A 131,079-nucleotide genomic window follows, 5' to 3' on the forward strand; every position below is an offset into this window, starting at 1 on the left:
GGTTAAAGCTTTCCCACATCTATTTAAATACGTCCCCCCCAAATGGGATTCCCTTTCAACCCATACCTAACACACAGACACAGGCTTGTTTGGAGGTTCTAGCAGGGGAGCGCAGCTATCGTATACCCTTGACCGAAGAACGGTAAACTCCTTCTCTCTGGGATGGTCGTCCTCTTCCACCGAGCGCGCAGCTTTGGGAGGGACGCACATGGAGCGGTGAGGGAGGAAGGGGACACCCGCCTAGCCAGCCAGATCAGCCGAATCAACCCTGGCGATCAATGGGGTGACAGATGTCGCAGCCAAATCGCCCTCACATCCACACAGACACAGGCTCAAATTCAGAGAATTATTCAGAACAGTCTTCAGCACCACTCTAATTTAAATGCCCCCTCCCAGAGATGCAACTTTTTCCCCATTTGGCAACTTAACCAGTTTTTCTCTTTCCAGTGGAGATTTCTTTCTGTGGAGATTATGCTCTTGGCCTGCCTATCAATAGCACTTGGATGAATTTTGTGCTGAAAACATCTCCGGCCTTCGGCAGCCCCATTGACAGCCCACCAAACTGGGGTGGTGTTTTCGTTGCACTCTGCAGAGACTTTGTTGGTAAAGCCTGATAAATAATCAGGGGCAGAATCATAGGAGAAGCTGCTGTGTTTCAGCTTGGATGTTTGAAAATTACCAATCGCATTTGAAAATATCGCTGAGTACAGCAAGTATTCCCTGTGGGTTACACATGGGGAAAAGAAAAACTGGATGCATTCAAAGATAAATTAAGGAGATAGGCTTGCCTCTTGTGCATTGCACAGTATTTAATGGGCAAGCCTGCTCTGTGCATTTTTTTTAAAAAAAAATGTTCTGGGATTTGTGCGGTAATTTATCAATTGCTTACTGACCACTGAATTTACCAGGTATCATCAGACGTAGAGAACATGCTGTGCAGGGAATGTATCTGCTTCATCCAAACCTGCTATTCATTCTAATGGAATGTTAATGGGAAACAGCCACTTGAGTTGATCAGTGCAAAAGGTTTTTTTAACAACCTTCTTTTTGGTTATCTATGTTAATAGCAAGGAAAACAATATGAAGAATGAACTGATTTGATGCCTAGCAGAAATAACGACTGCTGGGGGGGACAGAATAATGTCTGCATCCATGAGCAAGATATTCAAAAGGAATTAAGTACACACAAAAAACTTACATGAATTTTAAAAAAGATTACTCGGCAGCTATACTGAATAGCGTCTCTAAACATTGCTATTAAATGTAGAAAATAAATTGGATTGAGACCCTTACTTCCTTTTATTATTATTTTTTTAGGAGATGAAATGCTTTATTACAATTAAACTCATCTGAAACTTATTATTCTTTCAGTATGCTAATTAATAGAGTAAAAGCATGGATTTCTTAATTAAAATACGATACCTCAGGGAAACTGAAATTAATTTTGATGTCCTAATAGAGCTACCATTATGTGATTAAATCTTCCCCAATACTTTATGTTTGTGGGTTGTTGTTTCTTTTTCTTTTTAAAGAGAGAGTAAATGTTTTTATTTAGTTTGCATTTGTAATAGATTTGTTGAATGACACCACTGCAATCTGTGCAAATGTGATGAGTCAGGAGAATTGCAAGAAAGGAAATCTGGATAATTCAGGAACCATAATCCACTCTTGGCAGATTCTTGTCCCATTGTTGCTTCATCTCCATGCTCCATATAGTGCCAATGTTTTAAGGAGCTTTCCCACTCAAGGATACTGGTTGGATAGATATAATCAATGCTATTTTTCTAGAAAAAGGGGTGCCAGAACTCACCATGAATGGCTCACTTGTTCTCTAATAATGGCAATGGTGCCCACCTGAGAGGAGCTGGAAATGAAGAAGAAGAAGAAGAAGAAGAAGAAGAGGAGTTTGGATTTGATATCCTGCTTTATCACTACCCTAAGGAGTCTCAAAGTGGCTAACATTCTCCTTTCCCTTCCTCCCCCACAACAAACACTCTGTGAGGTGAGTGAGGCTGAGAGACTTCAAAGAAGTGTGACTAGCCCAAGGTCACCCAGCAGCTGCATGTGGAGGAGTGGAGACGCGAACCCAGTTCCCCCGATTACGAATCTACCGCTCTTAACCACTACACCATGAGTTACAGTGAGTTCCATCTTAAAAAAACAACACTCTGGATATAAATCAAGTTCTGACAGGTCTTGAGGTGGAAACAGCTCATGGAAAGCTCTTAGGCTTTTTGCCCACCATTTGTCAGACTGTTTCCCCACTAGCCCAGTAAACTCTACTTTGACTAGCAGCAGCTCTCCAGAATCTGTCAGGTGGTGCCACAATATTAAAAACTGCTTAAAAACCACAAAAAGCAAGGTGGTTCCTAATAACGTACACTCCAGGTATCCACAGCAAAGAGGTGCATCTTCAGCGTTCACCAGAAGCTGTGGAGAGGGATTTCCACAGCGTAGGGGCTGTCACAGAGAATGCCCTCTCCTGGGCCACCAACCCCAAGGCTTTGAGGGTGGAGGAACTATCAAGGGGAGGCCTCTCTCCCCATCTCAGCACCCAAGAGGGTCTGCAGAAAAGGAAACAGTATTTCAGATATTTGGGGCCTGGATTGTTTAAGGCTCTCATGTGAGCGCCTTGAATTTGGCCTGGAAATGAACTGGCAACCAGTGCAGTTTTTTAAAAAAAATAAAATAAAATAGTGGTTATATGAGAATATGAGGACTAGTCGCCGGAAACCACAAGAGGAGAGAGTGCAGTTGTGCCTAGGTCTTGCCTGTGGGCTTCCCAAAGTGTAATGGCTTGGCTCTCCCACAGAAGCGAGACACCGGCAGTAATTATCTCAGGTTTATTGCTCAAACACATAAATCACTGCGGAGCTCCTTCACTCCGTGTCTGACTCCAAGTTAGCAGTTGCCGAGTCTGAACTCCACCCCTTCCTCTTCTTTCAACAGAGGAAAAAACCCTTTCGCTTCTGCTCTTTCCCCCTCCTCTCACTGACCTTTTCGCGCCTTCGAGTTTTTGGGCTGGCTCTTCCCGGCCTCTCCCCTTCTATCTCTGAGCTATCTTCTGCTTGCTCTCTGAATTTTTCTGAAGCTATGCCACTCGGCTTCCCCTCCTCCCTCTCACATTCCAGTTCACATTCCAGTGTCCTTATCTCCCTTGGCTTGCTTAGATTCCCAGCCTCTGTCGGCTCCGGAACGAAGCTGACACAAAGGTATTTGGGTGGCCAGTGTGAGTAAAGGATGCTGGAGTAGATGGACCCTTGTTCTGACCCAACAGGTTTTTCTTATGTTCTTATGATAACTAGGTTTCTTAGGCTCCTGGAATGTCCTCATCCACCAAGGCTGGTCATTGGCTCCCCCTAGACAGCACAGAAAGCAAGTGGGTGTCCTCTTCCAACTAAAACTTGCTTGAGGCAATAAGGCCTTCCTGAGATCTGGCAGGCACCTGCATCCTTTGGTTCTGGCTGCCATCTTGCTCCTGGTTTGTCATCTGGTCCTGACTCTTGCTCGTCATCCCTGACTTGTGGCTCACTTCCTCCTCTTAGTTTCTCCTCAGTTGGCAACTTAGTGGATTCTGAATATAAAGGAGAAGTTGCTACAACACAACAGAGGGCTTTCTTGTGGTCAGTGCTAATCTGCTGTGCTGGTAGAATAGTGCTGGTGTTTAACTGGATGAAGGGGGAAAGTGAGGAGATTTCACCCCTCCCATTCCAAGAATCTGCTGATGTTCTCTGCTGATTTTCCAGAGAGGAGGGGGCGGTTTCTGCTCTCTACTTATTCCGCTCCAGCCTCACATCAAAGAGAGAGAGAGAGACTGAATGTTAGAGAGAGACTGTGTGTGATCTCTGTAGATAAGGTTGCTGCTAAGAGCAGCTGCAGACACTCAGTGCAGTTCAGCATTTTCATTTAGACCTCATTTAGCTCTGTATATAGTTTGTATTATAGCTGTAGATAGAATAAAGAAGATATTCTACAGAGCTGCTCTCCGAGTCGTTTATGCTCTGCTATACTCTGATGTGCGACGACTGTCTTCTTGTGGAAGTGAATCCGGTGCTCACAACTCTAAGCTGTGAGTCCACAGCACTTTGACCTGTTCCTGTGCAGAAGGTGGTCTCTGGAAGTGCTACCCAGCTCGCCTAGCCCAGTCGGGGCTAAAGTGGATGAGTCCAGTTGGTGGCACTGGCTCAGGGGTGATGCTGACAGAAAGGCCCTTTTCACTTCTGCAAGAATTGGACGCAAGGTGGGCACCTGGTTTGGCAGGGACCCCATCAGAGTGCCCCCCTTCTTCCCCTTACCTTACTATCCTCAGGCATGCACAGCAGCAGCAAAATAGACTCGTCTAGACAACCAGTGCTACCCGTGTCACCCACCATTTTAATACTCCCACAATGCCTATGGAGTCGCTCCGGAGTGACACTAGTTTAGGGCCCCAAAGGAAAGTAAAAGAGTGTGTATCAACCACACGACCACATGGAGGAAAAGTCTATCAATGGTTACTAGCCACGATGACTATGTCCTTCCTTCAGCATCAGAGGTGGCATCCCTCTGAATACAAGTTGCTGAGAATAACAAGTGAGGAGAGTGTTGTTGCACTCAGATCCTGTTTGCAGGCATCCCATAGGCATCTGGTTTGCCACTGTAAGAACAGGATTCTGGAGAAAATGGGTCTTTGGCCTTCTTGTGTTCACAGCTGCCCAGCCTCCAGGGAAAGTATTGCTGACAAGCTCAGGTGACCTAGGTTTGTGACCTCACTCAGGGCTTGAGTCATTGACCATTCCATTCCTGATCATTCCAACCCCTGGCGCCAGGTCTGATTTGCTGGGTATTCTGTGTGGAATAAAAGTAAATGGACAATTGATAAATTGCCCTGGAAACTCTAGAAGCTCTGACAAAGCCATTTTCAGTTTGCAACCCTCCCAGGCCATTACAGAAGATGGAAAACAAAGCTTGCAAAAAGTTTCCCTTATCGAAAACTCATTACTATAGGATATAGGATTTAAACATTTGCTCTCGCTCTCTCTTTTCCCTGCCTTGCCATTTGAAATCTATGGTTAAATTATCATCATGACCTAGTTCTTCATTTCAGTTAATTGCTAACATAAATAGTGAATTAGCTACTGAGAAAATTTGCAATAAACTGTTAATTGTTATTTTAAAGATTTTCTGCTTTATGTTTTGCAAAAACTCCTGATTTCAGTGCCGAAGAAGAGCAAGGCAGACTTTTTCTCCCTGTGATGAACTACCCAGGACTTGCTGCACAAGCAGTGTGTGTGACTTGTGTAGTTGAAATGCAGCTGAAGGAGAGTCAGCATAGCGGTGCCGCATCTTTAGCTATTACTGGGCTAACTGCAGTATCTCTGCAAACAGGCTCACATCAGTGGAGTTACTGTATGGGTACCAGCTGTAGCAAGACACATCAGACAAACCAAAATTCAAGGTGAGTCACAAAAGCAAATGTCACGTTTTTGGTACATTGATGTTTTTGACAGAAAGACGGGGATTAGATGCAGAGGGAGGGGAGGTTGTTTAAGATCTCTAGGAATAAAAGAAAGAAGCTTCCAACTTGCATGTTGATTCTTAGATTCAGTTCGTACTCTGCATTTTCAGCAGCAGAGAAGCCTTTAAAATGAGATGACTATAATGTGGCATATAGGTAGGTGATGCCTCTTGAGCTGATCTTATATCTTTATTTGCTTGACTCAAATATTAGTGGATGCATTCCTTCTTCCCCGTGTCCTGGAAAGCCAAAGAGTTGTGTTTCCAGATAGTGGTTGGTCTCACTGATGTTCATGTCTGTATGCCCAAAACATTCATGATCAGGCCTTGTGAAGCAGGCTAAGTGGGGTGTTGGTTGCTAGGCCTGCAGATCGATATGAATGGAAGCTGGGGATTGGAGCATTTCTTGCTGATATGACTTAGGAATTGATGGCACTCGAAAGCAGAGTTGTTAGGGGGAAGGAAGAACTGGGGAGGTCCTCTCCCAAGCATAAGACTATACATTTTCTAAACAGATACTCCTCTCAGTTTTCAGTTTTTCCTTTGGCATTGGCAAGGCAAATTGTGAACTGACAGCAAAGCTTTGTTAACTGGTCTGAACAAACCCCAGTTTGCCAAGTTTGGACATGACAGCAAACTATGGGTGGAATGAAATGTCAGACTAATACAGTTGTCCCACCAATGCAAGTGTTTCTGCTTGCCAGATGGAACAACCTCCCTTCTCCTCCTTATGCATGCCATTCTGGAGTTCTCCCAGCCCTCCAGAGCAGAACTGTGGGGGTGCAGGGGGCACATGAGGAGACAAAGCACCACAGCACTAGCAAGAATCCTTGCACTAACCCCATGTGTTAGCTGAATCTGGCCCTATGATTCTTACAAAACAGAAATGGTGAGCTAAAAAAAACTTCCATTAAGAGGATGGGTGGTGTGGCTTCCCCAAAATGGCCTCATGGGCCAAATTGGGAGGCCTAGCAGGGCAAGTTTAGCCTGTGGGCCAGAGGTTCCCCATCCATGGTCCAGGCCAACAGCATTTCCTCTTGCCAACATTCATGCCTGTGGCAGAGAGGTTCATCCAGAAGCCCTGCATCCCAGGCACCAAGGAACAAACTCCTCCCATCAGTTCACTAAGATCTGAGGCATTGTTCCCATCTGTGAAGTTTGTGTCATTTTTGACCTGCCCTCTCTCTAGAGGTAGCTGTTGCCCTTGAAAGCTGCATCACTATTGTCATCACACAGAGCTTCTTGGATTGTTTTTGCCTTAGGTATTTTCCCCAGCATATCATCTTCATGATTTACAAAATAACTAAGTGCACGGTTCTGTTATATTCCACAGATTTCAGAGGGACACTGTTATTTGAATGGTCCAGACCATTTAAATTAATCAAATAACAAAATAACGGATCCGTCTGTAATCAGTTTCATGAACAATGGCAAGTCATTGGCCACTAGTTCTAGCTTACTAAATATGATAATATTTAGCATGACTATAAAAGTAAATTCTGGGGAAACTGACATCATTGTCAATAAAAATAATTATCTTCCACAAAAGAAAATTCAAGTAGGTTTTGAGGGGGGCTTTTTAAATAGAAGAAATATTGTAATTTTATACCAAGTCATATTTTCTTGCAGAATATTATGATTTAAAGTATTTCCCCCTGTTTATTATTGTTAATAATTATCAAAGGATATAATAATAATAATAATAATAATAATAATAATAATAATAATAATAATAATAATAATAATAAAAAACAAACTGCAACACACACACACCAGCAATGTTTGGCTTGTCATTCATCAAAATCAATGCAATTAACTACTAGGGTAACAAAGTGTATAGAAATTAGTTATATTATTTTGTGTGTGCAAGTACAAATTGACCAAACTGCCCTTACTGTAAGAACAGAATTTGCTTTAGCAGATAAACATCCTGTGCACATTGTTCCAGTATGGAGGACTATGTGCTATGTATTAATCTCATGCTGTTTCTACTGTTTATAAGGAGCATGGGGGAAAACCAGCAGGAGATAAAAAGAGATGTGGCATTCTTTGATGACCATGAGAAAGACCTGAGGAAAAGGAAAAGGTTCTTACACAGGGCAGCCAAGGATTTCCAGTCTGGTCAATCCAAAGGCCTATCTGATTCACCAAAGTCCTATTTAGCCAAATATTTTGTCTCCAATGCTACCAATCCTGATTGCTCTGGAAAGTCCACAAGCAAGGCATGATGGCAATAGCCTTTTCTTGTTCCAAACATGTCTTTCTTTGAACACAGCCATTCCATTTAACTACCATGCCAGATAGCCCTTGTCTGATCTGTCCTCTGTGATGCCGGCTACTTTTGTGTTTAGAAAGGATATTAATCTCATAGCCATAATCACCTTTCTCCCCGAGTGAATTCCATAAATGAATTGTGTATCCTGTGCAGAACTATGTGGGAACATACCCAGAAAACTGCCTTGTAAATAGTCAGATAATTTGTTGACCCAGCCCTTGTCTGACTGACAGCAGCTCTCTGGGACTTCAGTCAGAGATCTTTCCCATCACCTGCTACCTGAATCACAGTTGGAAGGGAATGCAGGAATCTTTTGCCCAATGTGGGTCTTAAACCCACAAAGCTGAACCTACAATCTCTGGCTCTACCTGAAGATTCCAGGGGTTAAATATGGGACCTTCTGCATGCTCGCCAACTGAGCAATGGTCACTTCATTCATTCATTCATTTTATTTGTACAGTGGTACCTCGGGTTAAGAACTTAATTCATTCTGGAGGTCTGTTCTTAACCTGAAACTGTTCTTAACCTGAAGCACCACTTTAGCTAATGGGGCCTGCTGCTGCTGCTGCGCCGCCAGAGCACGATTTCTGTTCTCATCCTGAAGCAAAGTTCTTAACCTGAGGTAATATTTCTGGGTTAGTGCAGTCCATAACCTGAAGCATATGTAACCCGAGGTACCACTGTATGTCACTTTCCCACCAAAAAAAAGAAAGAAAAAGAAACATTTGCAAAGTGGGCTTATAACAAGGAAACAAAGATGCATTTCAAACAAACATTATACAATTTCATAATAACAGCAAAACCAAAATATAATAGCATAAAGCCCACATTTCAATACTGTAAGTTTAACATGCATCATCCAATGACAAAAATTACAAGGGAGCTTCACAGTTTCACCTTAATCCTAGAAACACCCCTCCAACAATGTTGCTCACAGTCTCTCGCCTGCAGTAGCTTCTTATAAGGCTTCCAAGGGCAAAGGGTGGGGTAGCTAAAACATCCCTCCCATAATGTTGTAGCTACATGCAAAGCAGACGTTCTTCCCATTGTACTTCCTGTGCTCTTGCTCACATGAAAAACAGCATGCTTTATCATTAACAGAGTCCCATTATGGGACCTGGAATCCTTTCCTATTAATACAACCATGAGCACAGAGGTAGAACCTAGTGATCAGTCACAAATGCATAGAAATCTGCCACTTGGATATTGCTTGGCTTGTGGGCGTCATGGTTTTTACATCAGAGAACTATTCCACATCTTCTGTTGCTTTTTCAGGATCAAGCCTAAAGGTAAAGGGACCCCTGACCATTAGGTCCAGTCGCAGACAACTCTGGGGTTGCGGCGCTCATCGTGCTTTCTTGGCTGAGGGAGCCGGCGTACAGCTTCCGGGTCATGTGGCCAGCATGACTAAGCCGCTTCTGGTGAACCAGTGCAGTGCATGGAAACTCCACTTACCTTCCCGCTGGAGTAGTACCTATTTATCTACTTGCACTTTGACATGCTTTCAAACTGCTAGGTTGGCAGGAGCAGGGACCGAGCAACGGGAGCTCACCCCATCCCGGAGATTCGAACTGCCGACCTTCTGATCGGCAAGCCCTAGGCTTGGTGGTTGAACCCACAGCGCCACCCCTGTCCCTTTTAAGATCAAGCCTAGTATGGTGGTAATGTGAGCATTAAGGAAGAAAATAAGCACATTTTGTAGGAAAGAATGAGCATCCAGTGCTTCAAATTTTGCTTACTGAAATAATGCAAAAATATGCAAAAGCTAAATTCTTATTACTCATTTCCATGCTGGCTTTCATTTTTACATTATTTTTTTGCTGGAAAAAAAGAAACCAAGTTTCCAAACAATCAAATGAACATTAGCCACGAATGATAACAAATCATATTGACACTTCAAGTGAAGTTCTGGGGCATTTTCCTCATTTGAGAATTTTCTTCATAAAGAACTTCCATTTTAAAAAAAGAACTCTTGCTTTATACAACTTCCTTAACTCAGCTGCATAACTACAATGATACCATCTGAGATATGCTGATATCCTTCCTAATCTGCAGTATACATTCTAGCTCTCTTACTCCAATAAATCATAGAATTGTAGAGTTGAAAGGGACCCCAAGGGTAATCTAGTCCAGCCCCTTGCAATGTAGGAATCACAACTAAATAATCACTGACAGATGGCCATCTGATAAAAGCCTCAAATGAAAGTCAGTTCACCACTTACCAAGGGAGTCTGCTCTATGATTGTACAGCTCTGTCTCAGCCAGCATAGCCAATGGTCAAGGGTGATGGAGGTTGCAATCCAACAGAAAGGCTGAAAGTTTCTAGCTAATCTTCTGTTACTAAGGCTTCAGTTAAATGATATTGAAACATCTTTGAATGGGTTGACGTGGGTCAGCAACAGAGTCCTTGAATCCCCATGACGGGGTGAGCTCCCATTGCTCTGTCCCAGCTCCTGCCAACCTAGCAGTTCGAAAGCATGCCAGTGCAAGTAAATAAATAGGTACCACTCCGGTGGGAAGGTAAATGGCATTTCTGTGCACTCTGGTTTCTGTCACAGTGTTCCGTTCCATATTTTTGCACAGTACGTCCTGAGATCAAGGAGCAAGTTTTAATCTATATTGTGACACAACTGGGTGCCATTTTGAATCATGATGGTAGCATGAACATTTCAAAACTGCACTGATTTTGTTTATTTGTTTCTTTCTTAGAATGGTGAATAATAATAAAAAAAGGAATGTGCCACCCTGTTATCCTAAGCTAGCAGGCATCTTGTGCCAATGAGTTCAGTAGGTTAAATAAATTACGCACTGGACTGGGAAAAAGATGAATTCCATACTATTTTATGAATAAACAGGAAGAGGGGAGAGCAATATGAGCTTGCCATATCATCTGCAATGGGACTTCAGTTTAGATATAATGACCTTGAGAGGGAACTAAAGGTACAAAGAGATATGAGGATAGATAACTATGAATGATAATTACTGTGGCTTTCAGTCTGCCAGGTATTACATGACAGCCTTTTCCTGTGTTGCCCTTTTTGTGGTCACTTAACAGTTGTGAATCATGCCTGTGTGATTCACACACAGATACGATACAATCTCCATGGCAACTTGGTTACTTGAGTTAGAAATACGAGCTGGCACAACTCAAGGTTACTCTCTCCCAATGCTTTTAGAGCTACCATTAGCTTTTTGATTTGGTCTCTATTGTGAAGCCAGATCTCCATACTTAAATGCCATTTCCATAGCAGTTTCTTGAATTCCAGTGTGCAGGGCATTTTACCTTGGAAAACAATTTCATTCCGTAAAGGATGACAGGAGGATGAAACCTCCCATCTTGCACATATGTGCCACATGCTTCTGTACTATTGAAAACATTGTGTTTAGCTTTGGGTAGACATCAAGTCACCAACCATGCTTCTTTTGCTGGTGCTCCTTCTGGAGCTAGACTACTGAGAGCTAAAAACAAACAACACACGGAATCAAAGGTTGGTTTGAATTCCAGGCGAATAAAAGCACAGAATCGGCCAATTTAATTTCCTTATGTGCTCTGTTTATTTTTCTTGCTCCTGTGTGTGTGTGTGTGTGTGTCTTGATTGCAAGCATCGTCTCCCCCTGTTGTCCATACCCATAAAATGCAGTGATCAGAAATACGAGAAAGGCAATGTGCTTCTTTGCCGTTCTTTTGTAACCTGACATGAAGTAGACAGACACCTTCTGAAGTTTGTGCATGCTGTGCTTTCCCCCCTCCCTTGCTGCAACAAGAAAAGCCTTTTCTTTTAACCTGGCTTCCTTTGAAGAAGTGAATCAGGCAGCTTCATGGCCTCTCAAGGTAAGTGATTATATATAACCCATAAAGGGATGTTTACTAAAAAAAAGGGGGGAGAAATAAAAAAGAAATCCACCCCTAATGGTATATAGCAATCAGCCATCTGATTAAATGGGAAAGTGACAACTCCAAGGAGTGGTAATTTCTGCTCTGACTATGCTGCAACTGAGGCGGAATAAAATCGAATGTCAGCTATAATATATAAACTTCAGCTTGCATTTCTTCACAGATGTGCAATGTTAGTTGTATCCTTACACCTGCACCTGTCTGCTTTTGCATACATGCTATTTATTAAACAATAGGAAACATAGAAAGGTCATGCTTCCATTCAAAGTTTCACATCCTTCAAGCACACTTCACCGGAGAATTATTGCGTCAGCAAGTACTGATCATTTGGAACATGGTTGACAAAATCCCCACTAACAAGCGTCTGAAGGACAATTGAGTGCAATCAGACTGAAGGGGCTAGTTTGTGCCCTGTCTTCCCTTTAGTTTGAGACAGCTAACTCCTCATTAAAGGTGAAAATTGCCAGCAACTGGAAATCCTTTCAAACCGTTTCCCTTTAAAAAGAATAAAAATGAAATGTTATACTTAAAAATGAAGTCAAATTCTTCTCTCACATCTACCAGCCCGTCTCTTCAAATAGCACAGGTGTTAAAAAATTTGGCAAGAGGGTTCTCTGGAAGTACTAACAAGATCACACGCCAAAAAATTATACATGAAATGCTATTTTAATATGGATAGTTTTAATTTCTGTGTAATTTTTATGGCACTTCTTGGCATATGCCATTAAGTAGATTGTAATCTTGGGGTGTGTGGATGTAGGTACTTTCTGATGCAGTAAAAAAGGTCAGTTGTCCCATCTGTAAAATGGGAGGGGGGAATGCACTGTTATTGTGAAGACAACAGGAAAACACTGTGCAAAATGTAATGTTCTGTTTAAATGCTAAGGAGTAGAATGGTGTTTAATGGAGTTAGCAAAATCATTTGGAGCAAAGTATCCCAAAAGAAAAGGAACATAAAGCATAAATCTACATCTAATCAGCAGCCAGTGGTTTAAAATATTGCAATTTATATGCTTTATCTACAGCATAGATAAGTGTGTGGAAAACTACTGGAATAGGGATCCCTTCATGTACCACCTTTGCAGATGCACAAAATAATGTATACCACTCCTCAAATTGCCTTAGATTTCCATGAATATTTAGTGCACCTGCTGCTTGATTTTCTCTAGCTTAAGTCTGAGTGACAGGGCAGACTTCACTTTCCCCCACCAGCCCCTTCTTTAAAAATGACACCTGTACTTGGCCAATAAAACTTCACGGCATTTCAGGAAACACAAGTTTGGCCAACGACAGGATTCTGTGAGGTAAAATGATGCAGGAGAGCATATGAAATATTTATGCCCCGGTTATGCATTTTTCAAAAGCCAGATAGAAATTCAAAGGGATTCCTCCTTCTTCCTGGGGTCTTGAGCTTTTGAAGGAAAGCTGTGGCTGCAATGATAAATTAAGATCAAAATACAATTACACGATGAAACAGGCATGCTCACAATGGAAAATAACGCAAAGGGGCCTCTTCTAAACCCACAACAGCCAAAAACTGTAACTTGGTGGTTTATGTCCAAATTGTAAAAGACACATCATTGTCACACAAGGTTTCTTCAGATGGGCTACCTTCCTTCTCTAAAAAACGAGCTGAGCATGATCAGAGAAGGCAGAGATGAAGCTTCCTCTGACATGAAAGGAGATAGAAGAGAGTTGGTCAAACCGTGAAAATAGAATGAAGCAGGACTGGCAAAGATAAAGGCCCTTTGCAGGGTATGCAGGTTGTATTCAGCACCATCTGCACTATACAATTAAAACAGTATCATACCACTTTAATGACTCCCCCCAAAGAATTCTGGGAACTGTAGCATGTTCCCAGAGTTGTTAGGAAACCCCTATTTCCTCCAAGAGCTACAATCCTCATAGTGGTTTAACAGTAAACGCCAGACCCACCCAGTGTCCCTATTTTCCATGGGCAATCCCAGATTTAGAGAAGCTGTCCTGGTTTCTGATATGACCCCGGAATGTCCCGCTTTTCCTCAGGACATCCCTATTTTCATGGGAGAAATGTTAGAAGGTATGGAGTTATCCAACCCTCGAGCCAAAGGCAGTGGCGTAGCTAGCTGCTTGGGTGTCCGGGGCAGCGCACGCGCCCTGCAGCTGGGGGTGGAACAAACCGCCCATGGGAAAAGGCCAAGCCAAGGCAGGGCATGCTGCATGGAGCCTCTCCACAGCCTCCCCCTCAGCTGTAGGGCAGCTGAGGCGGTGGGCAGTATGCAATGCCTTTTCCCAGGGAACACTGGGATTCCCAGGATTCTTTGCCTGTATGGCAGAAGGCAGAAAGGCCAAAGGCAGATGGAGCAAGAGCCAATGACAGGCAGAGTCAAATAATTTTTGGTTTTGTCTCCATCCTCTTCCTTGCTAAGTTCAATGTGGTCAACAGTGAGACTAAGGAGAAGGAGGTTGACTGCTGTACATCCTGGAGTGGATGTAAGTAAGAAGGCAGGCAGTTGGGGGTTGGCTGAGGTTTGCGGAGCAGTGCCCCTTTCGCCCTAATGGACCAGTCTGCACGATTGACCATGCTCCCTGCTTCAGACTTTTCTGCAACAAAGCTACAATGTGGTGTGAGGTGAATTGAACAGAAGGGCATTGAAGATGTCACAGAGGGTGTGTGATCTGTGAGTCTCACATGATGTACGTGGAGTGTCTCAATCAGGTTGTTGTTGTTAACCAAACTAGGACCTATTTTCATTAAAAACTGTTATAACGTTTTCATGCAGCTATTTCAGGCCAAATTCAGAAACCAATGCAAGATCCTCTTCCCGGTTCTCCAGAGCCTCCAGCTCAAACAAAGACTTCAGAAACTACCGCTGTCTGGAAACAAGCCCAGCCTCCTGCCGGTTTGCCTCCTGGTCTGGAATACCTCAGCCAGGTCCTGTTCCACTTCCAACTACTGTAACTGTAAAATTATATATTAGATGTGTTTGAAGGGCCTTCTTTTAGATTTACTTCCACCTTTCCAAAATGATCTGTTGTGCCTTTATCTTTTTGTGCTTCCGTAAAATGCAGCAACAGATTATAATAATTTTCACTTTGGGATTCCCTGAGATGATCTGTCTTCCCTTGAATTTACTCCACATTTCACTACAGATCTGCTCAAAACATTTTTTTTCTCTCCTCAGAAGCATAGCAATTCCAGATGGTGCATTTTCCCCCCTTTGGGGTAGTTATGAATTACCTTTGCAAGTGCCTCAGGGATGCCACACATCAACACAGCATGAACACTGTGTTGGCCGGTGTTGCTTCCTCCACTGGGGATGGAGTGGTGTTTTTGCTATTGGACAATTCCATCCTCTGCTTGACCTTTCCTCTACAGTAGGTAACTAAACACTCGCTCTCATTTCTTGGTATGATGAAGTGTCATAGGTAGGTCGCTCAGATGCATGCAAAATTTTTGTTTTATTTCTTTTCTGAAATACGACTTTTTCTAGAGTTGCCAAACCAGGGACAGAGGAACTGTGGCTCTCCAGATTCCCATCTGCTGAAGCCAGCACAGCCAGTGGTCAGGTATGATGGGAAATAAGAACTGATGGGAATTATCCATCAATGTCTGGAGGGGCACAGATTCCCTCTCCCTCTCCCCACCTCACAAACACCCCAAGACCTGGATTGCTCTTGAAGCTTGTCTGCAAGCCTTCTGCAATCCACCTGCAGACTTTTGAGGTATAGATTGTGCCATTTTTTCTCCCCAATTTTGCTGAACAGCTAGTCTGATGAAGAACTCTGAATAAACTGAAAGCTCTTCGTTGATCTAATAAAGATATTACTATCCTGTAGATTTGGGGATTCGCCCCTCCCCTAATGAACCAACATCACTACCTACATTTGTGTCTTTTTGCTTGATGTTGAGCAAACGTTTAGGGAACCATCTTTCTTAGGTAGTTTGCTGTTGTCTAGCTAGTCTTGCAAAGGACCCACTTATTCCATCTGATATTCTGCTGCAGGCTCAGATTTGTAGAATGAAAGAAGTCAGCTTTGAGGTTTTCTGAAAAGCAAAACTTTTGATTTCTAGCTGGACCCTAACTCTGGTGAAATCAAATCTAAATTACGGAGCCTTAGAACTCCTGTCACACCATCACTGTACTTAGATCTGAGGCTTCTTGCCTGGAAATATCATATGTGATCAAACACTTCCAAATACTCCATGAAAATTGTTAATAGAAAGCCTGTTCGACAACAAGGGCAAGAGCTGCTTCAGAGAGCAAATTTTTAGAATTGCAATTGGAGGTTGCCCCAATTTTTCTCCTGCCTTTTCTGTAGCATGAAACAGGGGGTGAACCTAGAGACAACAAAAGGCACAAACTTGCATCTTGTCAAAAGTGCTTGTGCCAAGGGCATTACTGGAAAAGGAATTGCTATTCTTTGCAACCATGTGTTTGATTCTGATGTGGTTCTGATGTGGACATACAGTGGGACCTCGGGTTAAGAACTTAATTTGTTCCGGAGGTCAGTTCTTAACCTGAAACTGCTCTTAACCTGAAGCACCACTTTAGCTAATGGGGCCTCCCGCTGCCACCGCGCGATTTCTGTTCTCATCCTGAAGCAAAGTTCTTAACCCAAGGTACTATTTGTCTGTAACCTGAAGTGACTGTAACCAGAAGCGTATGTAACCCGAGGTACCACTGTACATCAAATTCCTTATTTGTGTGGTGGTGTTTTTTTCAATGCTCATATGTCCCATATGTGGTTAGAATGGGATAGAATTCAGTTCCCTGCTTCTCAGACTGCATTGAGGAAGAACTTCAGGTCTTAAGGCAGGAGTGGGGAACATGCTTCAGCCTGAAGACCACATTCCTTTCTGGGCAACATTACTGGAGTCAAGTGCCAATGGTGGGCAGGGCGAGAGGCAAAAGTATATTTTAATTAGACAAGGAATGTAAATTTTCAAAGCACTTTTTAAAGGAACAGCTTGCTGGATCATCCCAGTAGCCCATCTAATCCAACACCCTACTCTCGCAATGACCAGCCAGATTCCTGTGGAAAGCCCGCAAGCAGGACAAAAGCATACGGTCTAACTTTTTTCAATCTGAAACCAGGACTTGCGTCTTCTGGGATGTGCTCCGGGGCGAGTCATGTAGACATGCGCCTCGCTCCTGCCCCGAAAAACTGCTTTTTGGGGGCAAGAACTTGCACAGCATCCACAAATGCCCATTTGTGTTTTGGGCACTGCACAAGATCGTGGTTCCAACAAAGCACTTTTTAAAGGGTGAGAGTGTCGCGCAAGAGAGCATGAGATCGGGGCACCCAAGACAGCGGCTAAGATCCTGGGACTTCTCATTTTTTCCCAGGGGACTAGAGAAATATGCATAAGTGGAAGAGCACTCTGCCCACCTGCTATTTCCAGAAGGTGGCATCCAGGGGTAAACTGCCTCTGGCAGAGGAGGCAGAACATAGGCGTCATGGACAATAGCCTTGTCCTTCCTGAAGTTATATAATCCTTTTAAAAAGCCATTCAGGTTGGTGGCCATCACTGCCTCTTTTGAGGAGCAAATTCCACAGCACATGAAGAAGTGCTTTGTTTTATCTGTCCGGAATCTTCCAACATTCAGCTTCATGGGATGCCCACAAGTTGTAGTGTTATGAGGGAAGGAGAAAAACTCCACCCACTATCTCCATGAGAGGCATAGGATGCCCTGCTTCCATGTGAACTTGCCTGGACTTTAGGATTGGCCTCAGGGGCACTACTCTAGGTCAGTTCGCTCCTGTTGCAGCTTCTCTGTGCTCCTTAGCTGTGGTGCATTCTCCATGCCGTGTATTATTTTATAAACTTCTATCATGTCCCCTCTTACTCTCCTTTCATCTAAACTAAGAATATCCCAATTGACCATCCTTTCCTGGTAGAGGAGTTATTCCATTTCCTTGATCATTTTGGTTGGTTTTTTTTTAAAAAAAACTTTTATGCAGTAGGCCAGTTTACACACACACACACACACACACACACACACACACACACACCTCTATTCTCCACCCCTGCTTGAGCAAACTGTAATATTACCCTACAAGCACTTTCAGCCCAAATTTAAAAGCAGAAACCCAACATGAATGAGATTGAGTTAAGCAACACTGCAGCCATATGTAGAGTTTATTATGGTTTTACACTGCTGATGTATGTACTGGTTATACTCATTTGTTTCCATTGTGACTGTTTAAGTTTTGCTTGTCTTTAAATTTTGTTGGGTTTTTTAAATTAAATACATAAAGGTATTAACAGCCCAGAGGACATACTGTGGTTTAATTGGGGGCTGTATAAATGCCAGATACAAATAAATACTATACTGTACTGCATCTAGTATTTTATGCAACACACTGTTATTTGTTAGTGTTTGATGCTGTTGAGTATGAAAATCTCCAGATATTTTCAATGCTCCACAATTCTCACGTTTTCTTATTTATTTTCATTTCTGAACAGTTGGACCAGATCATTATTCACCAGCAAGTGGAGCTTCTCCAAGGTACTGCACATTCCAGCTCAGCCATTGTTAGAGATGCCAGATCCATTTACTTCTAACCCATCTCACTTTTGCTTACGTTGACCCCTCCACCTGGTCCCTCATTTTTGCACCAAGATGCAATGTCTATTTCTACCTCTATAAAAACCGCATGTAACAATATTTCTGAAGACATTCTCTCTCAAAACAACACACCTTATAAAACGTATTTTCTGTTGTTGTTGTTTTAAAAAATAAAAATAAAAATCTAATCCGAAAGGAATTAGCCTTGGATCAAATTCAAATGTAACACTGCTGAATCAAAACGGTCATCAAAAATATCTATTTTTTAGGCTAAATGCATTTCTACCTGTTTGGCTTTATTTAGTTATACTTGGGACTGAAACCTGCAGCAAGTATGAGATTAAAAACCACCTGGGACAAAGAGTTTACTTTGCAGTGGAAGAAAATGGTTGCTTTGATCGTAACTTCTGCTCGCCGCTGAGGTCTTTTACCATAAGGATTACAGACAACACAGGTCAAGAGGTGATCACAGTCAACAGACCTTTAAGGTGTAATAGCTGCTGCTTTCCATGTTACCTGCAAAAGGTCAGTTAATCCTAGTAGCAACCCTTTTTATCAGTTTGCACGTTTCCTTTACATCTGTATGCGCATTCTGATGGCGACAGTTTAGAACTTCTCCTGAGTGTGCATTCATCTGAAAGACGGAATGTGCTTCAGAATAAGCACCCCATTTATTCCCTTTATATTGCATTTGCCCTTCTTTAAAGGAATCCTGCAGAAGGGGGATCGTGCACAGAGAATGGGTGCATGAGATTGTGCTTTTACTGGGTGTGCTTTTTTCTTCCTCCATGGTCTTTCAGACTGAGAAGGGGCAGCTTGACTTGCAGTTTCCGGGTTCCTTTGGTGTTGGTGACAGAATTCAGGTCCAAACTAGGCATAGCTTCAATTGCATAGCTAGGAAGCACACCAATATTTCCTTCCTTTAATTATGGGCATGGGGAGGGGTGATTTGCATTGGGACCAGAACAGGGGGCTGGGAGAGCTAACCCAGGGGTAGCCATCCCTGGGATAGCCAGATATTGCTGGACTAAGCTCCCACAATCCCTGAGTATTGGCCATGCTGGCAGAGGCTTATGGGAGTTGTAGTCCAACAACATCTATAGGGCACCATATTGGTTGCCCCTGCACTAACCCATCAAATGTCATTTTCTTAAAACCTTCAGCAATTACAGTGGTGCCCCGCAAGACGAATGCCTCGCAAGACAGAAAACTCGCTAGACGAAAGAGTTTTCCGTTTTGGAGGTGCTTCGCAAAACGAATCTCCTATGGGCTTGCTTCGCAAGACGACAATGTCTTGCGAGTTCCTGCAGGTTTTTTTCTCTCCCCCCCCCTTTTTCTAAGCCGCTAAGCCGCTTATCAGCTGATCCGATAAGATGACAAGCCGCTAATAGCGCTAATCTGCTAATCCGTCAATGGGCTTGCTTCGCAAGACGAAAAAACCGCTAGACGAAGAGAATCACAGAACAGATTCTTTTCGTCTTGCGAGGCACCACTGTATCTTCGAAAGCCACTGGTTAGATTGACTTCTTATTTTCACTGTCCAATAGTTAGAAGTTCAGTCTCCTCCTGGGACTACAGTTGGCTATGTGGTGCAGAAATGGGACCCTCTCCTGCCCAAGTTCACTATCAGGAATGAAAGCAATGAAGATGTGTTGAAGATAATTGGCCCTTGTGCAACATGCGGTTGTTTTGGAGATGTTGACTTTGAGGTACTTTTGATAACATTGTGATTTGTGTGTGTTTTCAGTTTGCAAAATACGGAGAGAGGTGGAATGAATGAAAATGACAGCCCTCACTAAACCAATTTATTTGTCTTGTGTGCTGCATTTTCAGAGGGAGGTGGAAAATGTCCACGTCAAAATAATGTAATTTATTTATTTAATGATTTTCTAGTCCACCTTTTAGGACTATAAAAGCAGTTCACAAAAGTCAGTAAGACTTCAGTCCTGTGCCTGGGAGGAAGCCCCACTGAACTCCGAACGTGCTGTAAGAGACATATTTCAAAAAAGCATTAAAAATAAGACCAGTAAATTAAGAACTAAAGCAGCAGCAATTAACATCATGAAAGCTATCAATCAAGTGCCAAGCAGAACAAAAACACGTTTAAAATCTGCTATAAAGCTATCTATGAGGTTTGCTTTTTTTAATGTTCACATTTTCAAAATATTTAAACTAAGCTGACTGCAGTTTGCAGCCTCTGAATGTCACTTAAATTATTGGCTTGTGCTTCACTCCCTTATATGCCTTGTTTTCTACTGCTTCCATAAGCGGCTCTTGCAGGAGGGGATGTATGGGGGGTGGTTGGGGTGACAACTGCATAAGGGTTCCATGGTATTCACACCACAAATGCATTACATGATCAGTGCCATCAGCTCTGTCAATAAAAAAGAATTTTGTGCATTGATTTGAAGAAAGCAGATAGAAGGAAGTTTTTCTTCCTGTCTCTCTCTCTCTCTCTCTCTCTCGAACTAGAATCAATGTATTTATTGTATTAAATGGCTATGTCAGTTTCAGCCCAGATTAAAATGTGGTTTGTATTACTTGATAAGGTTTCATTGGAGATAAAATACCTATATTGAATTTAAGCCAGCTGGTGATTAAACACTAGATATTTAACTGAACTCTCCTTTTCTGATGTTCAGTTATACGCAGCTTCTCATTTCTGAAATTCATTTGCTCTCTTAAATAGCTCCAATGCCATAGTTAACCACCACTTAATCCCACTCACCCACACTTCCAAATATTTGAGGAATGTTCTCCATGCATTCCTTTCAGTTCTCATATGTTCTTTTCCTTTCCTGCAGGTAAAATCTCTAAACGGAATGTCAACTATTGGCAAGATTTCCAAGTATTGGTCTGGATTTGTCAATAACATCTTTACCAATACAGCCAACTTTGGTATTCAGGTTCCTGTAGACCTTGACGTAAAAATCAAGGCTGTAATGATTGGTGCTTGTTTCCTCCTAGTAAGTATACCAGCAAAGGCAAAGTCCTCTCTTTCCTCAGTCCAATCCTTCTTTCCTTAAATGCCTACATTTTAGAAGCAGTCCTGGGAGACTGGGCTGAACGGATACTTGAATCTGGGTTTCCTGCACCTGAACCCAACACACTATGCACCATGCCACATTTGTTTATGATTCATCATATTCTCTACCCCCACAGGCAGTTCTGTGTATGGTACACAACTGCATTGAAAAACAATTATTTTAATCCTATAGCCCACCGCTCCTTCCAAAGGAGCCCAGAGCAGCAAAATGCAACACATTTATTTAGATACTAAATGCATTAAATACATCTAAAACCAGTCAAGTATCTTCCTAGCTAATCATTTCAAAGTTGCTGGAAACAGTATCTGTTAGCTATCAAAGTCTGGTTGAACAGGAATGCTCTTAAATCCCCCCTGAATGCTAGTAATGGAGACACCAAGGAGGGCATTTCATAAATGGGGAGCCAACACCAAAAAGGCCTTGTCATGAGTCAATGCTCTCTGGGTAGTTCCCATAAGTGGCACCACCACACATCTGGAACCTACTGAAAGCCTAAGGCAACACTCACCTGCTCTTAGTATGTTGTATAATTTGCCAAGGATTTTCATTATCTTAAATTCAGATTTTACATCATTCTGGATAGCGTTGGGTAGTCATAGTATCCTTTGATCTAAAAAATCGTATGAGGCAGAAGCAGCTTGCTGAGGGAGGCAGAGCATCATTTGCCCTTCACCAACACGGGTGGCGCTGTGGGTTAAACCACAGAGCCTAGGGCTTGCTGATCAGAAGGTTGGCGGTTCGAATCCCCGCGACGGGGTGAGCTCCCGTTGCTCGGTCCCTGCTCCTGCCAACCTAGCAGTTCGAAAGCACGTTCGAAAGTGTAAGTAGATAAATAGGTACCGCTCCGGCGGGAAGGTAAACGGTGTTTCTGTGCACTGCTCTGGTTCACCAGAAGTGGCTTAGTCATGCTTGCCACATGACCCGAAAGCTGTACGTCGGCTCCCTTGGCCAGTAAAGCAAGATAAGCGCCGCAACCCCAGAGTCGTCCACAACTGGACTTAATGGTCAGGGGTCCCTTTACCTTTAACCTCCCCATTGCCTTTGCTCTTCCTTCTGATAAACAACCACAGCCCACCTGCTTAGAAGCTAGCATAGTGGCTCCAGACCATATATTAGGCCACTTCTGATGAGAACTTAGTCCACTGGAGTTAGTTCTCACATGCATGTTTGTACAGGTTTGCCCTAAATGTGAACCCTTCATACATGAACTCACAAGTACCCAATCAGTGCTTGAGCTGGCAGTGGGACCATGCTAGTTAGCCATGCCTCCATGTTCCACACCATGCTACCCTGACTTCCATTTCCATGTATTGACCCAGACATCTGCAAAGGGGAGTCTTCTTGTATGTACAGGAAGGCTTCCCCTTTGTGGACATCCTCTGCTCCAATTTGGGAGGAAGGGTATAAGCACATCCAATGATAAGCAAAAGCACAGCAATATAAACCACGCATTAATCTCAAAACCAGCATAAAATGGATGTTGAATTCAACATAGGGATAAACAGATAGTTGCATCAGTGTGAAAATTTTCCCTTGCTCAACAGAAACAATCTCCCCCTCTTTTCCCCCGACACAGCCCTTAATTCTGTTTTGGGATAATTCCTCCAACCCTCTAGAACAGATTTGGGGGCATGTGTGTGGGGAGGAGAGGGAAAATTCAACTGAAATGTTGTTGAGGTTCACCCAATTTATTTATCTGACAAAATTTATAGACTGCTTAATAAATAAATCTCTGAGCAAGTTACATAAAATGTAGATATAGGCTAGCTAACTACCCTCATGTATACTCCATGCAACATTAAAAGCCTTAGATAAAACACATGCTTTTAAAACATTGCTTTAAAAAAAGGTAAAGGACCCTTGGACTTAACTGTCCAGGCAAAGGCGACTATGGGGTTGTGGTGCTCATCTCGCTTCAGGCCGACGGAGCTGGCATTTGTCCACAGACAGCTTTCCGGGTCATGTTGCTAGCATGACTAAACCGCTTCTGGTGAGAACACCGTGACAGAAGCCAGAGCGCACGGAAATGCCGTTTACCTTCCCGCCACAGTGGTACCTATTTATCTACTTGCACTGGTGTGCTTTTGAACTGCTAGGTTGGCAGGAACTGGGACAGAGCAACGGGAGCTCACCCTGTCATGGCAATTCAAACTGCTGACCTTCTGATCGGCAAGCCCAAGAGGCTCAGTGGTTTGTTCAATTGCTTTCACTGACCACTCCTGAAACAAGCCCCCTGAACTAGATCTTAAGGTACAGGGAGGACCATATGAGTGCAGATGGTACCAAGCCATTCAGTGCTTTAAAGGTATAAACTAACTAGCATGTTATAAAAATTGTAAAGGTGCCTAATGATTCAGTTGTTAGCCTAACCCTTTAGTCCGACAAGGCAAGAAATAAAATTATCTCCATACTTTAAAGCCGTCTGATTTCTTCTGATGCAAAACTGTCTTTCCTCAGAAGAACTGCTTTAAAAAGGCTTTAATGAAACCCTACAAGTCAGCCTTTTGATATTAATTGTTGCCTTTTTGTATCTTCCTCGTCATTCACAGTTTATTTATTTGTAGGACTTAATGTTCTTTGAGAACTCCTTGGATGGATTGTAACAAGGAAGATGATAGGAACAATAAAATATGCAAACTACAGTTCAGTAAGTAAGAACGAAACATAAATTGGTCGCCTTTGCTTTGAAGACTTATACATAAGACACTTTCTAATTCTTTTTCATTTTCTTCCAGCAGTCCCTTGAGCTCTGGATATTACTTTTGAACTGTACAATCCTATGTTTTGTTTTGGGGGATTTTTTGTAAGAAGAAAAAAAGTGGGGGAGGCAATGACCAATGTTTATTAAACTATACGTTACGTAAATAATTATTTTCTCATTTTTATCGTGTAGATGATTGCTAAATATACTGTTTACAGAGAGAGAAAGATTGCTTTGGAGTATTGCAGTTCTCTTTGGACTCGTTTGATGTCTTTGCGTCAGAAAGCATGAAAGATTAGAACTAAGACTTGCAGTGCCACTGATGAAAAGTCTTTACTTACAGAGCCCTTTGAAGTTTGGGAAACGCTGGCCCCAGCTATTAGCTGAAAAGGAAAAAGCAAAAGAACAAGGTATATTATTATATCCCAAGAAGCTTTCAGATTTAGAGTTCAATTAACAGTAACTAACAGAGACATCATCCACTGGGAAAGCTAAAGAGAGATGTCTGAAGGGACGCTTGTGGGTGATGGTGTTAATTGTTCAGATTTAAGAGGTACTTAAACAACATAGTTAAAATTTATGGGCTCACTGATGGCAATTGTCTGTTTCCTGCAACAGGTGATGTATCAGAACATACCAAGCCAAATCCTTTGAAATGCATATGGCCGTGATTGATTTTAAAGCTGGGAGTCTGAAATAAGCTTCCACTTGCATCCATGGGCTACCTGCACGTGATATTTATGACTGGATTAGGCCCTCTGAAATTAGGGGGGCAGCTCTTCCCTCATTATGAAAGAGGTTAGCTATGGTTAATGGCTAGCTGGGCTTTACAGATTTTCTTCCAGTGACTATGGCAAAGGCATTAAAGTTTTGCTAAAGGAGAATAAGGAGACTGCAGAAAAGCTGAGTGATAATAATATAACAATAATCATCAGTGCTTTTTTTTTAGCCGTACTCTCATTAAACGCTCTCTTCCATGTGAGACTCAGGAAACACCATCACAGGAAATGAGGTCGAAATTGGGGGTAGCAACAGAACTGACGATTCACTGTGCTAAAAAAGAAATTTTAATTTTTTTAGTTTCTTCTCACATTAGATTCACTAAATGTTTAGGGGTATGCGTACCCCTGCATCCCCCCCAGAAAAAGCACTGATGATAATAATAATTTATTATTTATACCCCACCCATCTGGCTGGGTAAATTCCTTCCATTGTGGAAAATGCAGGCTAGATTCCTGGGCATGAACCTCCTCAGAAAGGGAGTTTGAAGACCAGAGATATATAGTGATAACAAGTGACCAAATTCTAAACCATATTATGTAGACAGCAGACCTCTGAATTACCAGTCAATGGACAGTGATGGTGGGAGAGGGATTTTGCCCTCACATCCTTCTTGTGCGCTCCCCGTAGGCATGTATTTGCTTTCTGAGAATACAAGCAGAGTTTAAAATGGGGAGGGGGGAATGCCTGGCTCCAGAAAGATTGAACTGCAGGTGATCTGCTTTAGGGGAGGTCTTCTATATATGAGGCTCGAGTACTTAAAAACAAACAAACCCCTCTCCCTTGTGATTGAATTAGGGATGGGCAAATTGTTCAATTATGGTTTTTCTCAGTCTCTCATTTCTTCATCAGTTCTCCACATTTCTGCATCAGTTTGATTTTTCTTTAAAAAAAAGAAAAGAAAGTGCTCCTGAAAATCATTTCAGTGAAAATTTCTCCTCGTATGACATACATCCACAGATAAATTTATATATACAGGGAATTTCCCTAATACACACATTTTTGCACATCTCTAATGTAATGTATTTTGTATGGTATTTTCAATGGTATATGCATTTTTATGTATACTTTTGTATATATATGCATATCTGGATGCATTACTTGACTGGCGAACTACATTACAAAATTCACATCTGTATGAATTTCAAAGGCTGAATTTCACTTCCCATTTTGTTTCAGAAAGGTGAACTACACCAAATTTCTCCCTCAGCCCTAGACTAAATAGCACACTGCTGATAAAGAGACTACCCAGATAAAGGCCTCAGAAGATTTTAAATATGTATAAAAAATATTGGACATGGTTTGCATGCCAAATAATTATTGTCCCATTACCTCAAAAACTAAAATGCAGCTTGAAACAGTATGACTGACATTTTCAACAAGCCTTAAAATAGTCAAGGCATTTATTTATTTAACAATGACTTCTGAAAACATGACAGAGAATTGTCCTTGCAAATAAACACACAGAAACAACCCAAAGGTTCAAAGCTATAACCATATGTTTATCTAACAGTGTGGTGTGCATTTCTGAGCATGACCACCAGGCGGCAGCTTACCTTCATGACTGCAATATTGTCTATGCACACTTGGATCTCTGCTAGCAGTGTTAAGAAACAGCAGCAAAAACCCAGTGTCAACCTAAATTTGGTTCTTATCAATATGGGGTCCCAAATTCATACAAAGCTAGCGGGAAAATGTGAAATTGTTTTGTCGCTGCTTTATACTGAAAATTTGGCACAGGTTTTGGAGTGTCTGAAAAGCTCTTCCTGGTTCATCAGTTATCATTGTGTAGACCTGACCTTTGCACAATTCCACGGTTTGCTGAAGAAAAGGAGATCCAGCCAAGAGTTAGCCAAGTGACCTTAGCCTTTTCCTAAGGCGGTGCTTAGGCACAGAACATTTGCTACGATAGCTGATGAAAGTCCTTCTCCAGAGCCAACTAGTTGCATGCACTTCTCCAACACAGCAACAGTCACAAAGAAGAGAAGAGCAGGACAGAAAGGTAGACAAAGCGGAGAACCAACAAATGAACAAAGAGAGCTGTGATAGCTTATGACTGCTATAGATCAGGGGTGGGGGAACCTGTGACCCCCCCTAGATGTTGTTGGACTGCAATTCCCATCAGCCTCAGACAGTATGGCCAAGGGTCAGGGTGAGAGGAGCCAGAGTCCAGCCCTCTTTCAGGGCTTATGCCAGCTTAAGATGCAGAATGAGGGAGGTATGCCAGCATAGCCTGGCTGAACCAGGAACCTCCCAGTTCAGCCACTAAGTGCACTGTGTGTGTATGTGGTATGTACTGTAGCTGGCTGCTTTTCCTCTGAAGATGGCTAAACAATTCGTTGTTGTTTTTTCATCCCTCCATGAACACGATGGAAATATGGACCGGGTAACTGGAGGCCCTGCGGTTTCTATAGTTATCCCTGCAGTACAGGGACGCAGGTGGCGCTGTGGGTTAAACCACAGAGCCTAGGACTTGCCGATCAGAAGGTCGGCGATTCGAATCCCCGCGACGGGGTGAGCTCCTGTTGCTCGGTCCCTGCTCCTGCCAACCTAGCAGTTCGAAAGCACGTCAGAGTGCAAGTAGATAAAGAGGCACCGCTCCAGCAGGAAGGTAAATGGCGTTTCTGTGCGCTGCTCTGGTTCTCCAGAAGAGGCTTAGTCATGCTGGCCACATGACCCGGAAGCTGTACACTGGCTTCCTCGGCCAATAAAGCGAGATGAGCGCAGCAAACCCAGAGTCGGCCACGACTGGACCTAATGGTCAGGGGTCCCTTTACCTTTACCTTACAGAAAAAAATATTTGAGCTGACCGGCTGGGGCTGGTTGGCAAAGGGAAATGTCCAGGGGACCTGCTCACTGAGCATTCATCCTAATTTGTTTTCAGGGAGATTAGATGGTTTGGGCTGTTTCATGCACATCCACTTTGATTTGTCTGGAGGGGAGTTAGATGACATTGTCTCGAAGCAAGTGTCACCCCACAATTTTCAGTCACACCCCCCCCCCCATTACTTCCATTACCATGCAAAGCTCATTCTTTTGGAAGGAAGCGAGTCTGCTGCTCAAGGCCTCCCAATTCACTATAAATGTGGGACCTGAATTTGCTGGTATCTGACTGAACCCCACTCGAAAATGGCAAACAGTCTGGAACTGCCCAAGGCTGTGTTACAAAACATATCTAGGCTGCAATCCTAGGCATTCACTTACCTGGGAGTATGCATCATTTAACTCACTGGGTTATTTACCAACTGAGTAGACGTGTGTAGTGGCCTTGGAGTAGACTGTAAGTGGCCTTGAATGAAAGCTTTGAAGTGCCAAAGGAATGTAAAACATGAGAAATAGCTTAAAGGCACCACAAGGTGGCAGTGTGAGAGTATTAAATAGGAATACTTCCACACATTTCCAACAAACTGTGGATACCAGATCCACCCAGCAGTTGAAAACAGGGTGGGGTGGGCTGTCATTGGGCTGTAAGAGTTACATAATTTGTTGTGTATATTCTTGAAGTTTGAATAGGCTGTGGAAAAGACACAGTGTTTGAGCTCATTCTCATGCTTCACACCGAGCTTAAAATATAATGTTGCATTTAAGGAAACTCCCCCCCCCCCGTAACTTTTCATACCTTTGCCTTCTATTCAAAAGGGCCTTCACTGTGCTACTTTCGAGCCTCCTTGTTCATTTCCCCCCAAAAAAATATAGTCTGGCCCCCCACAAGGTCTGAGGGACAGTGGACCAGCCCACTGCTGAAAAAGTTTGCTGGCCCTACTGCAAACAATTCTTTCTGCATATTTGTTTACTGAGGATGCTTCTCATGAGGCCAATTCCCATTATTGCAGTGTCCTCCAGGATTGCCAGATTAAAACTTGGAAAGGAGACTTATTATGTACCCAGTAGTGGGTGGTATTATTTAAAGGAGGGAGCTCAACATAGATTTTATTGGACACCACTTCCTCTCACTCCAGGCAATGGTCATGGATTACAGGAGTTGTAATCCAGCAACCTATTGGGGACCACAGGTTCGTCTTCTGTGCTCTAAGGGGAAGTGGTTTGTGGTGCAAACAGATGACTAGTCATGGGAGCAAAGTCCCATGACGGGGGGGGGCAGAGAAAAGAAGGGGAAACCCCCATGACCAGGTTTAAAAGCCAGTAAATGGAAAAACCTCTCTCCACTGGGAATGGCAAGGGCATGGCTCCAAAAATTTCCACCAGAGAGGCAGTTGAAATGCTATATGAGTACATTTTGCAAGTTTTGTTTGCTTCCAACTGTAGCCACTCTCCATTCCTCCTTCCTATTTGTGCACTTTCCCCTCATTCCTTTCTTCATCTCTTCCCTTTCTAGTTCTCCTTTTCCTTCTCCGTCTCTCTCCCTCCTTCTCATTCCTCATACTCTCCCTGGAGTGAACCACCCAACCTGGGTTGTGTTGGAGTCTTTCCTTGCAAGTGGGGCTCCTCTGCTGCTCAAATCCCACCCCAAAAAAGGTGTTTGGGGCAGTCATGGAGCATTTTGCAAAAGACTCGAGAGAAGACATAACTTTTGCCTTCTGTTTCATTGCTCTTTGTCCGAAGTGGCACGGGGGGGGGGGGGAGGAGTGGCCAAAGTTTAGTCTAGAGCAGGCATAGGCAAACTCCGGCCCTACAGATGTTTCAGACTACAATTCCCATCTTCCCTAGCTAACAGGACCAGTGGTCGGGGATGATGGGAACTGTAGTCCCAAACATATGGAGGGCCGGAGTTTGCCTGTGCCTGGTCTAGAGGGTTTTTCTGTAATGGTTGTTTTTATTTTAATACTGATAATAATTGATGGTTGATCCTTTTGGAATCTGCTGGTATTTTTTTTTGGAACTTCCACTAGTTGCCGTGTACATGCTGTTTTTCTAACCTGATTTGCAGCATAAAGAACAGAAATAGGGCAGGTGGGGAAATTTATAGTCTGTGTACCTTTGCTGGCTTTGGATCCTGGCACTTTAATAGATGGGTCTCTGGCAAAACTGAGTTGGCTATCTCTTCCCAGTCAGGCTTCCACGTATGGTGGTGTGCTCCTGTCTCACCCTTAATCCGCCCAGCAGGGCATAAACTTCCCAGGCTAAAAAAAGGTGTGGGGTAAACAATTGAACGGCAGGAAGATGTACAACCTCTGCACAGGCAAATCCAGATAGATGCTCTTGGTTGTATCACATCCCCACAAACAGATCAGAATGAAGGCTCACTTAAGAATGGGGACCATACAGCTTTCACATAAGCTGTGGGCAAGCAAATCTGGATAAATGCCCAGATAAACATGTTTAATGGCTGTTACGGCTTGGTCTCTCCTACAAACGCGAGATGGCTCTGGCTGTTAATTATTTCAGATTTATTGCTAAAACAACAAACTAAGACGGAGCTTCTCGACTCATCGTCTCTGCCACTTTTGAAATCCTACAAGATTTGGCAGAGTGTATTTCCTGCATTCCAACGTCTTGCCCACTATCGTAGTTCTCAACATCTGTCTGTCCCCTTCGTCAGAGCTCAGATTACAGCTGCTCTCCCCCTTCTCTCTGTTTTCTGCTGTTAACTGTTCTCTCCCTGTGCCTGCTTCTTCTCCTCCTGTCAGCATCTGAGCTTCACTGACAATGGCATAGGAGATAGAATAGACCCTTGTAGGACCCAACAACTTAAAAGCCACAAGGCCCAGCAACCATCTACTACTTTGTGATGACAACCCTCCCATTAGGAGTGGAACCACTCCAGCTCCCATCCCTCTTGAGTTATTCCAGACATAATCAAGGGGGTCAAAAGCTTCTGAGAGACTGAGGATAATCTACTGGGTCACACATCCTGTCTCTCTCCCAACAACCAGGGCTGTATATGATTCCCCCCACCTCTTTCTTTTTTCCTGTAAGTCCTGTTCTCTCTTTATAATTTAAAATTCAATAAAAACTATCTGGGCGAGAACCCCTCAAATGTCTGATTTTTGCAGGGGAAGTAGGTTTCTTGCACAAGAGCGGCAAGTCAACTTTAATTGTGCAGCCTGAATTTGCTGGTAAATATTCATTAAAGGTATCCCACCCCAAAAAGTGTTGGTCTGGAAGTGATGGCTGTCAGAGACCCAGCCATCTTTTGATTTCATTTTCTGAGTTTTGGATTTGATATCCCGCTTTATCACTACCCGAAGGAGTCTCAAAGCGGCTAACAATCTCCTTTCCCTTCCTCCCCCACAACAAACACTCTGTGAGGTGAGTGGGGCTGAGAGACTTCAAAGAAGTGTGACTAGCCCAAGGTCACCCAGCAGCTGCATGTGGAGGAGCAGGGAATCAAACCCAGTTCACCAGATTACGAGTCCACTGGTTTTAACCACTACACCACACTGGCTGTCCTGGCAGGTCTTCTGTGATATTTCCCTCTGAGTTGCTGCACAAGTAATGGCCACTGTCCTTGGTCCCCATGGGACGGACAGTTTCCCTCCCACACACAGTTAAGAACTTTGAGGAAGAAAAGAATTTCATCAGTTTGGGCCTTCAAGAACTTGACTTCCCCTTGTAAGTAAATGTTCTTTTATCAGTACACGCCTACATGGAAGAGATTGTAAAGTTATATCATGGGCTGTACTGGCTCAGACCAAAGGTCCATCTCAGGCCTGGTGCCAACATGCAGTATACTAGGACAACAGCTGATTTGAGTGCCACTGCCATAGGGCCCAACACCACTGCCATAGGGCCCAACACTGTCCCTGCAGCTGGCCACCTCTGGAAGCTAGGACATGAAGTTAAAAGAACAGAGATGCTGACTAAACACCAGGAAGAACTTTCTGACAGTAAGAGCTGTTCAACAGCGGAACAGACTCCTATGAGACTCCCCTCCCTTGGAGGTTTTTAAGAAGAGGTTGGATGGCCATCTGTCATGTATGATCTAACCGAGATCCCTGCCTGGCAGGGACTTGGACTAGATCCCCCTGGGTTGGGTCACTTCCAACTTTACAGTTCTATGATTCTATGAAACATGAGTTGTGGTAGAAGAATAAATAATGCTTATCATGACTCAGAGTTGCATGAAGGTCACATTACTCTTAATAGGTTTATAGCCACTATAAAAGCTCAGCGTGATGCTGCTGACATCATATTTCCCTCTCAGTTCTTTGCGTGCTTTCGTTGCACCTTGTAAGATAAGGGAGCTGTATGTTCCAGGGACAGCTGCGGGTGTGGTTCCATGCTGGAGCCCTTGAGCACAGCTGATAAGCTGCTTTTCTGCAGCTAGGTTGAAATGGAAGAGGCCCATGTTGTCCACTCCAGATAGGGTGCATGGATATCTTCACCCGATGTGCATTACCTGCTTGGTTTCCGCAAGCCTGCGACTCCCCAAACTCCTATTCATGAAGCTGTTGTCTGCACATTCACTATCTGTACATGTGCAATGGCTTTCTTAAATGTACACACCTCAGCTTAACTGCAAAGTGAATGTGGCTTACAATTTCAAATCAGATAGAAGCTGATTTGAGGGAACATGCATCAAACAGCGGTATTTCTCAAGAACCTACAGGATCCATATGGATTGTGACTAACATCATGAGCAGTGGGAGCACACTAGAGCCACAGTAAATGGCAATGTGTACGCAACCACAGACCCCCAGAGAGCTGAAGGCCCATTGAAATAAACGTTGTTGCTTGCGGGTTGCATGTTCACCTCTCTTTGGCCTCTTGTAATAGGGACGCGGGTGGCGCTGTGGTCTAAACCACTGAGCCTAGGGCCTACCAATCAGAAGGTCAGCGGTTCGAATCCCCGCAACGGGGTGAGCTCCTGTTGCTCGGTCCCAGCTCCTGCCAACCTAGCAGTTCGAAAGCACATCAAAGTGCAAGTAGATAAATAGGTACCACTCCTGCGGGAAGGTAAACGGCATTTCCGTGCACTGCTCTGGTTTCACCAGAAGTGGCTTAGTCATGCTGGTCACATGACCTGGAAAAACTGTCTGAGGACAAACATTGGCTCCCTCAGCCAGTAAAGTGAGATGAGCACCGCAACCCCAGAGTCAGGGGGTCCTTCACCTTTAATATGGTCTTATAGTCTCATTTCTATTGCTTACAAAGCTTGAGAAACTTGCTTGAATGGGGCAATGGTGGGAGCTGAACAAATCAGGTTCTGTTTACACTGACTGCAGAAAGGGAGTGAGACCTATGAAAGCAAGGTCAGAGGCAGTAATGCTTCTGAACAGCCATGTCTGGAAACCAGGAGGGGTAAGTGGCTTTGTGCTTGGGTTTCCCAAAGGCATCAGGTTGTCCTCTGTGAGAACAGGATACTGGAGGAGATGATCAGGGATGGTGGTGGGAGTTGACGCTCCAGTACTTTGGCCACCTCATGAGAAGAGAAGACTCCCTGGAAAAGACCCTGATGTTGGGAAAGATAGAGGGCACAAGTAGTAGGGGACGACAGAGGACAAGATGGTTGGATAGTGTTCGGGATGCTACCAGCATGAGTTTGAGGAAACTGCAGGAGGCAGTGGAGGACAGAAGTGCCTGGCGTGCTCTGGTCCATGGGGTCACGAAGAGTCGGACACGACTAAACGACTAAACAACAACAATATATCAGGTGGTGTTTTCTCCTACCCAAAGCCTGCATGAAAAACACCTATATGCATAATAGCTACACTGATTCAATGTCAGCCTTTCTTTTTTTTAAAAAAAGACACAGAATACCTAGAGTGACTTTGGTAAGTTTTCAATTGCTCAATTTTAGCAATATCCTGTTTTTTATGAGGTTCTTGACTTCCAGTCACAATGATGCAAGTTAAGTTTCTTCTTTTATCTTCCTCCTTCTACAGGTGTGGGAATTTAACTAAGCACAAATGGGCACACTGCCATTACATCCTGTGAGTCAGCTTTATGGCATAACTAAGCATTTGTCCTCAGAAGTAAGCCCCACAGCATTCAATGGGACTTACCCTCTAGTAGTTGTGATTAGGGATGCAGATTTAATGGACTAACTTGGATTTACGAATGAATTCTTTACTAGATCTGGAGCTAAGGTGGCTGGGTGAAAGAGAGGACAGGTCCTGAGGACAGTGGTTGTGTAGTAGAAGTGGGAACTGTAGCAGGTTTCGTTCACGTGAAATGAACTGTTAACCAGTGCAGATCTCTTTGAACTTGTGAGACAATATCAAAATGGCATAGACTTATCAAAACTCTGGCCGCTGCTGTATCCTGTGTCTTATTTGAATGAGAATGTCCCTCTTTAGATGCTGCTGGATAGACAAGTTGCTAGAAATTGCAGGGAGGGAGAATCCTGTTGCACTAAGGTCTTTGCAGGATTCCCATGGGCACCTGGTTGTCCCTTGTGAGAACAGGATGGACTGATCCGGCAGGGCTCTGCTTATGGTCTTATGATGTTAATGTGCGTTACTTCACTTACTTCAAAATGTGGTAAGCCAAACTTTCTGCATTTTCAGGCCCTCTTACACATTCTGCTGAGTGGGGCTCTGGATCTCTGCCCTAAAATTCTGCCCTATTTCTATATGGGGGGTGGTGTCTTCAGCGATCACTCGTAGCTGAGTAAGAGTGCCTTCCATAAACACGGTTTTAACAGTCAGTCTGTAAGTGACTGTGGAGGCCAGTTCCACACATCCTTCCGCAGTGGGGACATTGGTTTCCAGGTGGGAGTTGATCACGGTGTGGATTTGCCAAGCGTGCCTTCCTCTTAGCACGTTTCTCCCTTACGTCCAGAGTTCGAGTGTCTTCAAAGCCCATGACACCTTTGGTAAAGGCTGTTCTCCAACTGGAGTGCTCGAAGGCCAGTGTTTCCCAGTTGTCAGTGTGTATACTACATTTTTTAAGATTTGCCTTGAGACAGTCTTTAAACCTCTTTTGTTGACCACCAGCATTACGCTTTCCATTTTTAAGTTCGGAATAGAGTAGTTCCTTTGGAAGACGATCATCGGGCATCCGCACAACATGACCAGTCCAACGAAGTTGATGTTAAAGAATCATTGCTTCAATACTGGTGATCTTTGCTTCTTCCAGTACACTGATATTAGTTCGCCTGTCTTCCCAAGTGATGTGTAAAATTTTTCGGAGACACCATTGATGGAATCTTTCGAGAAGCTGGAGATGGCGTTTATAAGTGGTCCATGTTTCACAAGCATATAGTAAGGTTGGCAGTACAATAGCTTTGTAAGCAAGCATTTTGTTTTCCCTGCGAATGTCCCGGTCCTCAAACACTTTGCACTTCAATTGGGAGAAAGCCGCACTCGCAGAGCTCAGGCAGTGCTGGATTTTGGCATCAATGTTGGCCCTTGTGGAAAGTTAACTGCCTAGGTAGGAGAAGTGATCAACATTTTCCAACGTTACACCATTGAGTACACCATTACCTTGTGTAGCAGTTACCACCCTGACCTGTGTATCTAATGCAAAACCCCAATCTAACCACTCTTTAAGGGAGAATACAACCTAGTCCAGAGCAGGGTGTTGTTTACTGTCACTGTTCTATTGAAACAGCTTTCAATAGCATTCTTGTTTGAATGTTAGTTTTTTCACCTTTACCCAGCCTGTTACAGCTTCCTGGCACCTGTTCAGCACTTCCACTGCCACACCTGGTTTAAACATCAAGGTGAAACACAGCTCAGTGTCAGCAGGTGCAATGCAAACAGGTGAAAACTTGATGAAAAGAAGGGGGGAGGATTCACTTTCTGAGAATATTGTTGTTGTGGTCCTTTGTTACAAGGGACACTGATGCAAACAGAAGTTGGCAATAGCCTTGTGTTTTTCAGCCCAAGAATTTGATCCAGCAACCAATATGGAAAAAAATGGGGAAGGCGAGAGAGGGAAATGGCAACTGAAAGCAGAAATACAGACAGGTGGAACGTGCAGCAAAACGTTACCATGTGAAGTTCAGGAATTCAGCCACATTGTTTCATTCTCTCTTTCCCAATTTGCAATTTTCCATGTCCAACCCCACATCCCCATCCAGCAGATATTATTCTTGCACCAAAGAGCACACACAGTCTTTATTAGGCTATTTTGGGGGGTACTTGTGGACTTTTAATGGTGGACTTCCTTCCCTCCCCCAAGGCCTGTTGATACCTCCCTCTTGTCTATGAGTGGCTCTAGTGACAACAACCAGTCGGAAGAACTGAGATAGCCATCTGAATATGAAAGTACTATTTGTTCAGGATTCCAGTGCTACATTCCATTCACCATCTCCACCAACCACATGCACCACACAACAGCATTCTGTCCCCTTCACCCATTCTTTGTCTTGTTTTGTTTTTACTTTTGAGTTTTGGGGAATGGGAAGGGGGATAAACTTGGGCTCAGCCACAGCTACATTAAATGCTTCAATTTCTCCAGTGATGTATATGGGCAGCTGTCTCTTCCATCTCTGAGTATACTGAAATATACATATTCTGTAGCTCTTCGGACATGGATACAAGTACAAGCTATTTCTACATCTACAAGTGTTGGTGCAAAAGAATGTGGCACATGTTCATCTGTACAACTATTGTGCACAGATGCACACTTGTTGAACTTTACGTGTGAATAACTGTATGAATATACAGGAATATGGATGCACAGACTGTTAAATGCTGTGTGTGAACACTCATGTTGTGAAACCAGGAAGTGACCTATGGAGGCAATGAGATGCCTATTTCTCCACCTTTATAAGCATTTAGCTGTTGCTCTACTACAACAAATATGTTCAATTCCTCTTTCCTACTGAGCTGTCAATATTCTTTCTCCTCTCCAGTACTCTTCAGGCATTCAATATTTGTGTGAACATAGCATGGGTGTGTGGAGGGGTGAGTCAGCTGTGTCCATCATATCTATTCTGTCCGCCATCCAAATTCCTGAAGTAGGGCACTTCCTGTACTTATGGGACCCCTTAGCATTTATTTTCCCCCTTCAGATTTTGTGTACCTGAGTCAGCTGATCTCCCTCTCTCATGTATAGGTGGTGTGGTTTTCGCTAGGTAAACATGGTAAAGGTAAAGGATCCCTGACTATTAAGTCCAGTCATGAACGACTCTGGGGTTGCGGCGCTCATCTCACTTACTGGCTGAGGGAGCCGATGTTTGACCGCAGACAGTTTTTCTGGGTCATGTGGCCAGCATGACTAAGCCACTTCTGATGAAACCAGAGCAGCACATAGAAATGTCATTTACCTTCCTGCCGGAGTGGTACCTATTTATCTGCTTGCAATGGTGTGCTTTCGAACTGCTAGGTTGGCAGGAGCTGGGACCGAACAATGGGAGCTCACCCCATCACAGGGATTCGAACCGCTGACTTTCCAATCGGCAAGCCCTAGGCTCAGTGGTTTAGATCACAGCGCCACCCACATCCCTTATGTAAACATGGACATAGCCTCAAATCTGTATTGGTAGGTAGATCTCTATTGCAGATCACTCTTTTTTGTTGTTTTTAATGTTCCTCTTCCTGTGCTTTTAAACAGCAAATCATAATACTTTCTTTGTAGAAAATGATGCTTCCTATTTCCATGCATGCAAAGCCTCTCCTTACTGTTTTGGTTTATTTGTTTTGCATAGCAAATTGTTAAAGCCAGAGGGCAAGGAGGGCAGGCTGGTTTTGTTGCATTTCTGGTCAGTTGACAACATCAGTGTGCAGTGCCTGCTAGCTGAAAACATTTTACTTCAAGGTTACCTCACATCAGCCAAATTTTCCAGACATTAGTTACTAGAAACAACCTGGATAGCCTCTGACCTTTTTACATACTCACTGAGGAATTCAAATGATGTACACATCTTCCCTGAGCAGATAGTAGAACAAAGACAAAATCTCATTCCAATATTCCCCTCCATGAAGAGCAAATGTGTAGAGACAGAAACAGGACTGCCCTGTCCCTGATGTTCCTGTGCCCCACTGATGCAACTCCAAAATCCAAAAGTCTGAAAATGGGCATCTGCATTCATGTATCCATTCACTGAATGCCTTGCTGAATGAAGGTTCAAAAGACTGCACATCTGTGCCTTTTCATTTTCATTTCATTCCATTCAGCATCCTTGTTACTGCTAAGCTTAGCAGTATCATTAAGGCCCTTCTTTACATGGTGTTCAGTGTTTTGTTGTGTTCTGGAACAGTGAATGAGGTGTGTATTGACCCTCTCGAGAGCAGCTGAGCCGTGAGATAGGATGACCGTATGTCCTATTTTACAGAGGAGAGTCCTCTGTTTGAAGGACTGCCTTGGTCCCAGTCCACATTAAGGATGTAGCACCCTAAGAAGGGAATTCGGGGGACCTGAAGATGCCCACCAGCAGTTTGCATCGGGGCAGCAAACTGAGGGCAGCATTCAACTAAAGTTATGCTAGTGCAACGCTTTAGCAGGAAAATGTAATTTTCCTGTTGTCTCCTCTCCCCACCTGTCCCTGAAACCTGCTCCGTCTGTTCCCCCAACCCTCCAGAGCAGATTGGGGAGAGGAGAAGGTGGGAAAGTCAAACTGCACAACTTAAATTTGCTGAGCTAGCACAACTCCTTTAGTTGACTATTGCTCTGAGCAGCCCCACAAAGTCACTTGGTTATGGTCCTTCCTTGCTGTGGGGAGAAAGAGAGAGAGAATGAGAGGGGAGAGAGGGGGTTATTGCAGTACTTGCTGATATGGAGCACTGACACCTCTTCTTTTGCCACCCATGGCAGCCACTTTGTGCTGACACCCATGCCATTATTGTCAATGTATGACTGCTGGCAATACTATCAATCCAATATGCAATATATTAGATATACACTTAAAGTAGCATGTGTAATTTTTATGCAAAATGGTGTCATCTTTGCTCTATTTTTTTGTGATGTATTTCTTCTCTTTGTCCAGGCATAGGCAAACTCGGCCCTCCAGATGTTTTGGCACTACAACTCCCATCATCCCTAGCTAACAGGACCAGTGGTCAGGGATGGTGGGAGTTGTAGTCCCAAAACATCTGGAGGGCTGGGTTTACCTATGCCTGTCTTTGTCAGTACATAACTGGACACCTTGTCTTTAGATTCCCCGCCTTCCTTTCTTCCCACAAATGAGTAGAAACCCTGCTGCAGGTCTGTATGAAGAGTCCTTCCAGGAATCTGTAACTAACTATTTAATAAATGTATCCTATAACCCACACCTGTATGGGCATGAATGAATATTCAGGTTTCAACAGATTACACAGGTATAAGGAAATAAGCTATATACTGATGGAATTTAACAGTTAGAGCTGAAGGCAACCAGCCACATATTGAGCACTCTGGATAAAAATTGAGCCCACAATAGTACAGATTTTTTACATCATTTCTGTATCTTGGCAGACCACTTATCGATTGCTACATTCTTTCCCAATCTTCCTTTTCAGATTATCGCTTGTATTGGATGTATAACACAAAAATGGGGAGGGGGAGAGAAAGAAACAGAGTTAAACATGAGAAAAATGATTTAACAAAATAACAAAACAAAATGTTCTTCCAAGGAGTATATTTGATCCTACATTGTATACATATATTAAACACAAGATGACACACATTACAAAGAATTTGGGAGTGCCACTAAAAATGGCAACCTCAGGTTAGCTTCCCTGAGCTGTACAGAAACTCACTGATTACAGTCCTTGGGATACAATACTTTGGGAACAAATGAGGAAGAGAACCATGTGTACCTTGTTGAGCTCCTTGTAGGAAAAAGCGGAATGTAAATATGACAAATGAAGCAAACAAACAACCCCTATTGTAGGCTCGTTTTTACCCTGCCAGATGCTGGTAGCCCCACACATACTGTAAGTTACCCAAGTGTAAATTATGCTGGTAGCTTCCTACAGAAAATGAACATTTTGTTCATATGAGAACAAAAAGGAACACATTGGCAAAAATAATAAAAGCTGGCAGTAAGGTACACACAACTCAATATAATAGATGCATTATACAAATACTGTTGTTATGTCATCATCATATATACAGTACAGCCTGCTTAAGCATTCAGTATCTGAACTGCACTTATTTTGGCAATTGGCACACCCAATTAAAAGCTATACTATTACATAATACAAACAATATCAGGAAAGTATACATTTTTGAAAACAGTTTATTGTAATGGATGATCCAACCCTGTTTAAATTAACATCTGTACTGAGTATATAGGGACACGGGTGGCGCTGTGGGTTAAACCACAGAGTCTAGGGCTTGCCGATCAGAAGGTTGGCGGTTCGAATCCCCGCAGCGGGGTGAACACCCGTTGCTCGGTCCCTGCTCCTGCCAACCTAGCAGTTCAAAAGCACATCAAAAGTGCAAGTAGATAAATAGGTACCATTCCGGTGGGAAGGTAAACGGCGTTTCTGTATGCTGCTCTGGTTCGCCAGAAGCAGCTTAGTCATGCTGGCCACATGACATGGAAGCTGTACGCTAGCTCCCTTGGCCAATAAAGCGAGATGGGCATCACAACCCCAGAGTCATCCGTGACTGGACCTAATGGTCAGGGGTCCCTTTACCTTTACTGAGTATATATTAAGGTTGGATGCCACAGTATTTGTTTGTGGATGTCTGAGTTTCACTATGTGTTTGTACTGGTGTTGTAACTGTACAAGTATTATTCTGGAAATGATTTTACAGCAGCTTTTCTGTTGAAAAATAATTTCTTTTAGAACAATAGGAACAACAGCCATCCATCTAGCCAACGTTTTTGTTTTTGCTTTCTCTCTCCCTATGGTCCTCTCTTGTTCTAGTTACAGATAGGTAGCCGTGTTGGTCTGCCATAGTCAAAATAAAAAAATTTCTTCCAGTAGCACCTTAAAGACCAACTGAGTTAGTTCTAGGTATGAGCTTTCGTGTGCATGCACACTTCTTCAGATACACTCTCTTGTTCTGTTCACTTCACTTTTCACTTACACACTACTGCTCTTCATCTGAAGATCACATAAAAATACCCCACCCCTCAAAAAGGTAGGAGCAAACTAGGTATACAATTCACTCTTTATTTGCAGACCTTGCGGCTGGGGGAAATCCCCATTCCGAAGGCGCGTATTTGGTATGGAAAATAAAAGGCAAGCCTCCAGACCTCATGGCCAGGGGCGCCGACTTATAAAAAATATTGGGGGGGCCCATACCGGGGTCCTGCCGCTGGTTCGCTCGGGTAGCCGGGAGAACGCAGTTCGAGGTGGCGGTGTTGGGGAGAGACCCTCGCTCAGGGCGCCACTAGACTTGGCGGCCGGCGGCCTATCTGGGGGGTTTTGGAGCGTATTTCGGCGGAGCGATTGGGGAGGAGGGGGCTTGTTGCCGGATTCTTCAGCTGAGCCGGAGATCCGCTGCTGGGGGTCCCTGGGCCGAGTTGTGAGCACGGCCTGCTGAAGGGAGATCCAGCCGATTGCGCGACAGGGACGGCCGGGGCTCTCCGGCTAGGGCGCGCGGCTGGCTGGCTGGCGAGGGAGCAGGTGGGGAGGAGGCGGGGGTCCTCACTCTCTTAGGAAACGCACCCGTGCGCCCGATTGCCACGAAGTCCGAAGGGTGCGTGTGTGGAATTAAAAAGCAAAAACGAGATACGGGCAGGGCAGGCAAAGAGTTTTCTGCAAGAGGATGGAGGGCAGGTTGAAGAGAAAATCACTCAGGATGAGACAGTCAAATCAGCCATGATAAAATGGGCTCAGGATATTGGGTATAACATCATGTTTGAGGACTGGGAAAGGTTATGGACCACCGGAATGAAATTCACGGCATGTAATGCCTTGAAGGAAAATATTATGAAAATGTTTTATAGGTGGTACATGACCCCAGTCAAGCTTGCAAAAATATATCACCTGTCTGATAATAAATGTTGGAAATGTAAGGAGGCTGAAGGGACATTCTTTCACCTCTGGTGGACTTGTCCAAAAGTGAAGGCCTTCTGGGAAATGATCTATAATGAATTAAAAAAGGTATTTAAGTATACCTTTCCCAAGAAACCAGAGGCCTTCCTCTTGGGCATTGTTGGCCAGAAAGTGTTAAAGAAGGATAGAACTTTCTTTATGTATGCAACTACAGCAGCAAGAATACTTATCGCAAAATATTGGAAGACACAAGATTTGCCCACACTGGAAGAGTGGCAGACGCAATTGATGGACTACATGGAACTGACTGAAATGACTGGCAGAATCCGAGATTTGGGAGAAGAAACAACGGAAGACTGGAAAAAATTTAAGGACTATTTACAAAAACAATATAAGTTGTATGAATGTTAAAAATTTACACGATTCGGAAACTATAGCTTCAGCAATTAGATTTGGGAAACAGGAAATTATATTTTAAGTAAGAAAAGGTCAAAATCTAAGGTAATACTATGTTTAATTTAAGATATAAGTAACTGATGAAAAGTATGTTAAATTTAGAGGTATAGTATTTGAAAAGTACAAAATAAGGTACGAAACAAGGTAATAATTTGCTGATATCTTTATTATAAAGAATGCAGGGTAAGGGAGATGCGAGGAAGTCCAGTTAGTTATATAAAAAATGTGTTGAATGGTTGGTTTTCTTTTCTTCTTTTTCTTTTTTTCTTTTTCTTGTTCTTTTACTTTTTTCTTCAGTGTATGTTTCTAACTTTGTATTTGAAAACTTAATAAAATATTTATAAAAAAAAAAGAAGAGAAAATCCTTTCGCTTTTCTGGGGCGCAGGGAAGTCTCAGAGCCGGAGGTTGGGGAAGGGACCCCCTTTGCTCTGCCCTCTTCTCCCGTCTTAGATTCGCATGGGGGTCCCCGCCCGAGCTTGCCTGGCCACCGGGCCACACAAGGGCCGCGCTCTACGCGGCGCACCTTGCTAGCCGCGCAGCTGTCCTCCGCGGCTGCGGAGCGGCCCTGCGCCGGTGCCCAGCCCCTCTGGGCGCCCGCTGCGCTGCCAATGACAAGCGGGCGACGTCGCGGGCGGGGAAGGCGTCGCTTTCTTTCCCGATCCTGCATCCTCCCAGTCTTCCAGCCCTTTTTGGGTTGGAAGCTCGTCTCGTTCGCCCCTCTCCTTTCTTCACCCTGCGCGCAATTTTCCTCCCTCGTCTCCCTCCCCATTTCTCCTTCCTTCCTGACTGACTGACTGGCTCTGGCTCTGACTCTGACTCTGGCTTTGGCTTTGGCTCTGGCTCTGACTCGGGCTCTGGCTTTGGCTCGGGCTTCGGCTCGGGCTCGGGCAGCCACAGCGTCGGCGGTGTTGGCGATCGGCGGCGCGGGGGGATGGCCCTCCCGGGGGAGCCGGCGCTGCTCAATGGGGTTGCCAAGGAGACAGGCCGGCCGCCCCCTCCCCCGGCCCGGCGCCCCCCGCCGCACCGGTGCCCGTTATTGAGCTGGTGCGCGCCGGGCGCCCTATAAAAGCCGCGGACGCGCCCACCGCCGCCCGAGATTATTGGGGGGGCTGAGCCCCCCCAAACGAATTTTTGAGGGGGCTCGGGCCCCCTCAAGCCCCATGGAGTCGGCGCCTATGCTCATGGCACGTGGCTCTCTCTCCATAGCCATTGCAAGGTACAACCTAGTTTTCAGTTCCTTTACATTTGAACCCCGCTTAGCCCCCGGAGGCGGGCGGGCAAGTGAAGGTGTTCTGAGCAGAGGTACAATTTCCCCCACTTGTGGGCGTCGGCCGGAGTTGCGGTTCCGCTTCCTCCTCGCCAGGGGCTGCTCGCTTTGCTCTCGCCGCTGCTGACGTCGCCACTCCCGGCCGACCCCCGCCCCTTCCCGGAGCCCCGCTCTCGCTTTTATCCCCACCCCCAGGTCCGCCCTGCCAGTCCAGAGCGGCTGGGAGACGATTTGTTAGGCAACAGCGAGAGGCGATCAGCTGCGAAGGGACACGTCCGGCACGCGAGGCTGCTAATCCAGGTAAGTTAGGCGCTTCCTGCATTAGAGACGCGGGGCTGAATAAAGAAAGGAGCGCAGGGGAGGCAGAGAGAATTACGGCCGCTTAAGAAAAGACCCATCCTCGGGTGCTGTTGACTCGTGAGCGGCCAGCCCCACAGGTGTGCGGCTGCGGCTAAACCTGGGGAATTGTTCTAGGGGGAAACTGCGGGGAGACGAGAGCTGCGTAGCTCCCACTGTGGTTTCGCTTTCGTTTCCGACGGGCTTGCTCTCCGTGTTCTTGGCGGAGGTCGTTTTGGAGCTCTGGTCTTAATGGTCCTCTTTCTGTCGTCCTTGTTTCTTCCTGCTTCAAATGCTCCTCTCGTTCGACAGGGATGTGTATTTCTTCCCTTCCCTCGGTAAAGATGTTTGTTCCTGTGCGGCTAGGTAGTGCTGTTTTTGACCGTGCGCGGCGCGTTCTGCCCTGATAGCACCGCTATGAGGATCTTAATTTCAGGGTCGAGGGTTCGAGCCTCATACTGGACAAGGAGTTGGACTAGATGACTCGCGGGATCCCTTCCAACACTACAATGCTGTGATTCTACGTAACACTCCCCTTCCCGCTGCCATCTTTCATTTTGGCTGCCTTTGCAAGTCTCCACCTGTGACCCTCTGAACTGCAGCTGTATTGATTCCTTCACCTTTCTTCCAAAGATCTCATGGCCCTGCCAGTGGTTCAAAATGTAAATGGTTCCCCCTCCATTTTATCCTCACAACAACCAATGCTATTTTTCTAGAAAAAGAGATGTCGGTACTCAGTATGAACGCCTCCTTTGCTCTCTTAAAATGGCAATGGCGCCCATCTGAGAGGTGCCGGAACTGAGTTCTGGCAAAAAGAAAGAAAGAAGACTACCTTGCAAGTTGGTTAGGCTGAGAAGCAGTGATTGGCCCAAGGTAACCCAGGGAGCTTCGTGGCTGTGTGGATTTGAACCTAAGTCTGGAGTCTAAGCACCACCTTTGTGTTATCCCTCACCATTGGTCATGCTGGTTGGGGCTAATGGGAGTTGCAGTCCATCAACAGCTGGAGTGCTACAGGTTCCTCATCCCTGCTCTACGCCTTCAAATGCATTGAAACCGCTTTCAGAACTTCTGTTGAAATTGCCAAGATCAGGAGGGGGTGGGCAGTGAGTACGATCCTGCTCTTCCCTTGACCTGTTCACCCCAATGGTGGGTGGTGGCAACACATGTGGTGCACACCAGTCCCACTCCTAACCTGCATGGGGGCTTTTTGGAGAAGCTTTGACACCTGTATGCAGATAGGAACAAATATCTTTCAGACATTGCGCTGAACATGAAGAAGTCGGGGTGGAAAATCTTGACAAGTCACAAGAAGTTGTGAGATGCCTTCCAAATTGGACAGTATTCATAATTTTTCTATACCACTACATCAGTGCACATTCTCTGCTTATTACCCCTGTCTTGTGCAGGAGGGTTCTCCTGTACTTTGAGCGGTTCACAAGGGCACAGGGAAGTTGGGAAAGTAGGAGACTTGTCTGCTATGGACTTGCAAAGTTAACTAACCTTAGGATCTAAGTCACCTACTTGCTGATTTCTGCCCAGACACTGAGGTCCAGCGCCGAGGGCCTTCTGGTGGTTCCCTCACTGCGAGAAGCTAAGCTACAGGGAACCAGGGAGAGGGCCTTCTCGGTAGTGGCGCCCGCCCTGTGGTACACCCTCCCAGCAAATGTCAAAGAGATAAACAACTACCTGACATTTAGAAGACCTCTGAAGGCAGCCCTGTTCAGGGAAGTTTTTAATGTGTGACATTTTAATGTATTTTTAATCTTTGTTGGAAGCCTCCAAGAGTGGCTGGGGAAACCCAGCCAGATGGGCGGGGTACAAATAATAAATTACTATTACTATTACCACAGTTGTAGGGTTTTTCTAGTTGGTGAATATTGCAGATTTTGTAGTTGCAACAGCCGTACAGCAAAATCAGCATCATGATAGCTTGTGTTCATAGAATCAGGCTGATGTGGTCAGCCTTGTTGCTGTGTTTGAAATCTCCTCCCTCCCTAAAATGCAGTCTAGATGAGAGTTGCCTTAGTAGCACTGACGTAATTGATGCCAGGAAAACGTGGGGAAGGCTGAAGAGTTCAAATAAGAACTAGAAAAATACTCCCTTTCACCTTTTGACCTTTATCTTGCATCAGTGTTCCTTGGTTCATTGTACAATGTAGGAAATGCTTTCTGTCATTTAAGTAAAAGGAAGGAAAACTAGCAGAAGGTATTTCCTACATTGTACAAAGAAAAAGGTGACGCAATTTCTAAACTTCAAGTAATCTAGATCGTGTTAGTCACACTTTTGTTCTGCTTTGGTTTTCTAGAGCAAAACAGAACAGATTAGGCAGATCCCGCCCCTCCTTCACTGATATATAATCTTAGATTGCATGATCAATAAATGCCCAGTGTTTTGTAGCCTGGAGAAAAGTTGGAAGTCAGTTTTAGGCATCCATATGCAAGTGAGAACTTCTTTTTTCAAGAAAGCTCAAAACAAACACTGCAGCCCAATCCCCCTTTGGTGCCTCTGCCCAGCCCTGCCAGGAAAAAAACCAAACTCTTTTGGATATCAGATTGCAAAGTCCCATTAACTTCAGTGGTACTTACTCAGTAAGAGCAGGCTCAGGACAGCAGACTTACTTGTGTGTTTTAAAAGATCATTATAATAAATTTACTTGGGATTGTGCTAAAAATCAGAGCGCACAAGGCAGCCAACAAATAAAAAAAAATGAGTTCATCATAGTAACAAAGAAATGAAGAATATGGTAACAAACAAGAACTGATCAAGTCCTGGGTTTACAAGACGATTCAGTACTAATTAATATTGCATCATTTAGATCTCCCGATGGACATTGGGTAACTGCAATCCTGTCAGCAGTTTCCCACAGTGTCTGGGCAGGACCCAAGTAAATGCAAGCACATTTCAAGTCCTAAGGAAACCAGTAGGAATGCCAAGCACATTCTTAACCCTTTCCCACTGGAATCCATGGAGCTTATTTTTTTTAAGGTGGATCCCATTAGGATTTGTTTCAGGATTTTGTTGAACGAGGAAGCTGTTGCGGTTTGGAGGGGTTTACAAATTTGTGGCTTTTTCTTTTCAGCCTGTTTCTGTGAGTAGGTGACACCTCATTGCGGGATACTTTGCTGAAACTTGTTAGTCCTCAGCCTTCTCAAATACCTCCTCCCCTGGCCAGGCTCTCTGCCTTGGGGACCACGTTGTCTTGGGTGCTGTTAGCACCTTCCATCAGTGACCGTCAACACAGCCCTGCAAAAGCATCAGGTTGAGTGACGGGATGGAGCACTGGTGCTTGGATGTGCGTCTTCCAGCCACAGCATACAAGCATGCCTGCCTGCCATTCTGGCTATGGGGCAGGAAAAGCTGGCAGGTGTGTTGGGCAGTGGTCCATTAGGGCAAATGGGGGCACTACCCCACCCACCTCAGTCTGCCTTCAAGCAAGCCTTCACCTGCCTAGCATCTTACTTGCGACCAGTAAGGTTTGCCTGTCACTGACCCTGCCTCCATCTATTGCTTGTCTCCTTGCCTTCTGCCCTACAATTCTAATGGTACCAGCCACCATTTTTGTGTTGTGTGGGCTTTTTCTGGGAGGGGGTGCAGTTTATCTCTGTATTGCAAAGGCTCTCTAGGTACCTCGGTCATACACCTGCCAAATGACATCTATCCTTCCTCCCAGTTCAGCAGCATGTATCTCCATTTGTAACAAAAGATTAAAAAATTGTATAAAGTAAATTCAGTTTGTAATTATTGTCTGAATAAACTATACTTGAATATACTAAAAATGATAATTTCATGGCAGACCATTTGGTGAAACTACATGTTAAGTAAGGAGCATGAAAACTGCAATTCTACTTCTTTCAGAATTGCTGCTGAACATAATCTCATACATAAAAAGTAAAGGTAGTCATGTTTCTCCATAAGAAAACACTTCAAAGTTGGTCCAAACATTTATTAAAAGGTAAAGGGACCCCTGACCATTAGGTCCAGTCGTGGCCGACTCTGGGGTTGCGGCACTCATCTCGCTTTATTGGCCGAGGGAGCTGGCGTACAGCTTCCGGGTCATGTGGCCAGCATGACTGAGCTGCTTCTGGCGAGCCAGAGCAGCGCATGGAAATGCCGTTTACCTTCCCGCTGGAGCAGTACTTTTTATCTACTTGCACTTTGACATGCTAGGTTGGCATGAGCAGGGACCGAGCAACGGGAGCTCACCCCGTCGCGGGGATTCGAACTGCGACCTTCCGATCGGCAAGTCCGAGGCTCTGTGGTTTAACCCACAGCACCACCTGAGTCCCTAAACATTTATTAGGCCAATTAAAATGTAACAAAATTTGTGTTCTCCAGAACTATTTTGTGACATTAAAGGTATGACCCAATTGTGGATTTTGGAGTTCCATGCAGGCTTTAAAACAGGAAATTTCTTCGTGAGCTAAGAGGAAAACCTTCCATACCATGAAATTCACTTGAAAGTCGGTTTTCATGAAACCACAGTAGATCTTGATGGAAAGTTTGCCAATATAGAACTTGGCCTTGAACAAACACAAAAGCAGGAAGATTGGTGGTAATCTCTGGACTACAAAAGGGCCTCCCAAAGTAAATAAAAGTTTCTGTGTGTTCGTGGGCAGCTGTTGCACTGCAGCTTTTGATTAAGAGAAAAATGACCTGGTAGATTTGTGTTTGGTTGTAAACCTATATCACCCGATACAATGTGTAAAACCCATTGAACAAGATGGGACTCGCTTCTGTGTAGGCACGCATTGGATTGCACGGTAAAAGAATCAGTGCAAATATTCAATAGAACTAATATTGTATATCACTTCCTGGGGTCCAAGTTCTCTCTGTTTTTCTCCTCCAGAGGGAGGAGCATTTTTGTTGCATTGATTTTCATCTGACTCTGAAACTGAATCTGCTCTTTCTTGTACATAAGTATTTGGTTTTCATTTGAATTCATGCATTTGCACCTTCAACATTTTTTATGTCATGTACTGGAAAGACCTGGGGGAGTTGGGATATTGGAACTGGTGAGGTCTAGAATGATGAAGTGGCTGAGCTTATTTTAAAGCGACTGTGCTTTAAAATAAAGAAAATAAAAAGATTCCTGTGGTGATTTCTTGGAGGGTTAAAGTGGATTTGTGTTGGGTTTTTTAAAAGGTTGAAGTCAAATAGTGGACAGTATATGAAGTTCTAGGGCTGATCAACATATTTAAGTTTAATAAGCTACTGAGGTCCCTACATCTGTAGGTCTTTAAATACCTCAAATATCAAATGCAAAATATATAACTTATCACTAAAATGGAGACTGGAAAAAGCCAACATGATACAGGTTTTTTTAAAAGGGGCTTGTACAATATTAGAACCCAGATAGCCCAATATCTGTTCTGGATAGATTGGTGTAAAGCATTGTTAAAGACAGACTTGCTAAGAACAAGGAAGTATTCGTGTGGTTTCTGCAAAGGGAAGTCCTTCCTTGCCAACCTTTTGGAGGTATTGAGAGTGTAATCAATCCTATTCATGTGCTTGGTTTTTTCTCAAACCGAAAGCCTCCACAGAAAAGGTCTGTTTTTGTGTTGGCACCCCGTAAATCTCTTGTGGGGTAGGTACCTGAAGAAGGGCCTCAGATTATGATTTCAGGGTCTGGGTCGTTTCCTATGAGGAGAGGAGTGGTATTGTGGTCCAAAGGCTTAGTAAATATTTTATTGGATCCCAACTTGCCCTTCCATTTGCAGAAGAACTCCTGCCATTCAAGAAAAGGACTGGAATCCCTTCCCTGTTCTCCAGTAGCAGTTCCCAATGAGCAGAGCTCTACCCACAGAAACTTTGGATCCAACCCATTATTTAACTGTTTCCAGAAAGGTTTTTGACAGGAGCCCCTTCATATGTTCAAAGAGTGTGTAGAGGAAGAAGTACCACTTTTCTTTCTGCCTCCAGTTCTAAGGGGGGTGCCTCCATCCTCCCCAGCTCCAAGACAAAAGTCCTAAGGGGAAGCCTATGTTTGCTAGCTTGTGAGTAGCCAGAAAAGAGACCATGATAAATAGCTGAATGGACATGTCGACTTGATGTGCGGTAATGATGTAAAAGGCAAATTCCATGCTAGGAATTGTTAGGAAAGAACCATTTCGTTTTCAAAAATTATAATGCCTTGATATAAATATGGTATTGCCTTCATATAAATCTGTAGCACAGCTACATTTTGTAATGCAGAAAGGAGCAACCAGATTGCCCTCAGGCCCTGCGCTTGAGCTTCCTCAGCCATCTTATGGGCCACTGTGAGAACAGGATACTGGACTAGATGGGCTGATCCAACAGGCCTATTCTGATATTGTTAATCAGTGAGGTCAGACCATCTTCCTACTAGGACTGGTGAAATCATTTTGAGCCTTTTAGTTCAGGCAAAAAACGAAGTGGTTACTGTGACTGTTCTTACAAGTGGACACATTGAGGCAAACTCAGTAATTTATAATAATATATTTGCTAAGGAGCCAGGCTCCAATCATGAATGGGGAGGAGCTGGGATTTATAACTTTGGTAATGCCAAAGTGAATAATACAAAATTAGCAGGGAGAGAGGAGGATATGGCAATGTTGCTTTTTATTTGAAAACAACAGCAACCATCCTATTTTGTTTTTTCAGAAACGAGTATACAAAGATTCATGGAACCCCAGGGTGAGTAATATCTTTCTGCTTTAATTCTGCGAATGTTCATTTTTGACACAGACCATCTATAAAGCGTTGTTTGTCTATTTGCCTACTGTGTGCCTGTTTTGGCTGCGCTTGTTGGACACCAGAGGTGGTAAAATAGGGTACCTGCAGAAACAGGAATCTTGTGGCTGTTATGTTCTTGTGAAGTAGAAGTACAACTAGACTTCACTTTCATCTCCATGAGCCCTCAACATTTGCTGCAAAGGGTTGCAGATTGTGGGTGTGTGCTGGTGGCTGCAGGAAGCAGAAAACGAAGTCCACTCAGACATACGCTTCAGGTTACATATGCTTCAGGTTACAGACTCCACTAACCCAGAAATAGTGCTTCAGGTTAAGAACTTTGCTTCAGGATGAGAACAGAAATCTTGCTCCGGTGGCATGGCGGCAGCAGGATGCCCCATTAGCTAAAGTGGTGCTTCAGGTTAAGAACAGTTTCAGGTTAAGTATGGACCTCCGGAACGAATTAAGTACTTAACCTGAGGTACCACTGTACCTTTTAGGATTGTGTTGAAATCATGTTAGTTCTTGTTGAACAATAAGGTGTATGCAGGATTCCAAGCTTTTAAAGATATACTGTATTTTTAGCTCTATAAGACGCACCAGACCACAAGACGCTCCTAGTTTTTGGAGGAGGAGAAAAGAAAAAAAATATTCTGAATATCAGAAGCCACAACAAAAAGAGGCATCGCTGCGCAGTGAAAGCAGCAATCCCTTTTGCTATTCTGGCTTCTGTGATAGCTGCGCAGCCTGCACTCACTCCATAAGACGCACACACATTTCCCCTTACTTTTTAGGAGGTAAAAAGTGAGTCTTATAGAGCAAAAAATACGGTATTTCCTGCCAGAGTTCCATGGCTGTAGAAACTGAAAGACAGGCAGAAATTCAGAAGGTGGACTGTTCCCCTCACTGTATTGCTGTGGTGGTAGAAGTTTTGCCTATTTAGTTTTCTTCTCCATGCATTTCAGCTGTTGAAGGGTGTGGAACCTATGACTCTCCAGCTGCTTTTAGACTCTGGAGGCCAATGCTCAGGGATTATGGGAGTTACAGGTTCCCCGCCCCTGTGCCAAAAGCACATAACCTCTGGCAGGAAAAGAAAGCAGCATCCCTAGTAAGTGAAAATAGCACTCCAAAGGGTATTACTTTTGGAAATTATACAATTTATATGATTCAGACCTAGGAAGCTGCCTTATACCAATTTAGACCATTGGTCTACCTAAAGCATTGACTGCTGACAGATCTCCATGATTTCAGACAGGGGCCTTCCCTAGCCCAATCTCTTTGCACATATTTTATACAAGTAGATATTCTGGTCGCATTCTGCAAGTGCTATACTTTTCAAGAGAGAAATCTCAGAATAGGGAATCTGGTAAACTCTCCACTTGAGAATTCTTATCAAGAGAGTAAGGTTGTATTCATTGGGTTTATGGAAATGTTGGTGTAGGAATATTGTCACTTACCTGGCAGGTACATTGGCTTGATGCATTGATGCCGTTTTTACCACCCAGCACAATGCAGCAACATCAGGAGGGTGGCTGCACCCCAATACGTTGGCTTTTGTAAAATGATCTGGTGGTTGCCCATTTTGTTTTGTCTTTTAAATAGAATTTGCCTAAAAGTAAAGCAGAATTAGTGGGAGGCGGGTGGCGCTGTGGGTTAAACCACAAAGCCTAGGACTTGCCAATCAGAAGGTTGGCGGTTCGAATCCCCGCGACGGGGTGACTGGTCCTAATGGTCAGGGGTCCCTTTACCTTTACTTAAAGCTGAATTAAGGGACAAATCCTATACACAAGAAACTGCCATAGAGCAAACCTGGCATAAATTAAGCTGGCATAAAGTTCACCAGATCCAAACTTCATTCAGGAGCAGGGCAACAGCTGGTTGAGTTGGTCTAAGCCTGGCAAGGGGGAAACAAGCCTTTGAAAAAGCTTTTGCCAGGTTTCCAAGTCATGTGGTCAAGCTGAATGGACTTGGGATCTGGCCTAAATCTCTCCCCCACCCCCACTCTGGTCTTGCTCTCCACCACACTCCCAGAACACCCTTTTTTCAGGGCTTACATGGGTTTAAGATCCAGGATGGGGGAGATAGATTGGCATATCTGGCTGAACTGCAGATAAAGCAGTTGAGCCATCTTAGCCTGACGGTGCCAGGAACCTCCCATCTCAGCCAGAGTTCGTCTGAATCCTAACCCCACTAAATCCTGGAAGATCTTGCAGACAGGATTGATCCCTAAATAAGGAGTGAAACTCAAGCAGTATAATGCCATGTTTTGCCTTTATGTTTTCTGCTCTCTGCATAAATGTAAATGATATATATATTTGCGAGTGTTCAGGAAGTGAAGCTTTGTAATGTCTTTCCATTCTTCCAACAGATAAATCTGCACCTGTCCCACCAGCTCCTGGGTACCCTGGTTCTGCTCCTGGGTACCCTGGAGCACAGCCACCTTATGGATACCCTCAGTACCCTCCTGGGCCTGGTCAGTATGCCCCAGGGCCTGGCCAATATCCTGCTGGTTTTCCAGGTAAGCAGTTATTATGCACGTAAACTTGTATTTTACATTGTTGTGACACTTCCCAACATCACTTGCACTGATGCACTGTATGTAAATTCTATACATTAAAAAAGCATCTGTATATTTATTCTAATGAATAAATTTCTATACCACCCTTCATATGAGGACCACAAGGCAGTTCACAATCAAAAGTACATGACATAACAGACAAAACAATATCCTCCAGTTTAAAAGGCCATAAAGGTAAAGGGACCCCTGACCATTAGGTCCAGTCGTGACCGACTCTGGGGTTGTGGCACTCATCTCGCTTTATTGGCCGAGGGAGCCGGCGTACAGCTTCCAGGTCATGTGGCCAGCATGACTAAGCCGCTTCTGGCGAACCAGAGCAGTGCACGGAAACGCCGTTTACCTTCCTATTTATCTGCTTACACTTTGACGTGCTTTCGAACTGCTAGGTTGGCAGGAGCAGGGACCGAGCAACAGGAGCTCACCCCATCACGGGGATTCGAACCATCGACCTTCTGATCGGCAAGTCCTAGGCTCTGTGGTTTAACCTACAGTGCCACCCGGGTCCTTAAAAGGCCATAGATTTGTTTAATAAGCCAAAGGCCTGTGAGAAGAGGAATGTTTTTGCTGTGCTCCTAAAGATATATCACAAAGCCTCCCAGGCTAGCACTCCACAAATGGAAAGACACCACACAAAAGGCCCGTTCCTGTGTTTCTACCCTCCAGACCTCTCGTGGAGGGTGGCACCTCAGATGTTGATCATAGGGTCCAGGTCAGGACGAAAGGGGAAAACATGCCAAGAGGAAGGCACACTTGGCAAATCCACACCATGATCGACTCCCGGAAACCAATGTCCCCACTGTGGAATGACATGTGGGTCCAGAATTGGCCTCCACAGTCACTTATGGACTCATTGTTAAAACCGTGTTTATGGAAGACAATCTTACTCGGCTACGAGTGATCGCCAAAGAAGAAGAAGATATGGGAAGAGGCGATCTTTGAAATATTGATTTAGATTTAGATTTAGATAAATTTATTGTCATTGTCCGTATATACACAGTATACACAACAACGAAAATCAAACACCCACCCAAAGACCGGGTTCACATATACATTTGCACGTATCTCCGACACTCTCATCCTATTCAAACATAATCTATAAAAACATAAAATCCAGAATATAACATGACCTATTAAGGCATAACATAACCTAAAACCTAAAACATAACCTAAAACCTATCTCATTCCTTCCTACTCTCTGCTTGCTAAACCTTGCAACTGGTCCTGAGCTGGCTTTATAGGTCAAAACCAGCACCTTGAATTGGGCCCAGAAACTGCTTGGCAGTCAGGCCAGGGTTGGTGTTATGTGCTCAAACCATCTTGCCTCATAGAGCAACTGGCTATTGAATGCTGCACCAGCTAAAGTTTCTGAACCATCTTCAGAGGCAGCCCCTTGTATAATGTATTGCAGAAATCTAACCTGGAGGTGACTACAATATAGACAGCAGGTGTTAGGCTATCCCTGTCCAGATAAGGGCCAAAGCTGATGGGAAGCACTCTGCAACATCAAGGCCACCTGAGTGTCAGGCGACAGCAATGGACCCAGAAGTACCTGCAAGCTACGGACCTGTTCTTTCAGAGGGAGTATAACCCTATCAAGAGCAGGCCACCTTCCATCCATTTGGTTAAGGGAACCACCCACTAACAGTGCCTCATGAGCCTCGCCGATCAGAAGGTTGGCGGTTCAAATCCCCATGATGGGGTGAGCTCCCGTTGCTCTGTCCCAGCTCCTGCCAACCTAGCAGTTCAAAAGCACATCAAAGTGCAAGTGGATAAATAGGTACCACTGCGGCGGGAAGGTAAACGGTGTTTCCATGCATTCTGGCTTCCGTCCTGTTGTCCTGTTGTGCCAGAAGCAGTTTAGTCATGCTAGCCACATGACGTGGAAAGCTGTCTGTGGACAAACGCCGGCTCCCTCGGCCTGAAAGCGAGATGAGCGTCTCAACTCCATAGTCGCCTTAGACTGGACTTAACCATCCATGGTCCTTTACCTTTTTACTTTTACCTCTTGGCAAGTCATTACTGAGGCAGAACAACGATCCAGCACATCCTCTGCCTCATCTGCAGATGTAATGGAGAAGCAAAGCTTGACCATAGAAATGTAGACCATTTGAAGAAAGGTCCATATTCTGTTCAGCTTCATATTTTGGTCTCAGTTCAGGATTTCTTTTGGTGGACCTGTTCTGGGTCTCCATACAGTGTTACTACGTATGCATAAAATGAAACAGAAAGCATTTCTCCACCAGCAGAAAATATATTCTGCCCAAAGTCCTGTATTTGTAAGAAGCCTCCTCTCAGAAGCAAAATGTTCCTGTATTGAAATGAATCTAAATTATGGGCTCATTATGCTTTTGAATGGAAACTGGTGAGGGGTATGTTGGTTTGTGTTTGCCATGCATACAAAGCAACAGCAGGTGCTTTTTTTAAAAAAGGAAAGAGATTGTTCATCTATTTTCCCAGTCTGCATGTGCCCTGCAAATGCTCTGTGCAGGCTCTAGTAGTAGATCATTAGCTTCCTTGTGTTCAAGCTAATCCTAAAATCTGTGGACACACTTGATAACTATTCCCATTGAATTTACCTCTCTGGGGTAACCGCAAGACATTTTGGTGGTTGAAGCTGAAAATACAAATTACACTTATTAATATAGGACACCATCTGTATGGTTCTGTAGTTCTTTAACATCAGTTTCATCAAAGCAAGTGGGGTGGGGTGCTGCTGATTGTTCTAGATGTTCTATATTGTCAGAAAAGAGACTTTTCTTTTTAATTTTGAAATTGTGGTTGAATTAAAGGGCAGCTCTTTCAGTGCTGTAGCCTGTGTCCATTTCTTGCTTACAAAAATGCCCACAAAGGAGAACGCAAATGAATGGTAGAACCTCATGGCTTCTCAGATATTCTGCCAATACTGTACAGAGGGAGTGGAAAATCAGAAGCATATAAGAAAATCAGTTCTTGGGCATATAGAGTTATCACCTGAAGTCTTTCAGTCTGTCCATACACCATGGCTGGCTATTTTTTAATTTATCTTCAGACTAATTTCTTCTTCTACTTCTTCTTCTTCTTCTTCTTCTCCTCCTCCTCCTCCTCCTCCTCCTCCTCCTCCTCCTCCTCCTCCCCCTCAACTACATGGACTTTATGTTTGCTAACCTAATTTAATAAATCTAAAGCTGCTTTAATCCATTCAATGCTGTCTGAACATATTTCTTATTTGTTTGTTTGTGTGATTTGATTTGATTTACATACTGCCCTCCATCAGAATATTTCAGGTGGGTTCACATGGCTAGGTTGCAGAGTTCAGGCCCTGTGCAGCAGTGCTATTTAAGTAAGAACAGCAATAGCAGCAGTGGGAGAGGTACTCTTTTGCCTCTAACATAGCTCTTCCGAATCCCATTAATTCCGCTGGCACAGTGCGTAATGCAAGATGACGTTAATGTGAATGATGGTCCCTTCTGATGCAGGCCTTTAAATTAAAACAATGAAAGGGATGTGTTTTTCCCTTGGAACATGCGTGCATCCAGCTTACGCATCAGTTAGATCACTTGAACTTGAGAAGCCATGCTGGGAAGGCAGTACACAATTGCTTCCCTGATTGCAGTTGCAGAAAGGTCACCTTGTGCAATCCGAAGGAGGGGCGGGGTATGTTGGGCGTGGGATGGGGCAAAGACTGCTGATCAGGCAGGGTTGTAAGGGCCGTAGTTCAGCCATCAATTGCATGTTTTGCTTGCACAAAGTCCATAGTTGAGGCACTTTTGGCTTTTAGATTGATTTTCATTATAAACTTTAAGAAAGGTTTTGTGCCAGGGTGGATTTGATTTAAATCAAATCGATTTAAATCTCTAGTCAGTAAGACTTGATTTATATCATTATTATTTTTACAGAAAGACCCATTCTTGCTGGTATAATCTTAATATTTACAACCAAATGAAGGTTTCATTTTTGGAATAATAAATTTTCAAAGCAGTTTTTACAATTTTACAATTTTAAATTTATCAATTTTACAATTATATCAAAAATTATTGATTTGGTTATATTATTAGCAATACATAGACAGATAATTATTAAATTGTTGTGAGGTTTAATAAGTTAACTGTTTATATTTGGACAACTTTTCTGCTGTACTTTATTGGAAGAAGAAAAATAGTCATTTCCTTAATAACAATGTATACAATTTATTTAACTAAAGCAATAACATTATAGCATATGTATCCATGTTTGTTAACTGATGTGGTTAAATCTTTTAAAAAACAACAGACTTGAGTTTTAGCACACATGAAAAACTTAAAACAAATCCTTATTTCCTGATGAATACCCTTTGGACTGTAATGTAACCTAAATAGAAAACTATCTTTAGAAAGATTTTCCCTCCAAAAGGATGTTATTTTTTTAAAAAAATCCAATTTAAATCAAAACAATCCAATTTAAATAAATAAAAATCCAATTTAAATAAAAGAAATCTGATTTTTTTATTTTAAAAAATTATTTATTTTTATCCACCCTGTTTTGCGCTATTATTATATGGTTCTTATCTTTTAAATGTTGTAAACCATGTTGATATACTTTTATTATTTAGTGGTACATTAATATTGTAATAATAAATATGCCTTGGTGTTTCCCATCCACACTAGTAGGAGGCCCTTTGTGGGATGTATTTGCTGCCTGTATTGCTGTCCCTTCCCTTCTATTAACACCTTCCTTCCCAGCATATGTTCCTGAAACCTGAGATACATTGGGGACATGCAGGAAGGTATCTGTTTTCCCTCCCTCCCTCTGTGTGTGTATGAAATACGCGTTTCTTTTTATAGACCAGATTTGCAGAAAAGTGCAGGGCTTGGTTGTTTCTTAAAAAGCTGTATCACTTCAAGCCCAGCAAGGATTTGGAGCATGGGCAGGCAAACTAAGGCCTGGGGGCCAGATCCAGCCCAATCGCCTTCTCAATCCGGCCCATGGACAGTCTGGGAATCAGCGTGTTTTTACATGTGTAGAATGTGTCCTTTTATTTAAAATGCATCTCTGGGTTATTTGTGGGGCATAGGAATTCACCCCCCCCCCAAAAAAATATGTAGTCCGGCCCCCCACAAGGTCTGAGGGACTGTGGACTGGCCCCTGCTGAAAAAGTTTGCTGACCCCTGATTTGGAGTAACTTGCATGAAAGGCTGCTGCTTCCTTTCCTCTCTTTTATTTTCCGTCCCACCTCCAGTACCAGCAAGGGCCAATTGTATTTAAATTTTCAACAACAACAACAACAACAACAACAACAACAATAATTTTGTATTATTTATACCCTGCCCATCTTGCTGGGTTTCCCCAGCCACTCTAGGCGGCTTCCAACAGAATATTAAAATACAATAACCTATTAAACATTAAAAGCTTCCCTAAACAGGGCTGCATTCAGATGTCTTCTAAAAGTCTGGTAGTTGTTTTTCTCTTTGACATCTGGTGGGAGGGCGTTCCACAGGGAGGGCGCCACTACCAAGAAGGCCCTCTGTCTGGTTCCTTGTAACTTGGCTTCTCGCAGTGAGGGAACCGCCAGATGGCCCTTGGCACTGGACCTCAGTGTCCGTGCAGAATGATGGGGGTGGAGACGCTCTTTCAGGTATACTGTACCGAGGCCGTTTAGGGCTTTAAAGGTCAGCACCAACACTTTGAATTGTGCTTGGAAACTGGGAGCCAATGTAGGTCTTTCAAGGTGTTATGTGGTCTCAGTGGCTGCTCCCAGTCACCAGTCTAGCTGCCGCATTCCCCACATTAAATGGGGAGCGCCCTTTGTGTGGTCACACGCAGCCCCCTGGACCCTATGCAGCACCATTAGCACAGGCTTGGCTTCGCCTTCCCCAGGTGGGATACCTGGAGGTCTCCGCCTACCTCAGCCAATTGCCCAATCCCACCAGGGGAGGCGTTGCCAAGGTGATCAGGCCAGGTAGGGGGAGGGACCACCCTGCCCACACAATAGGGGGAGGATCTTACCTGGGAATCCTCAGTTGGCTCCAGAGCTTCTCCCACCCTACCCACCCTCAGTTAAGACTTCTTTTGCAGGTTAACCTTTTCTCCACAGGTATGCGGGGTGCTGCTACGTCAAGGTCGCTGTTGAAGGGCCGGAAAGGAATTATCCTGCATTGGCAGGTTTGCCTTTCCCGTAGCAAAACATCACAACTTTGGCGGTATCAGGCCTTGAGCAGAATCCTTTAGTCTATCTTCCCTAAATGGGGGTGGGTGTGTAGCTGTGACCTACGCCCCCTTCTCTTTGTGGTGGCGATCCCAAGGTTCCCTCTTAAAGGGGTTGTTTTGAGGGAAGGCTTTGGCCATATGCCTAGAGGTTGTCATTGCTCTCCCCTTTGACGGGGGCATAATGGGGGCGGGCTCTCTCTGCTTGAACATATGTTCTCCAGAACTAGCCCATCCCCCCCCCACTCTAGATAACCCTGATGTTCCCCAGATCCCCGGCGGGGGACTAGAAGGGATAAACACCCAATGTCTGAGCCAAGGTCTACCCACATCTGAAACATAATAAAGTTGTGACCAATTCTTAATCCCATAGCACGTTGTCTTGAGTCGTTATTCCACATGGAGGCCACCCGGGGTTTGGGGGACTCCGACTGTCCATGCAATAAAGCACAGCTGGCTTGTATGAATGCAATTCTGCGCAAAAGAGCTGTTATAAAAATATAATATACCACAAATGTGCCTTCAACAACAAACTAACTTAGTTGGTCTTTAAGGTGCTACAGGAAGGAATTTTTTTATTAGGACTATCTGCTTTCAGACTGCTTCTGAGTCTTGCTTTTGAGTAGACACCTACTCACAGAAATGTGAGAGTCCAGTATGCCCCAACATGTGGCTCTTGCCAGGGGAAAAAAACGCATTGCCTTGCCAATGGTGCAATCACATGCACACATTTCCTAATTTCTGTGTAGTGCTACAGAGGGAGAGTATTTTCTTTACTTGTTTCTTATATTCACACCCTACATTTTCGTTGAAAAAAATGCCATAGTTGAAATTAAATGTAGATTATGTAAATTATTGCAGCAAATCTGTTAGTGTAGGGGTTTGTTTGTTTTTAAAGTTTTTTATAATACAAAAGGTAAAATTTGTCATTTTGCATTCCCCTTCCAAGGTGCTCCTGGACAGCCACCCTACGGATTCCAGCCTGTTCAGCAAGCTTATGGAGCTCCTCCAGTTCCAGGACAGCCCAATGGACCTCCTGGTGCGATGTGGATGCCAGCGCCACCTTCAATCCCCAACTGCCCTCCTGGATTGGAATATTTAAGCCAGGTACTTCTCTTTATGTTCAACTTCTTCAGGAAAGCAAACGAGTAATACTTCAGTGACGCTACACGGTTTTTTTCTCCCCCATAGATCCAATCGCATGTAGGGGAGATGCGGAAGCATTCGGGATCCATTTAATAACCATTGAAATTGCTCCTAAATGTTGAAATATATATTCGAAGCGGTACAAAGGGGAAGCTTTTTTTCTAACAAGTGGTGGTGGTATTTGCCACTTCCGTTGCCCGTCACCTGAATCATCAGGGTGCGAAAATGAAACTTGAGACTCCAAAGGCACACGTGCTTCACATGTGTGCAGCCACGTGTACATCTCTCCCCCTCACGTACACACATTTCTCTCACACACAGACCACACACACACACAGGTGCAAAACCCATCACACTCTCACTCACACATGTACCCCATTCTTCTCTTCCCAGGTGTATTTCTCCCTCTGTCCCTCGCTCTCTGCCCATATGCATTTTTCTCCACTGCACACGCATGGAGCATGCTCGAGCAACTCCCAGAGATTCAGAAAAGCCCCTCCACGGGTGAAGGAAGCCCTTTCCAAACAAACAACAACAAAACCCCACAAAAATCAGTTGTTCAGATATTAAGTCCCCAAAAATACAAGGGCCACCAGCCCTGATTTAGAGACTTTTCACCATATGGAGGATTACCTGACCACATGAAGGGGCTTATGAATTCCATTTGCTGATTTGTGAAATTTCTTAGCAGCATTATATTTGCTCTATAACTATAAGCAGCTATAGTTACTTTCCAGATACAAATTTTGGCACATTTACCAGGAAGCAAATTATATTGATTGGTTTTTGCTTTTCTTCATTAAAGAGGCTTCTAAATTTATGTGTTTCGAAATGCAAGGAATACCTAAAAGAGCAGTCCCTCGGGTTTTGTGAATAATGTAAACAGGTTGCAAGATAAATACTTGTGTAATTTTATTATTATTTGCCAGTTTTAACACGTTGTTTTTTTTTAATCCCCATCATAGATTGATCAGATATTAGTTCATCAGCAGATTGAGCTCCTGGAAGGTACATATCTTATGCTACTTAATATTGTTCGTGCATTGAAAGATATTTCAGATAATTATGCCTCAACTGAAGTTGATGTTCAGTGTGTTTACTACAGGGTGAGGATTGGATGGTTGGACTTTATTTTATGGTGTTGCTGGAGAAACACCTGTTTTTAAAAGCATGTGACTTCTGAAATTCAATTTGTAATTAACCAAACATACATGTATATAAAAGAAAATGTGATTTATAGCCAATTAGGATTGTAAAGTTAAAAGGGATCCCAAGGGTCATCTAATCTAATGCAGGAATCACAGCTAAAGAATCCCTGATTGCTTTGGTGGTTATAGGTATTAAGGTATCGTTCTGACAGGGAACAGTTTACTGCAGGGGTGGCTAACCTCTGCCCTTCCTGCAAGATGTTGTTGGTTTCCAATTCCCACCAGACCCAGCATGACCAGTAGTAGTAGTAGTAACAACAACAACAACAACAACAACAACAACAACAACAACAACAATTTATTATTTATACGCTGCCCATCTGGCTGGGTTTCCCCAGCCACTCTAGGCGACTTCCAACCGAATATTAAAAGCAATACAGCATCAGGCATTAAAAACTTCCCTAAACAGGGCTGCCTTCAGTTGTCTTTTAAAAGTAAAATAGTTGTTTATTGCCTTGACATCTGCTGAGAGGCCATCCCACAGGACAGGCCCCACTACCGAGAAGGCCCTCTGCCTTGTTCCCTGTAACCTCACTTCTCACAGTGAGGGAACCACCAGAAGGCCCTCAGCGCTGGACCTCAGTGTCCGGGCTGGGTGATGGGGGTGGAGACGCTCTTTCAGGTATACAGGACCGAGACCATTTAGGGCTTTAAAGGTCAGCACCAACACTTTGAATTGTGCTCGGAAATGTCAGTAAGTTGTGGGACTTGCAGTCCAGCAACATCTGCAGAGCCCTAAGTTCCGCATCCCTGGCTTATGCTACACAGAAATAGCCAACAGTGTGGTTTTTGAGGGTTGGGGGTGGGAATAACTATTGCTTTCATGTCAGTCCCTTTCTGTTAAAGACTTAAGTCCACACCAATACACGTTTCACACTTGATTTGTTCAAATGGACAAAAATTTCATTGTTTTAAGATCTCCTCAGGCATTACAAGAATGAGGAAGTTACCACATAGGAGATTGAGCAGTGGAGAGTGCCCAGGAAACCTCTGTGGCTCTGGGTGGCATCCTGCTGCACTTAGAGAAGCTGTTTACACAGGTCTGGCTGACCATACTGTTTAGCCAGGGCCAGTGGTTGCACCTCTGCTCCCTCTTCCTGGTACCTCATTCACTGAATCTGAATAAGTCTTGTAAACTGAGCTTTTGTGTCTTCAGGGGTGGGAAAATCACAGGATCTTCTTGAGGGCCAAAGTGGTGACATGCAGCTGTCATCACACGGGGCTGCTTTGCATCCAGTAGAACTGGTATCTTCCCTTTGTAATTCTTGGTAGAACTTGCCTAATGTTGTGACGTCATGAAGTTCTTCAGGTTTTTCTTGCCCCACAACATCGCTGGAATTGGGAAGGGGCCGTAGCTCAGTGGGGAATGCATTCAGATCCAGTGGCGTAGCATGGGTTGTCAGCACCCGGGGCAAGGCAAGTAATTTGCGCCCCCTAACCCTAACCCCCAGATGTTGCGCCCGGTGCGGCCGGCCCCCCCTGCACCCCCCACGCTACGCCACTGTTCAGATAAAAAGAACTGGACTTCTCTTCCTTCTCTTTCAGTACTCACAGGCTTTGAAACGGCCAACAAATATGAAATAAAAAATGCAATGGGGCAAAGGGTGTACTTTGCAGCCGAGGAAAATGACTGCTGTACGCTGAACTGCTGTGGAACATCCCGGCCATTTACAATGAAAATCCTTGACAACGTGGGTCAGGAAGTCATTGAGCTCAGGCGACCTCTCAGGTGCTCCAGTTGCTGCTGTCCTTGCTGTTTGCAAGAGGTAAATGGCTTCTTGCTCCTTGAGTCCTTTGGCTTGTCTCAGTTTAAAACCACCAAGATGTGGATATTTACTTGGGGTGCTTTCTCATTTCTCTGACCGTGTGAGATGCCCCTCCTTAAATTCTTACACTGGCTTCCTGTCCAGCTCTAATTTCCTCAGGTGAGAAGAAGATCCCTGCTGGTTCAGGCCAGTAGCCCATCCTGCTCTCACAGTGGCCAGCCAGAAGACCATGGAAAGCCCCAAATCCAAGACCTGAGTGCAACATTTGAAATCCCCAGCAACTGGAATTCAGAGGCAAAGGGCGTCTGACAGCCATTGCCACTAGTAGCCACTGATAGCCCTTCTCCTCCATGAATTTGTCCAATCCTCTTTTAATGTCTTCAGAGTTGGTAGTTAGTGATGCACTGTGAGAAGGAAGTGCTTTCTTAAGTTCTCACCCTTATTATTAGTTGCATTTGTTGGTTGCTTTGTACAAAAAACAACGTGTGGAAGTAACTCAACAAATATAAAATGAACAGATGAAATAACTTAAAACCCAGAAAATTTAAAAAGTCATGTACCTTTGAGGCTAACCTAACCACTAAAAACTTGGGTTAATAAAAAAATGTCTTTGCCTGGCACCAGGAAACTATGGGGCCAGACATATTGTCCTGGGGAGAGGATTCCACATATGGCAGGGTTTGGGGGTGGGAGGGAGGAGACACTACTGAAAAAGGCCATGCTCTTATAGTCACCCTTGGATGATGAAGAAGAAGAGTTTGGATTTGATATCCCGCCTTTCACTCCCCTTCAGGAGTCTCAAAGTGGCTAACATTCTCCTTTCCTTTCCTCCCCCACAACAAACACTCTGTGAGGTGAGTGGGGCTGAGAGACTTCACAGAAGTGTGACTGGCCCAAGGTCACCCAGCAGCTGCATGTGGAGGAGCGGAGACGTGAACCCGGTTCCCCAGATTACGAGTCTACCGCTCTTAACCACTGCACCACACTGGCTCTCACCAGAGAGAAGGGCCTCTAATGAAGGCTGCAGGGTTTGGGGTGGTTTTTATGGGGAGAGGGGTTCCTTGAGGTACTGGGGTTCCTGAGCAACATAAGCCTTTGTACGTTAAAACCAACTCTTTGAACGGAGCCCAGACATTAATTGGTAGCCAGAGCAGTTGTTTTGCTTTAACATGTCTTTTTCACAGATTTTGCGACTTGGCTTAAAAAAACTGAAGCACCTCCTTCTGACTCAGCTGTTTGTTCCTTGTTTTTTTTAGCTGGAAGTTCATGCCCCACCAGGCACACCGGTTGGTTATATTAAACAGCTCTGGGATCCCTGTCTACCTAAATTTGCTATCCAAAATGAAGCCCAAGAAGAAATACTGAGAGTCGTCGGGCCCTGCATAGTATGCAGCTGCTGTGAAGATATTAACTTTGAGGCAAGTTAACAATAGGACCGTGTCCTGTGAAATTTTATCACGTTGGCCAGGGGCCTGCATCATGGCACAAGCCATCGTGTCTACTTGTTGTTTAGCATTGGGAGAAATCTAGTAATCTGTAATCTGGTGTTGCCAGTTCATGGAGAAGCAAGTTAACCTGTAGTGTTAACTTGTTTTCTGTATTTTTTACCCTGAGGCTGTAGAGAAGTGGGGTCTGGCCTCCACCATTGGCCGGGAGACCAAAAAAAACAAAACAAAACACTGGGAGGCTGCACACTCTGTCTCCCTTCAACAAGTTATATAAAATGTTGACATTAGCCTCATGCCTTTTAAATACTTTGCAAATGTGAAGATTTAAAATGTCTTAAATTTCCAATTATAATGATCTCTTTTTAAAAAACAACAACTAGGTCAAGTCAAAAGATGAGAAAAACAACGTTGGAAGAATTTCCAAGCAGTGGACTGGCTTTGTGAGAGAGGCCTTTACAGATGCAGACAACTTTGGAATCCAGTTCCCACAAGACCTCGATGTTAAAATGAAAGCCGTCATGATTGGGGCTTGCTTCCTCATAGTGAGTCTGATAGTCTCAAATGTTGTGCCACTGGGAATTTTGGAGTCTAATTTAATGGACTTTATATACATATGTATGCTCCTTACAAGGCACTTTGAGTCCTGTAGGACTTTCTGGTTCCTTTTGGCTGATAAGGACAGTCATGTAAACATAAGTGCCTTATGTTAATTAAAGAGCTGCAGAGATTTGCTGGCACTTCTTGGAATGATTATTGGCAATTTTAGCTTTGGCGCAAGTCGTTGCTTTCATTGCTGCAGCACTGAGTGGCATGCATCCAGGAGGTAGATGGAGGAAGGAAAGCCATGCTGAATCAAATTAAATATTTAAGGTGATGGAATCTACCAGATTGTTCAATCTACTCAGGTCACTTCCAGGTCGTTGCGTTTTTCAGGTGGGATTCAGTCACATACTTGCAGATTTGGGTTGTGCAATTAAAGTAGATTTGGAGTTATTGCACAACAAACCTGCCCCTCCTCAAAAAAAAATTTTTCTCCCTGTGAACAGATCAGGATGAATGCCAAACAGACAGGTTGTCTGGAAGCAACCTAAATTTCAGCTTAATGACACAGTGCCAGTTTTTACAAACATGGAAGCAGGAACATGATGAACATAAAAAGAGCCCAGTTGGATCAGACCAAAGGTCTAACTTGTCCAGGTTTATGTTCTCACCTATGTGAAGCCCATAAGCAGCACATGAGTGCAATAGCATTGTCTCTCATTTATATTCACCAATGGCTAGTATTTGGGATCTCTTTGATCCTGGAGGTAATAAAGGTCTATCTTGATTAGTAACCATTCCTTCTAATGACTTTCCTCATTAAAATGGCATTGGTTTTCAAAAACTTCTGTAAAATGGAATAAGTAGAAAAGTGTCTAAATATTGGTTTGCAGTTGCCTAACTGCTGTCTGTTTTGTTTGGTCTCTGTCCCCTCCCCCCCCCCTCCTTTGTAGGATTTCATGTTTTTTGAACACACTGGACAAAATCGGCAGCAGCGAGCTGGGGTCTGGTAGCAGAGCAGATTTCTGGATTATAAATACTTCCAGCAAAGCCCTCATCCTCATGTCACTTCTAGTCTTGCCTCGCTATCATTGTCAAGCCTGCTTTGAAGGATTCCCCCACCACACACACATTAAAACTACTTATTTTTGTATTGTGATTGCTGCTTTCACACCTATGTTGGAATAGTTCCATTTATTAGAGGCTGCTCAATTCTTGAAATATATACTGATTTTATTTTTTTAGGTTTTGATATATAAAAAGTGTATACTTTTGGTGCGAGATCCTTCCTTGTGTATGTGCCAGTGCTCAGAGAGTAAACTGCATTTTGTGTGAAGAAAGGGGCGGTATCTGTAACTTGTGGCTATTAATTAAGGCAGGGATTCGTATCTGTTCTTCGTATGTAGGGCTAATATACTGCTAAACTTTTGTTTTGTTTTGAGCCAAGAATACTGGACTGCAACTCCCATCATCCCTGACCATTGGTCATGCTGACTGGTGCTCTTGGGAGTTGTGAATCCACAACATCTGGACGGTTTCCATCCCTTCCCTAGTAACTAAGGAGCTGATGCCCTACCTCCCAAGTGCCTGGGGTTTTCCCTGTTGTTGTTCAGTGCTCCCAGTGCAAATGCAAAAAAATTATGTATTGCTTCTACAATCTCCAGTCCAACATTGGGACTCATGAACCTGCATCTGGAAATTTAGATGCAGCACCCACGAACCAGTGCCTGGAACTTAAACGCATGCCTTGCTCCCACAACTTGTATATTTGCCGTAGAAAACACCAAAGCATTCACTCAGCAATCATAACATATAGTGCTGCCAACATGAGTTACTGAGGGAAATGGGGGCGTGAAGGAAAGATGGATTTACCAATCAGAGGGTGCTATTTAACCAAGTCACACTTGGAACAGACCCAGCAAAATCATTGACCTTACGTTATGACTGTTGTTGTATATCAATCAGAATGTATGTAAGAAACTGTATTAAGTGGTCCAATGTTTTAGGGGCAGCAAATAGCTCCTTCCAAAAACAAACTCTTGCTATGTTATGGTGCCTATATAGCCAAAGAGAGGCTACGAAAGGAAAAGAGAGGGAGATATTAAAGGTTTGCAGATATAGAAAAAAATCATGAGGGGGGGGAATACCCTAAGAGAACAACCCCCCCCCCATTTGATTTCTTTTTTTAAAAAAGCACTATGCTCTGTAGTCAGAAAATGCCAAGTGCCTGTATGGGGGGGGGGGTGTGTGTGAAAGAATTATCCTGACAGAAGGCAAAGCTATATGGCTGGAGCACTCAATACTGCAACAATTGGTTGCAGATTGTACCTCACACAGAAGTAGATGATGCTGTTGCATTTTTGACTGAATTTCGAAAAGGAAAGGGAAAAAAATGTGTTAGCCTTGATATGTATGTGTGAAAAATTAAATTATAAAGACACATAAAAAGGAATCTGGCTCTTTGTACTTCTTCTTTTTTAAGTCAGTTTCTGAGGAGTTGTTGTGTCCTGTTTGTGGGCTTCCCCATGGCATTTGGCTGGCCACTGCCAGATCAAGAGGCTGGAATATTTGAGCCTTTGGCCAGATGCAGCAGGTCTTTCTTAAATTCTCAGGGGTTAACCACTGAGATCCTTCCAGGAAACCACCGAAAAAATGTGCAATAACTTCCCATAACTGTCATGGTCTGCGGTTGAAGTACACGCAAATACTTGGGTGTGTGTGCAGAAGGGATTAATTTCTGCAGGCGCTCAGGCAAGAGCCTCTGACAACATCGACGTACCCTTGAGCAAGCAAGAGAGGTCGCTTCCCTCATCACTGAGCAACTGCCCACAGCCCACCCTGGGAAGAAGGGGCCTTCAAGCGGGCCCCAAATCCCCGGTGTCCTAATTTTAGACGCCTGACGACCGCTTTGAAAGATGCGTCGGGAAATGGATTAAACTGGACGAGAGGCAAGGGGAGAAATCGAGCCAGCAGAGGGCGCAGGGGCGGCCCTTCCTTGCTTCGTCCGTGCTGCCCCGAGCTTGGCTGTCTTTTATCTCTGGCTGTTGTTTTCCATCCGGCTATTGTCCTGGCTGTCGTCCTTCACGATCCGCTCCTTTCCTCCCCTTCTCATGCCGTGCAGAGCAAGGGCGGCTCTCTACACAACTTCCCCCGATTGTCTTTCCAGCCTGCGAAACTCCAGCGGATTCCGCCCCCAAGAAGGGGAAACACAGAGAAGCGGGCAAGACGGTGCGAAGGAGCTCTTCGTGTCTTTTAACTCGCTGGCGGGCATCTTTTCTGGCTGCCAGCTGCAAGTGCGCTCCTCCCAGAAAGTTGGGAGGAGACACTGGGTGCAAATCAGCAGCCTCTTAGTATTTCACAGAGAGCTGATCCCACCCGCTTTGCAAGACTGGCAAGCAAAACGAGGAGAGCCGACTGACGAAGCTCTCCCGTTTCCTTGCATGGTGGGATGCTATGATAGATAGATAGATAGATAGATAGATAGATAGATAGATAGATAGATAGATAGATAGATAGATAGATGATAGATAGATAGATAGATAGATGATAGATAGATAGATAGATAGATAGATAGATGATAGATAGATAGATAGATAGATAGATAGATAGATGATAGATAGATGATAGATAGATAGATGATAGATAGATAGATGATAGATAGATAGATATAAAATTAAATTTTCATTTTTATCCTTTGTCACATTCATATCGAATCATATCCTCACATTATAATTATATAATTATAATTATAAATATATAATTTTAATTAATTAATTATATTTTTTATTTATACCCCCACCCTTCCCAGCCAAGACCAGGCTCAGGGCAGCTGACACCAGGTAAAAACAATTGATTAAAATACAACTTCAAAGCAAGATTAAGTACAACATTAAAATGCAGCCTCATTTCAGTAGAAACTCAAATCAAAAACTTTTTGGGGATGAAAATGTCAAATCTTCACCAAGGCCAACTATCCAGACTGGTCCTACGTGGGCCAGAAAAAAGCCAGGGAAGTCCCCAACTTTGCTCATACCAAGCATTGACTCCCCACCCTCCCTGGTTTTCTTAAGTAATCACAACCATCTTAGCATTTCTATATCGCCCTATTTACCTTCTTTCTATATTTCATAAAATTTACCTACAAACGTTTTCAAATGTTTACAATGTTCTTTCATGTATTGTATAAATTTACTCCAGTCCTTCTCAAAACAGTTCTTCACACTGGTTTCTGATTCTCCCTGTCAGCTTTGCCAGTTCTGCATATTTAATCATTTGTCTGCCATTCTTCCAAAGTTGGAAGTTCCTGCTGCTTCCATTAAAAGTGTCCTTGCAGCTGTAGTGGCATACATAAATATGTTTATATCTGCTTTTGGAATTTCCTCTCCTATAATACCCAATAAGAAAGCCTCCAGTTTTTTTAATAAATGTATTTTTGAAAATCCTTTTCATTTCATTGTATATCATATCCCAGTAGGCTTTGTTTTTACTGCATGTCCACCACAGAAGAAATTCCCTTCCTTCTCCTTGCATTTCCAACATGCCTTATCTTGAGTTCTATACATTTTAGCAAGTTTAGTCGGCGTCAAATACCATCTATACATCATCTTCATTAAATTTTCCTTAAGTGCCGTATATGCAGTAAATTTAATTATTTTTGTCCATAATCTTTCCACGTATCAGATTCAATATTATGACCAAGATCTTGAGCCCATTTAATCATAACCAACTTAACTTCTTCATCCTTTGTATACCATTCAAATAATAACTTATATATTTTTGACAAAACTTTACTGGATGCTTTCAGAGACATTCGTTGTAAAGCACGGCTCTTCCGTTTTAAGGACAGGGTGGAAACGGCAGCTCAGAAGGACCACCATAGTTCTGGTTTCTTTCATAGTAAAGGTAAAGGGACCCCTGACCATTAGGTCCAGTCGTGGCCGACTCTGGGGTTGCAGCGCTTATCTTACTGTATTGGCCGAGGGAGCCAGCTTCTGGGTCATGTGGCCAGCATGACTAAGCCGCTTCTGGCGAACCAGAGCAGCACACGGAAACGCCGTTTACCTTCCCGCCGGAGTGGTACCTATTTATCTACTTGCACTTTGATGTGCTTTTGAACTGCTAGGTTGGCAGGAGCAGGGACCGAGCAACAGGAGCTCACCCCGTGGCGGGGATTCGAACCACCGACCTTCTGATCGGCAAGTCCTAGGCTGTGTGGTTTAACCCACCGCCCCACCTGCATCCTGGTTTCTTTCACAGGCTTTCACGACAACAACATTGGCTTGGCTCCTGAAGTAAATTCACCTCAGGAAGCTCGTGGAAGGAAAGTTCTCCTTTCCTCCTGCTGCCCTTCCTGCTTTTCATATTTAGTTTCCATGCTTTTTGGAAGGTCTCCCCCCCCCCCCTTCTCACTACGCTTTGAGACACTGTGATATAAAGCGCGACAAATAAATAGATATTAATAGTAATAAAATAACAATGACCCCTGCCCTGGTGTCCTATCCCAGTTGCTTAGGAGGGCCCCCAACCTGCCCCCAGAGACTTCTGGGAGGCCCGAGAGAGACACCTCAGGGAGCGGAGGGGAAGCTGGTAGATTGTGGGGGGTACGTGGTAGATCATGGTAGATTGTGGAACACACACCCCACCCCAAAATTTGGGGGGGGGGGAAGAAAAGAAAATCTCAACAACTTTGGCTTCCTAAAAAAACCCAACTTTGGTAGATCACTGCCAGTTATTTTATAGTGGGAGTAGATCTCAGTCTCTTGAAAGTTGGACATGCCTGCTGTATAGCAAAACAAAACAAGGCAGCCTGCTTTGTTTCCTCCGAGGGCATTAGCTTAGAACAGAAAAGCGAGGAAGGAAAGGATTAAACACACACAAATCCCTGAAATCTATGGCAGCTGTTGAGTCACAGTAAAGCCTTTCCATGGGATGTGTGCAGAGTCATCCTTCTTTCAGAGGAAGGGTAGGTAGAATGGAAATTATATGTGTATGTGTGTGGAGAGAGAGAGGGAGGGAGGGAGGGAGGGAGGGAGGGAGGGAGGGAGGGAGGGAGGGAGGGAGAGGGAGTGCTGGAAGCAGCTCAGATGGACGGGGTGTAAGTAATAAGAATATTAAAATTATATATTTTTTAATGTTAGCTCAGATGTAGGGCTCATTTGGGTCGCTCAAACCTAAGTAGTGTGTGTGTGTGTGTGTGTGTGTGTGTGTGTGTAAGATCCACCTTCTCTATATGCTGCTGGACTACAATTCCTAGGATTTTTCCTGACACAATATGGAAAAATGTATAGCTGGTTGTAGAGAAATACAGGAACAATATAGTGCAGTTGTACCTTGGTTGACAAACAGAATGCATTCCGGAAACGACTCCCGGAACCGTTCGAAAACCAAGGCACGGCTTCCGATTGGCTGCAGGAGGTTCCTGCAGCCAATCAGAAGCTGCGTAAGCCTCACCGGACGTTTGGCTTCTGAAAATCGTTCGAAAACTGGAACACTCACTTCCGGTTTTTGATTGTTTGGGAGCCAAAACATTTGGCAACTAAGCCGTTCGTCAACCAAGGTATGACTGTACTTAATATTGTTTTCTCAGAGGGCTGATAGCATCGTTGCGGGTAGGGGACCATTTTGGAATGGGAACATTTCTCTCCATGAGAGTTGGGATTGAACTGAACACAAAAGCTGCCTTGGTCCTTCCAGCTCAGTAAGATCTGCATCGGGGATCCGCATCCACCAAATGTTTCTGCACTACAGGACCCATCGTCCCTGACCATTGGTCATGCTGGCTGGGGCTGACCAGAGCTGGAAGCAACAACACATGGAGAACTACAGATTTTCCCACCTTTACCTTGGACTTTGTCACCTGATCCTCCCCCCCCCGACCTACCCTATTCCTGTGGCTCTAACATGTTTTAAACTGATTTTAATATTGAGTTTTAAATTGCTGTAACTATGGGACACTAAAGTGACAGGTGAGTATGTAAACAATTGAACTGATGATGATAAATCCTTAGTATAGGGTTGCAGACTTTTTGATGAGGACTGGGGCCCTTATGTTTTTCCTGTGGCTCTGGATGAGGACTTCAGTACTGAAGTCTCAGAGTAGACCTATTAGCTAGCAAAGATGTTTAAACCATTGGTCAATGAGACCTCTTAACATGGAGCAAGGTGGTACAAGTGTTGCTGCCTTTATATTAAACAGCGTACTTTAGATGGAGCAGCTTTCCATGCACTAATAAGAACTGCTGCACTGTCTGAATCTTACAAACGCATGGGTGCATTAGTGCTGTGGAGTGGGTTCACTTTTGGCACCCTTGAGCAGCTGCCATGGTAGGTAATGACTCACCTGATCCCTCCTTTAGAAAAGCTTCCAGCCAAGCACTACAAGCACCACCTGGAAGCTGGGTTTACCTGCCCATTAAATTCCCCACCATGTTTGTGGTGTAAATGGGCATTGTTGTCTTGGAAGATGTTTAGTAGGGCCAATTCTGGGGTGATTTTTAATACTTGCTTAGATATTTTACATATTTCTTGAATGGCTGTTGTCCAGAATAGTTGGATTTGGGGGCACTCCCACCACATGTGGAGGTATGTGCCTGTGGAGGTGCACCCTCTCCAGCATTTGGATGAGGTTCCTGGGCATATTAGCGCTAGTTTTCTTGGTGTTAGGTACATAACCCACCTACTTTCAGCAGCTAGAAACACCATAGCCAGACACTGGAGAGACCTGTCAGGAGTAAGCATGGACCAATGGTACCAAATAGTATGGGAAAGAGCCCAACTAGAAAAATTAACCAATAAACTTAAACTGACACTGGGACAAACAGAAGAAGACGCCTTTACCCCGGTATGGCTCCCCTTTATCACACACACAGCCCAACAAGTCAAGAACAATAATCCACCTGGATTATTCAATATGGCCAACCTGAACCAAAACACCCACCCACCCCACTCACACATGAAAACAAAGATCACCACAGCCAATCACAAACAAACAACCACACCCTAGGCCAACCCCAACCTCTCTCACCACCAAAGGAACACAAGTGAATAGCAAAGAACCTGAACAAGCAATGCTGACACCAAACCCTACATACATTAAGCAAAATAGAAACATTGCCACCCAACCCCACCCATCCTCCCCCCCTCCACCCCTCCACCCATTTTCTTGCTAATGTATCAACAAATGAAACTGATTTGTAAAAATGTTGCACAGAAAAAATATGAGAGACATTACACATACTTCTGTAAATCAAGAAAATCTTTAATAAAAAATACAAAAAAACAAATAAATGCCCCACCATCTCATATAGGAGACACTATTCCCTTTACAGAGTTGTAATTCCTATAGTGATAGAAGGATCACTCCCTCTCTCTGGGAACTTGTGGCCCTTGTGGTCTTTTCCAACTCTATGATTCTATGATTCTAACTGTAGCTCTGTGAGGGAAATAGGGATTTCCCAACAACTCCCAGCACTCTAAAAATGAAACAAAAAACTACAGTTCCCAGGATTCTGAATGAAAAGCCATGACAGTTAGAAGTGGTACGATACTGCTTTAAACATATAGGGCAGATGGAACCATAGTCCTGGTTTCCTTCCAGATTTTCTGCCTAGCCACATAGAACGCAAGATAATTTGTCAGAAAAGCAAGGGTTGGTGAGAATCCCAAAGTAAGAAGAAAATGGACACTTGAGGCCTGAATGTAATCCATTGGTTTCTCCAAGAAGATCATTTGCACTCACTTGCAGGTATGGAAATGGACTGCATGGTGTAGGGGTCAGATGGGATTACCATGAGGAATTATAAAATATACATCAAGCCATCGTGTCCATGATGAAGACATTGTGTTGACTGGGTTTGATATATTGACAATAATTTCTGATTAAATCCCATAAGATTCTACATTCATGTCCTTTTGATGCCCTTTTCCCTCTACTACCCATTTCTCTCCCCTCACATGTCACGTACACAGCAGCTCAGCAGTTGCTTCGCCAGGCAGGCACCCTGGGCTATAAAGATAGTGGGCAAGTTTATTTGAAGTAGCTCTCTAATGTATATTAATCTTAGGATGTTAATCTTAGGGCCAGGAAACAGATCTCACATGAAGGTGATAGTGATTGTTGTGTGGTGTAGTGGTTAAGAGCGGTAGTCTCGTAATCTGGGGAACCAGGTTCGCGTCTCTGCTCCTCCACATGCAGCTGCTGGGTGACCTTGGGCCAGTCACACTTCTCTGAAGTCTCTCAGCCCCACTCACCTCACAGAGTGTTTGTTGTGGGGGAGGAAGGGAAAGGAGAATGTTAGCTGCTTTGAGACTCCTGAAGGGGAGTGAAAGGCGGGATATCAAATCCAAACTCTTCTTCTTCTTCTTCTTCTTCCTCCTGGCCATCCTCCTTATCATATGTGTATTGCTTGTTTATTACCTCCGGGGTTGCCAGATGCACCCCTTTGTAGTTCTCAAGTTATTTACTACCCCTTTGTAGTTCTCAACTTAGTTACCCCAAAATATATGCATGCTAATTAGTGTTGTAGTGTAACTTTTTCCCCACGTGGGGTTTGATGAAATGCTCAAAGGAAATATGATTGGTTCTTATGAGCACTGTGTAAAAGATTCTTTTGCTAATAAAATGGCCTGGCGAGGGGTGTGGTGGACACACTTTCTCCGAGAGCCTTGCTGGTCAAAGCCTCGTGTCTTGTTTTTTAATCAGGGTCCAATCCTTCCTTTACTTTGCAAACGCAACACATGGAGCTACTGAGAGTAGTTTTATATGAAAGCAATTTGACTTGATTTTTGCTATTCTGTCTAAAAACCTTTTTCACTGAGAATATGAGTTCATGCAGCAGCAGTGGTTGGCTTAGTATTGTAATGGATTTGTGGGTGCCCAGTTTTCAGGGTGCCCTGCCTACTCTTCGATTCCTAGGTGTCGAGGTTCAAGCGGTGTTTAGACGATTAAGGTGAGCTTACTGACATTAAAATTAGCAGTGTAAAAATGCAACCTATGCTGGTTTATTATTATTATTCCTGTTCAGGAAATTGGCTGATAGAGGTGCCATTGATTAAGAAACAAAGAGAGCAGTAGAGGACCAGGCCATTAAGAGCAATTGGCAATGCAAATACTGCCTCCCCCTTGCCCCGCTCTGAGCAATGGACAGAGACAGAATAATTGGGAAGGGGAGGTTGCCAGGGTTACAGCATGCATGCATGCATGCATGATGATAATAAAATAATAATAAATAACGATAATAGTTTGCCCCAGTTACTTCAGGAAAAAGTGTCCTTTTGCAGGAGAGCCTCTGCTTATTTATTGAAGAGCCAGCTAACACCTTTGTTTTCAGAATGTTTGCCCTTAAAGGCCTCTACATAAACTATACACAGGTCAATGGGAAATGGGAAATTTAGCAAACATTTGTTCTTGGAGGTACCCTTTCTTCCATTTACTAAACAAACAGAACTTTGTCCCTTCAAAAAGGAAATGTACTCTGTATTTTCCTATACTGAGTGAAACACTATTGTGATAGGAATTTTATAGTCTTAGATATATGGTAATGTTCATAACTGCACATACATAGATCAACACAGGAAGACCAACCTGGAACCATTTTGATTCCTAAACTGACCAAATCCTTTCTCTGCAAGGTTAAACTGGAAAAGCCTCCCCATTGTCTCTTTCCTCACAAATCCTGTCTCAAAGATATGAATAAGGTGTGAGCCTGTGACCTGGCCCAGGAAATAAGTATTTTACCACTACAAAAGAATGGCCAGGCTCCCCAGGCAATCCAATCAAGTAACTTGCCAGACAGGAGATAAACTGTGACAGGAGAAAAACAACATTAAAATTTCTGTGATGTAGGTGGGATGTATCTGAGGGGTGGTCTTAGGTTACACCCCTTCTGTGATGTATGCATAATGTTTCTGGGGGTGGCCTTGATCTACAGGGTGGCAATTTCAAAAGTCTTTATAAGCCATTGCACAGCATTTTTGTGGGTCCTCTTCCTCTCCTGCGTGTGAGGGGAGCACCCTGTTGCAACAGATTAATAAAGATCAAGCTTACTAGCTGCTTTGCTTCTCAATATTCTCTGGTTGGCCTCTGTTATTTTCCCCTACCAATAGGGAACCTATGTAAGGACTCTATATGGGCTCTTGGATACCCCATGAGGGAAAAGGGCATATTTTTATTTACAACACTATCATTTTACTCCAAATAATGAACCTAATAACCACATTCCTCTGGAAACACATATTTTGGAAACAGAACCATTTATATTCGGTATCATGCAGTTCAGAGACAGAGCCGCTTTGGATGGAGGACATTTTGATCAAAGAAATCAGCATGAATCCTCAAAATGCAAATCAATTTAATGGCAACCTATATAACTGCAAAAAGAAGTCATACAGAATCCATTTTATTTTGATACAAGTTTTCTGCAGATCCGGGGAAGGAGGAGTGAGGGAAGATCTACACCAGGAGCAGGGGAGGGCAGAAAGGTCAACATTGGGATCTGTTGTCCCATTGGATTCTGCCACCTGAGGTGGTTGTCTCACTTTGCCTCATGTGTGGGCCAACCCTGTCTCTGAACATGCTTAGTTTCTCATTAGTATGTGTCTCAGTGGGTCATTTCATGATTTGATGATATTCCTTTTGAACACAAAAAGTATTTGCTGACTACATTCTTTTTACAAAAGCACTGTTCCAAGGTAAAACTTTGGTTTTTGACAGTGATTCCAGAGGACCTCAATGCTCTTTCTTTGGCTGTTATTGCCAGTGTAAAATAGGAGGGCACTAAACTTTACCCTTTTCAAGAAAGAAGGAAGCAACATGCAGTGGGCTCAGCTAGCCTGAAGGACCAAGCCCAAGATGGGAGAACTGGGTTTCTCTGAAATGTGGATGGCAACCTGATATAGATGGGAAATCTGGGCTTTGGTGCTTGGATATGCATCTGAGCACATCCAATATGAAATTAATCACAAATGCTCAACGATGCAAACAACCTTGTTTATTGTAGAAATATCTGTTCCACCCTTCAAGCAAGCTCATAGCCTCAGGAACAAAAGAATATATAAATACAGCTGAAATGTGAAAACAACATACAGTCAAACCTCGGTTCCCAAACGCCTCTGTTTTGGAACATTTCGGCTCCTGAACGTTGAAAACCAGGAAGTAAGTGCTCCGGTTTTCAATCGTTTTTCAGAAACTGAATGTCTGACATGGCTTCCACCTGAGTGCAGGAAGCTCCTGCAACCAATCGGAAACCGCGCCTCGGTTGTCAAACATTTTGGAAGCCAACATTTTGGGCTTCCAGAATGGATTACGTTCGACAGCCAAGGTTTGACTGTACTAAAATCTGCAAAATTCTAAAAGAGTAGCATAAAACAATAAGCAGAGATTAGAAGATTGAACCAAGTGATTGAAGATCCTGGTGTCTTGTAAGACAGAAGTGTCAGAATAGGTGCCAGTTGAGCTTTATTGGGGAGAATATTCCTTGCAAGAACATAAAGAGCCCACCTTGCCTAGCATCCTTCTCACTGTGTCCTGTGTGAAACCCACAAGCAGGATTTGACCACAATAGCATTCTCCCCTTCCTGTGGTTTCCAGGACATTCAGAAGCATTGCTGCTTGTAGCTGTGAAGGAAGAACATCACCATCTTAACTACCGGTAGTTGCCCTCAATAGCCCTCTCCTCCATGAATTTGCCTAATATTCTTTTAAAGCCATCCAGGTTGCTAGCCATCACTGCCTCCTCGGGGAGCAAGTTCCTTAGTTCTGCTATGCACTGAATGAAGAAGTTTTCTTTCTTTTTTTTAATCTGTCTTGAATCTCCCAACATTCAGCTTCATTGGATGTAGTGCTATGAGAGAGAAAGAAAACCTTTTTCTCTATCCACTTTTTTTTTAAAAAAATAATATTTATTAATAATTTCAAAATTACAGAAAAAAAGAAAAAAAATTAAAACAGCACTACAATACATAGGGGGAAAACAAAAAAAACCCAAGACATAAAAACCAATGCAACAATACAGTGAAAAGATTAAAGGGGGGGGGAGACACAAATCCCATATTATATATCTTTAACTTCCATTTGCTGGTTTCATTGACCTCCTCACACCTCCCTTTTTGTATTCTAGTTTGATTATTTCAGCAAATTCTTTCCATCTTTCTCAATTTTTACTAAATAATTTATCTTGACAATTTAACCTATTAATTAACTCAACAAATCCTTTCCATCCTTTCCCCATATTCTGTTATTCAAATTACCTTAAGTTATTTAACCTTATCTTACCAAAAAATACTTTAGAGCTTAACGCTTAATACTCGATTATACATAACTCCTGATATCTTTTCTACTAGTCATATAGTTTCATTCCAACATTTCCCCTAATGTTCATTAATTTTAGGCTAATTCCCTAGAAAAAAAATTCTTTATAAATTTTCTTCCAATCTTCATCCAACGTCTCTTCTTCCTGGTCTCGGGTCGTGTCAGTCCTTACTGTCCATTCCATCTAGTCCATCAACCTGGTAATCTAATGTCCGAGGCCCTTAAGTCTCTTCCATGCTCCTTCTGCAGATCTTCTTCTTCTTGTTTATACTTGCACTTTTCCTTGTCTTTTGTTGGTCTCTTTCTTAGTTTCTTTCCTTTCTCGTTGGGGAGTAGGTCTCTGGGGTATTCCAACCCAAAATTATCTTCGTCTCCCTTCATCCAACCAGCCCATTCCCCAGAGTCCCACTCCCCACAATCATCAATGTAGTCCAAAAAATATTTTAAAACATATTTCGAGGTCTCTCCAAAGTTAAGAACCTCCTCAGCTCCAGACTCCCCCTGGCCGACTCCAACTTCAATCTTCAAAGACAGCGGCTTATACTCCTGTAGGGCCTCGGGTCTCTCCATTTGTATTATTTGAGGTGCAACCGCAACCTCCTCCATTATCTTCTGCACTTGCCCAATCAGTACAGGTTCCTGAGTTGGTCCTTGAATAGTTTCTGTATCAATATTCCCTGTTTGTCCACAGTTATTAACCACAACAGTCATCAAATCCATTTTCTCATTCATCAAATCCATCTTCTCATGCATCTGTTCCAGCAAGGCACTTGTCTTGCATAAAGAAAGCACCAAAACTTCCTCCCAGCTCATATTTAGTCAAGGTCAAAAAGGACTGGTCCCACGATCTTAATCTGACAGCTGTAGAGTCCTCAAGTAGACGCAGCAACAATTTAGCAAGCTCCCTCTAGAGGAGACAATTTCTATTTGTATCCATTTTTTTTTAAGGCAAGTCCAACAAAGGAAAATTACTTTCATTTTTCAGATATTTTGTTTCTTTAGAATGCAGAAGGCAACATTGGAATCAATTTATTTCTCTTCTTTAGCAATCTGTCAAAGTATTCCATTCACAGTCAATGTGAAACTTTTTTAACTACTTTCCAGACTTTAGCTTACAAGGTTTTTGCTTCAGTCTATGTACAAAAAGCGGAAGGCGGACTTCCTGTTTTGAACCTTCCCGCTTCGGTGCCAAATTAAGATATTTCTTGATCCAATTTTCCGTTTCTACTCACAGGTACTTGTTTTAAATCCAATTGTCCACAGGAAAAAGTCAGCGCTCTCCGGCAATGGCTGTGCGGCTTCACTCCATGAAAGTAGCAATCAGTTCGCAGCACCGCGCCGCTCACCCCACTTCACTCCGGAGCCCCAAAATGGGGTTCCCGGTGCGTAGGGGGTGCGCTCCTGGTGCCCTGCCAAACCCCACGTTCCCAGGCTTCCTCCGCCTGGGATTTCTAGCGGGTCCCCACCTTCGCCGCGGCAGGAAGACCCAGTTTCCACGGAGCCAGTTCCTCCGGTTGGAGGAACTCCGCCATTCGCCGATGGCGCTAACCCGGAAGTCTCTTCTCTATCCACTTTCTCCATGCTATGCATAGTTTTTTTTAAAAAAAACAAAAACCTCTATTAAGTTGCCGCTTACTTGCCTTTTCTCTAAACGAAATATTCTTAAACACTGCAACCTTTCTTCATAGGAGAGTTGTTCCACCCCCTAGCTTGTCTGCTGGGCCTCCAATGGTAAGACACCTGGACAAGGAAGAGCCTCTGTTGAAATCTTGACATGTGGACCAGTACATTTAATTGAGCCCAGAAACAGACCAGGATCCCATGCAATTGACAAAACACTGGTGCAATATGATCAGTTGGTATTCTAGCAGCTGTATTCTTAGTTTATGAACCATCTTCAGAAGAAGTCCAACATATAACATATTAGCATAGCTAATAAGGACAACTCAGGCTACATCTCTGTCCAGGCAGGGTCACAGCTACCACACTAACGTAAACTGGTAGGAAACAAAGATGGATTAAGGAGGACCCTGAGGTGGTATGCCTGTTTGATCAAGGGGACTGCAACTCAGTCCAATACAGAGTAAACACCACTAATCCAGACAGATGAGCCACCCACCAACATTTCTGTCTTGTCTGGATGTAGCTTCAGTTGATGGGCCCTCATCCAGTTTGGTAATTGCCATCAATTAATTGAGCTTTGATTGAGATTTAAGTACATACACTCTCAATGTGGTTTGATAGTGGTAGAACAGGCATAGGCAAACTCGGCCCTCCACATGTTTTGAGACTACAATTCCCATCATCCTTGACCACTGGTCCTGTTAGCTAGGGAAGATGGGACTTGTAGTCCCAAAACATCTGGAGGGCCGAGTTTGCCTATGCCTGTGGCAGAAGGTAGCAGGGCTGTACTTAGATGCATCATAGCAAGGAAGCAAATTAGCTGCCTAATAACTCTTATGTCCTGGAGCTGTAAGTAGCTCTTTCCTAGCAGAAGGAAATATGTAGTGTCTAGAGTTTGTGGGTCACTGTGCTTTGACCTCAGTTGCTAGCTGTATACTCAAGTTTGCATAAAGGAGTTCTGGTCTACCTTTCAGTAGCTATTTCTAAACTGCCCTTATTCTGCTCTCTGTTGCTTCTTGCTTCCTTCCATAAAGCAGATTATTTAAATTCTTTATTTCTTTAACCATCTTTTCATCTGTTGCTAAATGGAACAACAAACCTTTTATTAGAGGCTTTTCAGATTGGCATAAAACACTGTAGCCTTAGGCAGCGCTTTTTTCCGGGGGGATGCAGGGGTACATATACCCCTAAACATTTTGTGAATCCAAGTTTGGCTTCATTGAGGGGCAGTATTTCAGTATGAGTAGGGAAATGAGAGTACCCCTAAGCAATTTTTTAGAAAAAAGCACTGGCCTTAGGAGAGGAAAGAACTGCACTCTTTGAGTGAATGATGCTCTTTATAAAAGTACATAAAAGGAAATGGGTGGTAGTTGTGTATGGGAACAGCTGCTTTTCCGTCAATCTTTATTGCTGTTGTAGGCTTCAGCGGGGAGCATCTAGGCCTCTCAGAAAGATAGCAGAGAGAACAAGAAAACATTTGAGAATGATGGACAGCGGTCACAACTGCAACAGATAATAGAATCATAGACTTGTAGAATTGGAAGTGACCCACCTCCTACAATAGTGGGGCTCTTTCGCCCACTGTGGAACTTGAACCCATAGCTATGAGATTAAGAGACTCCTCCTCTACTGACTGAGCCGTCCCAGATGCCATATTGTAAAGACTCCTGTGGGTGGCAGAACAAGCAGTTCAGGAGAAAAAAAAGTAGAGAGCAAGCAAGTAGGCTAGTGATCGCTTTGGACATTATCACTCACTGTTTATACCATTATGTTGCAGCATTAAGAAGAGTTTTTCTGGACAAGGGCATCTACGTAATCCAACATCCGGTTTCTCCCCCCCCCCTTTTTTATTGACTTAAGAAAATTATACAGACAGCAAAACGAAGAAGCCTAAATTAACATAGCCTTCTACCAATAAGAAATAATAACTACTATTACAATAATGAAAATACTAAAAATACATTTACTTCCCCTTTTGAACTTCTATTCTGGTTACCATATATTACTAATCTAGAAGAATCTATTATATCCTTTGCTGTCCCATATATTATTTTATTTCCCAAATTCAACCTAACCCTCCCCTCCTCCCCACTGCTTCCCTTCACTTGTGTGAGATCTTCCCATCATCATATTTTTTCTAGTTGCTTTAATAAAATAGAATAACATGAAAACTGCTGAATTATAATTACTTCTTTTGTCCTGTTTCTTTAGGCAAGCCTAAGGGCATGAACCCAATATGACTCTTCCACTTGGCTTTCTAGCAAATAATATTCATGCGCCTCCAGAGCTGGAGGTTGCAAGGATTTCAAACTCCGCATTCCAGCACCAGAATACACTGCGAAACCCAGTAAACTCAAGCGTCAAAATGCACTGGGGGTGACAACTGTTGACGCCCGCACAAAAAGTAGTAGCAGTTCTGAATTTCAAAGTTCTGCATTCCGGGTTGTAGAAAAAGGTATTTGTTTCGCTTATTAGTATAAACACGTTCGCTATTCTGGAAGAAGCACACCCGTTTTCCTCTGCCGCTTGGCGGCGTGACTCTCTTCGCTTAGGGGCAAAGTTTGCAGGCGTACAGCTCCGAAACACTCTCTTTCGATCCTAAGGATCAGCCCTTGAACATGGTGAGGAGTAAGAAAAATGGGCAGACTCCTGTGCACGCGCAGAGTTCCTTTCCCCCGAGCCGCGACAGCCGGCTTTTGGACGTCCTGGCAACGCTTATTTCCTGATCCTCTAATATGGAGACGGACTGGACAGCTCCTACAACTGCATGTAAATGCGCTTTGTCGAGGGAGCGTTATCAAGAGGGCAGCCTCGGCCAGCGAGCGTCAGCCTTGGCTTCTGCTTGCTGCGTCCAGCTCCGCCTTCCGTTCACTCTTGTTTTGACTCTCACTCTCCCCTCCCTCTGCCGGCTCCATTTTATCTCCTTCGTCCCACTGCGCTGCATTGCAAGGGCGGGTCTCTAAAGAGACGTCCTCGTCTGTGGCTATTCTGAGCCTGCGGCGCGTGGAGAAGCAACGAATAGAGACCCACCGGCAAGGTATTGGCTTTCACCTCGGGGTAGAAAGCAAATATGGGCACCGGAGGAGAGAGCATGTGAAGACTGTTGCAAATCAACCCCTAAGGGTGTTTATTTCGAATTAGTAGCTGCCTAGTGAGTTTGTTTCGAGTTTGCAACCTTCTAGACTAGGCGCGTTAAAAAGAGGTCTCCGCCCGGGGCCCCGATTAGGCGGCGAGGGGAGCGGGGCATCAACCTCTCTTTCCTTCGACGCCCCGTTAAGTAAGTTACAGGTAGGTAGCCGTGCTGGTCTGCCGTAGTCAAAACAAAATAAAAAAATCCTTCCATTATCATCTTAGAGACCAACTAAGTTTGCTATTGATATGAGCTTTCGTGTGCATCTGAAGAAGTGTGCATGCCCACGAAAGCTCATACCAATAACAAACTTAGTTGGTCTCTAAGGTGCTACTGGAAGGAATTTTTTTATTTTGCCGTTAAGTAAGGGCAGGCTGAGGGGAATTAAACAGGAAACGCGAAATCAGGTTTCCATAGATGGCATTGCCCAACACCATCGGTGAAACTTCCCTTTTAGTACAGTGGTACCTCGCGTTAAGAACTTAATTCATTCTGGAGGGCAGTTCTTAACCTGAAACTGTTCTTAACCTGAGGTACCACTTTAGCTAACGGGGCCTCCCGCTGCCGCTGTGCGATATCTGTTCTCATCTTGAAGCAAAGTTCTTCACCTAAGGTAGTGTTTCTGGGTTAGCGGAGTCTGCAACCTGAAGCGTCTGTAACCCGAAGCATCTGTAACCCGAGGTACCACTGTATTGTATATCCATGCCAAGGAAAGCGAAACTGTTAAATTTTAGATGTTGATCCCTGCAATGCAGGGGGTTGGACTAGATGACCCGTTGGTTCCCAACTCCACGATTCTGTGCTTATCCAGCCTTGCTAGATATCAATCCTGGCTGTCTACAACAAGGTGCCAAGTGGCGAATTTTGAATTATAATGCTGTGGTGGTAGTGATGTTTTTGTTTTTTAAAAAATCATACATTTAATTAGAACATTAAACCTTTACTAACTAATGTGAATTGGTGGTTTACATAATCAAAAACCACAGTAATTTAACCCTTGACTCTCCTGATGTTGTTGGACTACAACTCCCATCAGCCTCACCCAGCTTGGCTAATCATGATAGGAGTTGGATGTCAACAACCCCTTGCAGAGTAAAAGTTTCCAGACCCTGGAGTCCAGTTCCTGTTTTTCCATGGCATGCTGACAAGAGCAGCTCCTGAGTGGGAATCCAAGAATGCATCCAGATAATTGTTATTTCTGAATGGGATTTGATCCAATGAGGGATTCCACTTGGGAGGGATTGTTGCTCAGTTGCAGAACATCTGCACTGCATACAGAAGGACTCAGGTTCAATCTCCAGGGATGGGTGGGAGAGAACCCTGCCTGAAACCTTGGAGAGCCATCAGCAGTCAGTGTAGACTAGTGGTGGTCAAACTCGGCCCTCCAGCTGTGTTGGGACTACAATTCCCATCACCCCTGGCTAACAGGACCAGTGGTCAGGGATGATGGGAAATGTAGTCCCAAAACAGCTGGAGGACCGAGTTTGGCCACCACTGGTGTAGACAGTACTGTGCTATATAGACTGAATCATTGCAAAGCAGCTTCCATGTTCTTGTAGCCATGCTAGCAAACTAAGCTACGCAACCGTTGCTGATTTGGAGCTCTTTTGCAAAAAAAGCACAAACTCTCTTAAAAGAATGTTTCATTTGGTTTGTGGTAAGGGATGGGGAAACGCTCTCAAAGTGGTGGGGTAACATTTGCCCAATCAAACGTCATCTCCCATCCAATCCCCCCCCCATATTAAAATACAGTACAATTAACTGGTGTCTCTATGAAAACAAGTCAAGAAGAAAGCTCCATGAACAAGTTGCCTGGAAGCAACGCATCAACTTCGGGAAGGCAGAGATTTCCTGAAACCATACCTGTTGAAATTATACCCTGAAACTATACCCTGAAACTATACCCCTTTGATTCTCCCTGTGCTGTGATCAGATAAAGGCACTGCAAGTTGTCGGGAGGAGAGGCTGTTTAACCTTTACATCCCCAGCTCTTTGCTCCAAAAGCTCCAGCTATTGCTTTCCCCCCAGGCGGTGTACACAAGGCAATTTAAAGTGGATTTGATACATCCCATGTCTACATGGAGTTTTTGCGTGTGTGCCGGCAATGTGACATTGTCCTCATCCAAATGTTAGCCTGCACTTTCCCCCACATTGAATCAAAATGCGTGGTTAATGCGTTAAAGGGGGGAAAATGTATGTTACCCAGCTGTTGACATACTGGAGCCCATCGTGTGCCGCTACCCCAACCCCCCTGTGCAGTGGCGTAGCGTGGGTTCTCAGCACCCGGGGCAAGGCAAGTAATTTGCGCCCCCTAACCCGGGGCAAGGCAAGTAATTTGCGCCCCCTAACCCGCGCCCCCCAGATGTTGTGCCAGGTGCAGCAGGCCCCCCTGCACCCCCCACGCTACGCCACTGCTCCCACCACAAGTCTTCAGGACAGCCTTCCGAAGGCTGGTGCGGGGAGAAGGTCTCTCCACCCCACTGCCAGCCTTCGGAGGAGGTCCGAGGAGAGTGGGGTTCCTGCTTCCTCGAGGAGGGCCGGCCAAACGCGCCCCCCCAAATGTTGCGCCCGGTGCGGCCGGCACCCCTGGCACCCCCCACGCTACGCCACTGCCCCTGTGTGGGCGATGACATTTCTCAGGGTGCCATCTGTTACCATGTCCTCTGCTCAGCTTCCATTGGTGAGGTGCTCCTTAGTGGATGGCTGGTGGGCTAGGTGCATCATGGTTTTTGTTTTGTTTTGTATGCACTTTTGTGGAAGTTGGTATATTGGAAAACTTGTATATCAACCTTTTAAAAAAAACTTGCGAAAAATCAAATGTTCCCAGGCATTCTGATCATTTTTTAAGGCGCGTGTGCCCGTGCTTAGAATGAAACAAGCAGGGTGGATGGGACAGGAGGAAATATATACTGCCTGAAAAGCACTGCCGACTGGGGGTGAATGGCAGGTGGTCTATATTGCCCAACCTTGTAAGATTCCATTTTAGAAAGTTGCAAAACCAGGTTGCGTGGTGTACCTCTGCGCCACACCCATGCCATAGACTTTACCATCCTTGGCTGTGTTGGATTTCCAGCTACGTCTTGTTTAAGCAGCATTTTTGTGTTTTTTTGTCTGGCTGCAAATTGTCCAAGCTGGGTGGGAGTTCTTTTGCCCACTCCATACTGTATTCAGGGGATGTTGTGATTTAGGGGTGGAAATCACAGGTTGATTTGGTTGCATGTTTTATTTGGGTCACATTATCGGCGAGAAGGTGTGGGAAAGGTTACGGTTAGATAAAGGAACAGACAGTCTTAGAAACTCAAATATTTAAGCTAGGCATCAAATGGCTCCATAAACCAAGGTTGCAGGTTGAACAGTGGAAACACCCTTAGACTCCTTTGAAGGTGACAGGTGTGTCTGGAGGCCAGCTAATATAGGTTGTGGGGCCCTTAGCTTGGATCTGGAACATTCTTGAGCCTCACCTGCACACCTGCCTGGAATTGTGGGGCCTGGGAGGGTGTAGGGCACAAAGGCCTCCCTACTTACCATAAGGCCCAAGCTTTGTCATGCCACTTGAAATGGGCAAGGTTGAGCTTGCTCAAGGTTTTGGTTAATAATAAAATGTGGCCCTATTTCAACCCATCACTTGTGCCTTGCCTCTTTATTTCTGGGTCTGGTCACAATAGCAGATGAATATGGTTGGAAAACAAGGTGTGTAGATATTTGCATGCTCATTGCTCACAGCCAGGCATAGGTAAACCCAGCCCTCCAGATGTTTGGGGACTACAGTTCCCATCATCCATGACCACTGGTCCTGTTAGCTAGGGATGATGGGAGTTGTAGTCCCAAAACATCTGGAGGGCCGAGTTTGCCTATGCCTGGCTCACACAGAAATATTGGATCTCAATGTCTTGTTTGTGAGATAATGTTCCTGCCTGGAAGCACCCTCAGGGCCAGGTGAATTCCAGAATCATGGCACCACCACTGAAGAGGGCCTCGCTTCAGTCCTCACCCATCTAACTTTTGAAGGCAAAGGGATGTGAAAAAGGTTTTCCAGTACATAGCTCCATAACTGGACAGGCCCATGTGGAAGATGGTGGCCCTTACGTTAATCTGGCTCATTGTTCTGCCAGCAAACTGCATCTTATTAAACAGAAGCTGCAGTGTCTATTGATGAGGAGAACATTTGCCCAGAGACTAGGTCCCAATCTGTAATTATAATTGTTTATATTCAGTTGTAATCCAGAGTGAGGCTACCTCTTGATACCAGCATTTCTGCTTCTTCCCTTAGTGAAACTGGAGAGAAGCAACAACAAGGTCAGGGCCACATGGTTGCACCAAGCTCCTGCCACTGCAACCACACAGCCCTGACCTCACCACCACCCTGTCCAGGTCAACAACAGTGGTGATGGCATTGTTAGGTGGCTCTGCCCCACCACACATGCCACTTCTGATATAGGACAAATGCTGTCAGTTGTGCGATGGGATTCACCTGATGAACCCCATCAGAGGAAGACCTTCATAAGGGCTTCCACTTGTGTCATGCAGCTTCTCCCATCTCCTTCCCCCATGCACCCCCCTCCAAATTGGCTCAGGGGAACCCACAGAATAGCACACAGGGAGAGGGGAAGGAGGTCATTCCACCTGGCAAGCTGATGGAACATTTGCTAATAACATGCCATAGAATTCCAACCATGGGAATCTGCCCTCAATATACCCTGCCTACCCACCCCATCTTTCCACACCACCAAGTCTAGCAAATGATCCTTCAACACAAACAAGGAAGGAAATTCATGTCTCAAGGATTGTTTTTTCTCATTTTAACTCTGTCACCCCCTGAGGAATTGAATTGTGTTTCAATTGGCTGTTGGATTGAATAACTCATTTCAGACTATACAAAGTGGTGGTAAGTGAACTAGTTTATTATCTGAACCCTACATGCTGCACTGGCTGGGTCCCGTAGCACAGGCTTCCTGCAGGATTTCCCTAGGGCAAGCATAGGGAACTTGTAGTTCCAAACCCCATCAGCTGCAGCCAACATTGCCGATAGACAATTAGAGTTGGAGTCCAACAATATCCAGAGGCCACAGATTCTTCATTCCTGCTCCAGACATCTTGAGTATGTGTTAGAATAACCCTTCCGAGTGGCCTATTGCGTAAAAGAACTGCAAACAGCGGTTGCACAAAAGAAATTTATGTTGTGCTGTAGGATTTCCAAAAAGTTTTCTAACTCCCCCTCATTTTGAGAAATACTGTGTGTGCATTGGTAAGATTAGAAAGCCCCTGATGTACTGTGACTTCAACTGAAAGATTATATTCATGCTCTTGAAGGAATTGCATAGTTGATAACATTGCAGAGGGGGGCGGGGAATGGCAGTGCAAATACAAGTGAACAAACCTTGGAACAGGCAGCGGGGTTTTCTGTGGAAATCTATGATTTGGAACCAAGAAACCTGGAACCAAAATGGAATTCTGTCTGCAGTTTTGTACAGTTCAGTCAAGTACATATATATTCAGAGAAGCAAGTTCAATGGGACTTACTTCATAGTGAGTGTGTTTAGGATTGTAGCATCCATAGCTGTATATTTCATGTCTCCACAAGGGTGCCATGAAAACAAACATGGACTATGTTATCTTTTCATAATAGCTGGTCAGATGTAACATTTGTTTTTGTCAGTCATCCCAAAGAGCAAGCAAACTGAAGTGGGGAGAAATGATCATGCTGTAAAATAAATATATTATTTTTTTCAGACAGGATTGTATGCAAAATCATGGAAATGCCATGTGAGTAAAACAACAAAAAGCAGTTCGTGTGTGTGACTTATTTGCTTTTGAGCTTGGAATATGCACATTCCTTGGTTTTGCTTGCATGAATGCCTCTTTGCTTCTGCTTCTGCCCTTATGTCCAGTCTGATGTAGGAGGGGGCTCAAGTCTCCAATTTAAGAGCAAGACTTAAAATAATGCTACAGAAGCAGGAATCTCTTCTGTTAGGTAGAGTTGGGAGAGAAATTTGATTCAGGTTACATTTGAAGGCAAAGTTACATAATTCTCACTTCCTGAAATAACATACAAAACCAAGATACAGCAGACGTTTGAAATTCACACTTATCTGAATTCTGCAATGCAATTCTCCAGCCGAGTAATGTGTAAAATATGTATATTAACTAGAGTAAAGTGTGGGTTTAAATATGTATATTTAAGGGCAAAAACCATACAAAAATGCATTATATTAGGAAAATAGGAGGCTGCAGCGGATTGAAAATGCTGCAGATAGGCTGTCAGTGGGACAGTCTATGTATTGGCAACATATAAATCCGGTGCTGAAAAGTCTGCACTGACTGATGAACCTGGTGGTAATAATAATAATAATAATAATAATAATAATAATAATAATAATAATAATCCGCCCATCTGCCTGGGCTTCCCCAGCCACTGGGCGGCTTCTAACAAAAGATTAAAAATACATTAAAACATCAGTCATTAAAAACTTCCCTGCCTTCAGATGTTTTTTAAAAGTCAGATAGTTGTTTATTTCTTTAACATCTGATGGGAGGGTGTTCCACAGGGTGGGCGCCCCTACCAAGAAGGCCCTCGATCCGGTTCCCTGTAACTTCACTCTCACAGTGAGGGAACTGCCAGAAGGCTCTCAGAGCTGGACCTCAGTGTCCAGGCTGAATGATGGGTGTGAAGATGCTCTTTTCGGTATACTGGGCCAAGGCTGTTTAGGCATTAAAGGTCAGCAACACTTTGAATTGTGCTTGGAAACGTACTGGAAGCCAGTGTAGATCTTTCTTTGTGGTCTCGGCGGCTGCTCCCATTCACCAGTCTAGCTGCCGCATTCTGGATTAGTTGTAGTTTCTGGGTCACCTTCAAAGGTAGCCCCACGTAGAGTGCATTGCAGTAGTCCAAGCAGGAGATAACTAGAGCATGCACCACTCTGGCAAGACAGTCTGCGGGCACGTAGGGTCTCAGCCTGCGTACCAGATGGAGCTGATAAACAGCTGCGCTGGACACAGAATTGACCTGCACCTCCATGGACAGCTGTGAGTCCAGAATGACTCCCAGGCTGCGCACCTGGTCCTTCAGAGGCACAGTGACCCCATTCAGGATCAGGGAGTCCTCCACACCTGCCTGTCCCCTGTCCCCCAAGAACAGTACTTCTGTCTTGTCAGGATTCAACCTCAATCCATTAGCCACCATCCATCCTCCAACTGCCTCCAGGCACCCAATGGCATTGAGGTCAAAGGAAATGAAACTCAGAAGTTGCAGATTGACAACTTTTGGTGTTTTGCATCCCTCTTGACCTCACAACCTACGTTTTTCTCTCTCTACAACCAGCTGACTTCCAAATTAAAATGGCAATGTGTTTATTAATATTTTAAAGAAATGATTTTATAAAATGCTTATAAACATTTATAAATGTTTTTAGAAATGGTAAACCTAACACATTTTAATATAAATATTGCAACAAACTAGCATTTCTAAAAAGGCTAAAATAGGGGTGTAAGGATCCCTAGCGATTGGCAATTGAATTTTGATCCATAATCTTTTGTCCTCACCTCTCTCATGTATTTATTTATTTTATTTTTATTTATGAAATTTGTATTCCTCCACAGATCTCAGGGCACTTCACATAAAAAAAATACACAATACAAAACACAAAATGCATAATTAAAACAAAAACAAACCAATAACCCACTCCCAAAAGCATTAACAGGCTTCAAGATGTTTCACATGCACAGTGTGTAGGTATGGATAATGGAGATGCAGGGCACAAGTGTAATAATAATAATAATAATAATAATAATAATAATAATAATAATAATAATAATAATAATTTATTATTTATACCCCGCCCATCTGGCTCAGTTTCCCCAGCCACTCTGGGCGGCTCCCAATCAAGTGTTAAAAACAGTACAGCGTTACATATTAAAAACTTCCCTGAACAGGGCTGCCTTAAGATGTCTTCTGAATGCCAGGTAGTTGGTTATCTCTTTGACATCTGATGGGAGGGCGTTCCACAGGGCGGGTGCCACTGCTGAGAAGGCCCTCTGTCTGGTTCCCTGTAGCCTCACTTCTCGCAATGAGGGAACCACCAGAAGGCTGGATCTCAGTGTCTGTGCTGAACGATGGGGGTGGAGACACTCCTTCAGGTATACAGGACCGAAGCCGTTTAGGGCTTTAAAGGTCAGCACCAACACTTTGAATTGTGCTCAGAAATGTACTGGGAGCCAATGCAGTAACGCACCATACACCTGACTGTCTTTCTCTTCTTCCAGCAAAAGAATCTGAGCCTACCCCACCACCTCCACAATATCCAGGCCCAGGATATCCACCTGGCCAAGCCCAATATGGATATCCTCCAAATGCACCTGGACCTGCAGTCCCAGGTAAGCAGTTGGGTCTATGCAGGCTTTCTTAGTTTGCTTACAAAATGATGTTTAGATAGGTGAAATATTCAGAATGTGACTGTTTGACTATTCATTTAAATCTTCATTTATTACATTTGTATCCTGCCTTTCCTCCAAGATCCACCTCCGGCCCATATTCCCCCCCCCCCAATAAAACCAAAAAGTTAGTCTAAGCTTACTGGCTTCCTGGGGATTTGAAAGTCTGTTTGCTATCCTTAATCACAACTCAGTTGCTGTTATCTGTTCAGAATTTTGTAGTACAATGTTAAGGCACACAGCATAAAACTTGAGTTGTTGCATCACCACATCGCACAGTAAGCCAAAAACCATGGTTTACTGTGTGAGGGTGAACACCCACTGTGGATGATGGAAGTGCCACCGCTGGGAGAAACAGACCATGAACCTTGGTTTAGTGCCGTGTCCATGGCAGGGATTGTGGTTTGTTTTGCCACTAACAAAGCACAACTCGTAGCCAAAGTTTGTTTTTGGCTTGCACATGATAGCTTGCTTCCTCCCAACGTGAGCAGGGAGAAGTGGGCGGCAAAGAAACTTTTGCTTGAAGTTAAATTATGTTTTGACCTGGAATTCAGGTGAATTGAAACCGGAGAGCGCATTGTCCCCATATCCCTTACAGGCCTCCAACACATCTATCAACAATGAGGTGGTGGAAATCGTTTGTATAAAGTAGTGTACAGTGTTTTGATTTTTCATTTTCCACCCCTGTGTGTATGGTGAATACTCTGTGCGCCCTCTAGTGGATTTTTCAGCCATTTATGACAAGTTCATGAAACCTTACGTTTGTGAAACCTTGCATTTGAAATGCATTTTCTTTCCTGTAACACAGCCAACTTAAAAAAGAAAAGAAAAAAAAGAAAAAAGAAAGGCTTGCGATCTTGACTGAGATTATTGCAGAATTTAATTGGAACATGATGAAGAATTAACACTGAATTTATTTTCAGTAGTTATAAATCACATTTGTGAAATTATCCAAAATGATTTGCCACAATGAAAGGAATCCACGATCAAATATAATACAGCAAGGCTGTAGTTTGGAGGTATAGTGACCCTTCCACCTTAATGAATGCCCTTATGGGCTCCTACTGATGGGTGAAAGCGAAGGGTTGTTGTTGAAACATACAGTACAACCACAAACCCTTCTGAAGCTGCTCAGTTTGCTTTCAGTTGTTTCTGATTTGCAGTGCATGTCGACTTGGAACCAAGTCCTATTGAATTCAGTGGATCTTCCTCCCAGGTAAATGGGAGTTAGGATTGCAGCTTTAGGGTCTTCAAGAATTCTAGAAGTTAAAATAATGTTTTAATTAGGTTTTGATCTTTCAAAACACTCCTGGATAACTTTCTTCAAATTTCCCAGGTCTGCCAGCAACTTACAGTGCTGTCCCGGTTCAGTATCAGCCTAATGTGCCTGTGATTTGGATGCCACCACCTCCTGCAATTCCAAAATGCCCTCCAGGATTGGAATATTTAAGCCAGGTATCTCCCTCCATTTATCCCTATGTCTCATCATTTACCAAGCACAGCAGTCTCCACAAATATGGTCACCACAGTTGCCATGGTGAACCCTGCCTTGATCCTGGCAATCATAATTGGGAAGCCACGCACAAGAACCAGCTGTGGTTTTTCCTTCTTTTCTTTTCTTTTCTTTTCTTTTCTTTTCTTTTCTTTTCTTTTCTTACCACCCAAACTTTCAAAATCACATTCTCTTGATTTGAGTAGATGGATAGCTGTCTACCATCTCCCTCCCCCACTCTCTGGCAATAAAAATAAAATAAATGATAAAAAGAATAATTAGCTGTTTTCTGCCCTTTCATACCATTCAAAAGGAGCTGCATTGCTTTGCCTTCCTCATTGAGGAGGAGCTGGCTAATGCAGAAGTTTGGCTTCACCCCTGGAGGCTTACTCCATTGTCTCTCGAGACAGATGACTATCAACAGTGGATATAAGCACCTTTAAGCAAGTGTGCAGAAAACAAAAATGGTGGCAGTGTAAATGACCATAGGTAAAGGTAAAGGTACCCCTGCCCGTACGGGCCAGTCGTGACCGACTCTGGGGTTGCGTCCTCATCTCGCTTAAGAGGCCAGGAGCCAGCGCTGTCCGAAGACACTTCCGGGTCACGTGGCCAGCATGACGAAGCTGCTCTGGCGAGCCAGCACCAGCGCAGTGCATGGAAACGCTGTTACCTTCCCGCTATAAAGCGGTACCTATTTATCTACTTGCACTTAAGGGTGCTTTCAAACTGCTAGGTGGGCAGGAGCTGGGACTGAATGACGGGCGCTCACTCCGCCGCGGGGATTCGAACCGCCGACCATACGATCAGCAAGTCCTAGGCACTGAGGTTTTACCCACAGCGCCACCCGCGTCCCGTAAATGACCATAAATATTACCAAAAATGTACAACGTTACATTAAAATAATTGCACCTATATAATCGTTTTGTAATGCATTTCTGTGTTAACATGTATGCTCTTGTCTTTTGCCTTTTATCTTTGCAACAGCTTGATCACCTATCAATTCAACAGCAGATTGAGCTCATGGAAAGTATGATCTTGCTATCTTACTTAAACTCTAATTGAGCATTGAGAGTGATTTTCAAATTGATGGCTGTGCTTTTTTTAAATCCAGGATGTTCCCATGGGTGGCAAATTAATATATATCTATTAGTAAAGCTATGCATTAGCCACCTTCCCTATATTAGAGGTGGTGTGTGATAAACAACAACTCAGAATAAAACAAATTGGGAAAAACAGCAAAAATGGGATGGGGTGAAACAGCACGCTTGTAAAAGCAAATTAGCCAGCTGACCCAAAGATCAAAAATAATAATAAATAGTAGTAGTAAAAAAAAATGCACTGTGCAAAAAAGACTAAGAATCTAAGTGAGAGCATTCTTTTCCTTTCTTCCCTTATTTGTACAAACTGATTTTCACATCCTGAAACATGACTGCATGTAATGTTAATGACATGATGAGCAATCACATTGTACCTTAAAAAACATTAAGGACCAGGTTGTTACCTAGACATGAGTGGAGTGGAGGCTTCATCTTTTCTCTAGGCCCATTTCATTTGAAATCATGCCCCACCCTGCAGCAGTTAACATTAGGGGAAAAGTTCTCATTGGCACCAAGAGGAACTTTCCTCCAGTGCTAATTACTGTCCATGAAAGTGTTAGATTTTGTGGAAACAGCAGCTGGAGAGGCAGGTTTAAACATCTCCGCCTGCTGAAATCTTTAACCATCCCCTCTGAACCTAGTATATTAACATTTACAAATACATGTTGCTAATCATGTCCTTAATGTCACCTGTAGTGAGGCCTGGCAGCCTCACTGTGGCACTTGCTCAACTGGTTCAGTGCATAGCTGTCAACTTACAGATTTGAAAATAAGGGTCCAGCAGCCTCGAAAATAAGGGATCAGCAGCCAAAATAAGGGATTTTCCGAACACAGGTATGTTCAACTTCTGAGCCCCTCAGAGCCAAAGGCAGAAAGCCCAGCCAGCAGCCAAACGAAGCCTCAAGCGGTGGTTCCCACAGCGCAGCAACCCGGCAAAAGGGATGCAGCAAGGAAAACCACCGTCACCTCTCCACTGGGAAGCGTTGAGCAAAGGCAATGCAGCCGATTTGATCGGCACAAGGCATGCAAGCTCCACCCCCCCAGTCGTTCTTAGACTGCTTATTGGGTGAGCAAAGCAGCCAAGCAACACAGTTGGAGCCTCCCTCCTCCCTGGCCGGCAGGCAGGGAGGGAGAGGAACTACTTCCTTTGAAACCCGGGAAATTTAAGGGACAGCAGCAGGACACAGCGCTGGGATAAGGGACTTTCCCACCAAATAAGGGACGGTTGACAGCTATGGTTCAGTATTTGGACAGACAATAAGGCAGCATAATACCTACATGTTGTCTTATTTTACTAGACAGGCAAGAAGCTGAATATTCTTCTAAGGCATGGGTAGCCAAACTAAGGCCCGCGGGCCAGATCCGGCCCAATCACCTTCTAAATCTGGCAAGCAGACGGTCCGGGAATCAGCATGTTTTTACATGAGTAGAATGTGTCCTTTTATTTAAAACACGTCTCTGAGTTATTTGTGGGGCATAGGAATTCATTCATATTTTTTTCCAAAATACCTGTATAGTCCAGCCCCCCACAAGGTCTGAGGGATAGTGGACTGGCCCCCTGCTGAAAAAGTTTGCTGACCCCTGTTCTAAGGCTTTAGTACTGTAGATCTGAGGCTAAAGTTGATGGCTCTAATTTGTCTTCATAATGTTCATGACAAGCATTTGGATCAACTATGTAAGCACTCAAACTGATGTTGCTTCCTTTTCAGTGATAAGTGGCTTTGAAACTTGCAACAGATATGAAGTCAGAAACTCTGTGGGGCAGATGGTGTATTTTGCAGCTGAGGAAAATGACGACTACACCCTGAATTGTTATGGGGCACTACGCCCCTTCACCATTAAGTTCTATGACAGTGCAACCCAGCCAATCATGCAGCTGACAAGAGATTTCCAGTGTTCCATTTGCTGCTGTCCTTGTATTTGCTGCTTGCAAGAGGTAAACTTGCACTTTTCCTAGGAGCCCATCTTCTGACTTTCTTCCTCTAATTAGGCTTTCCAACTTTCAAGATGATAACTCTTTAGGGATACCTACTTATTAATTCTCAAGATTTCTTTGTGGCTCTTTTCAGGTGGCTCCCATCATTTCAGTTCATATTTTTAATTGCAGAGATTCATTTCATTAAAATTATGAAACTTTCCATTATAGTAGCGACAGGGACCTTTCTTTTTCTGAAGCGACAGTGACAATTTTAAGTCTCTCTCTCTCTCTACCATTAGCAAGAGTTTGTGCGTTTATTTTAGACCTCTTCAGGCTTATGTCTCTGCAAATACCCATTTATGCCAGCATATACCTTTACATCTCTTTCCCCAAGAAAATACATACCATGTATGTGAGGACACACTATACCTTTGGTTAACCTATTTCCCCCCATGTATTTTCATCTTGGGCATGCTCCAGCTTGTATTATAAACCTTGTATTATAAATTCTTATTTGTGTATTTCTGCACTAGACAAAAGTGCAAGGTCCTGTTCTTACTGTGCTGTTTTTCCTTTGAAGCTTGAAGTTCAGGCCCCACTGGGCACAGTCATTGGTTATGTTAAACAGAAGTGGCATCCCTTTCTCCCTAAATTTGTTCTTCAAAACGAGGCCAGAGAAAGCGTACTTAAAATGACTGGGCCATGTGTGCCATGCCGCTGTTTCCAGGATATTCATTTCGAGGTAAGTCAATCCTTAAAAAGCTAAATTCCTAGGTTTCCCTGCCAGATCATTGTTATTGAGGTATATTGTATCAGAATGCTAATTGCATTCATGATTGGGGCATTGAATTTACTCATAGGAGCAGGTGTTAGCATCTCAGGGCTAGGGGTGTTGGACAATTCTGTCCAAAGCGTTTTGTTGAAGGTCAGGAATGGAAATCATAAAAGCAAATATGATGGGCATTTCATAGAATCTCTTTTTCATAGAATCATAGAATGATAGAGTTGGAAGAGACCACAAGGGCCATCGAGTCCAACCCCCTGCCAAGCAGGAAACACCATCAGAGCACCATCAGAGCATTTGCTGTCTGCAAACGTTGTGCACACAGCAGATATTTTCTATTTGTTTTTGATATTTCCCTTCCATTGAAATGCATTGAGGCTGATCACATAATTAATTAAGTATGTTAATTTTGCTCACCGTGGGATAGCAAGACGAACTGTGTAGGTTTTAGTGGAAGCCAAACTGTATTGGAATGGGGAAGGCGCTGATAGTAACATATACAGTACAGAGCAGAATTGGCTGCTTCCTTGCATCCCCATACTCTGCTTTGTTCCAGTCTGGCAAGTGTGTTGTGTTGGGGGGACCTTGCATCAGGTCCTGCACCAGGCCTGGGTTGTGGCAGGGCTGTGGATGGAAGGAACATGTGATTTTGGGGGCAATCCTAAAGCAAGAACAATAAATTCTATAGCCACTTAGAAGCATCAGACTGCTGAACCCTTGCAAGCACAACATAAGGTTGAGCAAAAACCTGTACACAGGAACATAGGAAGCTGACTTATATTGAGTGGGAACATGGATCCATTTAGCTTAAGTAATGTCTGGACTGACTGTCTAGGGTTTCAGGCAGACTCTTCCAGCAACAGCAACAATTTTTTTGTACCCCGCCCATCTGACTGGGTTGCCCCAGCCACACTGGGCGGCTTCCAACAGAATATAAAAATACAGTGAAACATCAGATATTACAAGCTTCCTGAGTGCCACTACCGAGAAGATCCTCTGCCTGGTTCCCTGTAGCTTCAGTTCTTGCAATAAGGGAACTCCCAAAAGGCTCTCGGAGCTGAATCTCTGTCCGGGCTGAATGATGGGGGTAGAGATGCTCCTTCAGGTATACAAGGCCAAGGCCATTTAGGGCTTTAAATCTCAGCACCAACACTTTGAATAGTGCTCAGAAACGTACTGGAAGCCAGTGAAGATCCTTTAGGGCCAGTGTTATATGGTCCCGGCGGCTGCTGCCAGTCACCAGTCTAGCTGCAAAAAAGAGATAACCAGAGCATGTACCACTTCAGTGAGACAGTGCTCAGGCAGGCAGGGTCTCATCTTATGTACCAGTGGAGCTGGTAGACAGACGGCTTGGACACAGAATTGACATGTGATCCCAAGGCTGCACACCTGGTTCTTTAGTGGGACAGTTACCCCATTCAGGACCAGGGAGTCTCCACACCTGCTCACCCCCTGTCACCCAGAAACAATACTTCTGCCTTGTTGAGATGCAGCCTCAATCTGCTTACCTACCTGGAAATGCTGGGGAGTGAATCTGCAAAGCAAAAGCTCTTCCGCTAAACTACAGGCTTACGCCTGTGATATGCTGGCAGAGAAACTGCAAGGGGACAGATGAGGGTGGGATTAATCCTAAGTATGGGAAGCTAATGTGAAGTATGCCAACTTAAATTAAACCAGCATAAGGTACACCGGTTCCAAACTCCATTTGGGAGCAGGGTTACTGCTGGCTAAACCAGCCTAATCCTGGCAGAGGGAAAACAATCCTTTAACAAAGGTTTGGAGTTACACCATTTTTTGCTGGCTTAACTTATGCCGAATTTACCAGGTCATGTGGCTTGAGCTGAATAGGCTTAGGATCCAGCCCGAGGTTCCCCCCGCCCCGGTCTCACCCCTGGAATTCCCTGCTTTCAAGGCTTACGCCACCTTAAGATCTGCCATGCTCAGCTCAGGCTGGCTAGGGGTGTTCCAGCTGAGGGAGTTTCACCAGTGTAGATCAGCTTGAACCAGGAACCTCATGGCTCAGCCAGAGATCCACTGGACCCTTTTAAATGACTATAGCATTTATTGTTATTAAGAAGTGTAATTTTTAATTGATGTTGAAGTTGATGTATATTTATTGATAGGTTATGTCTGATGATGAACTATCTATACTTAGGACCATTTCATAATTTTAATTGTTAGTACTGTGCCTTATTTTGTGCTTTATGTTGTACTGTGTGCTTATTTTATTGAATGCACTGTATAAATGTAGTTAAATGAAAACAAAAAAACACCTTGCAAATAAAATATTTTTTTCTGTTCATATTAAAAACCAGGTGAAGACACTGGACGGGAAGTCTACAGTCGGAACAATCAATAGGAAGTGGACAGGCATGGCAAGAGAGGCTGCCACAGATGCAAGCAACTTTGATGTCCAATTCCCCATGGACCTTGATATCAAAATGAAAGCAATCACCATGGGGGCCTGCATGCTTCTGGTAAGCCTTATACTGTACCTCAGACTCTATAGTATGATATTAAGGTCCATTGCACTGGAGCATTGGTTCAAGGGAACTGGCGCAAGGACCTTTATTTTAATGTTACACCACTCTTCCTCACAATTGGATGCCCAGGGCCACGTGCAACAGAATTAAACTGTCATCATAAAGGAAATTATTTACTAAATTCCTAATACCAAACAAGAATCCAGTTTGTTTGGTGTTAGGAGTATAGTAAATTATTTCCTTTACACTGATGGTTTAATTCATTTAAAATGAAGAAGCTACCGTCTAAGACTGCAGCCCCACTCTGCAGTATAAGCAAACTTATAATGGAGAAGAGGGCTATTGATGGTTTTAGCCATGGTGGCTATTCTGCCGTTGGAGGCAGCAATGATTCTGAATACCAGTTGCTGAAAACCATGGGAGGGAAGAGTGCTTGTGTGTTTGAATCTTGATTGTGGGTTTCTCACAGGCATCTGGCTGGCCGCTGTGAGAACAGGATGCTGGACTAGATGGGTCACTGGCCTGATCCAGCAGTCTCTTCTTATAAACAGTGCTATACTTCACAGCAGAGAAGATAAGGAGATGATATTGGATGGATGGAGAATGCAGCATAAGTGGGCAAAGTAGACAGTGTGCTGAAGAAGAAGTATGTGCTGGTCCCATGGGCTAACCGTGAGGCAAGATCCGAGTCCAGTCCGAGGTCGAGGGTACAGTATGGAAGCAGTCCGTCAAAGCTGAAGCTGGGTCCAAGGCAGGGGGTGAGGTCAGGAGATCCAGCAGGACAGGGTTCAGGCAGGAACTGGCTACCAACAATGTTGCTCCTGCAACTTGGGACTGGGGTTGGCTGGCTTTTATCTGCCCCGAGGCATAGGGCGGCCCCAGTCCACAGGTGACTCGCCTCTCCTGGCCTGGAGGCGAGCACTCCTCCTGCGGGAACTTAGTTCCCTCTGCCTCTCTTCCCTGAGCCTCTGCAGCTCAGGAGAGGCTGGAGGGTTACTGGACCCAGAGGCAACCTCACCTTCCCCTGACGGGTCTGAGAGTGGAGCACCTGCAGGCAATGGGTCCTCCATCACCTCAAGAGCCAGAGCAGACTCAGCTGATGCCTTCACCTGAGGATCCAGCACAGGTGAGGACCCTTCAGGCTCAAGCCTCAGCCCCAGCTCAGCTGATTCCGGAGGCGGGGTCTCCTGTGCAGGCTGGGATCCCTCAGGTTCAGCCTCCGAGTTTGAATCCCAGGCCATCACAAAGTAGTTGAGAAAATGGATAATATAGACATTCCATTTCCGCTTGGATGTTGCTGAGACAGTGGGCCTATTCAGCTACAACCTCTTCATTTTCATCAGATGATTGCAACAATATCAAGTTTTTCATTCTTCTTACCTTTGAGGCCAGGCCATATTTTCTTTAGCCAGCAACAATTCTTCAAGTGTACAGTGGTACCTCGGGTTACAGATGCTTCAAGTTACATAAGCTTCAGGTTACAGACTCCACTAGCCCAGAAATAGTACCTTGGGTTAAGAACTTTGCTTCAGGATGAGAACAGAAATTGCGCGGTGGCAGCAACGGGAGGCCCTATTAGCTAAAGTGGTACCTCAGGTTAAGAACAGTTTCAGGTTAAGAACCAACCTCCGGAACGAATTAAGTTCTTAACCCGAGGTACCACTGTATACTAAAAATTGAAATCTTAAGGAGAAAGTGACAAGGGCATTTATGAAGGGCAGGCAGGCAGACTATTATTGCAAAGTTTCGTGATTCTCAAGGGTAGAGAACCACCCACCATTATTTCTCCCAGCTACAGTGGTTTCAACTCCTAAAATTTCTGTCCAGAACATTTTCTTCTCCAACAATACAAATGGCAGAAAGGATTCTTTCAGTCATCAAAATTCAGTTGCTTTGGATGATTTGCTCTGACAAGTAAAGGAAAGCTTCTTTGCTCTAGAATTCTTTGCAGTCCATACTTATTCATAACTGCGCTTCTTGGATCTCCATACCTGCCAATTCCTTGGGTATTATACCAAGGGCATGAACTAAATGGTAATCTATTTCTGACAGAAGACAGAGAGGCTGGTACTAATAGGATAATGATGTGAGGAAGAAGGTGGCTTCTTGCAAGCAAGCTTCATGTGGAAGGAATTGCAGCTCAGTCGTAGCAGCAAAATTCATTGCTTATTCTGAGGTAGCTTAAGCTGTACACGAGGTCACATTGCCAGCTGCTATTACTGGAAGATAACTGGTCAAAACATGCATTGAATCCAGAGCTGTAGATATATGTGGAAAGAAAGCAGAGTAGCATTACTATGATTGTTTTATTTATTTGTCCCTTAATACAGTTCCAGGCAATGCAAAAACATAGAGTTTAAAGCATACCAATTACCAAGACACTTAACAAAGCAGCAACAGCAACTTTAAAAACTCCAGCTGTATATTTTAGTTTAGTTTTTTACTTACTCCTAAAGAATTTATAAACTGCTTATTATTATAAAAACCTCTCTGGGTTATAGTAACCCATCAGAATTCACCAAATGCCTAGGGTAAGTATTAACCTGGAATTGAAAATATGTTGAGGCCACCCTCACTGTGCAGAGCCTTCCATAGCTGGAAAAGAGGCCTTGGGGGAATGAATGTAGGGTCCAGGTAGCTTCGTGCTGGGAGAGATGCTGTGTCATGTATTTGGGCCTCAAGCCATATAGGGCTTTATAGGGCAATACTTTGAACTGGGCTCAGCCACTGCAGCTGTGGCAGAACCATAGTTATGTTGCTAGATTACTTTATTCTTTTTGTGTGATTAATGGATTTTATAACTGTGTTGAGAGATTAAGAACAGCCCACCCATCAGGTCCCATGCTGTCCCGACTGAGCTACTCCTGACTTAGCAGCGAAGAAGCATCCACCCACAAAGTACGAACTTCCAAGCTTGGAAACATTACCTCAACCCTCAAACGATAAATTGCTTATGGCCTCATGGAGTTGCATTCAAGATACGAAGGAACCAGACCTAGGGACATGTGCTGCTACTGGATGCAAGTCCTTGGATTTAAAGCAAAATAAAAACAAGCTGGACATAACAAGCTTGACCTGTGCCCAAGTCTTGCACACACGTTCAATCGCAATGAGCCATACTTTAGCGCAGAGATCAAAAAGGTGTGACTTTCCAGATGTTGTTGAACTAGAACGCCCACCATCCTTGAACATTAGATCTACTGGTTGGGGGTCCTGGGAGTTGTAGCTCAGACACATCTAGAGGCTTACATGTTCCTTAATCTTGCTTGACATATTTTCTCCAGTAGTTCCATTTAAATAATTGTGTGATAGCTGTTGTAAAATATAAAGTAAATTATGGATTTGATTCCAGAATTCATGTAATTGATAGTTATTTTTTCTACTACATAGGATTTCATGTTTTTCGAACGTACGGGAAAGAGAAACCGTGATGACTGATACATCATCGTGCTGGGGTGCATCATGGGATACATCGACGTTAGTTCAGGCCAATTTTGCAACGAGAATATGAGTGTGATGTCCAAAATTGTGTTCTCCCATAACTTTACTAAAACAAGTTACCAATCCAACTTGTAAAAGGGATTTTAGTTTTTAATTTTGTTTTCCATTTAAAGTAGAAGTAGTAATAATATTTTTTTTAATCATTTATACCCCGCCCATCTGGCTGGGTTTCCCCAGCCACTCTGGGCAGCTCCCAACAGAATATTAAAAACACGATAAAACATCAAACATTAAAAACTTCCCTAAACAGGGCTGCCTTCAGATGTCTTCTAAAACTCAGATAGTTGCTTATTTCCTTGACATCTGATGGAAGGGCGTTCTACAGGGCGGGTGCCACTACTGAGAAGACCCTTTGCCTGGTTCTGTGGCAACCTCATTTCTCGCAGTGAGGGAACCACCAGAAGGCCCTTTGGAGCTGAATGATGCGGGTGGAGATTTTATGACTGTGTTGAGAGCGTAAGAACAGTCCGCCAATGACCCATCAAGTCCACAGTCCTGTTCTCACAGTGGCCAACCCGGATGCCTATGGGAAACCAGCAAGCAGGATTCAATCCCTCTGCCACCCTGTGGTTTCCAGTAGCCATCGCAGCCGCATGATGTCACTCTGCGGCATTATGTCTGATGAGTACTGAACGGTCAGTACTGTAGCTGGAGTGCCAGAAAAGATGGGCAGTCATGCCTAGTGATGTGTGTTAAAAAAATAATCCAGAATTTTAAAAAGAAAAGGACCTAATGCAAATTTGCACAGGATAATGCGCATTGTACAATTTTCAGTTTGCATTTTAATTTATTTTTTTTGATGCTTGGCCTAGTATCATAGAATCATAGAACTGCAGAGTTGGAAGGGACCAAGAGGATTATCTAACATGCTGCAAGGCAGGAATCTTTTGCCCAAAGTGGTGCTTGAACCCACGACCTTGAGATGAAGAGTCTGATGCTGTACTGACTGACCTACCCCTGACTTAGCATTTTTTATATAAAAGGAACAGTGAAAAAGCATCCACCCCCAAAGCATGGAAACTTCTAAGCATGGAAACATTTCCTCAACCCTCAAATGATAAATTGCTTACGGCCTCATGGAGTTGCATTCAAGATACAAAGGAACCAGACCTAGGGACATGGAGTTGCATTCAAGATACAAAGGAACCAGACCTAGGGACATGTGCTGCTACTGGATGCAAGTCCTTGGATTTAAAGCAAAATGAAAACAAGCTGGACATATTGTTGCCCGTGCCCAAGTCTTGCACACACGTTCCACCACAGTGGGTTCAGTGAGCCATACTTTAGTGCAGAGATCGAAAAGGTGTGACTTTCCAGATGTTGCTGAACTAGAACACCCATCATCCTCAAGCATGAGATCTTCTGGCTGGGACTCCTGGGAGTTGGAGCTCAGACACATCTAGAGGGTTACATGTTCCTTATTCTTGCTTGACATGTTTTCTCCAGTAGTTCCATTTAAATAATTGTGTGATAGCTGTTGTAAAATATAAAATAAATTATGGATTTGAGTCCAGAGTTCATATAATTAATAGTTCTTTTTTTCTACTACTTAGGATTTCATGTTTTTTGAACGTGCGGGAAACAGAAACCGTCAACGTCGTTCTGGGGTGCATCATGGAGCACACCATGGTGCTGGGGTGCATCATGGGATACATCATCATGCAGCAATGCATCATGGGATGCATCATCATGCAGGAATGCATCATGGGAGGCATCATCATGCAGGAATGCATCATGGGAGACATCGACGTTAGTTCAGGCCAATTTTGCAATGTGAAAATGGAAATATGAGTGTGAATTGCCAAAATTGTGTTCTCCCATATCTGTTTACTAAAATAAGTTACCTATCCAACTTGTAAAAGGGATTTTACTTTTTATTTTTGCTTTGCATTTAAAGTAGTAGTAGTAATAATACTTTTAAAAATCATTTATACCCTGCCAATCTGACTGGGTTGCCATAGTAGCTTATTTTGGTAATTTGCAACTACCGCTGTAATCTTCATACCCTATAAACTATAATATTCCCTCTAGGTAACTCAAAATATTGCCAAAAAAATTTGCACTGCTTTAAAATACTATTTTGATTCAGCTAATAAATCACTGTATAAATATAAGTATTAATTATAAATAATAGTTAAAGTACTGCACATCCTTTCCAGATCACCAACAGACTTAGTAGCAAAGCAGCAGAAATCCAACCCTTTATTCACTGCTGCAGTTGAAAAGCCTAGAAGGTGAGCAAATTACTGCTCTCCAAGTGCCTTTTAAGGATTGTATTCTATATGATGGTCCTAATGTCTGCCTTTTTTATATTTTATACTGCAAGTGTAACAAAAAGAAAGATGTTTGCTATGATTTTGTACTGCATTATTTCGCACTGTATTGTTGTGCAACTGTTTTGTTCAGTTGTATATTTTTGGGAAGCTACATTGAGCATGTCAATGGCAGTGGCGTAGCATGGGGGGTGCAGGGGGGGCAGCCGCACCAGGCGCAACATCTGGGGGTTAGGGTTAGGGGGCGCAAATCCACAGGTTAGGGGGCGCAAATCCATGGGTTAGGGGGCGCAAATTACTTGCCTTGCCCCGGGTGCTGACAACCCACGCTACGCCACTGGTCAATGGTAACACAGCTATCTAACCTACGAAATCACTAAATAACGTAATTGACAATGAAGCTGAGTAGTGCCATGACTGTGCACTCAGTGTAGGACTGTGTGCGCAAAACTGGCTTAAAACACAACCAGCTTGTTCTTTTTCTCAATATGGATTAAACTGGCTCGAGGGGAAATGAATCAAGACACAGTATTTCCTAAGAAACGACAGGGCAAATACATATGGATTGTACACTACCAAAAGACAGTGTGGGACTGTCTGAGAGTCCCCTTGAAACAACTCTTTGGAATTCTCTTTTTATGTTGGCTGTTTGATAATTGTAATTTTTTTAAATCTGAAAAACTAAATAAATTTTTGTTTTAAAAAAGAAACAGCTCCATGGTGCTCTTTGTCGAGGCTGCCTGCCTTTCTGCCTTCTCACCTAACACCCCACTCCCTGACAGCTCTGGATCACTCCAGGCAGCCCAACCTGGGGTGACCGGGGGCTGTTGTGACCCAACCTGGTAGAAGCCTGAATCTGCTTCAGTTTGTGATTCAAGCTTTGGCCAAATCTTGGGCATGGCCCTACTAGTTTCCTGTCAAATTTGGTCCAATCATTTCAGTTTTGAAAGGTTTAGCGGCCCATCCTCTTGATTCAGAATAGTGTCTGATGGTATCCAAAACCATCACCTCAGGGATTTTCCTGCGAAATTGAGTGACCATAATATTGAAAGTTGTCCAATTCAGGGCAGTGACAGTTCACCAACTTGAATCGAAATGGCATTTGATGGTTTCCAAACAGAGAGCAAAAGCTACTTCTCTTAATCAGTCATACCAACCACAGTGATGGTATCTACAGAAGTGTCCTAACTAGTGCAGTTTGGAATGTTTTGGTCCACCATCTCGATTCAAAATGATGTCCAATGGTATCCAAACCAGCTTCTCCATCTCAGGAACTGTCATGCCAAGTTTTATGCCAATAGGCATCCAAATGCATAGAAAACAGATGGACAAATGCCACTTTCCAACATATATAGCAGAAGATTATGAAGAAAGCATACCTCACGAGTAACGTTGTGTTTCCCTTATTTTGAAGGACATATTGCTTTTTTTGTGTGGGGGTGGGACTTCTTAAGCGCACTGAGGTTTAAAACAATGTCAGAAACACAGGAGATCTTTCCCTTATCTGCCAGGCAACAACAACACAGCTCAGTCTATTTCCCTGTTCATAAATCCGGGCTTTTGAAAATATTACAAGATTTTCAGCTTAGAATGTGTTATTTAATTCCTTCTGATTTAGATAAAACTATTACATAAAACATTCATAGTACGAGATTCCCAGATGGTTCTCTCTCTCTCTCTCTCTCTCTCTCTCAAAGTCAGCTGTGCTATTGCTATAAATTCTTGCTGCATATAGGCCAACATTATATACTTATTTAAACCTTAATATCTCTCTATAGGACCTGAAAATAAACTTGACTGATCCGATATATTCCTGAAGTGTTTGCCAAAACCAAACAACCTAATACAACTACGGTAAATAAAGGTCCATTTGTTCAGACAGCTTAGTATGGGCTGACAGCAGCTGCTGTTTGCGAATTCATAAATCATCTCCAATACAACAGAAGATCGTTTTAAAGCCAATTGAAACATTCATACAGGTAGGATGTACACCACACCTGCATGCCTTGTGACCTATTAAAATATCATAGTCCTTCGCTCATACATTGTGGCCTTGGTTACAGGTACCATAAATGGTTTATGGTCTAAGAGGCAAATGCTTTGTATGTTTCAAGCAAACCTATTATTATTATTATTATTATTATTATTATTATTATTATTATTATTATTATTATTATTATCATTATCATTCAATGTGCAGAGAAACTATCCATAGTATGCCTCTGCAGTGAGCCTTGCTCCCCGGCCTAACACGGTCTATGCCCATCTGTTAGATCAGGCATAGGCAAACTCAGCTTTCCAGATGTTTTTGAGACAATTCCCATCATCCATGACCACTGGTCCTGTTAGCTAGGGATGATGGGAGTTGTAGTCCCAAAACATCTGGAGGGCTGAGTTTGCCTATGCCTATCTAGGGCCCATTAGTCATCCTCTTTATTAGGAGTGGTTATCTGCCTCTCCCCACATTTACTGATAGCACAAAGGCTACATTCACATGACAGTTCATTCTACTTTCCCAATGTTTCCCTGACGGTGAATTTCCACATATTGAGCTTTCACATGATGTAAAAGCCACTTCCAGAAATATAGAGGAATATAACATAAGTTTAGCATTCATTTCTGCATGATGTTCAAACCGAATTATTTTCTGGAAGCAAATAACACAGATATAAGTGCTAAAATTGTGCTATATTCCACTATATTTCATGTCATGTAAAAAATCAAGTGGAATGTAGAAATTAACAGGGGAACATCAGGGAATGGAATAAACTGCTGTGTAGCCTTAATCTTTCCACATCGATCCTTATGTAGCCCAAATGCCACCATCCACATGACAGAAGTGATGGCAAGCTTGGAAGAGCCCCCGAATTTGTAGAAGTATAAAAAGGTGACATATTTTTTTACTATGCATTTTGTGTTTTTATTTTGTAATTTTATATTGTGTAGTGTCCTGAGGTCTGTGGGTAAAGAGCAGTATACAAACTTAATATAACGATTATTATTTTCTTATTTATTAAATTTGTATACTGCCCTATACCTACAAGTCCCAGGGCAGTTCACAGCACAAAATCACAATATAAAAAACACAGAATACACAATCAAAACAGAAACAAGAGCAACCCAATACGCCTCCCCCCTCCTGTAACATTTTAAAAGGGCATCAGAAATCAAATCAGCTAAAGGATTGTGGTTAAACAGGAACGTTTCAGCCTGGTTAATTAGCAAAATTAACTTTACAAATTAAATATACAGTACTGGTAAGGAAGGATAATGAAGTGACAACAACACCCCCCCCCCAAAAAAAAAACTTCAATACTATTGTAGAAAACTTAATTCAGACATGGATTCAAATATACTTAAAACTCAAATGCTGTACTGCTTTACTATTCACCAAAGTGAACAACAGAGGGCAGTAACACCATAGTTTATTTCCATATGCATATACCTTTCCAGCTTCTTTGAACCACTGGCCTGTCCTTCCCCTCTCCTCACTGAGAGAGTTACAGAATCTGTGCTTTTTAACAAACAGGCTGTATTTCTGGAGTGGCATGATACGAAGAAGCGTTCTTCCCACTGGAGCAACAAAGTTAACATCTCTAGGTGCTGGAGCTCTTCGGAAACATTTAGAAACCTGTGCCCCAAACACTCAACTAAACAAATCAAATAGAATTCCACTGCAGTAGAGGGATTTTACAAATCAGACTGGCATAGTGGCAACAGTTGCCTCTGTTTACCTTTAAGGTACATAAGAAAACAGTGTGATAATTTTTTTTTTCCTTTAACAAATAGCAAACACTATGACAAAATCAATGAGAAACCTAGACAGCATCTTAAAAAGCAGAGACATCACCTTGCCGACAAAGGTCCGTATAGTTAAAGCTATGGTTTTCCCAGTAGTGATGTATGGAAGTGAGAGCTGGACCATAAAGAAGGCTGATCGTCAAAGAATTGACGCTTTTGAATTATGGTGCTGGAGGAGACTCTTGAGAGTTCCATGGACTGCAAGAAGATCAAACGTATCCATTCTTAAGGAAATCAGCCCTGAGTGCTCACTGGAAGGCCAGATCCTGAAGCTGAGGCTCCAGTACTTTGGCCACCTCATGAGAAGAGAAGACTCCCTGGAAAAGATCCTGATGTTGGGAAAGATGGAGGGCACAAGGAGAAGAGGACGACAGAGGACGAGATGGTTGGAGAGTGTTCTCAAAGCTACCAGCATTAGCTTGACCAAACTGCGGGAGGCAGTGCCTGGCGTGCTCTGGTCCATGGGGTCACGAAGAGTTGGACACAACTAAACGACTAAACAACAACAATGACAAAATAGTGCCAGCTTGCATCACAGCCACTGCGTTTCACAATGATGTGATAAAGCTGAAGCTTAGGAAACAGTGTTGTTTCCTAATTTCAACACTTCTTTTACATAATGCTCACAGCAGCTTACAGAAGTAGGCAGAACTTGAAAAAACCACAAACCCTTAGGCCAGGTTGTGGGTGAAGTTTCTATTAACCAGAGCCATTTCTCCACTCAACAACCCTGGCTGAGCTAAACTGCTGCTGGTTGCCACCAAAAGACTTATTCCAGCATCACTTGAATGGTGCTGACCAGAGCCAGATCTACACATTTTGCCACAGGGGGCAAAAAACTGCACTGCTGCCTGTCCCATTTGTTTGTTTGTTTCTGTGTGTGTATTTCTGTGCCTGGCAGAATCCCCAAGGATTTGCCTTACAGGGAGCTGGCTTCAGGCACCAGGCCTGTTGGCAAACCAACTCGCGCCATAAAGATGTCTGCAAATGTGATGTGAAGGCCGGCAGCATTAAACCCACTGTGTGGGATTCCCTATCAGCCCAAATGGGGCGTTCCAAGGGGGGGGGCAGGGCTGAGGCAGCCTGGGGGCCACTGAATCCTGAGTCTGCCCCGCAGTCATGGTCAGCCAGCGTTGTGTCTAATCTTACATTTTTATTCACAAGAGAGAAGAACCTTGAATTTCACATAGGTTTCTTTCTGGCCACAGTGAGAACTAGACTAGATGGTTCGTAGGTCTGATCCAGCAGGATACTTCATATGTTCTTATTTTTTGCTAAACCTCCAAAACATGGAAAAAGGGAGGGGGGGAGGACAGCATCAAAGCCTCAGAAGAATGAATATAGCCAGAAGTCATGGGGGAAGTGAATCCTTCCATTTCCAGCTCAGTTTTCCAAAAAATTCTCATCTATTTACTCTGTTAGTTTTAGTCTCAGCTGCTTTAATCGATTGACATATTCACTTTCTTCATATTTGCTGTCTTAAGGATTAATTGATGTAGTTTGTGGCACTCAGAGTGAGTTTTCCCTCCTTGTGGTGCTTGGTAATGTGTGGTCCAAAACCTCATTTTGAAATAAATAAATAAACCAACCAAACGCAGAACTTTCTGGCTATAGGCTCATGTGTGGTCTAAATTTTCGTAAAAGGGTATTAGGGCAGGGGAGGTTGTTCACTGTTATTCTAGAAGCTGTCAGAGCTCTGTTAAGCTTTGTGTGTTTTAGATATGTGGTTGTTGAAGCTGCAATCCTATATTCAGCTAATCTAAATCCCATTGGAGTAGGTTTCCACAAATGCAAGGATCCATCAATCTGATGCCCATAATCCATGTTTCATGGCCCACAAGGTACTTGATCCTTGGTGGCTGTTGTTTCTTTAAAAAAAACAAAACAAGAAAACACAGGAGGAGTTCAATTTCTAATGGGCTCCCATACAAAAATGGCTAGTAGGCTTTATGGTGTGGGGGTAAGGTGGGTGTAATAACAATTATTATTATTTATAGATACCCCACCTATCCGGCTAGGTTTCCCCAGCCACTCTGGGTGGCTTCCAACAAAAGATTAAAAATACATTAAAACATCAGTTATTAAAAACTTCCCTTCAGGGTTGCCTTCAAATAAATAAATTTGACATCTGAAGGGAGGGCGTTTCACAGGGTGGGTGCCACTACCGAGAAGGCCCTCTGCCTGGTTCTATGTTGCTTCGCTTCTCGCAGTGAGGGATCCACCAGAAGGCCCTCAGAGCTGAACTTCAGTGGGGCTGAACGATGGGGGGTGGAGATGCTCCTTCAGGTATACAGGACCGAGGCCGTTTAGGCTTTAAAGGTCAGTACCAACACTTTGAATTGTGCTTGGAAATGTACTGGGAGCCAACGTAGGTCCTTTTAAGCTGTACAGGCTTGAGTCGGAGACTGTACTAACTCCTAATTAGTTGTGTGGGTGGTTGTCTTCTCAGTGGTGACTCCTACCCAATGGAATTCTCTTTCAAAAGTTCTGTCTGCTCCAGTTTTAAAGAAGGCTTTAACTTATCTGTTTTATTTGCCCTTTAATTGGAATGTTTATTGTAAAGGCTGCTGCTGCACATTTTTTAAAATGGTATTTAAAAATAGATTATGCTCAACCTTGTTAAATCTTATTGATGGTTTCATACTTACTGTTCTGCATTATGGTTTCATACATGTTGTACACCACTGTGATATCTTTTTGATGAAGGGCTTTAAAATATTTTAAACAAATAAACAAAATGAGATTGGATTGGCTCCATCCTGCAACCTTCCTCCCACCATGCCCAAAATGATATGCCAACCAAAACAAAGCCATCCTTAAAAATAAAAATAAAAGTCACACTTCTCTGAATTTTGCAATACAGTTCTTCAGCCAAGGATTGTGTACAAAAATACATATACTGTAGCAAAGTGTATATAAGAATGTATACACTAGTGAAAATAGCATACACAAATGCATTATATTGGAGAAATTTGCTTTGCAAAAATGTGTATGTTAGGCAAAAAATATACAAAAATGAGTTTATTTGGAAAAGTCTGCACTAAACTACTGATGAGATATTATGAGGCCTTTAAAAAAAAAAGCAAGGTGATGTGGAAATGTGGAGAGATCTGAATGTGGAGAGAACTGGAAAAATCAGAAACGGAGAGAAACTGAAATTGAAATTTGCCCATTTCTAGTCAACAGCACCTTGAATTGGGATCAGTAGTTGATTGGCAGTCAGTGCAGGTCTCTGAGGGTTTGTACTATATGGTTCCTCAGCATCAGATTCAACAAGACTAATGCATCCAGAATTATAGTTATGGGCCAACTTGGAAATGGAAAGAAAGAATAAGTGAATACTCTGTGCAGTTCAAAACTCTGTATCAGATGTGTTAGACTAAATCAGAATGAGCTAAACTGGATCAGTTGAAATCAATCTGCTTTCTGACATAAGGAAAAGCAAACGTTGGAATATGCATTTCTTCACGTTTTATCAAATCTCCAAAATAAGACTGTTCCATCGTTTTTCTCCATGGGCAACGTTTCTCTATATACTATACTGTTTGAACATAATGCACAGTGGAGCTTTGGGAAGGAGAGTAAGGGGAGATTGAAATTCAGAGCCTTCAAAGCTCAGGCTACCAAAATCTACCTAAGTTTGCAGTATGCACTGGATACCACATTTCTCAAGGGCCTCAGTAAATACACTTCCAAGCCTAAAGCATACAAAATGCATGGCTTCATGAAACTGTTACACTAGGGCAACAACTTCAAGCCCTGCGTTAATATTATGCCTAGTCTACCTGTTGCCAACTTGGAAAAATAAATACAAGCTGGGCTGCTGGATGCAGACAAGAGCTCAGTGTGCCTTGTGTCTGCCTTTTCCACTGAACAAACTGTAGGGAGACAAGGACAGCAGTGAGCAAATGTTCAAAAAACACGCAAAACAAAACACAAAACTCTAAAACAAACAAACCAGTAGTACACTGGAGGACTCCAACTGGAATAAACACATGTTCACCTTAAGATTCCTAAGTCAGAGTTCTATTAAGTTTAATGGGACTTACTCCAGGAATAGGATTGCAGCTTTAAAGATGTAAACCAGGGATGGAGAATCTGTGCTTCTACTGATTTGTTGGATTCCAACTCCCATCAGCCTTTTCCAGCATGGCCAGTGGTCAGGGATGATGGGAGTGTATATAAGGGCCACAGTCTGGTCACCCCTGATTTAAAGAGAGCCAGAAAATTCCTGAGGAATCTGAAGCTTAATCCCTGAAATCTAAATGTCAGAGAAATTCAGGGAACTCAGATAGTGTGAACATAGAAACTGTACACTGAAAGCGCTTTAAAAAACACAGGCACTTCTATTTGAAAGGTGGGACAGAGAACAACATACCTGTATCTTACAAGACCTGTGTTCTCTGCTTTTTAACAAAATCAGGCCACAGATCTATCAAGTCCAGCATTCTGTTCTTCTAGTGGCCAATCAGATGCCAATGGGTAACCCCACAGCAGGACCCAAGTGCAATTTCAGTGAATTACTTGAGTCATTTTCAATATATTACTCTTCACCTAATTCCATCTCAGAACTTGGAGAGTATGAAAATCCGAACCCTCATTAAACCCAACAAGAAGTCCATCAGGGCCTCCTACCTCACTTAGCAAGTTATGCAGTTGTCAGCCTAACCTTTTCTCCTTTAGTCTATTGTCATCCTTAAATAGTATAGTCAGGTGAGATAGGGAAATAAGATAACAACAACACAATAGCTTGGTTCCCCCTCTCCAATGCTGAACTACGGTTTAGTGCTCTGTGCCCAATCTGCAATGAATCTTAAGTGCAGGCTTGCAGGCTTTTCCCTCCCCTCCTGTCTTCCCATAACTACAGAGGTATCTGAAGAAGTGTGCATGCACACGAAAGCTTATACCAAGAACTAACTTAGTTGGTCTTTAAGGTGCTACAGGAAGGAATTTTTTTATTTTGACTATGGCAGACCAACACGGCTACCCATCTGTATACAGAGGAAGACTTCACTGGAAGTCAGTTTTACCTTCAAAGAATGTCAGCTTCAAAGAATGAACCAGGAATCTTGGCTTACCACTAACTTTGCTTCGCCAAACAAACCAGCTTCCATTAACCTATTGCTGGAAGTCAGTTTGTTTTGAAACCTACCAACCCGTGTTATGCTAGGGAGCACCAAGTTCTTCTCATCATTGAGAATGGGAGGGGAGAGAGAAACAGAAGGCTATTTGTACAATATCTACCATTGTATGGATGCATTTTGTACTTCAGACTATCAAAATATTGGCCTTTCGTGTTGTGCCCCTCAGGTTGTGGCACTCTCTTCCCAGGGAGCCTCAGTTGTTCCCTTCTCTTTTAAGCTTCAGGTGAACTGCTAAGATCTTTTTATTTCACCAAGTTTTTCAATGGAGTTGATATTTCTATCCTGCACTGTTATACCTTCCTCTTGGTTTCCATGTATAAAATGTTTGAAATGCTTACTAAACCGTGACCTATTTTTACTGTTGCTTGGATTGTTTCATTGTGCTTTGTGAAGATCCAGGTGTTGGCTGTAAGATGCTTTAAGTTTATTTGATAAAGAAAAAAATAAAGACCAAGAAAAGTGGGGTTTAAATATGTAAACAAACAAATTTATGACAGTGGAGACAGGCAAAAAGACAAGACAAACTGAATGACAGATAATTTATCTTTCCCACTTACCCACCCACCCCCAAAAGCAAACCCCCACACCTTTTGGGCTGCAATACCATGCACACTAGGGACGCGGTGGTGCTGTGGGTTAAACCACAGAGCCTAGGACTTGCCAATCAGAAGGTCAGCAGTTTGAATCCCCACTATGGGGTGAGCTCCCGTTGCTCAGTCCCTGCTCCTGCCAACCTAGCAGTTCGAAAGCACATCAAAGTGAAAGTAGATAAATAGGTACCGCTCCAGCGGGAAGGTAAACGGCGTTTCCGTGTGCTGCTCTGGTTCGCCAGAAGCGGCTTAGTCATGCTAGCCACATGACATGGAAGCTGTACGCCGGCTCCCTCGGCCAATAAAGCGAGATGAGCGCCGTAACCCCAGAGTCAGCCACGACTGGACCTAATGGTCAGAGGTCCCTTTACCTTTACCATGCACACTTACCCCAAGTAAGACTCATTGAACTCAGTGGAATGCACTTCTGAGCAGACAGCTCAGTTGGTTAGAGCTTGGTGCTGATAAGACCAAGGTCACAGGTTCAATCCCCCTAAGGGACAACTGCATATTCCTGCATTGCAGGGAGTTGAACCCGATAGTCCTCAGGGTCCCTTCCAACTCTGATCTATGATTCTATGATATATAAGATAACACCGCTGTCCGGAGAAGATTTCTGATGAACAGTATAATCTTATACATGCCTACTCAGAAAAAAATGTCAATGAATTCATTGAGATTTCTTACCAGGTAAATGGATTACAGCCTTACCCATCTGAAAGCATAGCTAGTAACTGAGCAGATGAATTTTGTTCCTGTGTGATTTGTCCCCAAATTCAGGTAGCAATTCTATGCATACTTACTTAGGAGTAGGTCCCACTGAACAGATGTGTAATCTCTTTGGGAAAGGGCGGGGGAGTAACTGGTTCCAAGATCCCCTGATCCACAGTTGCAGGAGCTTTAAATTCAGCAGTACATTTATTCAGTAGTGTGAAGGAGACTAACTTAATACAGATGTCTCAGTGGGCTTAAGTGATAGGTTAGAAACAAAGAAAGAAAGAAAGAAAGAAAGAAAGAGAGAGAGAGAGAGAGAGAGAGAGAGAGAGAGAGAGAGAGAGAGAGAGAGAAAGAAAAAGATTGAACCCAACCTGAGGCCTCTGGAAGTCTGACTGGAAATCACAGGCCTGCAGACCAGCAGGTTTCCCTCATGAAAGTATGAAGTAAGCTCAAGCTGAGTCAACTCCAAATACACAACCCAAACTGGCTGAAGGGAAAACAGCCAGCATGGAAAATATGTGTGGATGGTGTACGTGCAAGAGGTCAACTGCTCAACATTTCTCTCAGGAAGACTGCATTCAGCTCTCAAGAGCAACATCCTGATTGGAGTTTTGCAGCACAATTTTCAGCACTGCCTGATTAAGAAATAACCATCTTTAACTCCATGCTGCATACAAAATATGCTTCCTTGTGTAAGCAATAATGATTAATTTATGTCTGTTAAGGTTCACCTCAGCTTCCAATGATGGGATATTTTTCCCACCTCCAGATGCATTCCAGATGGCCAGATGTTCTATCTAGGGACCTGTGTGGTTTGCAGATTTATTCTCCTGAGAGACCCTCTTTCTAGGCATCTACTCCTACACTACACACGAGAAAAGCAGTAGCTCTCTCAAACTGTTCTGGCACTAGAGAAACAAAACCATGGAGTGGGCAAGACCATTTCATTATCTTACAAAGCAGTGCCTATGGAAATCCAGAAGGGAAAGATGTCGATTATCATCATATTTGTGAGTTGCTTTAAAAAAAATAGTCTCAGAGTGACTTGATTTGATAAAACACAACAGATAAAAATAATTAAAATAAAACAGTGAAGACAGTTGATAATAAAATGCGCTGTGGGTGGGGTTGCATGGCTGACCTGGAGAGGGGCGAAGCAGCAGGGAGCTTGGTGTGGTGAGGGCACAGCAAGAGCATCAGTTTGGCTCTGCTGCTGTTACTATACTGTTTTCCTGCCACCTTGCCCCCCTCTCTCTAACCAGGAACAATGCCTGAAATAGGGATACCAGGTCCACACTGCAGCCCTACCCATACCCCCTACCACTAATGCACATCGTAAACTCTTTTCAGAAGATAATGAAGCTGGAACATGTGCAAAGGAGGGTGATGCCCTCATGGTAAAGGATCTGGAAACAAAGCCTTATGAGGAATGGTTGAGGGAGTTGGGCATGTTTCTCTTGAAAAGGAGAAGACTGAGAGGTGATATGATAGCCATCTTCAAATATCTCGTGGAGGATGGAGCAAGCTTGTTTCCTCCAGCTCTGGAGAGTAGGACCCAAACCAATGGATTCAAATTACAGTGGTGCCTCGCAAGACGAAATTAATTGGTTCCGCAAGTTTTTTCTTCTTGCGAGTTTTTCGTCTTGCGAAGCACGGTTTCCCATAGGAATGCATTGAAAATCAATTAATGCGTTCCTAGGGAAACCGCTTGCCAGGCTGGTGGTGCGGAGAAGGGCTTTTCTCCGCACCGCAAGCCTTCAGGACAGGTACGGGAACAGAGGGGAAGGCGCGCAGCGCTTTCCCTCTGTTCCCGGGGCTTGCGTGGGAGGAGGGTTTTTCCTCCCCACTGCAAACATTCAGAACAGCATTCTGAATGTTGGCGGTGGGAAGGAAAACCCTCCTCCCACCCCAAGTCTTCAGGAAAGCCATCCGATGCCGCGCGGCAGCATCGGAGCTTCGTTCCGATGCCGCGCTGCGGGAGGAGGCGTTCCCCCCCGCCGCCCGGCATCGGAGCTTCGTTCCGATGCCGCGCGGCGGGAGGAGGCGTTCCCCCCCCCCCGCCGCCCGGCATCGGAGCTTCGTTCCGATGCCGCGCTGCGGGAGGAGGCGTTCCCCCCCCCCACCGCCCGGCATCGGAGCTTCGTTCCGATGCCGCGCGGCGGGAGGAGGCGTTCCCCCCCCGCCGCCCGGCATCGGAGCTTCGTTCCGATGCCGCGCGGCGGGCGGAGGTCCGAGGACAGTGGGGAAGACACGCTGCGCTTCCCCGCTGTCCCGGAGATTTCCCTATGGGCTGTCGTCTTGCGAGGCAAGCCCATAGAGAAATTCATTTTGCGAAGCGCCTCCAAAATGGAAAACCCTTTCGTCTAGCGGGTTTTCCGTCTTGCGAGGCGTTCGTCTTGCGGGGTACCACTGTACAAGAAAGGAGATTCTGGCTAAACATTGGAAACATAGAACTGTAGAGTTGGAAGGGACCATGAGGGTCATCTAATACAACCCCCTGGGATGCAGGAATCTTTTGCTCAGTGTGGGGCTCGAACCCCTGATCCTGAGATTAAGAGTCTCATGCTCTACCAACTGAGCTATCCCAGAGTGAGCTATCCCAATAGGAAGAACTTTCTGACGGTAAGAGCTGGTCCACAGTCGAATGAACTACCTTTGAAAGTGGTGGACTGTCCTTCACTGGCAGTTTTTAAACAGAAATTGGATGGCCATCTGTCAGCTGTGATTCCTGCATTGCAGGAGTTGGACAAAATGAATTCTATGATTCTATGTTAATTGAAATATGTAGGCAGTCCCATCTCAGATTTGGTGAGCTTTTCTATAAGGCTTTTAGGGAGTAGAGGCTAAACTCTATAATGATGTATTTCAAACAAAGGATTAGCAAGGGGTGAAAGTATGCTGCCTTTTCTCAGCCTCAGCATTGTGTTACACTGGCTCCAGAATAGAGTGAAGGAAAGTATATTCCCATCAGATTCCTGAAACCATTTTTATGCTGTTATCAAATTTCAGCTGACACTACCCTTAGCTGCTTGAGAACACATGCCATTAATCTAGCATTCCTTAAGCACCAATTATACCTGAGAGTCTATGAATTAAGTGGAGATAACAAATAGCTAGAGCGGCATTTAAGCTGTTTTGGTTTAACATTGTTGTTAATCAGGCTAAAAGTGGGCTGGACAAGCTATGTGCTTTCAAATTGCACCTTCAGAAATTAAACAACAAGGAAAATATCACACCAGCTTCAATTTACAGCTACTTATGACTGGTCTGTTGTAAATGGGCAAGTATAATGGATTGTAGACAGAGCCTCCTGTTACGTAAGATCCTGAACACATACTTCAATGTCTGTAGAAAAACAAGGAAGTGGCACCTTAAGGTTTTAGTTTTTTTTAATGAATGTGATATAAGCTTTCATGGGACACAGTCCATTTCATCGGATGCAATCCTAAATTGGCATGTATAGATAAGGCTAGAGCAGTGGCGTAGCATGGGTTGTCAGCACCCGGGGCAAGGCAAGTAATTTGCGCCCCCTAACCCCTAACCTGCCACCGCTGCCAGCTTCTTCTTGCTGCTGCCTGGTCTGGTCTGGTGTGGTTCTCTCCCGCGCTCAGCGCTGCGCTGGGCGGCCGCTGCACTGTCCCTCCCCCAGATAGTCCCTCGCTCTCTCTCCGCACCGCACGCCTGGCACCACCCCCCACAGTGGGCGGCGACCCAGCGGCTCGGATCGGATTCGCACAGCCAGCACTGCAGTGTGAGAGAGTGAGTGAGCCAGGTAGGGGCAGAGAGCTGAGAGTGCGAGCGTGCCCCCCCAGATGTTGCGCCCGGTGCGGCTGCCCCCCCTGCACCCCACGCTACGCCACTGGGCTAGAGGCAAATAAAATGCAGACAGTTCAGACAATTATATTAAAACTTAAGTGTGTGTAACTTTATTACAGTGACCATTCACACAGTTACAGATAGGTAGCCGTGTTGGTCTGCCATAGTCAAAATAAAAAAATTCCTTCCAGTAGCACCTTAAAGACCAACTAAGTTAGTTCTTCGTATGAGCTTTCGTGTGCATGCACACTTCTTCAGATACACTGAAACAGAAGTTGCCAGATCCAGCAATAGACTGGAAAGAGAAGCTGCTGAATTGCAACTCATTACCAAACTTAAAACCATGGAGAGACCTGGTTTGAACAAAGACATTATATTCTTATCTCATTATACATGACTTAGCCATTTTTCACCTTCTCACCCCTTGCCTTTTCCTGTAAGACCTATTGCAGTCATTAAGAGTCGTCAACAGGCTCATCTCAGCTATCTGCCAATCTCCCATTCCCACCACCCTTCTGAGTAATACCCTTCCCCACCTTCTCTCTATATAGAAGCATCTGGCAACTTCTGTTTCAGTGTATCTGAAGAAGTGTGCATGCACACGAAAGTTCATACCATTCACACAGCAGTGACCATAACACAAACATCCTGGAACTGGTAAGCTAATTCACACCTGTAGAGGGATAAAAGTCCATTATTTTGATTCTGGCTACAGATGATAGAATCAAACTTAGTAGTTTCACACTAGTGTCTCTTTTCAAAGTTCCTTTGTTCAAGAATGGCCACTTAAGGCTGGGATTCATTTCCTCCGGTTTCTGCATACTGAGCTTTTTGATGTCAGATCTGTTCCCATTTATTCTTTTGTGTTGGGATAGGCTTGATTGTCCTATGTAGAATGTTGAAGGGTATTGTTGGCATAAGGAGTCGGTGCTAGCAGTCATCAGCAAAAGGTTTTGAATACCATACACAAACAAAGATTTTTTTAAAAAAAAATAAAAATAAATAAATCCCGTAATAGCATTTCTAGCCATCAGTTAAGAGGAAATGGTTGACTGAAGTTTAAGATTAAAGGAATGTAACAAGAAGAAATCTATTTTTAGATGGCAAGCTCACAATTACGGCAGCAGTTATAATCAGACTTAAAATGAGCAGTCTAGCACTTCATTTCTCAGGAGGCTGTAATCTCAGCTACTTAAGACAAGTTTATTAGAGGTTGCACATTTGTGTAGTCACACAGTTTCCTAAATCATGGTGTGCCTCCTATGGCTTTTGTTCTTTCTGATATGCCTTTGACTTTTGAGTCTGAACACAAAAAACAGAAATCTCTTTAGTGCTAGACACGTTAATAATATGTTTCCAAGGCATGTTGAGGAGAAGGTTAAAAGCGCCATAATGAAATATTTTTGAATAATATTTGAAGGGGTTTTTTTCCATGTGACCGGGAGAAACAGAGAATGTTCTGAACTTTCCATTATTTCAGTCTGTTCACTTTTATTTGCCCGATTCTGAATGAGAGAGTTATTGTTATAATTGATGCAATCCACATCCTTCTCAAACCCATGGCCAAACTCCAGCTTGATGTTTCTACTGACCAATGTCAACCTTTGCATGTGCGAAATCCATTTCTCATTCTAAAATTGGCAAATCTTATTTTCAGCTGCCCTGTTGAGGAAGTGTTTTAATAACTCAGATATCAGGCATGGCACGTTAACTGAAAGCAATAGCCAAATACATATCCTGTAATAAATGCCTCTTGGGTCATATTAAAACGAAAAGAAAAGAATAAAGAGTCAAACTAGGTTACTGAAATAACTACATTTTCACCCAGTCTTGACAAAATTCCAGACTTTCAGTGCAGCCAACTAATGATATCATGGGTTCATTGTACTAACTTTTCAAACATTAATAGAAAGGTGGAGGGTAACTTTTCACTGAGTGGGGGGAACAGAAAATGTGGGCTGAATTGCAGGAGAAAAAGAATGAGCTGCGTCATTCCATAAAAGCCATTAAAGATCAGACTAGTGGAGATGAATGAAGAATGATTCACCACCCAGACAACACGAGGCCTGTTGACTTCTACCAGACATGTCAGATTCCCCATCTGTTCAAAGAATCTTCATAGCACAGAGGTGATGTAGTTTGCCATCATGAGAGATGTTTTCCTATGGTGCTGACCTCCGCCCCACTTCATGTTCCTGCTAAGGAAGCATTTGTACCTTTTCAGATCTTTATACAGACACTGTTTGATTGCCTTCAGAGTTTTATGTGACTTGGAGCCCCTTTCTATGTCCCCATAGTGGTGTGTGCTTGCTCTCTGGTCAATAAGGGTAGAGTGGCTAGAGTCTCAGACTAGGACTGGGGAAATCCAGGTTCAAATCTCCACTCAGCCATGAAGATTACTGGGTGATCTTGGGCCACTCTCAGATCAGCCTACTTCTCAGGGTTGTTATGATGATAAAATGTGAGGGAGAACCATGCTTGCTGTCCCTTAGAGGAAAGATGGGGTTACTGTGGTAATGCTTCAAGTCCCAGCACTACACAGACAGGGCCAATTGTATGACTCCTCTCTAGACATTTGTTGACTTCCCCCTCCTGGCTGTGGTCGAGAGGAAATTACCTGTGCTTTCCTGTCACTGTGGAGCTGGGCTTTCAAATATTATTACCACAGAGTGAGAAAAGTGATTCCTGTGCCACTGTAGTAATACATGAAAAGGTCCCCCGCTGACATCCAAAATGTAGGGCCAAAACGTTTCGTCAATTACTTAACACCTTTGCATTTATTCAAAAGTTGTCCTTGATGAATCTGACCGTTGACTGAAAAGTGGTAGCATTATAGAAATGCTTCTAAAACCTGCAGGTTCCACATGCCATCTAAGAAGAAGTGCTGTCCCATTTCTTACAGACAGGACAGGCATGCGTCTTCTTAGATGCTGCCTGCGATGACATGGATATTGATCCTTTAAAAGCAAAGAAAACAAAACTTTCACCCCAGAAGTATTGCTCTTAGTCACACATAGATGGGCAGGGAAATCCTATCCACACATAACTCTGGGCCAAGAGACATTGCCAACTCTACACGGGTTGAATCGCGGCCATATTCAATGGGAGGGTGGCAATGATGTCACATGACTTTTTGCTGAGTGTACAGTACTTGAAAGTACACTTCTTTTGATTATAATCCTGCAGTACTAAATAAAGAATGCATGCTTTATATTGCATACATTATCACAAACCTCATCCCTGCTGCTCCGGCACTTCCTGGTTTCATTCTGGGCTGTGTGCCAGAGCTCCCAGCACTGACCTCAGTCATTGACTTCATCCATCTTCTGTTGACCCTTGTCCATGCATTCCAAACTGGACCTCCCAACTTGACCAAGGGAAAAGAGTAGCATTGTTTGTTTGTGATGCTAGTTTAATTCAAATATGTGCAGTTATTGAGAGGCTAAGCTCAGATTAAGCCACCCTAGTCACTCCACTTTTGCTGATGTTTGGCTTTCAGATGTCTTGGTCCATGACATCAGTCAGTGGCAGAGCACATGCTGTTAGAATGGAAGATTCCAGTTCCATCTCCACCTCAAAGGAAAACAAACTGGGGGAGACTGGGAACCAAGCTAGGTGCTATGCTATGCTAATATAGGGCATGAGGGTATACAATCTATATATTTATAGCACTTAAAAAAATGTTTAGGGGTACTCTCATTTTGACTCAAGAAAATCACCATTTTATAGTTCAAATCGGGGGAAATAAATACAGTAAAGGGACAAAAGAACAAAGAATATGCATTATCTCATGTTACACATCTGACACCTCACCGTAATTTCCACACTGGCATGGGGTTGTGTCCACTAACATCTTCCCGACTTTCATCAGTAAAACACCACACATCCACATTTCACACTGCTTCACAAATTAAATGCTCGCTTCCGTCTGAGACTCAGGAAACACCGGGGAAGGAAATGAGGCCACCATTGGGGGTAGCAATGGAACTGACAATTCACCATGCTAGAGAAGAAACTATTTTTTTTTAGTTTCTTATCCCATTAGATTCACAAAATGTTTAGGGGTATGCGTACCCCTGCACCCCCCCCCCCGAAAAAGCACTGCATATTTATTTATATCCCACCTTTAAAAGATAAAACCCTCACAAGGTGGCTGGCAATAATGAGTAGATACAGTATCTAGAACTGGTGTGGTGTGGTAGTCAGAGTGTTGGACTGGGAATTGGGAGGCAGGGTTCAAATCTCTACTTAGCTCTAAACCTCACTTGATGTCATGGATGGGTTGGATGCACAGGAATGGTGGGAGGAACCAGCTGAGGAACCCCCAAGGGAAGAAGGCCCAGAGACTGTGGAGTGGTGGTGGTATGATGATGGGTGGTCTGAGGGAGAAGAGAGAGAAGACTGGGAAGGGGAGGTACCGGAAGCTGAGGAGGTAACAAGTCTTAGTGAGCTGGGAGAGTCTGTGGCAGAGAGAAGTTCAGAATGAGAGGCATGAAGCCAAAGCAGGCAAGTGGGAGGAAGGAGGCCAAGAGGCAGAGATGAGTCAGGCTGGTGAAGAAGCACAGTGGGTCATCCTCTCCTGCTTTGACAAGCTTCTCTCCCCTCTGATCTTCCAGGGCCAGGGGATGCAGGAAGCAGGAGGACCGAAGGATGGCATGCTGGCACAGTCCCAGATTGCTTGGGGGAAATCCTGAAGAGGAGGCTTAGATGGCTGTGGGGAGGGGGGACTTTCAGTCTCTGCAACTGATTCATGGGGTAATACCTACTGGAGATGAGCTGCTGTTCTCATTAGGCCTGACAAGCCTGTGAAGATATTTTTGCTAGTAAATTGTTAACTCCCAACGTTGAACAGTATGATTTACTGCCAGCTCGCTCTGTGGCACTGGATGACCTCGAGCCACTCACTGTCCCTCTGCCTAACCTACTTCACTGGGTTGATGAGAAGGATAAAATGTGGAGAACTATGGACACCACCTTGAGCACCTTGGATGGAAGGTGGGGTTTAAATGAAATAAATCAATAGACAGATAGAAGGCTTAAAAGCTAAAGAGGCAGTCCTATAGCAAGATCTGCTAGGATGAGTGGGGTTCAAATTAATCAAACATCTAGCTGAGCTGAGAGTTTCCCAGTGTATCTTCCCCATTCCAGCTCAACTGGGCTGCTGCCAGCTAAGCCAGGTCTGGTGGAGCTCAAGCTGGGGGTGGGACCAGAGAGGGAGAACTTAGGCTGGATCCTAAGTCCATTCAACTCAGTCACATGACCTGGCCACCTGGACTAAGTTAAGTCAGCAAAAACGGTGGTGCAGCTCAGACGCTATTTTAAAGGCTTGTTTAGGCCGACACAGCCGGTGGTAGCCCTGCTCCTGAATGGAGTTTGGATTTGGTGTACCAGCTTACATCAAACTTGCTTTACACCAGCCTCATGGGTATAGGATTGCTCCTAAACTAGGAAATTAAACAATTATAAGCAATTAAACATGAAGCGAAATAAATCCAGCATAGAATCATAGAATCATAGAATCATAGAGTTGGAAGAGACCACAAGGGCCATCGAGTCCAACCCCCTGCCAAGCAGGAAACACCATCAGAGCACTCCTGACAGCAGTAAAAAGCTGGATGAAATTCAAAGGTGATTTTAAATCAATCAATCAATCAATCCACCCACCCATCCATCCATCCACTTAAAAACCATCAGTGAGGGTACCACGTCCACCTCCTGGGGGAAAGGATTGCAAAGATGAAGGTCTACCATTAAAGGCTTCTCCCTGCCCTCCATCAATCTCATGGTATTTAGCGGCAGGCCTGCGAGCAGTGCCTTTCTGTGGATTTAAATCTCTGCCAAATTAAGATTTTTGTATATTGAATATTTTATAAGGGCACTGCTGGGGAAAGGGAGTGAAATGATAAAAAAGCTCTTCACTGTCAGAAGTGTGCCAAAACAGAAACTCAATTTTTTTTTGCCTCAAAGGCAGGCCTGCTTTGCTCATAAAATATTTAGTCAGTTTTTTAAAAAATGTAATGTGTTAATTTTAAAACATTTAAACAGATATTTAGCAGCTCTTTAAAAGTCCATCCACAGAAGAGGGTAAACAAAGGACACAGTATATCAATCTGGGCTGGACACAGGAAGCTGGTTTTCAAAGATCCCAACAGATAAGGCCAAACCACAACTAGATTTATGTTCCCCGGGAGAAATCTGTGCTGAGAAATCTTCATCCCACTCCACTGACCATTTGTTGGTGTCAGAGTTCCAGCAGATCTGTAGACAAAGAATTCCTCCTACAGTGAAGAGAATGGGAGAAACCACTTCATGTGACCTCAAGGTTGCATTTTCAAGCATTGGGTTGTGTATGGGGCTCTGGATTGTAAGGATGGAGACAAAATCAGATTCTGTTCACATTAACAGAACCTATGTTCAGTGGTGCCTCAGGTTACACATGCTTCAGGTTACAGACCCTGCTAACCCAGAAATAGTACCTCGGGTTAAGAACTTTGCTTCAGAATGAGAACAGAAATCGCATGGTGGCGACGCGGCGGCAGCAGGAGGCCCCATTAGCTAAAGTGGTGCCTCAGGTTAAGAACAGTTTCAGGTTAAGAATGGACCTCCAGAACGAATTAAGTTCTTAACCCGAGGTACCACTGTAATTCACATTTTCCAAAACAATAAGAGAACTGAAACCCTTCAAAATGTACAATTCTCCAAATTAGTTCTTCAGTCACGTAACGTGTTTAAAAATGCATACGCTGGGGTAAAGTGTGCACTGAAATGCATATATTACTGAAAATGACACACACAATTGCAAGCAGGAAGAGAGGTAGCTAGCTCAGCCCATGCACTAGGGCACATTGCACCATTTGTTTTGTTAGTAAGCAAGTGCCAGGCAGAGGGTGGGAGCGAGTGAGTTGTTGGAGGAAACAGCCGTTTGCACCACGCAGCTTCCCCTGAACCTCTGCAGCTAGCCTGATGCCCTCCGATGTAGTGGTGAGCGCTGCTGTTGCCAGTGCTGAAGGGAGAGTCACCTACTGGTCCAGTTTATTTCTGTACATAGGAAACTGGAGAGGCAATGTATCCTTTGGGGCAGAAAAGATGTTTGGGCCAGCCCTGAATGGGCAAAGGACACGACTCTTTCAAACACATGTCAGCTGGCAACTCTAGCATGAATGGTTAACTTCCTACTGCTTACAACGTAAATAACAAAAACTGGAAAGGAAGGTTGGATATTATCTTGGCTATGACAGCCTGGTAAGAAACAAGTAGGGGTGATGTTCTTGCTATGTTAATGGGGAAAACATTAAACAGGGGTGGGGAGCCTCAGACCCAAATCTGGCCCTCCATTCCCCTCTACCCAGACCACCTGACTCTACCCTAGCCAAGCCCCCTAGCCTCTACACCAGCCATGCATCCTTATCATATGTTTTTGCTGAGCTGGAATGATCCTGCTTCCCTGGTTGGAGAGTCTGAGGAGGTATAAAAACCTCTGACCAAATGAAAAAGACATGTAGAAACAGGTTTGCATCCAGTATTTTTTTCTCAGGGGATCTGCACAGAGACTGCTCTTGGCGTTGTCATGTCTAAGTTGCACAGCACAGTAGTGTGTTATATATACAACTCTTAATCTTCCAGGATTAATCTAAACTGCCAACTTCCTGCAGGCTTCTTTGGTGGCCTAAGCTTCAATTATGGAACCTCTCTACATTTCCCCAGAACCACAGGTTCAAATCTCAGTAGGGCTGACTCGGCCTTTGCTTCCACTAATATAATGCTGCAATTCTAGGCATACTGCCTAGGAAGGAAGTCCCATTTAATTCAGTGAGGCTTACTTTTGAGTAAACAGGCTTAGGATCACCAGACCGTAAAGATGTCCATCTAGAACAAGCTTCCTTGAGGGCAGCACCAATTATTTGTGAAATTTAATTATTCTCCCCTTAGCTGTTTACACACACTGAATCTTCCCTCCACACAGCACATATCTCAGACTGTCTCCACTAGTCATATCAGATGAAATGAGAAGTGAGGGTGGTGAAAAAAGTTCTGGTGGTATGGTAAGGGTGGTAGGACAGAAAAGGGAGGTCACTATTAGCAACACTGTTGACTCCCCCTGTCCCATCCACCAACTGTGGTAAAGCTTTATACAGTGGTACCTCTGGTTACGAACTTCATTCATTCCGGAGGTCCGTTCTTAACCTGAGGTACCAATTTAGCTAATGGGGCCTCCCGCTGCCACTTTGCCACTGCTGCATGATTTCTGTTCTCATCCTGAGGTGAAGTTCTTAACCCAAGGTACTACTTCCGGGTTAGCGGAGTCTGTAACCCGAAGTGTTTGTAACCCGAGGTACCACTGTAGCTTACATTTACAGAGCAAAATAACCTCTTGAATTATATACCCAGCACATGGAACCTTACAAAAGGACAATATGAGTGGACTCTCAGTGTCCTTACCACAGCAAAAAGACTGATACTGATGAATTGGAAAAATAAAAACGAGGCTCCCTTCTATGATCGGATTGAAGACATACAAACTCGCAACATATGAACAACTTGCATGTTCACAGACTTGCCATGGACGAATTCAATGATGTGTGGAATCCATTCTTACAAATACTGTAATAGGTTAAGATCTGGTGAAGTACAATAATATTTGTAAAATATACAGTTTTGGGTTCTCCCCCCCCCCCTATTTTCCCTTCAACACAGGTTCTGTTTCTCTTTTTCTCTTTTATTTACATCTCACCATGTATAGTGCACATATAATTAGGAACTTTTTGAATTTTCAATAAAGATGTTAAATAAATAATAATAATAACAATAATAACAATAACAATAACAACAACAACAACAACAACAACAATAATAATAATAATAATAATAATAATAATAATAATAATAATAATAATAATAGATTTATGTCTGTTTCGACCAGGAATGGTTGATTCTAGCACCATGTTTTTAATTTTAATTTTTGCTAGAGCTGTCATATGGACAAGGCTAAGGTTGCAATACTCTACACACACAACTGAAGTCCAAATGATTGATTGATTGATTTTTTGCCTATACAGTGGTACCTCGGGTTAAGTACTTAATTCATTCTGGAGGTCTGTTCTTGACCTGAAACTGTTCTTAACCTGAAGCACCACTTTAGCTAATGGGGCCTCCTGCTGCCACTGCGCCGCCGGAGGACGATTTCTGTTCTCATCCTGAAGCAAAGTTCTTAACCTGAAGCACTATTTCTGGGTTAGCGGAGTCTGTAACCTGAAGCGTATGCAACCTGAAGCATCTGTAACCTGAGGTACCACTGTATTACCCTTCATCCAAGCATCACAGGGAGGTTTACAATATAAAACACCAAGATACATAACATAGTTGATCACAGAACCATAGAGTTGGAAAAGGACCACAAGATCATCTAGTCCAACCCCCTGCAATGCAGGAATCTTTTGCTCTATGTGGGGCTCAAACCCTTGGCCCTGAAATTAAGTCTCATGCTCTGCCAGCTGTAACAAGGAAAAACAGCAGCCTGCTAGAGACCTCCAGGAAACCTATAAGCAGGGCCTGAAGGTAGGGGCTCCTCGCTTCTGTTCGCTTTGCCTGAAATTGGTATTCACAGGCCCACCATCTCTGAGCAAGGAGGTTCTATTTAGTTTCCAAGGCTGATAGGGTTTTTTTTTGCAGGTTTTTCGTATTCTGACAGCTATATTAACTATTCCATGTTGGACAACACATCTGCCATTGTGTAATCATGTGGCAGGGAGCCATAGCAATCTTGGCTCCATGGTCCTTGGGCCAGTATGATGCACAGAGCCAAAAACCTCTGCCATGTGCACATGTTATGGTTTTGTATTTAATCTGATACAATTATGCAAAATAAGCATTTATATCGAAAGATGCTGCCAGAAAGCAAAGCAGAGCTACTTTTCATACCCACCAGCCAAATTCTGCAATGGTTTATATTCTGGAGGAGAAATAGGCTTCCTGGTGTGGGAAAGCAAGAGGAGAAGGAGAAAGAAAAGTATGCAAAGTGTTTATTCTTTTAAAATAGACAATAAGGTTCTGGACGTTGTGCACCATGCCATAACCTATTAGGACACCATTGCTTGCTTTGAGAGAAAACAACAACAAAATAACACTCTGGGCTGCATTCTGAAATCAGTTAAAAAAATGTCATCATCACATCATTCAGAAGCACAAAATTAATACAAATTATATGTCACAATGAAAAGCAGATGGAAGCTAAACAGAAGCAGTTGCATTCAGATGTAAAGCCTACATTGTAAAAACAATACAAAAAGCCAACAGCAATCACCAGCCTTAATTTGTGTTAGATTTTTATGAAATTTTCCAAGATGCCACGAAGCAAATTTCAGACTATATATTGTGTAAATATTTTTGCACTATGAAGTATTTAACATAAAGTAATGTACATCATGGGGACGTGGCAAGCAGACACAGGTGATTAAAAAATAAATAAATTCTGGAATGCGCTGCTCTATAGATGAGCAGTTTTACAAATGAGCACTGTGGCAGCCTTTCTTGTTATATGTGTGACACCGTATTTTTCACTCCATAACACACAGTTTTTCCACAGTTCAATCTCTCAATATCTTTCACTTCCACAAAAAGTCATTTTTATTAGGGCCATGGCACAAGGAGAGACTGTTTAACCCTTCCCCCTTGGATCATTTGCTCAATTTAAGTCCTAGCTCAATGTTGCTATTACCAGAGGGCCATAATATGGTACCCCAGTCTCTCTCTCTCTCTCTCTCTCTCTCTCTCTCTCTCTCACACACACACACACACACACACACACACAGGCTCTGGCGCACTGAGTGGGACAATAGGGGGTCCAACAATTGATCAAGAAGGTGGTTTCTGCATGAGGGAAGTGAGGGATAGATGGGGCTTGTCAACCTGGGAAGGTAGCCCATCTAGGAGAAGGAAAACTCTGATCCTAAACCACCACTGCCTTGCAGGATATATTTTTCTTAGGAGAAAAGGCTAAAGAGCAAACTCTTCACAAATCTGCAGTGGAGTCCCTATCACAGTTGGGTGGCACCCTGTACACCTCAGGCGGGCAACTCCATCAGCCAAGCTGGTGCCAAACGTATTGCTCTGCTTTCCTTTGGCAGAGCAAGGCTGAGAGTGGGGTCCTGTCATCTGGGCAGCCCAGGACCCCCATACACACTGCCCCAGTTTCCACCATGGGGAGGTCACTTCGGTGCTGAAAACACTGCCGTTTGGATCCCCCCCCCGAAGCACACTCCATTGTCTCTAAAGCCCAGGCTTCCTCAAACTCGACCCTCCAGTGGTTTTTGGCCTACAACTCCCATGATCCCTAGCTAGCAGGACCAGTGGTCAGGGATGATGGGAACTGTAGTCTCAAAACATCTGGAGGGCCGAGTCTGAGGAAGCCTGCTCAAGACAGACAGATGTCAAAAACAGAGGGGGAATCTATGTCTCCTATCCAAATCAGAAGCCCCACATTTGCTTTGATTGGTTATAGATTTCTCATGCCATGTGAAAACAGTAAACATGTGATTCAGTGCCAAACAGAATAGGAGTGAGCCATTTTGAAGCCATTTGTACAGTCTTACCCAGGTACAATTGAACCTGGGGATTTTACAGAAGTACAGAGTAAAAAGTGATCCCTCAAACAAGCAAATTCACGCACAAGACAAACTTACTGCAAAAAAAACCTCAAGTATGCCCCACAGTCCCAGTTCAGCTTTATTGAGAAAGCTAGCCAAAGGCTTGCAAATTCAGACACCGCTATTCACACTGTGAGAATGTGTGTTCTACCCAAAAGGTTTTGCATTCCATTTTCAGATATGGAAAATGCAAAAAAGCATACAAGTAAACAGAAAGTGCCCTGAGCGTCACTTGTAAAATGGGATTAATTTGGGAAGTGGCTGTTC

At 43.7% G+C, this 131,079-nt stretch overlaps 2 protein-coding genes across 7 annotated transcripts; both read left to right on the plus strand.

The window, feature by feature from the left end:
* Nucleotides 1-4,808: 4,808 nt before the first annotated feature.
* Nucleotides 4,809-24,135, plus strand: LOC308585508 (phospholipid scramblase family member 5-like). Of its 2 annotated transcripts, XM_081191194.1 has the most exons (10): nucleotides 4,809-4,842; nucleotides 5,198-5,437; nucleotides 11,572-11,603; nucleotides 14,429-14,580; nucleotides 18,118-18,160; nucleotides 18,525-18,745; nucleotides 19,768-19,929; nucleotides 21,025-21,186; nucleotides 23,832-23,914; nucleotides 24,003-24,135. In XM_081191194.1, the coding sequence occupies exons 2-9, from the start codon at nucleotides 5,235-5,237 to the stop codon at nucleotides 23,868-23,870; spliced, it is 1,014 nt and encodes a 337-aa protein (XP_081047320.1). In that variant the 5' UTR covers nucleotides 4,809-4,842; nucleotides 5,198-5,234; the 3' UTR covers nucleotides 23,871-23,914; nucleotides 24,003-24,135. The 2 variants fall into 2 exon arrangements, with proteins under 2 accessions (XP_081047320.1, XP_081047321.1); XM_081191195.1 differs by lacking the exon at nucleotides 4,809-4,842 and having other exon boundaries at nucleotides 5,365-5,437; nucleotides 11,537-11,603.
* A 19,180-nt stretch (nucleotides 24,136-43,315) lies between these two features.
* Nucleotides 43,316-105,225, plus strand: LOC308585061 (phospholipid scramblase 2-like). Of its 5 annotated transcripts, XM_081190586.1 has the most exons (10): nucleotides 43,316-43,496; nucleotides 50,155-50,187; nucleotides 52,592-52,741; nucleotides 59,910-60,067; nucleotides 61,072-61,114; nucleotides 62,860-63,080; nucleotides 64,337-64,498; nucleotides 64,909-65,070; nucleotides 102,719-102,805; nucleotides 104,383-104,578. In XM_081190586.1, the coding sequence occupies exons 2-9, from the start codon at nucleotides 50,175-50,177 to the stop codon at nucleotides 102,764-102,766; spliced, it is 957 nt and encodes a 318-aa protein (XP_081046712.1). In that variant the 5' UTR covers nucleotides 43,316-43,496; nucleotides 50,155-50,174; the 3' UTR covers nucleotides 102,767-102,805; nucleotides 104,383-104,578. The 5 variants fall into 5 exon arrangements, with proteins under 5 accessions (XP_081046712.1, XP_081046713.1, XP_081046709.1 ...); XM_081190587.1 differs by lacking the exons at nucleotides 102,719-102,805; nucleotides 104,383-104,578 and adding an exon at nucleotides 66,022-67,520 and having other exon boundaries at nucleotides 43,330-43,496; XM_081190583.1 differs by lacking the exons at nucleotides 43,316-43,496; nucleotides 50,155-50,187; nucleotides 52,592-52,741; ... (4 more) ...; nucleotides 64,909-65,070; nucleotides 102,719-102,805 and adding exons at nucleotides 82,915-83,034; nucleotides 88,858-88,890; nucleotides 91,387-91,497; ... (3 more) ...; nucleotides 96,642-96,803; nucleotides 99,161-99,322 and having other exon boundaries at nucleotides 104,383-105,225.
* The last annotated feature ends 25,854 nt before the right edge of the window (nucleotides 105,226-131,079 follow it).

This window comes from Podarcis bocagei (genome assembly GCF_964188305.1).
Source record: "Podarcis bocagei genome assembly, chromosome: 4".
NCBI classification, from domain to species: Eukaryota; Metazoa; Chordata; class Lepidosauria; order Squamata; family Lacertidae; genus Podarcis; species Podarcis bocagei.

Excerpts from the sequence above, each read along its gene's own strand:
- LOC308585508 (XM_081191194.1), top strand. The coding sequence starts at position 5,235 with ATGAACTACCCAGGACTTGCTGCACAAGCAGTGTGTGTGACTTGTGTA. Across the intron at positions 5,438-11,571 it reads CAGACAAACCAAAATTCAAG|AAGTGAATCAGGCAGCTTCA; the intron begins GTGAGTCACAAA and ends CTTCCTTTGAAG. Across the intron at positions 21,187-23,831 it reads TTGGTGCTTGTTTCCTCCTA|GACTTAATGTTCTTTGAGAA; the intron begins GTAAGTATACCA and ends ATTTATTTGTAG.
- LOC308585061 (XM_081190583.1), top strand. Across the intron at positions 94,074-95,852 it reads GCAGATTGAGCTCATGGAAA|TGATAAGTGGCTTTGAAACT; the intron begins GTATGATCTTGC and ends CTTCCTTTTCAG. Across the intron at positions 96,804-99,160 it reads TCCAGGATATTCATTTCGAG|GTGAAGACACTGGACGGGAA; the intron begins GTAAGTCAATCC and ends ATTAAAAACCAG.